We start from the raw sequence: 111053 nt of genomic DNA, 5'->3' as shown, positions 1-111053 counted from the left end.
TTTAAACACACTAACAAACAAATCTCTGTATGTATTTGTATTTGAAAAAAGTCCAACAGGATGCATCTCAGAACTTTAATGGTAGTTAGGGTGGTGGGATTATAGGTGACTTTTATTTTCGTCTTTCTTCGTTTCCGTTATTCAGCTTATTTGGGTTTTCTGAACTGCCTTTCATTACAGTGTATAACTTTTATAAGTAGTCAAAAAAGGGGAAAAAAAAGCAATTGTTAGGAAAAGAATCGAGGGACAGCTGAAGGCGTGTCCACAGCGCTGCTGCACCTCGAGGAGCTGGGCCTCCAGCTCGAAGAGAGGCCAGGCCCTTATTTAGGCAGAGACATCCCGAGCCCGCATTCCAGTGGGAATCCTTCCCAGCGCATTCCTCCTCCAGCACCGCCTCACCCAGCTGCAGCCCGGCTCCTCCCTCCCAGGGCCTCCCTCTCCTTTGGTAGCCGCCACGGCCCAAGCCAGACTGCACATCTGGACCTCATTAGGGGCCGCCAGCACCAAAGCCGGCACATCTGGCCGCCGCGAGGCGGAGTGCGCGGCAGGGCAGCAAAGGGGAAGGGGCACGTCAGGACAGGGCCGCCTGGCGCGCTCCGAGGCATCTGGAAGTGGGAAGGTGGTGGGCAGCTGGCCGCAGACAGTGCACAGCCGGCTGGGCTGGCCCTGGCCCTGGGAGCCCAGTCGAGTAGTGCCCTCGCTGGCAGGGGAGCCTGAGGCCTGGCCCGGGGGAAAGGCAGGGGCTCTGGACTCCATGCACAGTGTTCTTGCCCTCAGAGAGGCCTGGGGCTGGGTCCTGTGGGCCTGCCAGGATGGGGAGCAGAGGGCAGCTTCAGGACCCGCTGCAAAGAAGGAACAGACAGGAATGGGGATTGCCTAGGCTTGTGGTGGCCGAGCCTCGTGGTGGCCGAGCTCTGGGGCCACAGGTCGGGAGGCAGAGTCTTCTACATCAGGACAGAGAATACTCCTGTTTGAAATGAGAAAGGAGGGAGGTGCAGCGAGGCCTGTTGTAAACAGAGCGTCCTTGCTGCCTCTTCCTCACACCGGGACACGCCCAGGTCCCTGGCTCTACCCCTGAGGTGCCGTTATTTGTCCCCTTTGGGGCTCGCACATCTAAGGCTTTGGCAGCCCTGCCCTCTTTCCTTGAGACAGCAGCAGATGCTCCTGAGATCCTTTCCGAAGCAAGGCAGAGATAAAAGAAAACAGCCCGTCAATAAAAGGTAAAGCCTAGCAGCTCAGCCCTGCCCCTCCCCTTTGACCTGGGGCCTTAGTCCCTGCCTGGCTCCCACCTGGGCGGTCCCATTATCACAGCAACCCGCAAATTCCCCTGCCTCTGCTCTCTGTTTCCCCGCCTCCTCCTCACCCACCAGTCCCTGCCCCTGCGGCCAGTGCCTGACCAAAGGGTCCACACACCCACACTAGTGCCCTCGGAAGAATTCTCAGAACGATCTAGTGGGTGCCAGTCTTAAAGTAGAAGACAGGAGTACAGCAGAAATCTCATGGGCTTCGAACCAAACAGGCAGGGTCCAAGATCCCACTCCTTACCCCTCTGAGCACCTGTTTCCTCATCTATAAGATGAAGATAGTCTCTCTTAGAGAACTGTTCTAAGCTCTGTGATAGAAATATAATAATATTACATATTTCTCCAATAGAAATATAATGTAATTACATCTGTAATTAGGGGGGTATTTTACACTTTTCATGTTGGAATCATTTTAGATTTATAGGAAAGTTGCAAAAATTGTACAGACAGTTCCAGTAAACCCTTCACCCTGCTTCTCCTAAGGTTAACATCTTGCATAACCAAAGTACATTTGCCAAAACTAAGAAATTAACGTTGGCACAACACTATCAACTAAACCACAGACTTTATTCAGATTTTGCCAGTTTTCCCAAAACATGTGTAATTTAAAATTTTCTACTAGCTACATTAAAAAAATAAAAAGAAACAGGTAAAATTAGTTTTAATAATATATTTTATTTAACCCAATATATCCAAAATATTGTCATGTCAGCATTAATCAATATAAAACACATTACAAATGAGATATTTTATATTTTTTTACACTGAATCTTTGAAATCAGTGGGGATTTTTCACTCACAGCGTATCTCAATTCAGACACTAAATTTTCACTGGGAATACTTGATCTGTAGTTAGACTTCCACAAAATTTACAGTTGAAACAGTGACACACACCCAAGTTATTCCAAACAAACTTAAAATTTTGTTTTCCAATAACTGAATTGAGTATCAAGTTTTCAATTCAAAATTAAATTAAACTAAAAGATTAGGGCCGGCCCGGTGGCATAGTGGTTATGTTCACATGCTCCACTTTGGCGGCCTGGCGTTCGCAGGTTCAAATCCTGGGCGCTGATCGACACACCACTTGTCAAGCCATGCTGTGGCAGCATCCCACATACAAAGTAGAGGAAGATGGGCACAGATATTAGCTCAGAGCCAATCACCTTCAGCAAAAAGAGGTAAATTGGCAACAGATGTTAGCTCAGGGCCAATCTTCCTCACCAAACCAAAAAAAAAATTAAAAATTTAGTTCCTCAGTTGCACTAGCCACTTTCCAAATGCTCAACAGCCACCTATGACTAGTAGCTACAATATTGGAGAGCTCAGATTCAAGGATTAAATGAGATAATGTGTGAAGAACAGTGCCTAGCACACAGTAGGTATTCAGTAAATGGTGTCTATTGTCATTTATTAAAGCCTACAGTTGCTGCTGGTGAAATCCAATTTCTAATCACGTGATCGAGACTTTTGCACCCATCAACTCCCAGGTGTAATGGAAGGAAGCAAGAAAGATATGGGAAGAGAAAACAAGGAGGCAAGACCCCTAGTTCTTTAGCTCTCCACGTATTCGGCTTCCACAGCACCAGCCTGTTCAGCTCTCTTGCCTTCAGTCATCTGACCGTCTTCAGAGCAGGTACTGTTACCTGTGTTCACAGGTCAGAAAACTGGGACTCTGAGAGTTGAAGCAAGAGAGAGCAGGAGCCCTGGGTTCCCACCCAGCCACTCCTTGTCTCGTTCCGAGATCTGGGTACTTTTTCCCTTTCTTGGCCTCAGTTTCCCCAAGCGAGTTAAGTAAATGAGAGGGAGGTTGGTTTGGGTTACTGGGTCCATCAGGACATTTTAGAATTATTTGAATAGGGGCCATTTGGCTAGCCCACACTTCTCAAAATTCCCCTAGTGCTGATTTGTAAATAAGTAAATAGAAAAGACAGAGAAAGAGAACTTATTTTTCGATTCACAGTGCGGGCAGGGGCGACCTGGCATGTAGCTCCTAATATTTGTGTCCACAGTTTGGGACACCCGCTCCCAGTCTCGAGGTGCCTAGGAAACCTAATTAATGATGGAATTATGGAGCGCCGCTTGTGCTAATATAGAATCTGGGCCGAGGGAGTTAGGTGTCTCAGGGGATATTTATAACGAGCTGTGGCAGTCTGGTGAGTCACTGCTCTGCTCTCCAAGAGGACACACCTGCCTCCCAGGAGGAGAGGCTGTCTCTCGCTGGCCGGGCTGGAGACACACACGCTGTTGGGGAACTCTCCCTCCTTCCCCAGTCTCCCCTGGGACACTGACCAATACACCCCACCCCCTCCCGCCCCCATTTTAACAGAATTTCCCAACAGCCTCCCACTTCCCAGACTCAGGCTGTGCTGTCCACTGATGATGCTACAGACTGGCTGTACCCTGGGAACGTCTCATCCCGAGGGATTCCTTCCGGGAAGGTTTTCTATGGTCAAGCCTAGTTGTGCAGCCAGGCTCTTGAGCAGCGTCCACCCAGGGCCAATTCTTCTGGGACACAGAGAGGCAAAGGCTGGAGAGGAGAGGGGACATTGAGCCCCTTCTCTGTGCCAAGCCCTGGGCAGGGTGCTTAGCATCCCTTTAGCTCGCTAAAGTGTCACAATAAGCTGTGTGATGGGTTTCATCAGTTTGATTTTACAGACAGAGAAACTGAGACTCAGGGAAAAGCAGCTAGGAAGGAACACACAGCTAGAAAGTGCTAGAGCCAGGGTTCCAACCCAGCCTGTCTAATTCCAAAGCTCTTGTCTTTATAAGATCATCTCAAGCTATGAGAGTAGTGGTACAAAACACTTTCATATACATATATCTCACGTAACCCTCAAAATTTTGAGGGCAGGGCCAAACAGAGAAAGAGGAATAATCTCCAAACTAATAGAGGGAAACGTTCAATGGCAAAAAAATAATAAATTCAAAAGAAAGGAAAAAAGAGGAGAGAAAAAGGAACATAGAACAGATGGAACCAATAAAAAGCACAGAGTAGATTTAATCCCAAATATATTCATAATTACATTAAATATAAATGGACTAAATGCTCCCGTTAAAAGATAAAGGTTGTCAGAATGGATAGAGGACAAATCCCGACTCTGGGGTTTACAAGAGTTACGTACATCCACAACATAATAGAGATTCAGAGAGGTTAAGGGCAGAGCCAAAGTCTGAACTGGGGGTCTCTCTCTCTCTCTCTTTTTTTTTTTTTTTGTGAGGAAGATCAGCCCTGAGCTAACATCTGCCAATCCTTCTCTTTTTGCTGAGGAAGACTGGCCCTGGGCTAACATCTGTGCCCATCTTCCTCCGCTTTATATGGGACACCACCACAGCCTGGCTTGCCAAGCGGTGCGTCGGTGCGCGCCCGGGATCTGAACCAGCGAACCCTGGGCCGCTGCAGTGGAATGCTCACACTTAACCACTTGCGCCACCAGGCCGGCCCCAGAACTGGGGGTCTCTGAGGCTGCAGAACATGCTGTCTCCCAGATCTCAGCCCTGCAACTTGTCCGTTTCGTGCCTTAGCCTCAGTTGTCCAGTGAATGTGTGGTTTAATGGAAGGCACTCAGGCACGGGGGTTAAATGAACCAACCACATGACCCTGGACTTTCTAAGGCACCCTGAGCCTCAGTGTCCTCCTCTGTAAAGTAGAACAATAATTCATAATTTTAGGACTGCTGTAAGAGCTAGACACAACATGTTCAAGGCAGCCAGCACACTGTAGAACTCTTATGTTTATTTTTTGTTTATAGTATGGTAATTTTATGTGTGTGCCTATGTAATCAATAAGACTCTGGGCTGTCCCTGACAGTCTGAGAGAATATTAAAACCTTTTCCTTGTGTGTTTTTGGTGGAGGCGGAGCATGGTGGGCACGGGCTAGGGATGAATCCACTCTTCCTTCCAGGCCGGGAAATTCAAGCGGGGCCATGGGGTGACTCCAGGATGCCCTCTTCCTGTTTGTTTGCAAGCCTGACCCATCTGTCGCTCGGTCTTAGATTAGGTCACACTCCTGCTCAGGCCCTAACCTTGGTGACTTCCTACCATCCGTGTGTCAGTTTCCCTCCTGTCTCCAAGGCCCCCGATGGCTTGTTTTCTGCCCACTCCTTCCTCCTGTGGATTCACTCCTGCAGGCAGACAACGCTCAGCCCTTCCCCTGTCCAGGACCACCCCCCACACACCAGGTTCCAAGCCTGGCAGACTCTCCCCACTGTCCCCACCAGGGCTGCCCCTCCTCCTTTGTCATCCAGGTTCACATCCCCTTATCTGCAATTCTGAAAGCTCTAAAAACCAGGCTTGTGAAACTAAGTTTGACATAAACTGATTTGGCAGCAGATCTGGTCTGCTCTGATGTGAGGTTCCTTAAAGTCTTTATACATGCTCGTACATTCCACCACAGAAACATCGCTGTGTTTCATCAATGGTGCTGCCCCAGACCTGCTGGGTGTAACATACTGGCAGCACAGGCAGCACGTGACATTTCTGAAATCCCGGTCGTTCTGAAAATGCACTTTTGACCCCAGGGCTTCCGTGAGGGGCAGTGAGTCTGCAGTAGTGACAGCCCGAGGGTCTGCCCTGTGCAGGCACTTTCTGTACTTATCGCTTATCCCAGTCACAGCCCTGTAAAGGGGGCATTAGCCCCTCCGTTTCAGAGATGGGGATGCCGAGGCCCAAGGTTATACAGCTGGGAGTGGCTGCACCAAGTCCTTCCGACGCCCGGCCTCCCACTCCTTTCTCTCCTTTCCTTGGGAGCTAGCCCCCCTGCTCCCCATTCTCTGTCCTCCGATGCTCCTGGGACTTCTGTACAATAATGCCTAATTTTGTTCATTTGTCCGTATTCAGCGAGGGCTTTTCAACTCTAATGTGTGCACAAAATCTTAAGATGCTGGTTTTGATTTAATAAGTCTAGATGTGACATCCTGCATTCCTAACAAGCTCCCAATGGCTGTTGGACCCCACTATGAGGAGTAAGGGCTAGGTGGGAATACAGAGTTGAATAAGACTCAATCCCTTTTGTCATCACTCATGCATAAGAGCTCTCTATGTACCCGACGCGGAGGTGGGTGCTATTATTCTCCTCATTTGACAGATGAGGAAACAAGCACAGAGAGGTTAAGCAAATTGCCCAAGGTCACACAGCTCAGAAGTGGCAGAGCCAAGATTTGAACCTGATGAGCCTGGCTGCAGAGTTCATGCTGTTAACTACTACACAATACACAAGTTAGAGAGATGGACCCTGTTAGTGCAGTGTGATGAGACAATCACTGCAGGCAGGACTGGCAATCCCAGAGCACTGAGGGGAGGGCTCAGCTCCTTTATAGCACATGGTGAATTTCCGGGATAACTGGAACTCTCCCCTTTCAACACCCAAACTGGTTTTCTTTAGAAGCTCTTTCTGAAATAAATTGTACATCTTCCTGCTATACATAATTTAACCTTTTCTTGGCCGGTAATATGAATACTGATGTTTGGAATTAGTCTAAGACCTTAATTCTCAAACCATCAGCTTTCAGTTTCTCAATAGCTGTTCCTATGCATGCTTCCAATAAACTGTGGGCTGAGAAACCAAGTGACCAACCTCACTAGAATTATGTGTAAAGTAAGGGGGTCTAGGAGCAGAGCGAGGCTAGAGCAGTTACTTTAAGAAAAGCATGCTTCTGCTTTTGTGCATGGAATTTATGACATCCAGTGGTTGCTCATTTACATATTTTTGCTTATTTCCTGGTTCAGGGCTGTGTTTTTGAGAGTTGAGGGGGCTGGATAAGCATCCTATATATCTGATTTTCAAACTACAATGTGATCAGACTCCCAGGGGAATTTTTCAAAGCTGCCTAGAGTCCTATTCTGCACGCTGAGGTGGGATGTGGGCCTCTGCATTTTGAAAAACTGCATTTGGAACCATCAGCATTTATTGAGCACCTACTGTATGCTCACAAGTGCTGGGCACTATGGACAAGAAAACCTTGAGCCCAGTCCTCACGCGTTACAACATCGAGTTGAGTAGACAAGTTGCAACACATGAGGCCAACTAAGGCTAGTTCACCCTCGAACAACTAAGGCTAGTGACAGTGGTCCTGTGGCACAGTGAGGACATCTGTGAGGAGGAAAGGGAGGCCACTGGTGTGGTAAGAACAGCCTGGATGTGGGGTCAGCAAACCCGGCTCTGAGTTTCTGCTCCCTGACCCACCAGCAGACTCGTATCCTCTCTGAACATCAGTTTCCTCATCTGTAAAATGGGGATAAGCCACTCTCCCTCCCAGGGCTGTTGTGATGGGGGAATGCCTGGGAAAGCACCATGTAAACTGTAAAGTGCAGTCCACACGTGTGCTGTGAGACTCCTGTAGGCTGCAGGAAACCAACCCACTCTGGTTACTTCCAGAGATGACACTTTACTGTAAGGCTGTGCAGGGAGGGTAAGAAGCCCAGGGAGGTCTTGTCAGAGAGAGAGCAGCACCCCAGGACAACTGGATCCTTGTTCTGGAGTCCTTGGATGCACACACCAAAGCCGATTATGGACTCTCTCCGCCCAGGGTCTTCTGCTGCCTCTTGGCTTCCACCTCCTGGCTCCTGCCCACCACCTTCTCATGTAGCCCTCACCTTCTGCCCACTTAATGGTCCTCTGGTTTTAAAGCATCTGTGTGAGAGAGAGCTGGCTTGGTGAGCCACGGTCCAGTGCCGAAGGTCCCCACTGGGCAGTTTTAACGCTGGGCTGCCGCCTACATGCCCCTCCTGCATATCCAGCCTGTCAATGGCTGCCTTTGTGTCAGGGCAAACCTTGGCCCGGGGTGGTTGCAGCCGGGGTGTGGGCTGCTATGCTCCAGCAGCGCAAGGTTGCTCCTGTGGGGGCTGTGGGCGTGGCTTGCCCTGAGAGGCAGCGCACACTGTCCATCACAGCGTGTGGGCTACCTTCATAGAGGGAAGACAGCACCAAGGCACTTAATCTGGCCAGCAAACAGCATCTGCCTGTCATGTATCACGTGCCACTCCGTGAGGGCCAGCCGCAGGCCATGTTGTGCAATCTGGGAAGGTTGTGGTGCCCTCAGTCTCCATGTTCTGCAGGTTTCCCTGGTGGATGACTGTCTTCTCAATGGCCCCTGCCCCTAGATATAGGCGTTTCTGTGCCTGCTCCCTGGTCCCATGATTCAAACCTGCTCACAGCATTTCTACACGAGGATGTTCATTGCAGCATTGAATATAGTAGAGAAAAATTAGAACCAGTTCATATGTCCAGCAGTGGGGGGACTAGTTACCTCCAATATACTTGAGTGTATTTATATGACAGTGTGCGTGTATGCGTTGAGTTATGTGATCAACAAATATTTAATGACATGATATAATATTAAAGGAAAGTGCCAATTTGGCATTATTTATATGTGTGTATGTGAATGTGTTTGTGTACATTTACCTATACATATATAATTCATGTAGAAAAAAGAGTAGAAGACTTTTATATAGTAATGTTACTAGTGGTTATCTCTGGGTGATATTTTATAAGCAAATTTTTGTTTTCTTACTTATGATTTTCTCTTTTTCTACAACAAATGTGTTACTTTCGTAATCAGGAAAAATAGCATATAAATATCATTTAAAAAAAAACAACAACCTTGTCCTCAGGAAAGAAAGTTATAACTCATTTTCTTTTCCACACTCTTAAAGGAGCCACAGTACCCATGAGCAAGTGGTATTTTCAGGGAAAATGAAGTTTTCTGTTTAAAGTATGACTTTCTAGTGGTGGAATTTCGAGTATCAGTGATCTAATAGAGAGGTGTCTGGAGAAGGGAGATGAGGGCATTTGCTTTTTAACTTGTGTCCTTCATACAGTTAAAAAAGAGAGAGCGTTGCAGGTGATTTTTATTTTGCACGTATGTGGGTTTTTTGGTAGTCCTCAACTTTTTTATTGTGTTTATTATACTTTTGTAATCTGGAGAAAAAAATGTCTTAATGAAAGGGCCAATCAGATGTGGTTGGCCACTGGGTGGCTATCCTGCTGTCCCCACCTGCAGACTGCCGACCACCCTCACTCTAGGGCCCGAATCCTCGGGCTCGCAGCAGCACACACTCGGCAGGGGTGGGAAGTAGGGCAGAGAGCAAGCAGCCTTGGTCCCCCGCTCTGCCCAGGCCGGCTCCTCTGGGCAAATCTCTGATCTCTGGGCAGCAGATCCTCTCGGCCCATATCGCTGTCATGGCCTTAGCTATCTCCCGAAGCTTGACCCTGTCTGGGCCTCCCTGCCTGGGGCCAGCTGCCAGGCCTCCCTGCTTAGCTGGACTCCGGCCCGCCCCCTTCTGACCGGCCTTTCCTGGGGCTGGAAATGCCCCAGCGTTTCACTCCCTGGCACACGGCACTTGGCTGAGTCGTCGATGCCACAACTGTGATCTCAAGAAAGGCGTCTCCAGCCTTCGCCCGGACTGTCTGGAGTCTAGTTGGCCTTGGAGACGAAGGCTCAGCCTCCCAGTCTGCAGGTGAGCACGGCACAGGGTCAACAGAGGACCTGGAGCGAGAGACGGAGTCCGGCCCGGCTTTGTGAGGCCGCCTGCAGAAGCCTACAGACTTCAGTGTCCTGAGACACCTGTCAAGTCGTGCCTCCATGATTGTGATCCCAGCTGCGGGGCCCTGAACAAGTCCCTCCAAGCTGCACTTCCCTCCTCTGTAAACTGGAGATGGTAATGATCTCTTTCATCCAGGGACCCCGTCAGGTTAATGTATGTGAAAATGCTTTGTGAGCTGAAAGGGCTTAAACGGTATTTTCTGTGAAAACCCCTTCTGGCGCTTTGAAAAGTTTAAAAAAATCCGCTAGTTCTCACAGGTTCGTTACCCACCACCTACGCGTGCCCAGTACCTCGCCTTAAACTCCTCCAGCAGGTCAAGACACAGAAGATGCATATGGCTCGTCACCAAGGAACTTGCGCTCCATTTGGGGAAATGGAGCACTCACGTTCAAAGTCCATTTTCTTTGTGAGCGATTGGGAGCTTGAATCAGGTCACGTTCAGCAGGTGGGGGGCGAGCCCCCAATTTGGAGGTAGACAAACCTGAGTACAAATTGGGGCTCTTCCCCTCACTAAGGTCTGTGAGACTGTGGGTAAGTCAGTTTCTCTCACTGGGCTGCAATTTCCTAGACTGTGAGAAAGAAACAGTGACGCATGCCACGTTAAGCCATGGTGAGAATTAAAGAAAATAACGCACATCAAGTGTCCAGTTTGGTCAATATTATAAACACCTCCAAAGTGAGGAAATCAACAAGGTCTCCCGCTTTTATAAATTTATTTTTAATTATGGTAAAAACACATAGAATTTACCATCTTAACTATTTTTAACCGTACGGCTCAGTAGTGTTAAGTATTCACATTGTTGTGCCACAAATCTCTAGAACTATTTTATGTTGCAAAACTGAAACTCTATACCAAATAAACAACAATTCCCCATTTTCGCCTCCCCCTAGTCCCTGGTAACCACCATTCTACTTTCTGTTTCTATGAACTTGACCACTTGAGATACTTCCTGTAAGTGTAATCAAGCAGTATTTGTCCTTCTGTGTCTGGCTTATTTCACTTAGCATGATGTCCTCAAGGTTCACCCATGTTGTAGCATGTGACAAGATTTCCTTCCTTTTTAAGGCTAATATTCCATTGTATGTATATGCCACATTTTGTTTATCCATTCATCCTTGGTGCGCATTTGGGTTGCTTCCACCTTTTGGTGGAATCGTGGATAACGCTGCAATAAACATGGACGTGCAAATATTTCTTTGAGATCGTGCTTTAAATTCTTTTGGATCTGTATTCAGAAGCGGGATTGCCACCAATGAAATAAGGCATTCTCCAGGGGGTCAGATCCCCTAGGGCGGCCCCTGTCACCCTTCTCAGTGGCCTCTTACTGCTGTTATCTTGCTCCTGACATCTGTCCCAAGGTTACCTTTGGTGAAAACATTGTTGTTGAGAAGTTCAAAGCTGGGCTGTTTGCCTATGTTGAAAGAGCTCTAGGGGAAGGGCCTCGAGGCACGACAGAGGGCCAAGTAAAGAGGTGGGCTGCCCTGGGGTGCTGCACAGCTGGAGGAGGTCCCCGAGCTTGGGAAGCTGGATCAGAAGCTCAAGTGCTGCCCAGGAGAAAGAGACAAGCAAGAGAAAATTCCAGATGTGGGGCCTTGCAGAAAGAGAACACCAGTTGACCGTTAGGGCGCAGTTGAGCGGGGCTGGCGGTGTTTCCCCAAAAGAAACTGTGTGTCAAGTGGTCTGAGCGTGGCTTATAAAGTCAGATAAGACTCGGATTCAAACCTGACCTGGCTCCACCACTTAATAACTGTGTGGTCCTGGGCAAGTTAAGGGACCTCTCTGAGCTTCAATTTCCTTATCTTTAAAATGGGAACTAAAATGCAACCTCAATGAGATCAGGATTGTTTATCCCAACAGCGCCTGTTTATTAAGCACCCACTGTGTGCCAGGGGCTTTGTCAGGCACCTTTTAAGCACACAGAGGGCTCTGGAGTTTGACAGACCTTGGTTAAAAGCCCAGATCTGCTACTTGTTAACTGTGGGACCACAGACAAGGCTGTTAACTTCCTGGGGCCTCAGTATGCTCATCTTTAAAATGGGGACTATAGGCCGGCCCTGTGGCTTGGTGGTTAAGTGCGCGCGCTGCGATGCTGGTGGCCCGGGTTCGGATCCCGGGTGCGCATCGAGGCACCACTTCTCCGTTCATCCTGAGGCCGAGTCCCACATACAGCAACTAGAAGGATGTGCAGCTACAACACACAACTATCCACTGGGGCTTTGGGGGGAAAAATAAAATAAATAAAATCTTTAAAAAAAAAAAAAAAAGAATATTTAAAAAAAAATAAATAAATAAAATGGGGACTATACATGGGAATGACAACGCCTGTCTCCCTGGGTTGACACAGGCGTCAGTGAGGTATCACACAGCGCTTTCATTCCACAAGGTTCAGGATACGTCTCCCATGTGCCAGCGCTGTGCTGGGGGCAGGCCATCAAGGATGGATTCGACACAACCCTGTCTTCAGGAAGTCACAGTGTAATGGATGAGACGGAGGAGGAAACAGCTCGTCAGTACTGACGTGGAGTGGGGAAGGTGAGGAGCTGTGCTCTCCACGGAGGCAGAGGCTGGAACCTGCATTTGCAAAGCACTTTCACATGAAATAAAGATGGTTCCGATCAAAGCCTGGTGGAGCTGAGGGTAGGGGGCATCGCTTCCAGCCCCCTCTCAATGCCGCCCCGGTTTTTCTGGACTCCTGTGGCTCTTGGCCTGGGGAGGAGCCCTGCATTCCTCTTTGTCAGTTCCATCTTCCCAGTGCAAATGGAGGACTGGGATAGGGTGTCATGAGGCTTTGAAACTGTCCTGGTGTCCACCCCAGCCCAGGGAAGGGGCTCCGCAGAACCCGTGAATGGACCGATCTGCTGGAGACTTAGCATTCTGAAATGAAGATGCCATCAGAGCGAGGGCAGCGTGGGGGGCGGGGGGGGGGGGCGGGGGGGGCGTGACACTGGAAGAACTGGCCTGACGTCTGGGGGCCAGGAACGGGCAGTTGTCCTGTCCACAGGGCCTCCCAAGAGACCCACTGCTCACTGCTCACTGCTCAGCCTCTCATTTTCCCTGGACACGCTTGTCCTGCCTCCCATTCGGCTGAGAGCTCACAGGATCAGGCAGGTTGGCTGGGGGCTCTGAGCTCCTTCCATCCAGCCCTTTGCAGTCCAGCAGGCGCACACTGCCTCTGTAGGGTCAGATTCCCGGTCTCTCAGGCTCACAGCCTCCCAACCCCAGGAGCGAACCTGCCTCTGTCTCCAGAGACATGTGTGCGCCTGACAGCGAGGGTGGCCGAGATGGTCTGTTGTCCGCACAGACAGAGCAGGAGAGAATAAGAGCTGGAGTGGGGGCGCTGGCTGAGCCCAAAGGGACACAGACCAGGTCCCTGGGAGTGTCACTGACCCTAGCAGCGTCACTGACCCTAGCAGCTGGGCCTAAGAGCGCCTGCCTGGGCCAACTCTGCTTCCCCTCAACCAGAGGGAGGCTCCTCCAACCAGCCACTTCGTCTCTCCTCCTCCTCCAGGCCTGTCACCATTTCCACACACAGCAGGGCCTGTGGGGGTGGAGGCTTTTTCCAGACATGTATTTAAGTGAGGAGAGAAAACAAGGCGAGTCGCCCAGGATTTGCCAAGTCAGTAGGCAGGAACACAGCCCGGGAGGCCAAAAATAAGACGCTGGCGAGGGTCACCCTGCTCTCCTGAGCTGGAGACGGCCTCCGGCCCGTGCTGAACACTCTATAATCACATTCTTGTCTGAGGACGGCCCTTGATCCCAGGGCACCGGTCTCCTGGCTGGAAGGTAGCAGAGTCCTGATTGTGGGCAGTGAGTAATGGTGACTCAGGGAAATTCACAAGGACGCAGGGAACAGCCCCAAAGTCATGTGAGGACATGCCTTGCTTCCCCCTGCCGGTCAGGGAGCCAGAAGTTCTCGTCCCCATCGTAAAGGAGGAATTTCTAAAGTTTTTCTGGAACTTTGGCAGAATTCTATGGGATCTTTCAGAGGAAGCATTAGGCTTTGGGTGTTTTTTGGGGGAAATTACTAAAATTTTTTCACCTTTATGTCTATTTATGAATTAGCTCTTTTAGCTCCAGGTTATAGTTGTCTCTTTATTCTGATGGGGCGTTTGTTACCTTGTATATGAACAATACTCCAGAGAGCAAATAACGACAGTAATAAAACAGCTGAGATTTTTTAGCCCTTACGACTTACCAGGTACTGGTCTTGCCGTGTATTTTTGTGTTTCATCAAATCCAAGACTCCATCAGTCTTCAGATATACCGTTATTTATGTCCCACTAAAAATGCTGCCAATTAATCCATGACATGCTATTGATTTTAAGACTCACCCTGATTTCAGAAAAGTTAAAATGAGAATCTTAGAGGCAATGAAATGCAGTAATTCTCGGTTGCCATCCTTGTCTTATAGATGGGTAAACTGAGGAACAGAGAGGTTGAGTAAACGTGCCCCAATGTCACACAGCAAGTATGTGGTGGAAATGGTATTTGAACCCAGGGTCAGGCTCCGAAGCCTGTGCTCATAACCACTGTGCTATATTGTGTCTGAGGATGTGATATCCGTCCACGGGCAGGACAGAGGGAAGGACACAAAATAAAACAGGGAAAGTCGGACTCCCTCCTCCTCGTCACCCCCAGGGTCAGTGTTGATGTCCCTTCCAAAAACTGCTTCTAGATCTTGTTCCTTCTCTTACTCCCAACAGTTGGCACCCTGGTTCTGTCCTTCCTTGCCTCTCTGTTGCCCATGCTTGGACTATTGCAGTAGCCTCTCAGCTGTCACCCTCCTCCAATCTCTCCCACCCCCAACACACTGAGTCAGAGTCATCTTCCTAGAATGTGAATCTTATCTTGTCATTCTATTCCTACACCTCTCAGGGATCCAAATCCTAGTGAGCATTTGTTCATGTACTCATCTGTTTCAGCACCTACTCTGTGTCAGGCTCAGAGGATGTAAAGGTGAGCAAACCCCGTTGTGGTCCACGGCCGTGGTCTCATGGAAAAGTGAGACCCCTCAGTGGGCAGGTGTGACTCAGTGTGAAAATGCATCAGTGGAGATGTGCTGGGCCCATGGGGCACGTGGGAGAAGCACCTGCTCTGGGGGTTCACCAGGCAAAGGACAGTGAGGATTCCCAGGCAGATGGAACAGCATGTGCAAAGGCCCAGAGTTTAGAGAGAGGTTGGAGCAGAGTGTCAGATGGGATATGTCCCTGAAGAGACTAGAAGGACAGGCTTGGGGGGGTGGGCAGCTGGGCAAGGCTGTCTCTTACAGGCCCCACCTTTCTTTTAAGCCTCTATTCCCTTCTCTTCCTCTCCCCACAACATCCGAAATAGGCATCTTCCTCTTCACATTCCCCACAGGCAGCAACCCTCTGCTCAGCAAACTCATCCTTCTAGAACCTCTCTAGTGAAAACAGCCCTGACCCTTGACCTAGCTCTCTGAGCTCTGAGCCAGGCAGAAGAAGCCTGGGGAGCTGGTCTTGGGTTCAATGGTGGGATCTCAGAGCATTGTGACAGAATTCAGCTGAGTATAAGCCAGAGTTCTTACAAAGGCCTTTAAGACCCTGCACAGTCTGGACCACGCCCACCTCTTTGACCCTCTCTTCCACCACTCTCCCCTTTGCCAGTTCTGTTTCAGCTACACTGGTCTCTTCGCTGTTCCTTATATACTCGCCCCCTTGCATTCCTACCCCAGGTCCTTTGCACTTGCTGTTCCTGGTACACCTTTTCCCTCCCTTGTCTGCACAGCTCCCTTCTTCATCTTCATCAGATTTTGCTCAGATATCACCTTCTCAGAAAGGTCCACCACCAACACCCTATTTAAAATTGCAACCCCATCTCACACTCTTCCCTGCTTTAGTTTTCTCCTTCACACTCATCGTCTTCAAGAGCTTGTATGATTCACTTATTTATTTGTTTACCGTCTGTCTTTCTCCATGAGAATATGAGTTCCAGGAGAGTAGGGATTTGGGTCTGCCTGGTTCACTCTGTATCCCCAGCACCTACCACAGTGCCTGGCATACAGTAGGTGCTTAATAACTATTTGTTGGTTGAATGAATGAATTCTGAGTTCTGACTGCATGCCAGACAGGCTCTGCCCAGGTGCCATGGAGGACAGAGAGCTGAAGGAAGGAGGTCTCTGCCCCTCCGAGGGTGCTGGTCGAGCTGGTTCTGGCGGGCAGTGGGCCGGGTCCCTGACAGCCAGGTGAGTCCCTGGTGAATCATCACTAATGAGATGGTGAGGGCCACGCCAAGCAGCTTCCCACACGGGCGGCCAACAGGTCACTGCCTGTCGCCGGGAAACTTCTCAATAAGGATTGAACAGGACCCTGGGCTGGGGCAGGAGGAAGTGCCTGCCTCCCCTCGAGACCTCACCCATTCCTGAGGACTGAGTCGCTCACCTGCCCGGCTCCCCCAGCCTCCGGGCCTTGGCACGTCGCTGGTGAGAAGATTTCCTTCCTAAAAGGAGTTTCGCTGTCTCTGTCCCACGCCCGTCCGGGCAGGGCCTGTTTGGCAGCTCGCCCTGTCTGGGTCACTGAGCCTGCGGAGGGAAGGCAGCCGGCCTGGTGGACACCCTGGGGCAGCCCTAGGGAGAGTTGGTTGACCAGTTGACCAGGGTTTATTAAGTGTGTGAACAGGATCAATGGAGCTTTTCAGCCTGACTGGACAGTGTGAAGTAGCCTCTCTGACCACATTCTGCCCGCCCCGCCAGAGCCGTGGACCCACCAGAGATGCCCATCCCAGGACAGGTCTTCAGTTTCTGTGAGCCTCCATTTCCTCATCTGCAGAGTGGGGCAAAGCCTCCTGCCCTGTGGGTGGCTGCAGGGCCGGGATGAGATTATGGGTACACAAAGCGAGGAATGCAGGTGGGGAGCCAGGCCTCCGCCCGCAGCCCAGAAGATGTGGCCGATGTGGCAGATGTCTGGGGAGAAAGCTGCCCAGGCCCCGGCCCAGAGCGAACGCAGCCGGTCCATCAGTACCTCCCTCCCTTCCTCACTGGTCAGCATACTTGAGACCCCCGAAGGCCCTCCTGTCCCTGAACCCAAAGAACCCCTAGCTGGGCTGCCTCACCCCAGCCCTCTGTCCAGGTCTGAAATCCTCACTCTTATTTATTTGTATCACAGCAACACCTCTATAGCCTTCAAGGAATGTATTTGTTGGTCAGTCATCACATGTCCAAGGGGCACTGCCCAGCTGCATGGTGCCCAGGGCACAGTGCCCGATGAATGGATGCAAAGAGAGGGAGGCCCGGCCCCCATCTCAAGGCCGCACAGTCTTGTAAAAACACCAGCAGGGCTCTCAGGCCCGCACACCTCTATGCAGGGCTCCGAGGGCCCTCAGAGAAGGGAGTGGGTGCTGGGGTGAGGGTGGGTGTCAGGCAGAGCCACACAGAGGAGCTGCCACTCGAGCAGGGTTGGTCTTTGTGCGTTGCTGACCTACATTTGTCATTTAATCCTCACAACAGCCCTGTGATCCTGGCAGCACAGGTATCATCACGCCCATTTTATGGATGACAAAACCAAGGTTCAAAGAGGTGAAGCGACTGGCCCAAGGCATCAATGACTGTGAGTGGCAGGGGCCCACCTGGAATCCGGGCAGCCGTCTCTCATGCCCTGCCTGGAATTCTTTCCTCTCCTGGTGAATTCATTTGTATGACAAACACTTCATGGGCACCTACTACATGCTGGGTGCTGTCCCAAGCTGGCCACTTAGAGGCAGCAAGGTATAGTCTGGAGGGGAAACCGCACACGTCCCCAGATGGCGAAATCTTTCATTCAATTATCCATTCCAGGGACAATCATTGAGCGCCTACTATGCGCCAGGCCGTCCGCCAGGTCCCGGAGATACAGCAGTGAACAAAAATAGACCTGGGACTGCCCTCCCGGAGGCTTTCTTCCCGAGGGAAAGCAGACGGTACTTAAGTAAGTGAGCCTCGCTCCTGCAGGAACAGGGCACAGGGTCAGGGAGTGACGAGTGGCTGGTGCTATTTCAGACAGAGTGGTCAGGGAGGGCCTTTCTGAAATAGGGCATATTTGCTTGTGGTTGTTTCTGAGACGACATTTGAGCAGACGAGGCCTGTGGATCTTGGAGGAAATATGCCAGGTAGAGGGGACAGCCAGTGCAAAGGCTCTGAGGCCAGAGTGTGAATGGGGTGCTCTGAGGAGCGTCAGGGAGCCGGGTAGGAAAGCCAGGGAGTGGGGGAAGTGAGGTCTGGGAGGTCACAGGAGTGGGGGACGCACAGATCCTAAAGGCCTTGTAGGTCATAGGGAGGTCTTTGCTTTTACCCAGAGAGAGATGTGAGCCACTGGAGGGTTTTGAACCAGGGATTGACCTGATTCTACCCAGGTTTTAAAAGGATCTCTCTGGTTGGTATGGAGAATGGACTCTAAGGGGGCAAGGGATGGGCTGAGGCAGGGAGACAATGAGGGGCTACTGAGATCATCCAGACAGACATGGGCCAGGTTGGCGGTGGTGGAGTGTGGAGAAGTGGTCACATTTGGACGTGTATTTTTTTTTTTTTTTTGTGAGGAGATCAGCTCTGTGCTAACATCTGCCAAGCCTCCTCTTTTTTTTTGCTGAGGAAGACTGGCCCTGGGCTAACATCCGTGCCCATCTTCCTCCACTTTATATGGGATGCCGCCACAGCATGGCCTGACAAGCAGTGCGTCGGTGCGAGCCGGGGATCTGAACCGGGGAACCCCGGGCCGCCGTAGCAGAGAGCACGCACTTAACCGCTTGCGCCACCGGGCCGGCCCCTCAGACGTGTTTTGCAGGTAGCTCCAACGGCATTTGCAGCCAGCCTGGACATGAGGTATGAGATAGAGTGAGGGGTCAAGAGAGACCCTGGCTCCAAGAACAAGAGGCCAGCTCTGCCCGGGCCACGTCTGGCCTGAGGTGCCACATCCTTCGCCTGGAGCATGGCATGGGGCATGGCGCCACCCGGGATGACATGGAGGTTGGACAGCGCTGGGTCCCTTCCCTCCCTGTGGCTGCTTGGGCCTCCTGGTCTCATCTCAAATGTTGTGAATTGGGCTCAGCAGCTGCCACTACCCTCCCACCCTGGATGGGACCGTCAACCCGTACAACCTTTCTGGAAAGCAGTTTGTCCGTATCTATCAAGAGTCTTAAAACTTTTCATGCCCTTTGACCCAGTGAGTCCCTTTCTAGGAAGTTCCCCTGGGGAAGTCACCTGAAATGCCGGCGGTGCCTAATGCATCAGGACGTTCCCTTAGATTGCTATGCTGCCCTTAAACTCATGTTTTCCAGGAGTTTTAATGTCAGAGGACAACATTTGTGCTACAATGTCAAGAGCACACAATACTGTGCATGAGACATACAGGGAAATTGACTGATTATCTTTGAGTGACTGGATCTTGTATTGCTATTTTCATTTTCTTCTTTACATTTTTCTGCTTTGTATTAATGTTCTAAGATGGACATACATTGCCTTGATGATAATTTGATTAAAAAAAGAAAGAAAAAGGTAATGTGAGTTCCCAGAAGCTGAGGAAGGACAGCAGAGGCCAAGCCAGGAGCGGAACCAGCTGACCCATAGCTTCCAGGGAAAAGCAGCAGCCACGCGGAGCCAGGCAGGCCTGGTGCCCCGCCAGCCGGCCCCTGGGCTCACCTCCTCCAGCACCACTGCCCAGGGGGCGGGGCTGAGGGTTGCGGCCTTGTGGCGGGAGAGAGCAAAACCTGTCCAGAGGCCCCTCCTTCTCTCCCTCCCCGCCCAGGCCAGGAGGGTGGGTGTCCCCCCTGCTTGGGCCCCTGCAGCCCTCTGAGTTGGCCCTCTGTCTCCCCTGCTTCTATTACATCTCTCTCTCTACATCTGTCTCTCAGAAGGCCTGCTTCTTTTGTGCCCTGTGTATAACCTTGATGTCTCCCTGACTGACTATGAACATCCTGTAACCAGGGGTTCTCCAAGTGTGGTCCCTAAACAGGCAGCATCAGCACCATCCAGGAACTCATTAGAAATGCAAATTCAGAGGTCCCACCCTAGATCTACTGAATCTGAAACTCTGGAGTTGGGGCCCAGAGATCTGTTTTAACAAGCCCCCCAGGGCTACAGTTTGAGAACCCCTGCCTATGGTACAGCCCCACCGTGGTCCATGTTTTACATTGATTATTTCATTTTACAGATCGCCATGATTCCCACTTAACAGACATAGAAATGAGCCCAGAGAGTTTAAGGGACTTGCCCAAGGTCACACAGCCTGCCAGGGGCAGAGCTGGGACTCTGAGCCCATGCTTTTATTTTAACCTCTGTGCTCTGCAGCCTGGACTTCAGGATCTCCGGCGGGGTCCAGTTGCGCACTGGGCATACAGAGTGCCGTGGACATGGGTTGAACTGGAGTTTGGGCACTGTGGTGTCAGAGCCCTGGCTGCTCTGTCGGAAGACCAGACTGATTGCCCATGAGACCCAGGCAGCCCTGGTCCCCCTGTGGGATGAGGGAAGTGGGCTCTATGTGCCCACTGAGGCCCCTTCAGTGATGACAGCCGGTGCCCATCAGGACGGACAAACACCGCAGAGGAGGAGCGCAGCGCCACCTGCTGGCCAGAAGGACACTGTTGCCGACATTGGCGGATAAATGCAGGGACCCACAGACGCACATTTCAGGGGCATGACGGGCATGCACGTCTCCTCACACTGCACGTGGGCGTACACGTCCACACGTGGATGTCTGGGCCTGTGGACACGTGGGGCTCTCAGCCACACGGCCTGGCAGATAGCACTAAATTCACTCATTTATTCCCTCATCAAATGTTCATGGAGATATGCCTAGCCCACAGTCACTGCCCCTGGGGCACCTATAGGCTGGGTGATGGTCAAGAGACAGGCAATCACATGGCGATGTGGGTAAGGGTCCAGGGAGGGATGCACCCGGTGAGGTCATCGAGGCAGACCTTAACCCATCTAGACTGAGACAGGGAACCCATGCCCTGCTGGGTCTTATCATGTGAGCAGGAGATGGCAGGGTGAAGGAGGCAGAGTCTCATGAGAGCCAAGGCGGAGGAGGAGCTGGAGAGGGGAGCTGGGATCCCTGGCAGAGGGTCTGGTACACAGGCTGCAGAGACTGGTCTGTGTCCCCACAGGCAGTGGGGAGCGTGGTGCCATACCATACCGACACGTTTGTATTCAAGCTTAGGACCGGAGCATCTCTCAGCCCTTCTGGGCTGGGCCTTGGGTGCAGTTTGTCCCTGTGCACCGTCTCCTCCTGCTGCAGCAGCTGCGCTTGGATGTGTCTGGGATGGGGAGAGGCCCCCCAGTCCCCAGAGAGAAGCCTGTGTTCAGTCTAGAAATGAAAGAAGCAAACAGCAGCCACCGTTAAGTCAGGCTCCCCATGTGCCCGGTAGATGCCCTTTATCAGCTCACCAGGCCATCGGAGACAGGTCAGAGGGTGTGGCCTATTCCAAAACACAGCTCCCTGTGCCCACCAGCTGCCCCCAATTCCCCTACTGGAGAGTCAGCGCTTCTCTGAGGGTGCAGCACCCCGACGGCTGAGTTGTGATGGGTGGTGACTGCAGCAGGGGATTCTGGAGGACCGACACGAGGACGATCCGGTCAGAGGGCTGGTGAGTAGTGGGGAGGGAACCCCCACAGCCGAGAGGGAGGGGAGCAGCACGAAGACTCCCTAAAGACGGGGTGGCAGGTGGTGCTGAGGAGGAAACATTGACAGCTTCCTAATTCTCGTGAGCTTCGCCGAAGGCCGTGTCTGTGTCAGTGGCTGGTCCTCCACCAGCCTGGCCCCTGGCCTGGCCTCCGGCCTGCGGTTTTCCTCAGTACAACAGCGGTGGCGGCTTCCGAGAAGCCATCAAGACTTTCCTGTCAGGGCCACTCCAAGTTCCTCTTACTGAGGAAGGGGAAGTGGTGGAGTTTCTCCTCAGGGCTTTCAGTTTCTTTCTAAGAAGCCGGAGTGTCCCAACCCCAGGGCCCTTGGCAGAGTCAGGTGTCAAAGGGAGGGAGGTTTGCGCTCAGGGGCTTTCCCAGTTCAGTTCCAACCAAAGCGCATTTGTTGGGGCCGGTAGTGGACATTCCAGAAGAGGAAATGAGACGTGTGTTTTGCAGGCCCTTTCTCACGCCCCCTCCTTTCTTCCTCCTCCAGGGACGCACCCCTGAGCCCGCCTCCCGTCCCCTACCAACAGGCACACGCGCACGAAATGTCGCTGCCCTCTCTCAGGAACATCCCCGGGTAGAAAACTTGGGTTCTTAACCCTCAAAGCCAACCGCTTCTGAGTCCTGCTTCCTCGGGGCTGTGCTGGGCGACTGCAAATCTAACCCAGATGACAAACTGACAGGTGATACTGGCTAAACGCAGATTCCAGTCTGGGAGATGTGCCTATTTTGGAGGCCCAAAGCTTCTTGGGGATAAACTGTGGGAGCCCAGAGAACTGGGAGGACACCTTCTTAAGATGGCCCATTGGCTTCATGGTAAAGTCAGTCCTCACATTGTCATAACAATAGCCACCACTCATGTTAAGGGCTCACTGTGTGCCAGGCACCGTGCTAAGCATTTTGCATTAATTCCATCCTATACAAAGTCCCCACAGTGATCCCATGACGAAGATACAATCATTATCCCAGACGTCAAGCAACCTGCCCGGCTCACACAGCCCTACCAAGCCCATTCTTCCCAGTAGACCTCTTCTCAGGAAGGCGGGGTAGGAGGAATATCAGACTCTCAGAGCAGCTGGCTGGGAAGGGCTGGTCTCCAAGATCCCCAAGATTCTCAAAGCTATCTGTGCCTCTCTGAGAGGTGGAGAGCCAGCACTCTAGTTAAAGCTGTCTTTGCAACACTAACACGGCTGGGACCCTCCTCAAGGCATTATGAACCCCTGTTGCCTCTTCTATTTTCCTCTATAGGCACTGTTTTAGGGTTTCTGCTTTGCCAACACGTGCGTTATGGGGACAGTGGGGGGATTCCCCCAAACCATGATGATGTTCCTTTCCAAAACATTTGCCTGGAGGTCCACAACTCTGTGACTCATGGGCTATTGAGGGGGCAAGAATACTCACAGCTGCAGGGCAGGGTGGGGGTGTGGGGGTGTGGGAGGCGTGTGTGTGTGGGGGGTGGGGAATGGAGGGGGCCTGAGCCAGAGGAAAGGGAACACTCAGAGGGTGGCCGGGTTTAGTAAATAAAAATACAGGACATCCAGTTAAATTTGAATTTCAGACAAACAACAACACTTGGGATATCCTTGTGCTAAAAAAAAATTTTTGTTGTTTGTCTGAAATTCAAATTCAGCTGGGCATCCTGTTTTGTATCTGGCAACCCTCGACACTCAGCACCTGGGGCGAAGCTCCAGCCTTCCCCAAGGCCTCAGCAGGATGCTGCGAGAGAAAGAGACAGCAAAGCTGGGAGGAAGACACTGATCTGGGACGAAAACAAACCTGGGCGTTTCGATGGTCAGAGAAGGGTGGAAACACTCTGCTTCAAGGGTTCCTCCTGAGCTAAGGACCTCCCAGCCCTTGGCTCTTCTGGCCCAGTGGGAAATCCGCTGGAAGCAAGAGAAGGTGTGAGCTAGCCAAGGAGCAAGTTTAGAGAGGAGGAGGGGACAGCTCTGCTGGAAAAGTGCCGCTCCTCCTCCCCTACAGCACTGAAAGGGGGTTGGGGCATCACAACTGGCCGCTGGGTTCTTGGAGGGCTCCTCTTGGGTCAGGCACACCCAGTGCATGCTGGGACCTCCTTGGAAGGGCCCTAGGGACCACTCACAGCTGGGTCCACAGCTGTGGGGCCCGCAGCCAGCCAGCTTTTCAAACATCCGTGGAAACACCTGAGCCACAGCGAGGATCATTACCAGCTCCAAAATTAGAAAAGTATATTGTAAGGATGAAATGATTAAATGTCTACAAAAGGTTAACTAGACAATCGCAACTCAGCGCCTCTCGTTCATGTAAATTATATGTGATGTGGCACGTGGGTGTATTTGAATACATTTGAGGAGTGTGGCCTCCGAGAGTAAGAATGCCCAGGACCTTTAAGCCCCGCAAAGGGCAGTCCCGGCGATGCGGAGACAGTGAACCCCCTCCAGACCAGCAGCCATACTCCACGGTCTGATGGCTGTGTGGGAGTGAGCCTTAGCAGCCAGAATCTCTGGCGATAGAGATGGGGGGCGGGTTTAGGAGTCAGGGAAGGACCCCTCTGAGAGGAGTGTCAGGGTCCCAAATGGTCCCTGGAGACGGGCCTGGCAGGACAGGGCAGAGGCCTCAGGGCCAGGCTGCAACTCCACATAGGGCTGCAGTCTTGATAGGGAACTGGAGGCCGCATCGCGAGCCGAGTCCTGGGTGCTCCTCAGGCTGGACGGGTCCTGGCACTGCGTCTTGACCTCTGCCTGCCGGCAAGGCCAAGGATGCTAACGTACAGCCTGCAGTGGGGGCACCTCAGAGGGTAGGGGTACCCGAGGCCCCCATAGCCACCATCAGCTCCATACCTCAGAGCCACCACCAGAAGATAATAGTCTTTGCTGTGGACAATGGACACTTTCTCCATCTTATGTAACAGTGTACCTCTAGGAAACTGGGTTCATTTGCTCAGGCTGCCATCACACAGTACCACTGCCGGGGTGGCTTAAACTACAGAAATTTATTTTCTCACGGTCCTGGAGGCTAGAAGTCTGAGGTCAAGGTGTTGGCAGGGTTGGTTTCTTCTGAGGCCTCTCTTCTCTTTGTCTTCACGTGGTCTCCCTCCACGCCTGTGTCCTCGTCTCCTCTTCCTATAAGGGCACCAGTCATATTGGATTAGGGCCCACCATATCACCTCATTTTACCTTAATTACCTCTTTAAAGACCCTCTCTCCAAATACAGTCATATTCTGAGGTACTGGGGGGTTAGAATTTCAACATATGAATTTGGGACACAATTTCAGCCCATAACACTTGCTGATTTTTAACCTACAAGGGAAGTGAAGCAGTGTGCTAGCTTTGGAAATGCAGGTTGGAGACTGGGCCCAAGACCACTCCTCAGAGATGACTACCTTCCTCTAGACATTCTGGAGTCTTCCCTGCCTGCCAGTTTTGATCAGGGATAATTTGGGGATACAGCCTCCGGACGTGGCCCCCACCAGCCAGCGGGCTGGGAGGGGGGTCAATGTTGTGACCAAAATGCTGGGACTTCTTAGTAGGGCAGGCAGCTCTCTCCACCCAGCTATGATAAAGGTCTGGTAATATTTGTCCTTGAAAAACTGTCCTCCTTAAAAACAAAGTTTCAAATTCTCTACCAGGAGCTGCTATTTATAGGATCATCCATTAATCTTTAAAAAAAAAAAGACAAACTTTTAGGGTTTGTGTTTTTACAAAAGTAGCACATGTTTCTTATTGAAAACACAGATAGATGAAAAAGAAGAAAACAAAATTAACGATAATTGGGCCTCTCAGATATAATCGCTGTTAACATTTTGGTTTCTATATCTATCTATATCTATAAATGTGTCTTAATCTACATCTCCATCTACATTTATATAGTTGAATTTAGTTTTAAGATGTTTATGGTACAATTTCATAACTTCTTATCAATTACTATATCATGATCACTGGGCATTGAAATGGTTTCTACAATGCCATTTTCAGTGATGGCAGGGTATGAGAGTGCCATCAGCTATTCAACAGATTTCCTATTATTGAATAATTGGGTTCTTTGACCATTTTCATGATATTAAATGGAGCTGCAACAACATCCTTGTAGCTAAATCTTTGCCATGATTATTTACTAAGAATAAATTCCTAGAAGTGAAATTTCTGAGTTGAGGGGCCAGCCTGGTGGAGTGGTTAAGTTCACATGTTCCACTTCTGTGGCCCGGGGTCCACCAGTTTGGATCCTAGAAGAATGTACAACTATGTACTGGGGGCTTTGGGGAGAAAAAAGAAAAAATTCTGAGTTGAAGAGAAAGCACTATTTAAAAGTTTTAGGGGCTGGCCCAGTGGCGTAGTGGTTAAGTTTGTACCCGGGGTTCGCCGGTTTGGATCCTGGGCACGGGCCTATTCACAGCTCATCAAGCCATGCTGAGGTGGTGTCCCACATAGAAGCATTAGAAGGACCTACAACTAGGATATACAACTAAGTACTGGGGCTTTGGGGAGAAAAAAGAAAAAAAAGAGGAAGATTGGCAACAGATGTTAGCTCAGGGCCAATCTTCCTCAAAAAACAAAAAAGTTTTAACTTTATTTATTTTTGAATAGATAATATATTCAAGAGGTTCAAAATTTAAAAGGCATCTCCCCACCTCTGTTCTCAAGTCACCCAGTTCCCCGCCCCAGAGGCAATCACTATTACCAATGTCTTACGTTCTTCCCAGAGATATTTTGCGTATATATTATATATATATGTGTGTATTATATATGTATATAATGTATATTCTATATGTATAATATATAATACATGTATTATGTATTATGTATATCTATATATGTATATAGTATGTGTGTATGTATATATACATATATATAAAATATAGGTGTATTCTCTATAAATATGCATATGTACACATATATGTATATAAATAATTTTCTGTCACAAATGGTAGTATCCTCTATATACTATTCTGCACTTTGCATTTTTCACTTAACAAATTATCTTGGCGAGTTTTCCATATCAGTACATAAAGAGCTTCCTATTTCTTTTAACAGCTGTATAGTATTTCGTTACAGTCATGCATTGCTTAATGATGGGGATACCTTCTGAGCAATGTGTTGTTAGACAATTTATCATTGTGCAAACATCGTAGAGTGTACTGACACAATCCTAGATGGTATAGCCTACTACACACCTAGGCTATATGGTACAAATCTTATAGGACCACTGTAGTGTATGAGGTCTGTCATTGACTGAAATGTTATGCAGCACATGACTGTATATGCATGTACTGTAATATATTTAAATAGGCCCCTATTGATGGACACATAGGTTATGTATTAATTATGTATGGTTGTATAACAAATTACCCCAAAACATAGTGATGTAAAACAACAATAAAAATTTATTTTCTCTTATGGTTTCTGTTGGTCAGAAATTTGAGAAGGACTCAGCTGGGCAGTTCTCACTTGAGGTATCTCATGAGGCTGCAGCCAGATGTTGGCTGGGGCTGCAGTCATCTGAAGGCTTGACTGGGACTGGAGGATCTACTTCTAAGGTTACTTACTCATATAGCTGGCAGATTGGTGCTGACCTTAGGCTGGGGGCTTCAGTTTCTCTCCACATGGACTCTCCACAGAGCTGCTTGGGTGTCCTCTTGACATGGTGGCTGGTTTTTGCAGTGTGAGTTATCCAAGAGCCAAAGTGGACACTACAATGGCTTTTATAACCTGGTCTTGGAAGTCACACACCTTTGCTTCCACTGTATTCTATTGGTTGTGGCAACTACAAAAGTCTGTCCAAGTTGAAGGGGAGAGAATAGACCCTATTTCTCAATGGAGGAGTGCCAACATCACATTGTAAGAAGAGCATGGGAAACGGGATCTATCCGTGCTTCCATCTTTAGAAAATACAATCTGCTATAGGTCATTTCCAATATTTTGCTATTATGAAAAAGTGTTAGTAAGTACATTTTTAAGACTTTTGATATGTATTACCAAATTCCTTCTAGAAAGTTGTACCAATCTAGACTCCTACAAGTGGTGGGGAAAGCCCATTTCTCCACATCCTTACTGCTAAATTTACCTTTTAAAAATCTTTGCCAATTCGATATGCAATAAATGGTATCTCATTGTTTTAAGAAAATTCCTTCCAGGAAAGTGGAAGACGTAAATTTGAACATTGGCTCTGTATTAGTTTGTTAGGACTGCCATAACAAAATATTACAAACTGGGTTTCTTTTTTTTTTTTTTATTGAGGTCATAATAGTTTATAACATTGTGAGTTTACAGTTGTACATTATTATTTGTCAGTCACCATATAAATACGCCCCTTCACCCCTTGTGCCTACCCGCCAACTCCCTTCCTCCTGGTAACCATCAAACTGTTCTCTCTGTCCGTGTGTTAGTTTATATTCCGCATATGAGTGAAATCATGCGGTGTTTGTCTTTCTCTGTCTGGCTTATTTTGCTTAACATAACACCCTCCAGGTCCATCCATGTTGTTGCAAATGGGACAATACAAACTGGGTTTCTTAAACAACAGAAATTTGTTTTCTCCTAGTTCTGGAGCCTAGAAGTCCGTGATCAAGGTGTCAGCAGGTTTGGTTTCTCCTGAGGCCTGTCTCCTTGGCTTGCAGATGGCCCCCTTCTCGCTGTGTCCTCACATGGCCTATTCTCTGCTCCTGTGCATCCCTGGTGTCTCCCTCTTTTTATAAGGACACCAGTCCTGTCGGATTAGGGCCCACACTTATGACCTCATTTAACCTTACTTACCTCTTTAAAGGCCCTGTTTTTAAATACAGTCACATGGGGGTGTTAGGGTTTCAACATGTGAGTTTGGGAGGCACAATTCAGTCCATAAAAGCAGCCCTACTGACTTGCTGAGTCACATATCTTTCTGTGCCTCAATTTTCTCATCTGTTTAATGGAGATACGCCACATTCCCTCTTCCTCTTCCTCACTGGATTGTCATGACATTAAATTAGATAGTATGTGCGAAGAGGTTCTGGAGAATATAATTATTAATACATAAGATATTTGTAATTCTGGGTCTCACAATCCTGAGTTTGCCTAACATGTGAGACCCTTTGTAGACTTGGGAAGTAAATTTAGAGGGTAGAGGGATGTATCAGCTATCTATTGCTGTGTAACAAACCATCCCAAAATTTAGTGACTTAAAGCAATAATCTTGTATTTCTCACAGATCTGTGAGCTGGCTGGGTGGTTCCTCTGCTGGTCTCATTCATGTAGCTGCAGTCCTCTGATGCTCGGCTTGGTTGGGTGGTCTAGAATGGCTGGGATGCCTAGGCCTTTCCCTCCCTGTGGTCTTTCTTGCTGGGCTTATTCACATGGTGATAGAAACATTCCAAAAGAGGGAAAGCAGGAGCCTAGCCTCAGAAGTTGCACAACATCACTTCTGCCACATCCTATGGGTCAAAGCAAGTCACAGGCCAACCCAGATGTAAAGGGAGGTGACAGATTCCATCTTGTGATAGCAGAAGCACAAAGTCACACTGCAAAGGGGCATTGACACGGGGTGGGGGTAATTCTATTGGGGGCCATCATTGGCACACTTCTCCATAGGGCTGTGCACAAAGTCCATATGCTGGGTCAGCAAGGCCCATACGTGCACCCAGAGACCAGTGAACTTTGGCCTCACTCTTGGCAACAACCTGGTGCCTCTTAGCTTGTGCCTAACTCTGTTCTCAGCCAGTCCAGCTCAGAGGCTCTGCCCGTTGGCTGTGTCTCTGGTTTGGGGCCCTGTTTATGCTCTTTGGCCTTCCTGAAGCATCTGAGGACACTGATTTGGATTACCCTGCTAGCCTTCCTGCTCCTGATTGGCCCCCACTCTGCTTCCTGGAGCTCACAGCCCAGCCCAGCCCCTCAGCTGCCTTCAGGCAGGGCCCGGCCTGCTCTCCCTCTGGGTAAGTTCACACAACACCAATGGATTCTCTCGACTAATTTCCCAGGAAAACTGCTTAATACATCTGAAAGGACAAAATATTTCTTTCCCATTTTATTTACCCCAACCTAATACGTTCCAGTAATTCAGGCCTTTGAGAAATTCCACAGCTTATGCTCCAAATTTTAGTCACTTTTTTTTTTTTTTGGTCTCTCACACATGTCCTTTAGAGCTCATGAGTTATTGAGACTATAACCCATGATGATGTTATTGGTAAGAGCTATAAAAGGAAAAGATAATACCAAGAATACAGAATCTTGCAGAATGGTTTATTGGGTGGGCTGCCAAAAAGTTACATGAATCACATTTCCTAATTGAATCATATTTTTTGATGTAGCAGCAGGACTTGCTGCCTAAGGACCCTCAGAGAGCTGTAAGGCAGAGCGTAGAATTAGTTGGTAATAAAAATTTGGATTCTTTTATAAACCAAGTTTTTTGTAAGGGGTAGCTTTTTGGTAAAGATATCAATTTGCTAATTATTATAATGATTCTAGTGTTTTAAGATGTATTGTTAAGTGAAAAATATAAGATGCACAAAAATTGCAAAGTTAAGTACCTATTGTGTAAAAAGGAGAGTATATGTGATATAACATAACATAATGTGCACGTGTGTATACACGTATCTGCTTTCTTTGGAAGTATCTGTAAGAAACCAGTAATATCGACTCTTGGGAGGAAAAAAAATGGGTGTTTGACAGCAGGATGGGAGGAAGATTTTTCAGTTTATCTTTTGTACCTTTAGAATTTTGTGCCAAAAATAAATCAATACTGTGGGAGCAGGTATTGCCTAGGAGGGGGCATGACGGAGCCCTTCAGGGTGCTGGAAATGTTCTGGGTCTTGGTCTGAGTGGTGGTTATGAGGGTGAACACATGTGAAAAGTCATCAATCGGTAGACTTAAGATCTGTGCACTTTATCATAAGGTATATTTCCAAGAAAGTGTTGTCTTTTAATGAAAAATTAAATATATTAAAAAAATTTTTTTTTTTTGTGAGGAAGATTAGCCCTGAACTAACATCCAGTGCCAACCCTCCTCCTTTTTTGCCGAGGAAGACTGGCTTGGGCTAACATCCGTGCTCATCTTCCTCTACTTTATATGGGACGCCGCCACAGCATGGCTTGACAAACGGTGCGTTGGTGTGCACCCGGGATCCGAACCCGAGAACCCTGGGCCTCCAAAGCAGAGCAAGCGCACTTAACTGCAGCACCACTGGGCCGGCCCCTCAAAAATATATATTTTTTTTGCCTGGGGAAGATCAGCCCTGAGCTAACATCCATGCCAATCCTCCTCTTTTTGCTGAGGAAGACTGGCCCTGAGCTAACATCCGTGCCCATCTTCCTCCGCTTTATATGGGACGCATGTCCTCCACTTTATATGGGACGCCGCCACAGCATGGCCTGACAAGCAGTGCCTTGGTGCGCACCCGGGATCCGAACCCAGGCCACCAGCAGTGGAGCGCGCGCACTTAACCGCTACGCCAGGGGGCCGGCCCCAAAAAATAATTTTTTAAAAAGAAAAATAAAGTCAGACCAGGATTTATTACCTTGCTCCACAAAAGTAGATGTGTTTCTGAAGAGCATACTTAAGCCAGTTTCTATAAAGCGAAGCATAATTTCCAACTGGCTTCCATTATAATGTCTGAGACGCGTCCGTGGACTTACTCCAGTGCTGGTCTTGACCTGAGCGTTAGAAGCCTGGTAGGAGGAATCCTCCCGCCCTCTGAGTCTGGGCCTGATGACAGCGAGGGAAGGGGAGCGGTGATGAGTCTCCCTGAAAGGTTGGAGAAATAGGATCCCCTCGGAGAGCAGAGGAAGAGAAGTCACACTTACTGAGCGCCTCTGCACCCGGGGGCCTGCTGGGCACTACGCACACCAGTACAACCGCGACAGACAAAGAACCCTTCTGAGAGGCAAGAGAGAAAATAAAATTTGGAAAACAGACCACGTACTAATAATCCACTCATTTGCTCAGCATTTTGCCATTTTCAAAGCCCTTTTACACCCCTGATATCATTTGACCCCGAAACAACAGGAATGGCCAGGGTACGTGTTGGTCATCCCAGTTGATCAAAGAGGAGGGAAGCGGAGGCCTAGAGAGCCAAGTTACAAGGAGGTGACAGAGCCAGGACTCAAAGCTGTGTTTTAAAATTCTGAGTCCAATGTGTTTTTTGCTGCTTCCCAGAGAGGTCACAGGGCATCTAGAGTCAGCTCTGGCTTCCCCACTTACCGGCCGGGTGATGTGGGGCAAGTTGCTCAATCTCTCTGTGCCTCCCTATTCTCATTGGTACAATGGAGCTGGTGTGAGGATTAATGAGCCGATATATGGAAAGTACACAGTAAGTGCTCATTAAAAATTAACTCTTGATTTTGTTCCCAGAGATAAAGAGAGACATGACGAGAATGGCAAAGATGGGAACCAAGAGAATCATGGAGAGGAGAGGGTGAGGAAGAAAAATCAGGCAGAAATGGCTCCAGTGTGTCGGTGCACGGCTCAGGCCAAGAGAACAGGGAGGGGCTGACCAGGCAGAGGCCAGGGCCGGGCCAGGAGAGCCAGTAGGAAGGTGCCATCACCCCCACGTTGGCCTGCGACTTGCAGAAGCTCACTATTTGCACAGGCCTAAGGCCAGCTGGCAGTCAGCCCAGGACAGAGCGTGAGGCCTGGCAGGGGAGAAAAGAGAGGGATAAGACATCTGGGCCACGCTTGAGGGTTTACGTTCAAGATGTGGACAGGTGAGCTGAGTGGCTTCCCTCAGTCTCCCAGAATGCTGGACCCCGTGTCCAGTGGTTGCCGGTAAAAATTAACCACCAGCTCTTTGTGGGGGACGAGGGGTAAGAGGCACAGATTTGAATGAGTGTTCATGGTGTGAATACTCCCACCACTGCCACTTTCAAAAAGGAGCAGGGTCCTTCAAAAAGGAGCATGGGGGCGAGACAGTCAGCAGTCAGGAAAAGGCAAAGGCATGAGGCCACGTCAGAGTTAGGAGACCCTGGTCCTGGTCCCTGAGAGAGTCCGCAGAAATGCCACATGACCTTGCACACACCATTTTACCTTTCTGACCTCCAGTCACCTCAATGGAAGGAAAGAACACCTGCCATGTTGGGGGCCTGACAGCTCGTGTGAACCCAGGCCAGAGGGTATTTTTTGAGTACTTGCTATGTGCTAAGTTCTGGGATACAGAGATGAATCAAAGAGGGCCAATGCCGGGGGAGGGGCAGCCGTGCAAGTTCTGTGGGCTCATCAGTGTAGGTGATCGCCCTGGCATGTCTGAGCCGCCACAATTCACCCAACAGTCCCTAGAACTTCGCTGAGGATGGCCTATGGGCCAGATGCCAGGAAATAGTGGTGAGCAAGAGACACGGTCTGTGTCCTCCAGGAACTTACACTTTCAGTGGTGGAGACAGATACTTGTCAAATAAACACAAACTAGATAAAGCCGTATAATGTCATATAAGAAAGTGAAGCAGAGTCAGGGACAGAGTGGCAAGTGCTCTAGGTAAGGCATGTGACAGGGAGCCTCTCCAAGGAAGGGCATTGAGGCAGGAATCTGAGTGAAGTGAGGGAGTGGGCCAAGCGGATTTCTGGGGGGAAGACTTTCCAGGCAGAAGGAAGGGCAGGTGCAAAGGTTCCTAGGTGGAGGATGCTGAGTGGGAGATGAGAGATGGGGCAACAGAAGGAGTGAGCTCTGAGAGGCAGCCAGGGGCCAGATCACAACAGGCCTGCTGGACAGGCAGGGAGGCATCAGATGCCATTGGAGGGTTGGAGCTGGGACCCTGGATTAGGATTCAGATCGAAAAGAACTCCTTTGTGGGCTGTTTGGGGAATGACCACTAGGGGGCGAGTGTAGGAGCAGGGAGAGCAGCTCTTGCAATCCTGGAAGAGGATGATGGTGGCTTGGACCAGAGGGGTGACAAGTGAGAGGTGTGAGGTGTGAGGAGGGGCTTCATTTGGAATGCATCCTAAAGGCAGAAGCCACCAGACTTGCTGCTGGAAAAATCATCCCAGGAAGGTAGCTACGTGAAGAGCGTAGCTAGTAACAGCTCCCAGCTACTGAACTCCTCCTGTGGGCCGGGAGCTTTCCCTGCGTTATCTTATCAGGTTTTCATACCAAACCTGCAAGTGGGCATCGCTCAACCTATTTACATAAATAAATGGAGGTTCAGAGAGGTTGAGTGATGTGCCCAACGTCGCACAGCAAGCCCACAACAGAGCTGGGATTTGAGCCTATGGGACCGTCACGGGTGCCCTTCTTATCATACCAGCTGCCCCTGGGACTTTGGAAGGATCAAGAGACTGCCTGGCACATAATAGGTGCTTAAATGATTATGAGTTTTCAAAATAGTTACTATTAAAGGCCCTTATTTCTTTACATTTATAACCTTTTCCCCCTAGCTTTATTGAGGTATAATTGACAAATAAAAATTGTATAGATTAAAGGCATACAACGTGATGTTTTTGATACATTCATAAACTTTAAAAGGTTGTAGGGCCGGCCCCGTGGCTTAGCGGTTAAGCGCGTGCGCTCCGCTACTGGAGACCTGGGTTCGGATCCCGGGCATGCACTGACGCACCGCTTCTCCGGCCATGCTGAGGCCGCGTCTCACATACAGCAACTAGAAGGATGTGAAACTATGACAGACAACCATCTACTGGGGCTTTGGGGGAAAAAAGGAGGAGAATTGGCAATAGATGTTAGCTTAGAGCCAGTCTTCCTCAGCAAAAAGAGGAGGATTAGCACGGATGTTAGCTCAGGGCTGATCTTCCTCAAAAAAAAAAAAAGGTTGTAAGCACTGTACACCCATCAGAATGGCTAAAATTAAAAACTAACAAACAAAAACAAAAAAAGCCCTGACTGTGCCAAATGCTGGCAAGGATGTGAGCAATGGGAAGTCTCATCGTTGCTGATGGGAATGCAAAATGGTACAGCCACCCTGGAAGACAGCTGGGCAGTTTCCCAGAAAGTTAATCATACACTTAACCATATGACCCAGTGATCGCTTCTAGGTATTTACCCTAGAGAAATGAAAATGTCTCCTCACACAGAAACCTGGACATGAATGCTTATAGTTTATAGCAGCATTCTTCACAATTGCCCCAAAATGGAAATAACGTGAATGTCCTTCTGCTGGTAAATGGGTAAACAAACAGTGGCATTCTTATGCAAGGGAATACTACTCAGCAATGAAAAGGAACAAACCACTGATCTGCACAACAACGTGGATGAGTCTCAAATACGTGACGCTGAGTAAAAGAAGCCAGACTCAAAAGGCTACAAGATGTGTGATTCCATATGGATGACATTCTGGAAAAGACAAAGCCGTAAGTCAGAGAACAGATCAATGGTTGCCAGGGGCTAGGGGATGCAGAGAGTGGGTGACCACAAAGGGGCAGCATGGGGAAACTTCTGGGGGGTTGGAACTATTCTATTTCTTGATTGGGGTGTTGGCTACATGACTGTACCCTTTTGCCAAAACCCATAGAACTACACTATAAAGGGTGGGTTTTACTGTATGTAAATTATACTTCAATAAACCTAACTCATTTATCGCCGTAGTAAGGCCACTTCCCACACCCCCACTCAGACTAACCCCACCCTGGGAACCCTTGGGGACCAGAGCCAGGAATCCTGGCTCAAGAACTGGTTCTGCCCTTTCAGAGGAAGCTGTCCCTCAGAATCACCAGCGAGCTTTAAATTGCTGATGCCACAGCTGCAGCCTAAATAGGGGTTCTGATTTTACGGGCTTGGGGTGCAGTCTGGGCATTGGGAGTTTTTTGAAAGCTTGCCAGGTGATTCTAATGACCCAGACGCTGAGCTCCCTAAGAGCAGGAACTATGATTTACTCAACTTTGTGTCCCCATATTCCCCATAACTGTGTGCATTGCAGCACAGGGGGGCAGGCGGCACAGTGTGAAAGAGCTGGAAACTGTGAACACCTGTCATAATCACGTGTGGTCGCCACCGTTCTCAGTGCTGGACACAGTCATTCAGTCAACCTCCCCAAGCCCCAGGGAGGTAGGACCGTGGTTATCCTCTTTTGACAGGTGAGGAAACACCAGCACAGGGTGGTGAAGTCTTGCCCAAGACGACATAGCCAGTGAGTGGCAGAGCTGTGTGGCGGCCTGGACCCACTAACCACTGGGAGATACTGCCCCCCAGCCCCAGCTGGAGCCAGGCTTGGAATCAGATGGGCCTGGGTTTGAATCTGGGTTCGTTACTTACAGGCTGGGTGACCATGACAAGTTATTTAGTTTTGCTTGGTTTCGCCTTCCTCGTCCATAAAACGTGGACACTTGAACTGATGTCAAAAGGTTGTTCCAGAATGAAATGAGATGATGTGTGCCTAGTGCTTACTGCATAGTAAAATACTCAATAATGCTAGCGATGACGAGTGTAGAAAGAAATGAATGAATGAATGAATGAATGAATGAATACCGTTCCCAAAGCCCCAGGGTGCCAGCAGCAGGGCCAGCTCCTGCAGAACGGAGATTTCCCAGGAGGCAAGGCAAGGAGCAGAGAGGTCTTCCAGCTGACCAGGGTCCACCAGGCCCTCCAGAGATGGCCCCCCCGGCATCTGCCAGCCTTCCCTCCTCCCCCTGAGCTCCCTCTCTAGGGTGGGGGCATGTGGGCACCAGCACCACCAGGCTGCTAGGGGAGCCTCCAGCCTTTTAGAAGTAAGGACCTTTGGTAGTAAAAACTCAAAGCCCTGACAGTCTTCACCGCCTGATGCAGCCTGTCACCAGGGGAGCGAATCCAAGGTGAGGCACTGCCAGGGAAGGCCAGGAGCTCCCTCAGGCCACATGGGCGCCTGTGAGCTCCCAGAAGAGCCTGGAGGACAGCACCCTCTCAGTGTCCGTGGCTTTCCGGTGGGCCCCTGAGTTCTGCCAGGTCCAGGTTCTGCTCCACCCCCTGGTTACTACACGTTTCCACGTCTCCACCACACTCGTTCGTGGAATAAGCGACCACATTCCCACTGGGTTTTTCCAGGTAGTGTCAGTGGCCGCTGGGGCACACAGCCTCTGGGCTCTGGCACTGATGCCTTAGTGACCCCATGTGGTGGCAGGTCAGGCCCTCAGGGAAGGAGGGGAGGGCAGGTGAATCTCCCCTTGTTCCTTCTGTTATTGTCCCCTTAACGTGGGAAAGGCACTCTTATTCTTGTGATGATAGAAGTAATACACGATACTGAAACAAAAATTCATATACCACAGAAGCTTAGGGTGTCAGGGCCCAGGCTGGGGCCACTGGATGTGGCCTGCTCGCCACTGCTACCCCCTGGTGGTCCCTTATGAACAAGCAGCCTCACCCACCAGCCAGGGGCCAAACAGAGGTGGTCCTCCAGAGGGCAGTTGCTCCTGCCCTGCCTCCTCCTCCCTCCTTTTCCCTCCTTTCTTCCCTCTTTCCCTCCTTTCCTCTTCCACGTGCCTCCCCTCTCTGCTTGCCCTATTGCTCTGCTGCTTGATGGAAGGAGATCTGACCTGAGTTAAAACCTGACTCTGGTATCCACCAGCTGTGTGACCTCGAGCCAATGACTAAACCTCTCTGAGACTTAGTGTCCTCATCTGGAAAATGAGGATTATTAACTCCTGCGGGTAAAATGAGATCATCCATGTAAAACACCTAGCACAGTGCCTGGCCCTGTAGATGTTTATTATTTATTGTTATTATTACTCTCATGCCTGCACTTGACAGGTGCTCAACCAGTGGTAGTTTGCTTGCCTTCTTCTTCATCCCAGGTAGCCCGGGCTGCACATTAGACCCATGTGTGTAATGTTGAATACACCCGGGCCTCCTCCATCCCAGACCAGTTAAGGCAGGAATATTTGGAGATGGATACAGGCATTGGTATTTTTTAAAATTTTAGTTTATTTTTATATTTATTTTTTCATCAGGATTTTTTAATCTCTCCAGGTGATACTAATGCATAATCCAGGCTGAGAACCACACTGGGGCAACCAACAGCCCTGGGTTACCTGGGACTTGCCTGGTTTAGCACTGAAGTCCCAGGTCCGAGGAACCCCTTCAGCTCTAGGCAAACCAGGACGCTGGGTCACCCCTTTCCCAAAGGAATGGACCCACGTTTTCTGAGTCCCCAGTCAGGACACACGGCCTGGGCGCAGATGGCTGGAAATGGATTATTTGAAAGCTCGGCTTGGGGTGGTGGGTCACAGAGGCCACAGGGGCAGCTGTGGCAGGAGTCAGGCTCTGAGGGGGAGAGTGGCCGGCTGTGGCTCAGTCAGACAGGTCCCCGTCGTTGGGCCCCCTGGGGCTCCAGCCGCTGGCCGCCCGCTCCATGGCCTTCATCCAGCGGCTCCTCAGCTCCTCGGTCTCAGCCTTGAAGGTGTAGAGCTGGCCCGACTGTTGCAGCTGGAAGACCCGGGGGTCCGCCTGGGGCCCAGAGCTCACCTGGTAGCCCAGCAGGGGGATGGAGGTGTGAGCCCGCATGTCCTGGGAGGGGAGGAGAGAGCTGTGGGCCGCTGCTCTCCCCTAGCCCCCCCACCTCAGACAGCTGTTTTGAAGGTACCAGCCACACACCTGCCTCTGACACCCCAAACACCCACGAAGCAGGGTGGGCTGGCCAGAGGGCACCAAGGAAGAGGAGAACTGGCCGCCCCCTGAGGGCAACGCAGTGGTGACCTGGAGTCCGGGCCCAGCTCTGAAAGCAGCTAACCCTGTGACTCGAGGGAGCCATGTCCTCGTTGGGCTTCAGCTTCCTCATACCATATATGGGCCCACAATACTCACCCGCCCTCCCCAACAGACACATACCACGAGAAGGCCAAAGCCTGGGGGGCAGGTGGCGGCGTTACCTGAGGGGCAGCATAGACATAGAGCACCAGGGGGTCGTCCCGGGGGATCACACACCAGCCCCGGGGGCCACTCTTGCCCCACTTGTCCCCGACAAGCTGCAGGAAGCTGCACATTAGGCTCTGCTCGGACCACGCCATGGACCCTTTCTAAAATCAGAGAGAGGGAATGTCAGGGAACAGGGCACCTGCTAGGGGACAGACATTGGTCTGAGGGCCTGACAATCACTCTTTCTAATCCTTGCAGCCATCCTGCAAGGAGGAGTTATTTGTCCCTGAGGCTCAGAGAGGTCCCATGATGGGCTTGTGGTCACACAGCTGGCCAGTGGCAGAGCTGCTGTCAAACCCCAGCCAGCCTGAACTTGGGGCAGGTGCTGGGGGTGCTTATCACTTGTGTTGCCCCAGGGGACAGAGTTGGGGCCTGAGAAGGGGCTGACCATCCCCTCTCTCCAGGAGCAGGCTGTGTGGCCTAGTGGTCAGGGAGAGTGTGAGCAGGGGCTGGACCTAGAAGAACGGGGGGATTGGAAAGTGGGCAGATGTTGATGGAAAGGAACCAGTTTGAAACCTGGGAGCTGTGTTCAGCTGGAATAGACTGGGGTCTTCTCCCACCTCCCCGGGACGGTGGGATGTCGACCCAGCCTTTAGTGAGGGAGGGGCAGTGGTAACCAGTGTCAGGGCCGGGTCACATTGTATTTACAGCATGAAGCTGAACACAGCCAGTGCCCCATGGGTGCTGATCGGCAGGGAGGGAGCAGCCCGGGTGCACCTCTGGGGTGGGGAGTGGCTCAGCCAGGCCCCAGGGGCTGCAGAGGGAATGTCTGTGGCAGAGATCAGAGAGCTGGCTCCTAACTCGCTGTGTGACCTTGGGCAAGTCACTTCTCTGGGCCTGGGTCTCCATGGGATAGGTCCCTGAAGCCCCTTCCAGTTAGAATGAAGTCTCCAGCCTGCCTCTGTCCAGCAGTGGGACCCTGACCTGGAGCCTCAGTTTCCCCATCTGTAAAACGGAATCAGCAGCACAGCTCTCTTCACCTCCTGGGGCTGTTGGGGCAGGGCATGGGGACGTGAACAGGAACTGTCCAGAGAGGCTGTGTGATTGTGGGATGCGGACACAGGGGAGAGGCGGAAGAGCTGGATGACAGCCTGGAGCCAAAAGTTGCTTCCATTTGGTGACAGGCCCAGCTCTGTTTGGGGGACAGGGGTCGGGGGGAGGGATGTCTGTGGGCAGAGAGCGGAGGACAGGGAGCGTGACCCCAGCTGGCTTATTCCTCAGCACCTAGGACAGTGCCAGCGTGTCACCCCGCACGCATTTGCTCAGTGGGGGAAGGGGCCCTCACCTCCAGGATGCCCCGTCTCTTGTCCTCCTTGTCCTCAGGGAGCACGTTTCCCGTGAGGAACGTGTAGCAGTCCAAGCAGACTCGGTTGGGCCTGTTGTCGTCGTATTTGAGCTCGGCCCTGTAGTCGGAGCACCTGGCACAGACCACCTGGGGGAGGACAGGCGGGAGGGGTTGGGGCCTGAGGTGAGGCAGGGGATGCCGTGTTTGTACCTTGGCCGGCGGGGGGGCGGCGTGAGAGCAACCAGGGACAGGAGGAAGAAGCAGCAAGATTCAGGAGAGGAATGGAGGCAGAGAGGGGTGTCCCCGTGCTGGCAGAGGCCCAGCTGCCTGGAGGCTGCGGTGCAGGGGGAGACCTCAGGCTCTGGGCTCCCCAGTGGGGACCTGAGACCTGGCCCCCACTGCAGGTCTCAAATTCCTGCCCTTCAGAGTCCCCTTTCGTGAAGGCAGCTGGTTTTTTTAGCTTTACTTTTTTGTGAGAAAGATCAGCCCTGAGCTAACATCCATGCCAATCCTCCTCTTTTTTTTTTTTTTTTGGCTGAGGAAGACTGGCCCTGGGCTAACATCCATGCCCATCTTCCTCCACTTTATATGGGATGCTGCCACAGCATGGCTTGACAAGTGGTGTGTCGGTGTGTGCCCGAGATCTGAACCCTGGGCTGCCGCGCACACTTAACTGCTACGCCATAGGGCTGGCCCCCGCAGGCAGCTGTTAATCCCAGGGGCTTGCCCTGCACATGCCCCTTGCATCTGATTCACTTCTCCAAGTGCTCTCTCTCTCTCCCCTCTGCCATCTCACCAGCCACCCCAACAGGTGAACAGCGCTGGGGCTTTATCCTCACCTGCCATTGAGGGCAGGGCAGCCCAGAGAGGGTCGCCCAGCTGACTGGCAGCAACCGGTCCTCCACAAACAAGACATGTCTTTAAAATTCCGCAGTTCAGCTTTAATATTCATGCAAATTTTGCATCCCACTCAATCACAGAGTCAAGCGTGCTCTAACACTAACATGATAGGTTGGTTGTTTTTGCCAGGAAGACCTGCTATGTGGGCTCTGGTGGAGTGGGGCCCACCCCTAGCCCACCACGGAGAAGGCCCCAAGAAGGCCGACATGGATCATGCCAGGGAGCCGGGATGAAAGAGGCATGATGAGACTCAGAGAGAAAGAGGGGTGCTGCAGGATGTGACTCCAGGAAGGCTAGGCTGTCACAGTGAGTTGGGGATGTGGGCTTGGAAACGGGGGCCAAGAAATAGAGATGAGGGAGGAGGGTTATTTCCCAGGGAGCTCATCTGTGTGCCCAGCACAGCACACGGCCTGGGAAGGACTCGCAGGAGGAGGCCCGGGCCTGCCCCACCCTCACCAGGATTCCCGTCTGGCAGGCACGGAGACAGAAACTGGGCACCCAAACCACCGAAAGGATGACTCACAGTGTACAAAGGTATGTGCGGGCATGAGAAAGTCCTAGATTGGGCAAAGGTACCTCACACAGGGGGCTTCAACTACCTACAGAGCATTTTATTTTATTTTTTATTGAGATTTAAAATGTTTAAATATTATCAATGTGTATTTATACTCTCCTCCACCAAGTTTTTATTTTGAAAAATTTAAAACCTGCAGACAAGTTGAAAGAATAATACAATGATAACCCCTCACCCAATTCACCAACTGTTAACATTTTTGCCATATTTGCTTTCTCTCTCTATATATATATGTATTTTATTTTCTCTGGACCATTTGAGTGTAAATTACAGTCATCATGACACCTCACCCGTAAATATGTAGCTTGTAACTCCTAAGAGCAAGGGCTTTCTCCTGCCTATCCACAATGTCATGACCACACTTGGGAAATTTAACAGCGATACGATATTATTATCTATATATGCCTCATAAGCAAATTTCCCCCAGTGGTCCCAATAAGACCTCTGCAGCTAGTTTTTTTCCCTCCATTAAGGATCATACATTTCATTTAGTTGTCAGAATATTTTCTTTCTTCCATATACCTGGAAGGCAGGTACACGGGTGTTGTTATATTGTTCTTTGTGCCTTTTTGTACTTCTTAACTATTTTTAATAATTTTTTAGGAACTACTTACAAAGTCGAAAGTGTGAATCAACTCAACTGGTATTTACAGATGTGAATCACCAAGAACAGTAGCTAATCCCCAGATTCTTTCTATTTGGCTCTGGGATATAACTCGTCAGTTACATCTGAACATAGGTGTGTCCCGGTCCTAGAAATTTACTTTGTGTCTTGATTGCTGTGTAATACATTTTGGGGACACCTCCCTGACTGGCCCCAACCTGCCCAGCTGGTTTCCTCCTGTTCCCTGGAGGTCATTAAGGACTGAGGTCTTTAAGGGCTTCGCTGTTTGCAGAGTAAACGGAGGGGGTTGTGATGTCAACAGAGCACAGCTCAAGTACACCAGGTGCTTAAAAAGCAAAGCTAGATCTGCCTCTGATAACCGGCTGATAAGAGGAAGTGGGGTGGACACGTTTCCTTCCTCCATCAGCTGCTGGCTCAGGCTCCTCCGAGTGAGCCCTGCCTGAGCTATTGAGGAGGGGGAAAGAAAGGAGGAGAAGGAGAGGGAAGGGAGGGAACCTTCTTTTGTTGAATCCTCGCTACCACCCTGGAAGTAGGTATTATAATCCCCATTGGACAGATGAGGAAACTGAGGCCCAAGCCCGGCGGGCAGAGTTAGCAACAGAACTGAGCAGCTGCTGGAGTGCTGAGGACTTGCGCAGAAGAGGAGATGACAGGGAGCCGAGGTCGGTCATGAAGCGAGGACGATGGGGGTGGGAGTGTAACAGGCGTGGGGCTGATGAGGTGGTGGGTGCCAGGCCTGAGCGGGGCTAAGGGTTTTGGATGCCCCCACCCTGGAACTGGAGACCATTTCCTGGTGGTGACTCTGGGGACCTTGGGAAGTGTTGGTAAGAAAGCAGGCAAATCACAGGGCTCAGCTTTGGGGAGTGTCTTGAGCAAGCTGTTTACCTCTCCCAGCCTCATTTCCCCATCTGTAGAACGGGGATAACAGAAGCCGTGCTTCCAGGTGGGCACTGTGGGGTCCAGACGAGGTGACTCACGTCTGGCACGGAGTGAGCACACAAGGAGGCTGGGTTGCACTGGTTGACACCGGCAGAGGTGGCAGGGAGGGGAGGGCTGAGGCCAAGGTGGGCCAGTGCAGGCAGGGGTGCTGGCGGGACTACTCACGTAGCCACAGGCCCGGCAGTGGTGGCGGCGGCGTGTCAGGGCGTTGAAGGGCTCCTGGCAGCGCATGCACATGGTCACCATCTTGTCCCGGATCCACTGGGGCGCCCGGAGGCCCAGCTCCTCGGACTGCAGCTGTTGGGCAGCAGGGCGGGCACGTAGTGACCTCTTCTGCCCACTCCCTGAGGCCCTGGGGCCCCTGCTGTGGCGGGGATTACGTGTGATGTGCTTTCCAGTGGTTTCCACAGGAAGCTGACCGAACAGATGAAGACTGTATGGTAGGTCAGTTACTATCATTCTTACTTTACTGTTGAGGAACCTGAGGCCCGGAGAGGTCAAGTGACTCAGCAAAGACACACAGCAAGTCAGAGTTCAGAGCTCAGATTTAAAATCAAGTCACAGGCACTCTCCCTACTTTCAAACCCAAACCTGCACTGCTCCACCCCCAGCCAGAGCTATAGAGCTGTGACATCCTCCCTAGGGACAGTTGCATGTAGAGGCTCCCAAAGGAATTTTTTGCTAATGGGGAACCTTTGGCTCTGAGTCTCTGAGCAGGGTGATGCTGTGGTCAGTGGGCTTCCTCGGCCCCTTCTAACCACTGCTGGTGGGTGACACTCGCCTGCCCTCCCCGCTGGCCTGGGTAGAGCAAAGAGGGAGCAAGCCCAAGTGAGGCTGGTGGCTCCAGGCAGGGTCGCGAAGGCTTCCTTTACCTCCCTCTCCTGGGTGTCTCCCTCAGGGCTCTGGACGGCAGCCTTGAAGGTTTCATTCCGCTTCTCGATTTGGTCAATGGCTGCTTGGCAGGCCTGGGGGGAAGGGAATGGTAGAGGGGTGGCGGGAAGGGCTTGCTCATCTGTCCATCCATCCACATGTTCAACAAACATTGCTGAAGGCCTACTGGGTGCCAGGCACTGTGTCGAAGCACACAGTGGCTGACTCAAGGGAGGAGCAACTATTACCCCAGATTACAGATGTGAAAACTAAGGCTCAGTGATGTTAGGTAGCTTGCCCCAGGCCATCCAGCTAGGCAGTAAGAAGCCACAAGATTTGAACCCAGCTCTGACTCCAAACTACCACAGAGCAACTCCTGAAGAAGAGCAGGGAGCAGAGGGGCACACACATGTGTGTACACAGGCACACACTCGCGCCCACGCACCCCTCCCTCCCGGTTGGCCTGGGTAGGCTAGGGTCATGATCCTAGGGTCCCGGGAGTGTTCTGATACCTGCATCCAGGAAATCATTTCCTCCTGGGACCTGCTTGGAAAGTGAACGCAGGTGTTGAGAGCAGCCCCTCCCGGTTTGCCCGGTTTCCCTGCCTCGCCCGGCCCCCAGGACCCCAGCACGCCTGCCTACCGGGCTTGCAGCTCCAGGGTGCGCTGCTTCCCAGACACCAGGAAGGAGTGGGGAAACTCGGCATCAGTCAGCTCCCGCACCTGCTCGGAAATAGGAGGGAGCGCGTTCAGACTTGTCGCACCCCGTCCCCCAGGCACTGTGGGGTGGAGGGAGGGGGAGGGTGCCCAAGGGACAATTCAGATGTGCAGAACAGGGGTAGGGAGCTCGTTCACCGCCTCCCTAATCCCACGGAGCCAAGCAAATGCACCTGATGCTGGGCTTCACTCTAAGCAAACAGGAACGCTCCTGGAATTTTAGCAGCTGCTAAGTTGGCCCAGGGTGAGGTAGGGGTGACAGTTGCTGACAAAGGCTTCACCAAAAATGGAAATTGGATCATAAATTGGGTTGGGGCCACAGCTTTTTTTTTTTTTTTAAAGATTTTATTTATTCAGTTTTTTCCCCCCAAAGCCCCAGTAGACAGTTGTATGTCATAGGTTCACATCCTTCTAGTTGCTGTACGTGGGACCCGGCCTCGTGTTGGAGGGAGAAGTGGTGCCTCGGGGCACTCCCGGGATCCGAACCCGGGTCGCCAGCATCAGAGCGCGCGCACTTAACCGCCAAGCCACAGAGCCGGCCCGGGGCCACGGCTTTTTCAAGAGCAGATCTAGGGCCTAGAATAAGACCTTCTATCCCACACGGTGAATGAAGGAATTGATGGCCGGATGCACAGGCCAGAGAGATCCTGCATTTCTTGTCTTGTGCTGTCCCCTTGTGCAGAACGCCACGGGTCCTGAGCCCACTGTGAAAGCTGCCAGTCAGAGAGAGCTTCCTGTGTGCCCGCCTTGGAGCTCAGGGTCTCCGTGCGTGTTGTCATTTCATCAGCACGACTCCTGAACCCACTGATCAATCCTAACACCTCACAGCCGTCCTGTGGCTCCCGAGGGCAGGGCCTCCCCCAGCTGCAGTCTCTTTGCATGGCTGAAACTGGTCAGGCCTCCAGATTACCAACCAGTTACAAGAAATACAGGGGACTATGGGACATGTTAAATGACACCACAGGGGAGCGCCCAGCAAAATCCAGACTATAAGAAACCAGAAAAACGACCTGATCTCTTCAATCAATAAATGAGGAAAAAAGCAGGGATAGGGGGAGTGTAATGGATTAAAAGAGATGTAAAAAACACATCACAAATGATTTGAACAGATTAGCTGTGAGAAGACATTTATGAGACAGTCAGGGAGAACCAAATGATCTTAATGTTATTAAATAATCATTAATTTGTTAGGTGTGATAATGGTACTGTTATCTTTTAGGGCAAAAAAAAAAAGAGTTCTTATCTGTTACAAAGATAGACTGAGGTATTTTTACATGAAATGATGATGTGTGGGCCGGCCCCATGGCTTAGCGGTTGAGTGCGCGCGCTCCGCTACTGGCGCCCCGGGTCGGATCCCAGGCGCGCACTGACGCACCGCTTCTCCGGCCATGCTGAGGCCGCATCCCACATACAGCAACTAGAAGGATGTGCAGCTATGACATACAACTATCTACTGGGACTTTGGGGGGAAAAAAAAAAAAAGGAAGAGGATAGGCAATAGATGTTAGCTCAGAGCCGATCTTCCTCAGCAAAAAGAGGAGGATTAGCATGGATGTTAGCTCAGGGCTGATCTTCCTCACCAAAAAAAAAAAAAAGAAATGATGATGTGTCTGGGATTTGCTCTTAAATAATTCAGTGGAAAAGGGAAATAAGAGGGGCGATGCTGATGAAACAGGACTGGCTTTGAGCTGATAATTGTGGAAGTCAGGTGATGATATATGGGAGTTCATTGTATCATTTTCTTGGCTTAAAAATGTCCATAATAAAAAGTTAAAGAAAGGCGCCGGCCCAGTGGCGCAGTGGTTAAGTGCGCACGCTCCGTCCGCTTCAGCAGCCCGGGGTTCGCAGGTTTGGATCCCGGGTGCGCACCAACACACCGCTTGTCGAGCCATGCTGTGGTGGCATCCCATATAAAGCAGAGGAAGATGGGCACGGATGTTAGCCCAGGGCCAATCTTTCTCAGCAAAAAAAGAGGAGGATTGGCATCGGATGTTAGCTCAGGGCTAATCTTCCTCACAAAAAAAAAAGAAGGAAAAGAAGTTAAAGAAAATCTTCACTGGGCCGGCCCCGTGGCTTAGCGGTTAAGTGTGCGCGCTCTGCTGCTGGCGGCCCGGGTTCAGATCCGGGCGTGCATGGACGCACCGCTTGTCCGGCCATGCTGAGGCCGCGTCCCACATACAGCAACTAGAAGGATGTGCAGCTATGACATACAACTATCTACTGGGGCTTTGGGGGAAAAAATTAATAAATAAACATTAAAAAAAAAAAAAAGAAAATCTTCACAGCAATCTTGGGAGGCAGACATCACCCTCCTTTAGGTGATAAGGAAATGGAGACTCAGAGAGGGCAAGAGACCTGCCTGAGGTCACACAGCATCTAAAGGGCAGAATGAGGATTCAAACTCATATTTTTGGCCTCCCAAGGAAAAGATGGAAGAAAATCTACTTCCACCCCAGCCCCAGAGTCCTGTAAGCATAGACCTCTCTTAGGCGGTGTGGAGAGAGAGTCACAAAAGAGAGCCAAAACAGAGACTAGAGCCCAAGAGCCTTAGTGTGGGGGAACACTGTCATCATTGAACCCACCTGACACTTGAGGCCCTCTGCTGTCTCCCCGCCACGTGGTCACCAGGCCTTTGCACACTTTCAGGGCGACCCACCACCTCCCAGAGAGCACTGACTACAGGCACACCTCCCCTCATGTTGGCCCACAGACCAGTCTGCTCCCTCTAGAAAGAGCCTGCTGTGACTTGGACTCAGTACCCTGGGCAGTGGGAAGGCTCTGCGGGTTTGTCAATGGAGAAGCTCATGTGGAAAGAAGGGTTTGGGAGAGCCACTGCAGAGCTGTGTGTAAGGGATGAAGGGCTGGATCTGGGCAAAATGGGACAAACTGGTGGCCCAAAGGCCAGCTAGGAAGTCACACCCTAAATGGTCCAGTCCTGCCTGGGGAGAGAGAAGGGGTTGCTACCTGGGGGACAATATCAGGAAATCTGGCGAGACTCCATGACTAATCGGGTGAGGGAGACGGGGGAGGGAAAAGAAGGGAGAAATCTAAGGTTTGGAGTCCAGAGGTAGGAAGAAATATGATGCTTTTAATAGGAAAAGGGGAGCTGAGGGGAGCTCCTGACCTGAGGGCCCAGGACCACCTGTGCATAGGGGCAGGATGAGGGTTTCCAGAGGATAGTTCCCCGAGCTCTGCCGTGCCCAGTCTCAACCACTGCCCCGGTCAGGACCGGTTCAGGCCCCCGCTAGCCCATACAGTGCCTTTGTGCTAATTAGAAAAAGATGCCCCTTTCCTGAAACACTTGACTGACATCTGTTGGCAAACAGGCATAACATTCGGATTTTGTTGGGACAGGATGCTTGACTGCCATCTGCCGGACAATAAGAATTGTAAATATACAAGCTGTGATGTCTGCTGTGGATGAAGTGTGCTCATCTTAGATGAGGTGTGCTCGTGTGGTGCATAACCTGCACAGATGTACATGGAGACCCTGGGTGTGTGTGCTTCCTTCTTCCCAGGCTGGCCCTGTGCAGGATGGCACAACACTAGGACCAACTCAGACCTTGGGGAGAATCAGCTGCTGAGAACTAGGCCTCCCTGACATCCAGGGAGGAGGAGGCCAAGGGGTCATAGGCCAGTGGGAACCATCATCGTGGTCAAATTCCAGAGCTGCCTCCAAACCTCAGACTCAGAAAATGGTTCCTGCACCGACACAGACGGGTAGACAGCTCTGCACCTGCCAGGCCCGTGCCATCCGGGAGAGGGAGCTATGCGGCCGCCAGAGCAGCGGACACGCCCTGGGAGAACGTGTTGCCTGGGACTGGCAGACGCCAGGGCCCGCACACACTGGGTCCCCGAGCCCTGGGCACACACCCTAAGCGTCTGATGCTCTCAGCCCCATCTCTCTTATTTTCTTTACGATTCTGTTTTGATCTCTGTTTCTTGGTTTTTCTATCTGTTAATCTCTGCCTCTCTTTTTTTATGCCTGGGTCTCTGCTAGTCCTAAAACAGGGCTTCCTGTCTCCATTTTTCTGTCTGTCTGTAGCTCTCCATACACCTGTCTTTCTCAGTCTCACTCACCGAGGCTCCCAGAGGTACAAGCCTGCACACGCCCTGGCCTCTGGGACATTCTGGCCACCTCCAGACGGAAAGCTGGATGCCCCCGGGGTCGGCGCTGTATTCCTAGAAGCCCTCAGTCAGCTCAGGCATGGGGGATGGGGTGCCACTCACCTTCATCCCGGCCACGTCGATGCGGGTCCTCACCTGGAAGTGGGCGCCCACCTGGATGACCCTGGGCACACAGTAGAGCAGCATGTTGTTGAACTGCGGGAGACACAACGATGAGTGTGTGCGCAGTGGGGGGGCGGGAAGGATGGTGAAGCGGGGCTTCCCCGAGGTGGGCTGGGCACCGCCGGCTCTCCCTCCCCTTCCACCACACTCTGGGCCAGCTCACAGGACGTTACAAGTGTGATGAGGAAGGGGTTGTTGTGCCCCCAATCCAAGTAGATGGTCACTGAAGGGTCACCCTACCTGTGGGCGTCAAGGGTCCACAGTAGACCTCAGAAATCTATGAGGCCTGTCTCACAGGGGCTCAGGGCAGCAGGGGCTTAGGAGAGGTTCTAGCTCCCTCCCCCAGACCTCCAGACGCCCAGGACCAGTTTCCAGATCTCCAGGAGACCCCCTGGCTTCTTCAGGGCAAACCCTGGCAGTTCTTCCTCGTAGCTAACTTAATTCCCTCCTGCTGTGCACTCCCTAGAGCACAGGTTAATACCACAGGTTTTGGAGCCAAACAGACTGGCTTCAGATTCTAAGGCTGTTGCTTCCTAGGGAATGTCTGGGAAGCCTTTCAGATGGAAATCCGTGAGGCCTGGAGGCAGCACGTGACTTGTCCAGTCACACGGGTGCCAAAGCAGAGAAGGGCAGAGAAGCAGGGTCTTCCCTGTTCCTCCTGCAGTGCTAGGTAGACGTCATCAGGCAGGACCCAGAGCAGAGTGGCCCATGGACTGCCCTCCCCAGCGTGGGGTGGGCCCCCCAGCGTCCCCCTACCAAGAAAAGGTAGCGCTCCATGGGGTCGCTGCGGCGGAAGGAGATCTTGAAAACGGGGCCCTCACGGAGCAGAGTGTTGGAGGGGTCTACTATGTCATCCTCGAGGCCCAGGCGCTGGTACACCTCCCACAGCTCCTGCAGCCGCTCCTGGGGACAGGGGTGCGCCCTCAGCCAGGGCCGGGCAGAGCCCCCCTGGTTCTGGAGGGTTTGCCTTGTGTGGACAGGGGCAGGTGTGAGGGAGGGCAGCAGCAGGGTCAGGCGTCACGGGGCAGGATCAGGGGAGGAGTGGGTATAGAGACCCGGGTAGGCTGGGGGAAGCTGAGAGCTGTAGGGATGAGGGACCGGGTCCCTGAGGATGCCCACTGCCTCCACCCCGAGGGCTGGGCTGCTCACCATCTCAGTGATGGCTGCGTTGGAGTGCTGCGCGGCCGAGAAGATCATGTCGAGGGCTTCTGAAGGGGGGCAGGGCCAGAGTTACCCCCTGAAAATCTGGGACCAGTGGTTGGGGCAGGAGGTCTTTGAGGCTTAACAAAGTGGCCTCAGGGCCCGCTGTGAGTGCCCCCAGGAGCAGCCTGGCACATGGGGTGTCCGGATGATGGGGCCCACTTCCCACCCAGGGTGGAGAGACTGGAAGCCACTGAAAGACAGGGCTTAGGAGTTCAGCCTCTGGGACCCTCGCTGCTCCCTGAACCCAGCCAGGACAGAGGGCGCAGTGGAAAGAGCACGGGCTTGGGTGTCATGCAGGCATGGCTCCAAATCCCAGCCCTGCTCCCTTCTAGTTGAGCAAGGCACGCAACCTCTCTGGGCCTTAGCGTCCTCATCTGTAAAAAAATGGCTAATGGTATAGATAATGTCTATGAAGTGCCAAGGATCAATGCTGATGGCTAATGGTCATCAGAACCATTTTAGCAGGTGCACAATAAATATGTGGGAGTGGCTCAGGCCTCCCCGGGCCCCTGGGCCCCCTGGGGTGTCCTTACTCTGGGCATCAGCCCGGTCTGCGGCCTCCGCTGGCAGCTTCTGGACGTACTCCTTGAGCAGCAGCTCGTAGCGTGGAATTCTCTGGACAGGCTCCAGCATGTGGTGCTGCAGGGTCAGGCTGCCCGAAGCCTCGCTGCTCTTGAGGAGGGATGCGGGAGGGATAGCGGGGGTGAGAGTGGGAGGGTGGGTCAGGCTGCCCCAGGGGCAGGGGAGGGGGCAGGGTGGGCGGGCGCTGGGGCCTGTGGAAGCAGCCGAGCCTGGACATGCCCAGAATCACTCGGGGAAACAGCCCCTACACACCAGGGGCAACAGTGCAGGCTCTGCCCCGGCCCCCACCCCGCCCTCACCTGAATGCGGGTGATAACCTCCTGGAAGGGTGGAGACTTGTCCGTCCAGGTGGCCAGCAGCTCAGCGGCTCGCTGAAAGTTCTTGACATACTCACTGTACATCTTCAGGAAGGGGGCCAGTTTCTGGATCACATCACCGATGCGGGGGGTGGCCGACCTGCAGGAGGAGCACCCAGTTATCTCTCTCAGCCTGGGGACCTCCTCTCTTGACCCCAGGCAGGGTCAGGTTAGGCCAGGCCCCCTGAACCCCCCAAAGCAGCCTTTCTGCTATACTTTTTTTTTTTTAATTTTTATTTATTTATTTATTTTTTCCCCCAAAGCCCCAGTAGATAGTTGTATGTCATAGCTGCACATCCTTCTAGTTGCTGTATGTGGGACGCAGCCTCAGCATGGCCGGAGCAGCGGTGTGTTGGTGCGCGCCCGGGATCCGAACCTGGGCCGCCAGCAGCAGAGCGCGCGCACTTAACCGCTAAGCCACGGGGCCGGCCCTCTGCTATACTTCTGCTAGCAGGTATGGGGTGTGCGGTGCCCCCCCCCTTAGACTGTGAGTCCCCTGAGGGCAGATGCTGTTCTCTTCCACGGATTGGGCCCCCCCAAAGGCCCGAACAGTGTTGGGCCCACAGCAGGTGTTCAATAACCATTTGATCTTGTTCACGTAACAGTAACGAGGGCCACATGCCAAGCACGGCCCAAGACACGTCGCATGTCTCATCTCGTTTAATTCTCACAGCCTGCAGGGGGGACAGTCGGTGGCCCATCTTAGAGATGAGGAAATCAAGACTCAGAGGGAAAGAACTTATCGAGGATCATCCTATGGTAGGGATTCAACCCAGGGACTGTTAGAGCAGAGCGGTAAGGAGCCACAACCTGGAGCTGGCCTGCCTGAGTCTGATTCCCAACCACACCACTTACTCTCGCTGTGTGTTCTTGGGCAAGTCACCTAACCTCTCTGTACCTCAATTTTCCCAGCTGAAAAAAATGACAATGATGGCAGGTAATCTCATAGGGTTGTCTTTTTTTAAAAAATATCTTCTATTATGAAAACTTTTAAGCAATCATAAAGTAAAAAAAATATAATAATGAATCCCTATATATCCATCACTGGATTTAACAATTACTAACATCCTTCTTTGCTGAAGAATTTTAAAGGACATCCCAGACACCATGGTATTTTTTTTGGCAAAATATATAAAGCAAGTAATTTCACCACTAAATGCTTTGGTGGTCATCTCTGAAAACAAAGAGGGCTTCTTGCATAACCACAATTGCCGTCAGCACGCAGCAGGCTGATGTGAAGATTAACGAGTTTATAGACGCAAAGCACAAGGCCGGGCATGTAGGAAGCCTTCAGTTAGCGCTGGCTATTTCCACTGCCTCCTACGTCACTCAGCCGAGTGAGGACCTGATCCATCCCCTTCCCCAGGACATACACACACACACACACACACACACACACACACACAGAGCCTCCAGGACTCAGTCATCCAAGCCCCTTGCTGTGCAGACAGACTGAGCCCAGCAGAGGAGACTCTCATGGCCACGCAGCAAGGGCAGGGGCCTAGCAGGCCAAACCCAATGCCCCAGGGCTGCAGTCAGGGGCCTCGGGGGCTCCTGGTGGAACTTACCAGTCGTCCAGCCGCCGCTGCAGCTCTGGGAGGAAGAACTGCGCGTGGAACAGGTAGATGGAGGAGATGTTGGAGAAGATGAGCCTGACCACGTCCTCCGGGAAGGCCTTGCTGCTGCGGGCCTCTCTCAGCAGCTCCTGGAAGAACACCTGCAGCCACCGCCGGGTCACTAGGCCTGTGGCAGAGACGGAGCCACCCACACACCAGCCCAGGGAGAGACAAGACAGCTCCAGGGGGCTTCGGGGGTCCCTCCCTCGCTTACTGAATGCTTTCCCCTCCTTAATCTCCCATCATCCTCGCAACAATCCCCGGAAGAGAGAGGCAGGGAAGATGGTATGCTGGCCACTTTACAGATGGGCAAACCAAGGCCTAGAGACTCAGGCACTTGGCCAAAGGCTGGCAGCTGATGAATGTCAGAAATGAGCCCATCTTGTGTCTGTCAAGGTCTTGGACTTTGCCAGGCTCAAGACCCCTCTGCTGATGGTCAATGATTTAACTCTCTAGCCTTGGGGCTCCTTAAGAAAGTGTGAAAGGGTAACCATGGTGAGGATGACAGATGAGGATGCTGTGTGGGGCCTGGGAGGACTGGTTGGTGTGTATTCTGCTACACGTGAGGCCGCCCAGGCACCAAGGGAGGAGTGGGGAGAGGTGCTAATGGGCTACATCCTGTCTTCTGCCCCAACTCCAGCCAAAAGGGTCAAAGGACTAAGGCTTCCTACAATCAAATCCCAGGGCCCTAACTCTCTGGTGCTGTGAGTCGGAAGGGAGGGCGGGGGGTTGGTGAGAAGAGCCGGTGCTGGGGCTCGGGTTGGGGCATCCTGGCCACTGGCCTGGTCTAGCAGGTGGAGGCGTGCCACATAGGCCTGCTCCGTCTCCAGCAGCTCCTGGACGATCCTCTTCTCCTCAGGCTCCTGCAGGGGCGTTAGGGGGAGAAGGAAAAGGGGAAGGTCTCTTCTGATGGGAACCTTGGGCACAGTCTCCAAAGATGCCCCAGTGAAAGGCACCTCCCAGTGTTCATGCCCTCCCACAGTGCACCTGGGCTGGTGCTGGGATCCCTTTAACTGAGAGAATGGGGTGCCGTGAGCCTGTGCCAGATCTGGGCCGAAGCCTTAAGAGGCCTGGAAGCTTCTGCTTGTGCTCTCTTGGAGCCATGAACCACCACATCTGGAGCTCTCTGCCCTGATGGAGAGGGAGCCAGGGGCCCAGCCATGCCAGCATCCCAGCTGAGCCCAGGCTTCCGGCTGTCCCTGCCCAGGCACCAGGCTTGAGAGTTGAGCTATCCTGGGCATTCTAGCCCTGGCCACCATCTGACCGCAGCCACGTGAGAGATCCTCTTATGGACTGAATGGTGTCCCCCCTAAATCCATATATCGAAGCCCTAACCTCCAATGTAACTGTATTTGGATAGAGGGCCTTTAACTGGGTAATTAAGTTAACTGAGGTCATAAGGATGAGGTCCTAATTCACTAGGACTGGTGTCCTTCTAAGAAGAGGGAGAGACCTGCAGAGCACGTGCACAGAGGAAAGGTCATGTGATGACACAGTGAGAAGACGGCCGTCTACAAGCCGCGAAGAGAGGCCTCCCCAGAAACCAACCCTGCCAGCACCTCGATCTTGGACCGCCAGTCTCCAGAACTCTGAGAAAACCTATTTCTGTTGTTTCAGTCACCCAGTCTGGGGTATTTTGTTATGGCAGCCCAAGCTGACTAAGACAAATGCCAAGGGAGACCAATAGAGAGACCATCCAAGAGCATTCCAGTCAACCCAGAAAACTGCGAGCAATAATAAATTGTATTTGGCCACCACATTTTGGGGTGGTTTGTTGTGCAGATAACAAGCTAACCAGAACATATGACTATGATCACCACCCCCAGTTTCTAAAGGAGGAAACAGGCACAAAGAGGTTGAGGTGACCGGCCCAGGCTCACACGGTTAGGAAGCAGAAGGGCTGGGGTGCGAGCCCTGGCGGTCTGTCTCCAGGGTGCACAGCATCGGGCAGCCGAGCCCTCGAACTCCACAGATAAGGAGACTGAAACCCAGAGGAGGCTGTTCCAAACTGTGTGGCCTTGGAAATGTGAGTTTCGATTTCCTTGCCTAAAAGACTCCTGCAGTGGGGGCTATGTGAAATAATGCCCACAGTGGGGTACACAGTAGACACACAATCAAAGGCCGTTGAGTGGGGAGAATTGAGCTTCCAGCCGACCTCTGGTCACACGAGACCCCCACCCGGGGGAGTGCTGGCTCTGGCTGGGAGAGAATTTGTGGGGAGGAGGTCACTGAAGGGGCCCCCCAGATCCCCATTCTACCCTAGCCTCAGGCACCTGCGTCCCTGGCCCAGGGCTGGTCCCGGGCTGGCAAGATTTCCTCCAGGCCCCGCTGGACAGCTTGTTCTTCAGGGAGCTCAGGTACCGCCTGCTGACCGTCCTGGGCCCAGATCCCACAGTCTCCCCCGGGTTGAGGGTCTCCCCCACGTTGGGCTTCTCCTCTGGCCCTGCAGGCTGGGGAGGCCTGCACCCAGGGTGCTGATACTCGGCCTCCAGTCTGTGGGCTCTGCGCGCTGCTCCTGGGCTCCTGGAGAGAACACAGCAGACCTGAGTCTTTCCTGTCTGTACAGTAGGGAGAATAGCATCTCCCTGGCGGGGATTTTGGGCAATTAATGCAAATCACAGGTGTGCAGTGGCCTCTGAGTGCCTGGTGCTCGGGAGGAGTTTGCTAAGTAAAACATCCACTTCCCTCCCCAACGTCTTCTTGCAGAGAACTCCAGTCTTCAAAATGAGTCAGCATGACTGTGTTTAGTTCTCTGGGGAATTATATACTTCCCTGTTTAAAATTTAGTGAGGATCCCTCCCTCTACACACGGAGGTTTTTAAGTGGCTCCTGCCAGATCACCCTCACCTGTGGACCTCACCCCTATTTTTAGTCTCTGCAGCAGGAAAGGCCCTAAAAGCTTAGTAACTGATACATGGGGGGAAAGTGGGAGCCATGGAACACTCTAAAGGGAGGGCAGAGCTGCTAAAGCTGGGGCTTTTCAGTGGGAGCTGTGCCTCCACACCTCTAGAGAGGAAAAACCAGTCCGGGCACAGTTTTTCTGCTCCCCTAGGAATGGGCCTTTGTAGGCAACAATTTTCTTTTTTTTTTTTCGGTGAGGAAGATTAGCCCTGAGCGAACATCTGTTGCCAATCCTCCTCTTTTTGCTGAGGAAGATTGGCCCTGAGCCAACATCCATGCCCATCTTCCTCTACTTTATGTGGGACGCCGCCACAGCGTGGCTTGATTAGTGGTGCGTAGGTCTGCACCCAGGATCCTAAACTGCGAACCCTGGGCCACCAAAGCGGAGCATGCAAACTTAACCACTATGCCACCAGGCCAGCCCCATGTAGGGCAGCTTTATTACCCTGCTTACAGGGTCTGCAGGCCAGTTAAATTCTTGAGATATCAGAGGCCACCCTCAATGAGTATATCCAACGATTTGGGCTGTGCCCCATTCCCTTTGGCATGGAAAGGCTTGCGATGACAGCACAGGGTAGGCACCTTTGTGAGAGAGACAGGCTGGGAAATGGAGGACCAGACAGGTACAAAATCTCCAAAACTCTGTGAGAAAGGTTTTCATTACCCCCATTTTGCAGCTAAGGAAACTGAGGTACAGAGAGGATAAGTAACTTGCAGCTAGCGGTGGCAGAGGTAGAATTCAGATTAGAAAGGCTGGCTCCATTTGAGTCAAGGAGAAACGGGTTCAGAGAGTCCACGTGACCTGCCCCAAGTCACACAGCTGGTTCCTGGCAGAGAGACGATTGGGACCCAGTCCCCGATGGCTCCTCACAGGCTCTTCCAGCCCTCTCTGGAGCCCCAATGCCCGGTTCCTCAACCCATAAGTCTGCCACTCATGGAAGTAGCTGAGCCTCAGGCTTTCTCTTCTATATTTGGTTTCAGCTTCTGCATTTCCCTCCAAGTGCCCCAGGCCAGCTTCTGTTTCCTCTTCACCCCTCAGTTTCAGATCAGCTAAGGCGCTGGAAGACCTCACAAGAAAGCGCAGGCGAGGCAGCTGGCATGGGCCCCTCACACAGTAAGAGGTGTCTCTTATCCTCTTGACAAGGACTCCTCTGACTCCGTTCTGGTTCGAGGACTGCCTCCTCCTGCCAGGGGTGTTGCTGAGGCAGAGCACACATGCTGAAGGTCTCCACTGGGCATGCCTGGCCTGTTGGGTGGAGTAGTGCCGTCTCCCCACGCCCAAGTGGGTGGTGGGCCAGGAAGGTGGCGCCTAGAGCTGTCCTCGGTGCTGAACAGAACTTGCTGGCAAAAGACCCTGGGAGAGGCAGGGTAGGTCACCAGGCTCAAGAAGTTGAACTGCCCTTCTGGGTCCACATCTATGTCACCTCTGCCATGAATCCCACAGGAGGCTTTGTCTGCTTTGAGTGCCCTTGGCATAGCGTCTGGGCCCCTCCCAGGATATCTGCTGTTCATGACCTGGCATCATGGTAATTCCATCCATCCAAAGACAGAAATCCTCAGGGCAGGGATCATCCTTTAGGCTCCTGCGTCTACTACAGTTCCTGTGCGATGCTGTGCTGTGCCGCCCACACCCCCTTCATGACTGAGGCACTGTTCCCCCAGCTGCTGGTGGTATGGTGGCTGACTGGTATTGACTGAGTCTCTCCCTGGAAGAGAGCTGCTTCACCCAAGGGCAAGCCCACATCCAGTGACTAGTCCATTTGGGGTGTCAAGATCCAGCTCTTTGCCTCAGTTGGAGCAACCTGAGGGGCATCCCAGCTCCAGAGCCCCCCGGGACAGGCTGAGGCCTCTAGTGCAAGTGTACAGCAGTTCAACTTCTCCCTCTGCCCAATGCTGCGTCCCTCACCCCACAGGTGTGTTCCCAAAACTCTCCCTAGTAAATCTCCTGAAGCAAATCTCTACCTCAGAGTCTATTTTCAGAGAACCCTACCTATGACAGTCCCTAACACAGTCCTGGGCTTAAGAAATGCCTGCGGAGTGGATTAATGTCACACACACACTCACACACACACACCCCACACACCACCCCTGCTGGGGCCGCCAATAACCTTCACACATCCAGCCCAGCCTTTTCCCTTCAGACAGAGGCCCCTGCATTGCCCCATGCCCATGAACTTAAAGCCTTCCCCTCTTGTCTGTGCCTCCATTTTCTCGTCTATAAGATGGGAATAGAAATAGAACCTACCCCCGTTATGCTGTTAGATGGTTAAATGAAATAAGCAACAAAATGCACTTAGAACAGAGCCCCATAGAAGGCTGACCATACGTACTAGTTTGTCTGAGACAGGCTCAGTTTTTCCTGTTGTTCCCCCCCCAAAATTTAATGGCATCTACTTTCAGTTTCAATCATGTCCTGGTTTGAATGATAAATTATGTGGTTATTCTGCTCATAAGGAGTAAACATTTGCTAAGTATTAGCTATTAGTTCTGCTGGAGGGGCAGTGGGTGGAGTTCTGCAGCCTGAACACTGTGTCCGGTCGACCCACACTCACTCATAATTACACACATGTCTGGACTCTCCCCAATACATCAACACACACACTCTCACCTCGGTCCAGCTCCTGGTGCCAACAACAATCTCTTATGCTCTGAGGAACCCATGACCCAGGGACATGGGCACTGCCCAGACAGGAGGTGTCCAGGACTGAGCCCAGAGGGTGAACTGCTCACTGTAAGGCCCCAGCTGGCCCTGGCCCTCTTCCTTAGCCTGGAGACTGGGAGGGCCTGTGCTGCCCGAGGGCCTGGGGATGGGCAGAGGAGCTGGAGGGAGGCTACCGGTCTGCCGTGGGGACCCTTCCCACCCCCGCCGCCCCCTACCTGCTGTTCTCAAATGCAGTCACCAGATTGGACACAGACACCAGCTTCTCCTCACTCGCCCCCTCCATCCTGCAGGCCTCCAGGGTGGCCCTCAGCTACCCCTGAAGCAGGGAGGAAGGCCTCCAGCCAGTGCACTCAGCCACCCCCTCCTGGGGTCATAGATGGGCTAAGACATTCTGGAATCTGCTCCTGTCTTTCCCAAGGGCTCAGCAGGCCTGCCCCTGGCTTCAGAGTGAGGAAAGAGGAAGTGGTCTCAGGGCCACAGCCCTAAAGGGGAAAGTCCCAGTGCTCCCCATAGAGGGAGGAGCCTGCTTGGGACCCACCCCTCCCTCATGGGGGCTGACCTTTCACTCCTGTAGACCCCCAGTTCCAGAAGCCACCCTGAGGGGTCAACAGGGCCCAGAGGTAGTTTTGGGGGCTGGGCCCTTGGCTGGCCTCTTGGCCTGAGCATCTCTGGCCAACTATACTTTCTCACAAGGCCCAGTGGATTTTACTTGGTCCTTTCTCAACAACTTCTTTTCTGCTTCTGACCTGCTCACTGCTTTAAGGAAACAGCTTCTTTTATTAAAAACAAATCACCAACCTGTTAAGAGGTGGCAGGGAGGAGTACTGGGGTGCTCCCGCCTCCCCACTGGGGTTCTCATTTGAATGGCTGCTGTCTCCACCCCATGGTCCCAGGGGAGGGAGGCCTCCTCCCTGAAACTCTGACGATAATAATAGCTAACACATAGTTTTTCAAAGGGCTTTACGAGTATTTTCTCATTTAATCGTACAACAGCCTTATGAGGTGGATCCTGTTACTAGTCCCATTTTACAGAAGAAAAAATTGAGGACCAGAGAGGTTAATTAACTTACCCAAAGTCACCCAGTAAAAACACAAGAGAGGTCAGATTTCCAAAGCAAAGGTAAGTGTCCTACAATTCCGGCAAAGATTTGGTTCGGAGCCTGGATGACCACGTTCTTGCCGCTCCACGCTTAGGCTTCCCTGCTCCTAGCATGCTGGGTTGTCTGTGCCTGATGCCTCCTCTGCCTCCTGGTCTCCCAGCCCTTCCAGAACAAATGGCCACTGCCTCTGTTTCCCTCATTCAAGCCTCACAGGCCCACAGGCTCTCCCACTGGCTTCTGGTTACGCTCATCCCAAGCCAGGGCCCTCCTTGACACTGGTCTTTGTCCTGGAGGGTAGGGACTGAGCCTTAGTCGTCTTGGTCCCCGAGGCGCCTGGCACAGCTTCTCGCTCCAGCGCCTGTGACCCACTGGGGCCTGACACGCCCAACAGCCTCACTCTGTTGGAGCTTCCCCTAAGTAATTTCTCCTGCCAGATGCCTGGTCCCTCCCCCCGCCCCTAAATGTCACTAATTCTCCTCATTTTTTGTTCTGTTTTTACTTTTTATTTATTTATTTATTTATTTATTTATTCATTCATGTGAGGAAGATCAGCCCTGAGCCAACATCCATGCTAATCCTCCTCTTTTTACTGACGAAGACTGGCTCTGAGCTAACATCTATTGCCAATCCTCCTCCTTTCTTTTCCCCAAAGCCCCAGTAGATAGTTGTATGTCACAGTTGCACGTCCTTCTAGGTGCTGTATGTGGGATGCCGCCTCAGCATGGCCGGACAAGCGGTGCGTCGGTGCGCGCCCGGGATCCGAACCCCTGGCCTCCAGTAGCGGAGCACACGCACTTAACTGCTAAGCCGTGGGGCCGGCCCCTGTTTTTACGTTTTATTATGGAGAAATTAGAACATAATTAGCAAATTTGGCAAAAGTAGACAGAATAATATAATGCACTCCCGTGAACCCATAACCCAGATCCAACAACTGTCAACTCGTGACCAGTTCTGCTCCATCTACAGCCCGTTCACTCCCCAGTCTCATACCATTTTGAAGCAAATCCCAGACATCAGATGATTTTACTCATAAATATTTCAGTGCGTATCTAAAAGATAAAGTCTCATGGGCCTGCCTGGTGGTGTAGTGGTTAAGTTCACGCACTCTGCTCCAGTAACTTGAGGTTCGTGGGTTCGGATCCTGGGCACAGACCTACATACCACTTGTCAAGCCATGCTGTGGCAGTGTTCGACATACAAAAGAGAGGAAGATGGGCATGGATGTTAGCTCAGGGACAATCTTCCTCCGGAAAAAGAGGAGGATTAGCAACAGATGTTAGCTCAGGGACAATCTTCCTCACCAAAAAAACCCCCCCAAAATAAATAAGTAAATAAAAGATAAGGACTCATATACACATATGCACATAGATATAATGGTACTATTGTTCTATAGTTGCATATATACACACATACATATGTTTTATATAAATTATATACATGTATATGTATATATATGAAACAATATTACCATTATCATACCCTAAGAGATATTGAGCAATAATTCCTCAATATAATCAAATATCCAGTCAGCATTCAAAGTGCCAATTCCTCATAACTGTCATCTGCTGTGGACTGAATTCTGTCCCCCCAAAATTCATATGTTGAAGCCCTAACCCCCAGCGTGGCTGGATTTAGAAACAGGGCCTTTAGGTGGTAATTAAGGTTAAATAGAATTATAAGAGTAGGGTCCTAATCTGGTAGGATTGGTGGCCTTATAAGAAAAGGAAGAGATCTCTCTCTCCATGCCCCCCATCCCACCCCTGCACATGCCCCGAGGAAAGGCCATGTGAGGATAAGCGACTGTAACCAAGGCAGGAAGAGAGGCCTCACCAGAAACGGAACCCTGCCAGGCCTTGATCTTGGTCTTCCAGCCTCCAGAACTGTGAGAAATGAATTTCTGTTGTTTAAGCCGCCCAGTCTGTGGTATTTCGTTATGGCAGCCTGAGCAGACTAATTCATCAACATTTAAAAAAAATCATCGTCCAAATAAAGTCCACATGTTACAACGAGCTGTCCTGTGTGTTAACTCCCTTTCCATGCGCAGGCTTACCCCGTCCTTTTGTTTTCCCTCACAAGACAGCTGTGAGGACGCTGAGTTGCTGCTTCTGCAGGGCCCACAGTCGAGACTCTGCTGACTGCAGCCCCAGCCCCTGGAATTCCTGTCCATGTGGTTAGACCTAGGGGCTTGATTGGATTCGTCCCTAAATGCCACTTCTTCCTGGCCGTCCTCCCAGGTCCGGGGAAGCCTCCCTCCTTGATGCTCCTCTCCCCTTGACGGCAGTGCCCAGTTTCCTCTTCTGCCTCTCGCCAGACTGTATGTTCTCTCCTTTCGGGCAGGGCCTGGGCACTCACACCGTCTGGCTGGTCCCCAGCCCAGTGTCCACACACAGTGGGGCCTCAAAAGGCACGTGGAATGGACAAACGTCACACCCTGAGCCCAGAGGCTCATCTCACCCCTCAGCTGCCAGCGTCTTGGGCTTCCAGAGCAGAGTCTGGGCCCGAACAGCGGGACCTGCCCCTCACATGGGGGCGGGAGAGTGGGTAGGGGCACCTGCAGGAGGCCACCTAGTAGCCCAACTCCCAACACGGGACAGGCCCCACCAGAGCTGCATCTGACCAGGAGGAAGGGCCAGGATGCCCACACCCTGAAACAATCTTCCTGGGCTCTGCCTTGCTGGTCCCCCACCTCCCTGACCTCGCTCCTCTCAGTTCAGCCTTTCTGCCTGACTTGCTTCTCACCTGCAGGCATCACCCGAGGCTCAGCCCAGGGCCTCTGGTCTCCTCATTTATATACACCCTCCACCACCCAATTCAGAATCTGTCCCAGAGGTCCCACAGGTACCCCTTCCTGCCCTCCCTCCCCAGCCTGAGTCTGCCCAGCACCTTCAGGACATCACCAGGGGCATGTCCCACCTTCACTTCCAGCTCAACACACAGTCTCTGAAACCAGCACGTTATCCCACGGAAGGAATCCCAAATTCCTGGGTTTGACATCAAGCCCCTCCTGGTCTGGCTCTGATCAACCTTCCCAGCCATTTCTTGCTGACACCCAGTCTGGGCTGTGACCTTGGGTGGTGGCTCTGTGCTGTGTCAGCTGAGCTAAGCTGAACCACAGCTCCTGAATTCCCTTCCCTGCACCACTGACCACAGTGGCAGGAGGGGACGCAGCAGCCGTGTTGGCTCCTGAGGTTGGTGTAGGGCAGGGCTGCAGCGCTGTTGCAGCTCGCGCATATCGAAGCAGGTCTGTGGACCCTCCACTCATCTCCTTCTTCAGCTGGTCTAGCTCCTGGGCCAGGTGTGTGGTCAGCTCCAGGACAAAGGGTGCGGGCTTCTCCTGAAGGTCACCTGTGTCATTGACGTGAGTGGCTTGGAAGTGTTCATCCTCCAGAGTCCCAGATCTTCCTCACTGGTTCAGTTCATTCTTGCTCCCCCGACTTCACATCCATCTTCCCTTCCCCACGGCCTGCCCTGATGATTCTAGATTCAAAAGCATCCATTCTTTAAGGAGTTTCCCCACTGTATAAAGTCAGATCCCATATTCTGTGTCACTCCTGGCTGTTCTGCTTCTCTCATCAAATCTGACATATACGCCTTGGGCCAGTAACCAAACTTCACCTTCCTCATCTGTGAAATGGGGATAATTATAGTGCCAACCTCCCGTGGTTGTGAAAAGGTTAAGCAGGAGAATAACATGTATAAGGCTTAGGGTAAGGCCCAGTACAGAGTTGTTGGCTACAACTCAGTGAACGTTGGCTACAAACATTCTTATTCCTGACAGAAGACCTTTTCTATGGCTCCCCCTGTCCTGACCAATCAGTTCCTTTTGCCTGGAATGTCTCCACCCTGTCAACAGCCTGTTCACTTCCTCCAGGAAGTCCTCCTTGATATCCATGGTTGGAAATTCCTTTCCCTCCTCAGAGACATGGTGTTCCTCTCTGTTTATTTTGATCTCTTCTGCCTCGTTCATTAGATTGTGTTTTCAGTCAACAAGTATTTCTTGAGCATCTACTATATGTCAGCACTATGGTAGAGGTTGTGGATGAAACCCAGTCTACGGCCCCTTAGCTCATAGTCTAATGAGGAAGATGGGCCCGTTCACAGCTAAAATATAATGTGGGAAATGCTTTGAACAAGGGAGTTATGGACACTCAAAGAAGGGGCATCGGAGTCTGCAGAGGACAGAGGGTACTATGAGGTAAGGCTTCCCAGCAGAGGCAGCCTGAAGGATGAAGGATGAGTTAACTCTCCAGGCAGATAAGGTAGGAAAAGGCATTCAAAGCAGAAGGAACAGCATGTGCAAAGGGGTGTGGGCTTGACAGACCAGGGCGAGACTAGGAAGAAGAGCAGGGAGTCCAGCACATCTGGGTTTCCAGGGCTGGGGATGGCAGGACGTGGGCTAAGGGGGCCTGGCCTGGCAGGCTTTGTCTGCTGAGCGGAGGTGCTTGCAAGCTAGGGGAGTGGGTACAGAGTTTTAAGCTAAGGAGCCCCTGATCCGATGGGCACGAACACATCTCCCTCTGAGTGGGGGCCAGGGCTCCATTTGAGGGCCCTTGGGGTCCTTGGCATTAACAAGCCTCATGCTTTCTCTCCTCTTCTCTGCTTTGAAGCCCTAAGGAGGATGGGAGAGCTCAGTTCCTTGCGGCCCAGACATGGGGAAAGAGGGTAGGATGGAGAGAGAGAGGGAGGGAGGGAGGAACGCCCAAGCAGGAACTACAGGGCTGGGCGGTCACGTGGCTGGCTGGTGAGAAATCTCTGCCCTGACACGCAAAGGGGGCTTTGTGTGCAGACTGGGGGTACCCAAAGGGCCTCTCACTGGCAGCCTTGGGGCAGCAGGGGGCATTTGGGGGCTGTCAGAACTTGGGACCTAGATGCTGCAAGTATGTGTGTGAATATGTGTGGTTTGTGGGTGTATATGTGTGTATGTGGGTTGTGTGTGTGTGTAGTGGTATGTGTGTGTCTGTGCAGGGAATCACCAGGGGTTCATGAGGGTGTAGCTTTCTCAGAGGAGAGTGAGGACTCCCCAGTGGAGCATTTACCTCCAGTGAGCCAAGGCCCGGGAGGGCAGGCTGGTGTGTTCCTGAGGCTTCTTTGCCCACAACCCCGCCCCCAGCCTCAGCCAAGCACAGCACCTGCAGAGGGCTTAATGGCCTGTGACAGACAGGCCAGTGAGGGAGGATGACGTGGCTCCAGGGAAGATGCAGGCAGCCGGCTGAAACCTGTTCCTGCGGCTGGTGCAGCCCTTGCCACCCCTCCCCATGCCCACCTCACAGCCCCCCTTCCCCCTCAGTCTCCTAGCCCCCCTCACTGGTCTTCGGGAGGCCCTGTTTGGGGGCTGCTGGGTAGTCACGCAGTGGGCAGAGGCCACACCACCAGTGCCAGCGGGAGGGGTGGCCTGCATTGCCAGTCCCTGATTTGGAGGGAGGAAGCTGAAAAAAGCCAGCCTCCCTCAAGACTAGTCCCCCCATCCCCTCCCCCAAACAGCCAGAATTGTCCCACTCTGTCCCTCTGCCCTCCTGCCATTCACCTTTTCCAGGAAGCTTCCCACGTGTTGGCTGCTGTATACCTCTGCCCCTTTGGGGTCTGATTGTTCCTAAATGTTAGTGTCAGCCCGAGGGATGTAATTATTCAGAGCCCATTTCACTCTGTGAGGAACGCGGGGAGGCCTAATCCACCTCCCTCCATGCTCGCTCCCCAAGGGCTGGCTGCCCAGCTGCAGGGTCTGCTCCGAGGGCGCACAGGTGGCTGAAAGACAAGCCAGCCACTGTGCCAGTCCTGATGTGGGTGGCTGTGAGGAGGTCAGTGAAGAACATCAACAGCTCTTTCTCCTTTGGCGTGTGAACTATCTAGTTTCACAGTTGGCGTTCTCAGGGGTTGGGCAAGGCTGGTGCCAGGCCCTGGCACCCCGCCCACTCTTCAGGAAGGACTCAAGGTCACCAGAGGCAGCCATCAGGTGGGGCCAAGGGAGGCGTCCTGGGGGACGGGGAATGAAGAGGGAGGGACAGCAGGTCTGAAATAGAGCCGGGCTGGACGAACAGTGAATGTGCAGGAGGCACGAGATACGCACCCCCCCAGACTGGTGGGGGCGCGGAGGGAGGGATCATGTTTCTGGGGGAGGAGAGGGTTCTGGGCAGGGAGGCGCCAGATGGGAGCCAGCAAGGCAGGCCAGGGCCCAGGAACCGTGCCAGGCTGCGCCTGAGAAGGGAAGGCGCCCAGCATGCGAGCTCGCGGCCAGCATGTGAGGCCTCACACCCCACGTCACTCCTTTTATCTCCAAGTGCTGTGGGCCTTTCTGGAGGACTGCTGGGGCCTCCACAGCAGCTCACCGAGAAACATGAGCAGCTTGGAGAGAATCGACAGGTTTCCAAGCAGAGAAAGAGAACAAACTGTTCCTGCACAGCCAGCTGCCCTCACACCAGCGACTTTCTCCCACGACCCACTTCCCAGCCTGAGCTCTTCTCCCTCTCTTCCCACACAATCGCAGGGGTTACTCTCTGCCTGCCATTCCACCACTCACGCGCCTTCTCTGTTACTAAGCTCCTCTTGCACGTAGCTCTGGAGAGTTGTGATGTAACTCGCCACTAAAATCCATTTCTCCCATCGGAGAGCTGCCCGGTTCCTTCCTTTCTTCCCACCAGCTTTCTCCTTTCCTTTCAACACATAGCCCCTGGGCTAGGAACTTGGGAAAACATGACAAATGACACTCTTGAATCTCACCTGGGGCCTTAGTCCTTACAAGACCCCGAGGGGGCAGGACCTTGGCTTATTTGTCTCTGTGTCCCCAGACGTCAGCACAGTGCCTGCACGGAGTCCCTCCACACGCCCTTCCTGAGTCGGGAGCAGGATGTTCTGAGTGTGTAGGCAGGAGCTGTGGGAGAGTGCAGAGCTCTCTTCCCTCTGCCCTCTGCCCTCTCTGAGCTTGGCTTGGGTCTCCCTCAACCTCATTCTCCACCTTACTGGTTCCATCAAGCCCCAGCCTTGTCCCCGCTTGTCGCCCAGCACCCACCCCCGTGGGGCTTGTACACATCCTTCAGTTTTCCACCCATCTTGGAGCTCAGTGCCCCAATGTGAGTGAGCCACCACCCTCTCCCACCACAGTGCCCTGCAGGGCAAATCAGAAAGAAGCTGGCCGCATGTCCACTACTTTAGCCTCAGTTTCCCCACTCTGTTCGAGGGCCACCTTCCTCTGGTCTACATTAGGGATCTTTCTAGTTTATGTCTCACCATGTCATAGCCAAGTCCATAGCCAAGGGCCTACAAGACCCAACTCCCTGACCTCATTTCCACCACTCTCACTCTGCTCTGGGCCTCTGACCTCCTCTCTGCTCTCCAACCTGCCAGACAAACTCCCACCTCAGGGCCTTTGCACTTGCTATTCCTCCCATCTAGAATTCTCTTCCGCCATATATCTGCATGGCTCACCTCTCACCTCCTTCAAATCTTTGTTAAATGTCACTTTCTCACCAAGGCCTTTCCTCACCCCCACGTACTACCCAAATTGCAATGCTACCATGCATTCCTAGTCCCCCTCCCTTGCTTTATTTTTCTCACCACTTTCTGATATACTGCTTTTTTAATTATATGTATTGTCTGTCTCCCTCATTAGAAAGTCAGTGCTATGGAGGCAGGCATTGTCGTCTATAAATCCCCAGCATCTACAACAGTGCTTGGCATAGAGTAGGTGCTCAATAAATACTGGCTGAAGGCATCAGGGGAATTTTTACTTTCTGTCATTCCCAAGCTTTCACAGGACAGAAACTCCCAGGCGCCCAGCTTCACTGCGAGCAGAAGTTCATTCTGCCTCTGGTCCCTGCTAGAACCCCGGCCTCAGTCTCCTGACAAGATGCTGCTTCCACCTGGCCCCCAGCAGAGGTGGGGTGAGCAAGCCACACCTCCCTTACTGTCCTGCCCCTTTATTAGGGGCAGGAATGGAACTGCAGCCCTGGGGAGAAAAGAGAACTTAACCTGGATGCCACACGTGACTGTTCCCTCAGTCCAAGGGAAAAGCACCTTAGGTGGTACTTTCCTTTAAAAGAAAAAATGTGCACATTGGAGTCACCATCTGTAGAGCTTCTCTAAAATATTTTGATTTCCAGAATCCATCCCCAGAGATTATTAGTCAACTGTCTGAGGTGAGGCCTGGGGTTTTTTTTTTTTTTAACTCCTTTAGTGATTCCAATGTTCAGCCAGGATTGGGAATGAGGGGTTCGGCAAGGCCCTGGTCAGGTTCTGTTGTCCCTTGGTGTCCCAAGAGCACCCAGAGTGAGCATGGGTACCTTAAGACACCAAGTCTGGTTCCTCCAGCTGGAGGAATTGTGGGTGTGCGTGGAGGGTCTTCAGTTCACCCAGCAGATAACCGTTCACTCACATACGCACACACACACACACACACACACACACACTGTTCTACTGCAAACCAACGAATTCTCAGAGTTGGCACAGTCTACACCGAGACTGACAAACTCCAATGCCAACTAGAACCACACAGGCAACACAACAGGCTGCAGCAGGTGTGTTGTTGCGATGTGGAGATGGGTGAATCCACGCCCTCCTCACGGGGGCAGCTCTTCCTCCGTTATGACCTGTTCTTGTCCAGAGGGAATGCACGCCCTGTGGTGCCAGATTTTCTTCTTTGTTCTCCCCAAGAGAAATTAGAATTCAGGAATTTTTAATGAAATAACCCATATTTTCACATAAAAATTCTGATGCTGCCAACGGGTTGCTAACCCCAGTTTTACAGCTGCCAAACTGCCGTCTCTTTCTCTTGCCAGGCCGAGCCGTCTTACGATGGGTTGGTATCTCCCACGACCGCTTTAGGGCAGTGTCCGTTCCTTCCCGCCCTCCTTCACACTCGCTAATAGGAAACAGCTGCCGGGTCCAGAGCCGCCCACCGCTCACCGGCCGCGCCCTGGGCTCTGCCAAGACTCCCCTGAAGCTGTGAAATGAAGGCTGTTGCGGTGGGGTGCTGAAGCTGGCTCCCACTGCTCGTGACAGTCAACTGTGCCCCTCTCTTCCCAAGTCCACGCTGAGTGACATCACATCAGCAGCCTGAGATCAGCCCTGGGGAGCGTACTTACTCCACAGGAATCAGCAAGCGCTGCGAACGAGAACTTTTCTTTTCCTAGAGAGCCGGTTATTAAACACGCACCAGCACACGACTGCACGTGAGGATTCAGACTCTGCTCAGGGCTGGCACGGAAGCAGCGGAATGGGGAGCAGTTTTGTTTTTCTAGTTACATAAGAATTCACATGAATGTGTGCAGTAGACACTTTGACAGCACCTTCCCTTTAAAACCCCTAGCTAAGAAAAAACACTAAGAAAAAACAAGAATGAGTCCTGAAATATTTTTTCGTTAATTAAGGAATAATAGTCATACAATAAAATGCCGAGATTTTAAGAGTATAGTTTCGTGAGCTTTTACTTGTGTGCCCACTCATGGAACCACCACCCCGATCAAGAGGAAGAATGGTTTCATCCCGCAGAAGGTTCCTCACGCCTCTTTCCAGTTGTTCCTCCACCATGGACAACCACTGTTCTGATTCTTACCCCCACAGATTAATTTTGCCTGTTTTAGAACTTTATATAAATGGAACCCTACAGCAGGTGTTCTGTTGTGTCTAGATTATTTCACTCAGAATAATGTTTTTGAGACTCATCCATGTCATTGCCCACATCAATAATTCATTCCTTTTCAGTGCTGAATAGTATCCCACTGAATGATGTTGTCTTAGTCCCTAAGCTCACCCAAACTCTGGTCAAGGGACCATTAATGTTTCATTTTGACTGATTGCTGCAGGAGAAGAAAACTTCTTTCCACCTCTTAGGACAAATAGACATGGGGCACAAGAGATTCAGATGGGCTCACCTTTCTCCACCAAGAGGAGCGTGACAGAGCAGAACGCAAACTGGGCATTTGATCCTTTCTGACACCAGGGTGAGTACTGTGCTCCCTGTGACACGCCACATCTCCCCAGAGTGTAGAGGCCCCATTCCTTTCTGCACTCTTGTAAGTCTCATCCCAAGGTCTCACAGCCTATTAGTCCCAAAATTGTCTTCCATGTTTCTCTCAGAAGGCTTAGTGATTCCTCGTGTCAACACATTTCTGGTGACCTGCACGATATTCCAGAATTCCTGAGATGATCATAGTTACAACGAACCTTCTTTTAGCATAATTAGGACAAGAAGAGTTTCCTGAATTGAGTGGCTGAGACACCTTGGGCAGGAATCGCTGGGCTGTCACCAGCTAATGAGAAGCCCTTCTTACTTCTTGAGTGGAAGCAGACCCACGCCAGCAAGGTAACCGACCTGCTTTGTGCAGAAACGGGTTAGATTGTACATATGAAGAACTACCCACAAAGAAGGGAGTGACGGGAGGCTGGGAAACTCTTCAAAGCAATCCATGGAGGAAATTCCCAAATCAAAGACGAAGCTTTCCCCTGGGTATTTTCACATTGATGACAGCCAGCTCCTATTGAGTGGTGGCTCTGCCACTCTATCCCATTCCTTACCCCCAGTTCTTATTGTACACCTGGGGGAACCAAGGCTCGGAAAGGCTCTCAGGGCCACACAGCTGGGAGCAGCAATGCCAGGATTCAGAGCCAGACCCCTTTGACTCCAGATCGCACGTTTCCTTCACCAGGTAGGCTGGTTCTAGAGAAGTCAGCAACTGCGGAGCTCCCAAGGTCTGAGGTGGCCTGCAGAGTGTCATCTCACAGGGAGAGTGATGACTCTTTAGGGATGGGCTGTCTCCACAAGAGGGATGAAGAAATGGAGGAGGAAGACCGGCATGAGGCTGGCATCAGGCTGCCCCTCCGGCTCACATGTGTGTGGTGCCCACATTAGCAGATGTGGGCCACCAGGGTGGGTGTCGTGGCTGCTGAAATCTTGTTCTGTTTACAGACCATGGGTCCAGAAGTCTTTGTGCCAGCAACACCCTTGAAGTGCCCTACCTGCCCGGCAGCAGCCCCTGGACAGCCAGGGTCATTGCTTTGGACAACTGTCCATTTTCTGTCTTTAACCTCCATTTAAGAGTGTGGGGTGTCAGACTCAGGCAGATCTGATCTGAAGCCTGGTTCTGCCTCTTCCTGTATAAGAAATTATTAATATTGTATGAGTATTTCAACAGTGTGACTAATATTTGAAATTAGTATTTTTCTAAGTATTTTTCTACAACTTCCAAAAGTAGTGATATTTGTAGTTACTATAAAATCAAGCTTTGGAAGTCCTAAAAAACAAAGACTGCCTTCCTTTCAGAAAAAAAATGCAATTTTCTGGCCACAAGGGCACAATGCAGTTCACTATATATATAGCTTATACTCAGTCTCTTCGTCTCTTCTGCAAAAGGTACTGTGAAGTAAACCAGATTTTCTAAATAGTAGTTCTTAAAATTTCAGATTTATAAAGTTGGTAGCAGAATTTTATTTAAAGGCCTTAGGTATTAATTTCTTTTTAATGAGTGCTTTAACTTAAAACACACATTTGGAATAACTGCTGCAATGTAGTTCTGCACGTGATTTTTTAAGTTGACACATGCAGTATTTAAGTTGACATGTGACTGTATTAGCTGTGTGACCCTGGGCAAGTTACTTAACTTCTCTGGGTCTCTGTTTCTTCACCTGTAGTGTGAGGATCATAGCCCCAGCCTTATATTGTAATAATAAATGGAGTTAATACTTGTAAAGCTGGTAGCAACAGTGTCCGGCAGGACCTGGGTGCTTGTGCAGGTATGCCTCACTTCACCTAGCAATGGAGTTCCAGGATATAGGCCAGTTGGTTGAATTTAGCTCTTAAAAATGCTCAATAGAGGGGCCAGCCTGGTGGCGTAGTGGTTAAGTTTACGCACTCCGCTTTGGCAGCCTGGAGTTCACAGGCCCGGATTCCAGGCGCGGACCTACACACTGCTCAACAAGCCACGCTGTGGCGGCGTTCCACGTACAAAATAGAGGAAGATTGGCACAGATGTTAGCTCAGGGCTAATCTTCTTCACCAAAAAATAAAAAATAAAAAATAATGGTCAATAGAATCCCATGTGTTTTGGGGAAGGTGGGGGGAGGTGAGGCGGTGGTGTCAGAACCTAAAGTTGGCTCCTTTTATAGCTTGGCTTCTGGGTGGGGTTGATGTCTGGATATGGGACCCCAAGGACCCAGGACGGAAGGAAGGCCAGTGCTCTTCCCCCGGCCCCAGGCAAACAGGTAAACAGAGGCAGCAGCCAGAACATTCTCACCCAGAACTAGTAAACAGGGAGCCTACATTCAGACAGGCCCATCTTCTTTACACCAGCATAAATTCTCCCGACACCTGGCACGCCTTGTCCCTCCCCAGGTGAGGCCTGAACTCTCATGCTGACCTTGGCATCACCTCAAGTTCACTCCTGACCTGGTTAGTGTGATGTCAACTTAGTAGCAATTGTGGGTACTTACTATTTTGTATTTTCTTTTCATTATAACATTAGCTCCCCACGGGATTCCAGGGACTGGTGGTCTACATACTTGGCAATTCTCAAGGTCTATAATAGTCTTATCTCTTGTCAATTTTCTGCTGTTTGTTTGATGGTCCTTTTGGGGCATATGGGTCTTCCTAATGTTTTCATCCTGTAAATGATGCTACCATAAACAACTTTGTACAATTTTGTAAAGTATTTTTGCTTATTCATTCATTTTCTAGAAAATATTTAGTGGGTTCCTACCCTGTGCCAGGCACTGTGCCAGCCATGAATCGGACAGTCCCTGCCCTCAAGGAACTTACAGTCGAATGAGGGAGACTGACAAGAAAGTGCAGTGTGGTGGGTGCTGTGGGTGGTCATTGCAGAGGGTAATGGGGTCACGGGGGGCACTAACCAGCCCAGAGCTCACTGCTCTATAGTTCCGAGGATAGATTGCTAGGTTGCTTAGCCAAGTGAATGCTGAGCAAGATTTTCTTTCATTCAATCATTTCAGTGAGTATGCTTTTCATTTCTAAATGATCTGTTTGATTCCTTTTCAAGTGTACCTGTTCTTTTTTCACAATGTCCTTTTCTTTTTTCTAGTACTGTCTATTCTTTATCTTTGGCTTCATTTGAAAACCACATTTTCCCCTTTAAAGTTTCATTCAGAGTCCCCTATCACATCAAGTTCCCCGGAGTATTAATCCTCCTGTTTTGCCCCTTCACTCTCAGGATGGAATGTGTTTTTGAGTGGTTTGTGATTTTTTTATTGTGAAGATACTTTTTCTTCCTCTTGGTGTCCCTGTGAGCCCTGGCGTGTGGAAATATAGCTAGAGGGCAGTTTTACGTTTGCTTCTGCTCAGTTCCCTAGGGGTCTAACTGCTTTAACGGACCCATATTTACTTTCATTTCCTTGCTTAGGGAAATTGTTCAATCACTTTAAAACTATGTAGTGAACATCTACTATATGTATATGGGGAAGTCATATTTGGTGCTGTGGAAGATACAAAATAACACAAGACAACACAATGTAGCTGCCTTACAGAAAACCACAGTCAGAAAGGACCAAATACACACGAAAAGGTAGGGGACCATGGAAGGCAGAGTCAAAGGCCTAATGGTGAACACGCAGTCAGGTTCAGAAGGAAAAACAGCCAGGTGGAGGAAAAAGAGGAAGAAAAGCCCACAGGAGGGGAAGGTTTGTGTGAGGAAGTCTCAGAAGAAAGTGAGGTAAACCCACATGCGCCAAGCTGGAAACCTGACTTCTCCTGTGTGTGGAGTTAGAAGTGGGGCTGTAATATTAGATGAGGCTGCGGATGAACTTGACTTGAAGGACCCTGTTGAGAAAGCTAAATCAGAATCCAGGCAAAAGGAAGTCATTTAAAGTGCTCTTGGGGGTGGGAGGTAAGTTTGATAAAAGTTGTGTTTGAAGGAGAAAACCCAGTAACTTGAAAGGACTAGGAGGCTCTGCCTGATTCAGACCAGAACCTGGGTTAGGGAGGCCAGCAATGGGGAGAGAGAAAGGGAGGGAGGGAGGGAGACCGGCAGGATTTGGATGTGGAAAGTTTATGGAGTATTTGTGGTCAGGAGTGGCGAGGGGGGAGGTGGCTTTTCAGGAGACAAGACAGGAAGGGAGTCAGGAAGGGCAGACTGCAGGAAACCCGGACTAAGTGCTCAGAAGGCAGATGTCTATTCTAGAGCACTTTCTCACAATGAACACAGGATAAGTACAGGCAAAGGGACCAGGTCCCCCATTGCTGTGTCCCTGCAGACTCTAGAATGCTCGCACCTCCACAACTAGCGGGCATTCTAGGTGTTGTTGCAGGGGTGGGCACGTTTACAAACAGGAACAGGGCACTTGCATAGTAAATACTTTGCTCGCAGAGTCGTTGTGAAGATCATACTTGAGTTAACACGTTGCAAAGCACTTTAGAAAGTGTCTGGCACCTAGTGAGTGCGATTTAAGGGCCAGTTATTATTACTCATTTTTATTAACTGAAAATTATCGGCGCCTAGCACATTGCCTGCGTATGCTCACATCGACTGACTGATTAAACCTTCGCGATCTAGTGAGAGAGATAACGCAAGGAGTTTAGGGCACAACACACTCTAACCGTGGGCTCTAAGGGAGGTTCGCGAGGGCTCAACTGCAGGGGAGGGACTACGATCGCCGAGGGGCGACTGCATATGGTCTGGTGAGGAGTGCAGAGGGGTAAGACAGGGAGGCTGGGCACGGCAGATGGGCCCGGCCTGCAGCCTGCAGGGCCCGGGATCTGGGCCGCAAAGGGGCGGGCCCAGAACTGCGGAAAAAATTCCCGAAGCCGCGGAGTGCGCTTGGAAGCGCCGAAGACCATATTGGGGGCGTCTGGCTTCCAGAGGCGCCGAGCCCCGCCCCCGTCGCTCTTTGCGGCTCCCGGGGGAGCGCCCGGGCCTGCGGCGGCCTTCACACCCCCCGAGTCCGCGGCCCGGGCCGCTTGCGACCACTGACCCGCGGCCTGCATCCCAGCCTTGGGCCAGGCCCCAGCCGGGCCAGCGGGCCCCATCCGGCGCGTACCACCCGCCGCTCCACACTCCCGCGCTCCCCCGCAGCCGCGAGTGGTGCGGCCCGGCTCCGCCCCCTGACGCCACGAGGGCGGGGCGCCAGCCCGTCACGTGACGGGGAGTGACCTCGCCGCCCGGCGCCATGGGGGCTTTGGACCCGGAAGTGGCGCCGTGGGCTCGCGGCGGGGCCGCGGGGATGGCGGGAGCCGGAGCAGGAGCGGGAGCTCGCGGCGGAGCGGCGGCGGGGGTCGAGGCCCGGGCTCGCGATCCGCCGCCCGCGCACCGCGTACATCCGCGCCACCCTCGGCCTGCGGCGCAGCCCTCGGCCCGCAGGATGGACGCCGCGTCCGGGGGCCTGGGCTCCGGGGACAACGCCCCGACCACCGAGGCTCTTTTCGTGGCGCTGGGAGCGGGCGTGACGGCGCTCAGCCACCCGCTTCTCTACGTGAAGCTGCTCATCCAGGTGGGGGGCCAGGGGCGTCCTAGGGAGGTGGGGGCTGATGTGAGGGTGACAGGCCGGGATCTGGAGCAGGATGGGGGCGGGGGAGTTGATGGCGACGAATTTGGGGAGAGGGGCAGGAACGGCAGGTCTGGTGGGCTGAAGGGGTGGGAGAGAGGGAAGCGGTGAGGGGTTTGGGGATGCAGGGAGGATGGGTTTGGGGGTACAGGAGAGGGGGCGAGGGGTTGGAGCGACAGATTTGGAGAAGGTGGAATGAACAAGGGATTTTGGGGGTGCAGGAGAGGGGGCAATGGGATGCAGAGACAGGGTTGGGCATGAAAGAATGGAGGCGATGGACTTGGAATAGGAAGGAAGGAGCAGTATTTTGGGGTGAGGGAAGAAGCAACAGAATTGGAGGAGAGGCGAGAAGTTTGGGTGAATGGGTGGCGAGGAGGTTTGCGGGCCAAGGCCAAGTATTTAGAAGATGAGGAGCACGTATTTAGGGTAAAGGAGAGCAAAAGCTCTGGGTTTGATAGAGGTGGATTTAAAGCGGTTTTGGGGGACAGAAGACTGGGGGCTAGGGCCAAAAATCTAGGAGAGAAGAAAGGGCATCAGACTCCCAGGGAGGGGGGACGGGATGGGGGGCATTGGGTTTAATGGTGATGGAATTTGGTGAGAAAAGGCGAAAGCAAAGGATTTAACAGTGGAGAGCTGTCGGTTTCCAGGAGATGGGGGCTCTGGATTTGATGGCGACGACAGATTTGGTGGGAGGAGGGGATAGTGTGACGCGTTTGGGGGGAGGGGAACAGATAGGGCGACGCAATGGGGGAGGGGAGTGGTGGCGATTTGTCTTGAGAGGGGAGCAAGGAAGAGCTTTTAGGGGGAAAGGGATGACGCATTTGGAGGAGAAAATAGAAGTGACAGTTGGGGTCGGGAGATGGGAATCATCGCAGTCCTTGTATCTGGAGGGTTGGGCTGAAGGGATATGGGAGTATAGGAATTGGGCAGAGGGGCGGTTGGAACACAAGGTGACAGGATAGGCAGGGGCTGGCAGAAACTGGAACCAAGGTAGGAATATCTCCGGAATCAAAGGATGCATATTTCATGGTGACCAGCAGTGCCTTACAGATGAAGTGCGCTGCTTGAGAAAAGGAGAGATTGAACTGGAAGGGATGCATGATGGAGGGACTGCATCTGGCAGAATTAGGTGGGTGTGACTGAGATGGGCCCTGTTTAGATGGGGTTGGTTCAGCCTGGACTGATATCTGAAGATTTAGCCTAGAATTTTCCAGTTAGGAAGAGTAGGGGGTAGGGGTAAAAATTGAGATGGAAACCTCAACCAAGGTTTGAGATTTGATTTGAGTTGAGGCTAATGGGTGTCAGATTTACTGTCTTTATAATTGGACTGAGAGAGTGGGAGATGCAACTGGAATGAGAGGGACTTAAATGAGAGTGATTGAAATCTGGGATCTGAGGAATGGGACAGTAGATTTGTGTGTGTGACCAGGAATATGAGAAGGAATGAGGAGATTCAGTCAGGGACATCAGGGTGCCTGACTGGTATCTAATGGTGACCGAGATTTGGAAATGGCTGATTAGGGAAGGTGGAGACTGGCTTTTGGCTGTGATTTGGGAGTGAGAGCTGCTTTACTTACAGAATTAGGATTGTATTTACAGCAGTAGAGATTACAGATTTGGGCAAGAAATTGGGGCTTTGGAACTGGTGGTACCCAATATGAGAAGTAGGGATACTAGGACCTGAGTTTTTTGGCTGATGGAGTGAGAGTAGATGAGGGCTGGGACTTTAGGGTGGCCGATAGGAGGGGCTGTGGAGTGGAGGATGCTGGAGTATAGGGAATTCGGGGCTGCATGTGAAGGAAACGGGAAGTAGCTTCATCATTTGGACCATGGTGGATTTGGTTTACAAGTTTGGAAAGAAAATTGAAATAAAGGTGACTTGGAAAGGGCATTGAGGGGCCGGCCCCGTGGCCCGTGGCTAGCGGTTAAGTGCGCGTACTCCACTGCTGGCGGCCCGAGTTCGGGTCCCGGGCGCGCACCGATGCACCGCTTGTCAGGCCATGCTGTGGCGGCATCCCATATAAAGTGGAGGAAGATGGGCACAGATGTTAGCCCAGGGCCAGTCTTCCTCAGCAAAAAGAGGAGGATTGGCATGGATGTTAGCTCAGGGCTGATATTCCCACCAAAAAAAAAAAAAAAAGAAAGGGTATTGAGGCATGAGAGAGCATTGGGAATGAGGAAGAATGGAGAATTGGGGAATGAGGGAATCTAAAGGGTGAGAAGAACTAGATGGTGGTTGGGTTAAAGATAGGTGAGCCCAGCTGGGGGACAGAAGTGGCCTATGTGATTTGAACCCAGCTGGTGCTGAGTGTAACATATTTGAGGGTGAAATCTTAATGGGTATAGCTTGGGAATCAGAGTAACATTTTGCAAAAATGCAGATCCCAATTTGGGGAGGGGTAGCAGGATTGGAGTGGCAGATTTGGGGGTTGCCTAGATTAAGTGAATAAGAATGCAGTGCCTCAGATCAGGGCTTGTGGGTGTTAGGTTTCAGGAGCTAGAGGTTTGAGGGTGCGGGACTGGCTCTGCTAGCTTTGGGTGTGGTTAGCACTGGGGTAACATTTGGGATGAAATTGGGTGAGTATGACTTGGGAACGAGTACTGACAGTTTGAGGGTGAGGGGAACAGGGGTGAGATACAGCCAGTGTGCCTTTGATAACCCCGGGTGGATGTTGAGACAATAGACTCGAAGGGTTTGGGAGCTGTGGAGATACTGGGTGAAGGGACACAGCAGATTTAAGGGGGGAATTGGCGTCAGTGGGACTCCCAAACTTGTTGAGTGGACTGGGTAAGACAGCAGAAGAGCAGTAGGTCAGACTTGGAGTTCAGGTTATAAAGGGAATAGTGCCTGTGTAAGAGAACAAAATCAAAACAAAACTTAACTCCAAACCTTCTAGCTTTTAATCCAGAGGGGGACGTTCTGGAAGGGGAGGGCTAATTGCATGGGTCAACTGGTTCATCCCTTTCCTCCAGCTTCCCAGGAAGGTCCCTTTCACAGAGAGGGTTTCTTAATTTACAATCAGTAATCTGTCATGTAGCTCAGAATCACATCCACAAGGGACAGCCTGAACTTGCAAAAACACTTGACTAAGGCGAAGAAGAAAGGAAATTGAGCCAGGAAAATGCCAGAAGCATACGTAGTCCTGTTTTTAAGGCAGAGCTTCCCAACCCTGCCATTTCTGCTCCCTTCCACATCCAAGAGGAGCTGCTCTGGTCCATGGGCTCGGCTGGCCTGCTTTGAGGAATGGGACTGGTGTCCTGGCCCCCTGCCAAAGAAGGGGCCTTCTCGTACCCCGCTTAGGTGCTGGTCTCCCAGACACCTTGCCTCCTGCCTGGCAGCAGAGAGTCTATCTCCTCCTTAATTGGCAGCGTAACATGGCCTCACCCCTTAGGAGAGACCCCACCTCCCCACAGGGGTATGAGAGGCTTGTCCTTCACCCACCCATGAGTTTAACAGATTCCCTAATTATAACCAGCATCTATACAGCAAGAATTATGATAGCCCTACAGAAATGAGGGGCTCATTCTGTCACAGGGATATGGGCTGATGGAGATTAGAACACAGTTGAGGAATTGTTTGAGCAGCATCTGGGATTCGAGCTCATGGTTTGCTGTGCCTGGGAGCGAGAGGGACAGATTTGTGGGTGTCTGCAGTGGGTGCGGTAAGAAATTGGAGGGTGGGGTGAAGTTTGGAGTGGGTTACTTGGAGCTGGGCTGTCTGAAGTTTGGGACAGAGGTTCAGGTGTGATGTGTTTTGGTGTTGCCACATTTGGGATTGAGACTGGACTGAAGTTGTTAACCTGGAGATGAGCATTAACTGAGATTTATTCTGAGATGAGTGTGGGGTTCGAAGTACATAAAAATGGGGGTTTCTACACTGGAAATATCTGGAATTTGAAGGTAAGAATGTTGGGGGATGGGGTGACTTGGAGTGGTAGAGGTGGTATCTGGGACTAGACATTTCTGTTCATTTATACCATGCTGAGGGTTATAGACACCAATGAAATTTCTGCTATGTTTTGATGGGAAAACATCAACAGGAGCAGCATTAGAATTTGTGGGAGGAGAGTCAGAGCCCTGGGAAAGATGAGAAGCGGTGAGACTGAATCAACAGTAGAATCTGACCTTCCTTTTGTATTTGTTGATTCTGAAGGTGGGTCATGAGCCGATGCCTCCCACCATTGGGACCAATGTGCTGGGGAGGAAGGTCCTCTATCTGCCAAGCTTCTTCACCTACGGTGAGTGTGCTTCCCAGACAGGAAGGCCCACACGGACCAAAAAGAAGCGTCAAATGGGGCAGGCCCAGCTGGCCTTGGGGAACACGCTGGGCAGCATGGCACCCAGAGTCGGAGCTGGCACGGAGGAGGGGATCAAAGAGTGTGGCCAGAGGCAGCAGGGTTTCGGGGCGGGAGCAGGTGAACGATACAGCTTTGGTCCAGCTCCTCTGCCTGCAGCTGCCAGCTGTCAGCCCAGGCAGCAGGAGGGGCAGACGGGTGCCCGAGAGAGGGCAGTCCAAGATGCTGGCCCCTGTCATCCCTGCCGCCCCAGGGTATGCCTGGAAGCGAGGGTGGGGTGGCTTTCCTTTTGCCTTCTGAGCAGTCCTGCCCTGTTAGCAGCTTTTCTGCTTTCCTGCTACTCCAGCAGGAGGCCTGTTGGGGCCTCCTGGGTTCTTTTCCTTCGTCCTCTTTCCCCTGCATTCCCCGGGCAGTGGTGCCTGCTCACTCTGGCGTCGCTGTCCACTGGGTGTAGACCAGTGTGCGGTGAGTTGAGGTTTTGCCTCTGAAGTGCCCTGACCAGCTGCACGGGCTCGGGCAGGCCACTTAGCTGCTCTGGCCCCACATTCCTTGTCTGCAAAGCAACATCAGCTTCTTTGTGCTCAGGCCCTTCACACAGACACCCCCTTCCCCGCCCTCTGCCTGCCGGGAGGTGTCTCCACCAGGAAGCCCGCCACAGTGGAGCTTGCGCGATGCCGGTGAAGCCCACCTGGCTGCCTCTGCTGCTCATCCCCTGGCCCACAGGTGCCAGCTGGCCAAGGCCATCTCAGATCCTCCATCTCTGTCCCTCTCCCAGTCCCCACCCTCACTAGACTTCTTTATGTTCACAGCCAGGCTGATCCTCTCATGCTTCCTCCACCTCTGCTCTTCTTACCTGTTTGGTCAGTCCAGAATGTTCTCTGGAAATCTTTCTTTCTGCTGAATAACTTGGGGCTTTGCCTCCCGTCACCTTTTTTTCACTTCACACACTGTTGGCAGAATCTGACGTCGTGTTTCTCTTCCAGTTTCGCCACTGTGTTGTTGAGTACAGGTGAGGGCCAGGCAGAACACGTCATTTTATGGGGAAATCTGTTCATATTTGCTTTTATTTAAAAGTTGTCAGTGTAGGGGAGGGGGAAATCACAGAATTAGGAAGGCACCCCCACCATAGTACAGTGAAGCTGGTGTACAAAGTTAACCCTGAATTTGTGGGAAGCCGGGGCAGTGGGCTGCCAGCGCCCCCCACTGTGGTTTCTCTGTATATGCTTACGCGTGCTCCAGCCATGTGAGACTCGAGGGTAGGACCCAGACCATCTCTATTCGTGTCACACAGTCATTCCCGAAAGGACTCAGGGTAGAGAGGTCTTGACTCTCATTACCTCTTGCAGAGATGAGCAGAGTTCTGAGGTGCTCCCCCCCACACCCCTTTTTATATAAATGTTGTTTCAGTCCACATATTGTAAGCAGATGCCCGTTGGGCATTTCCAGACACTATACCTGCTCTCGAGTTGGAGAGGGGGCTCAGCTCAGCTGTCTGGCTGTCTAGATACTCTCTGGGCAGCATCTTCTCTTCCCCATGTCATGGTGAAAAGTGCCCCAGCTGTTGTGACAGTCTTGGGCGTAATGGAAGGAATTTCCTGGAGAGTTTTCCAGGGACCACAGAGAAACTGTGGAATGATGGAGTCCTGGCCAGCCTTGGAGCCCTTTGGGCCCACGAAGGCCTCTGTAGGCATTGCTGCACACCTCTCTCTCCTCTCACTTGTTCATAATTCAGCTCTGAGATGACGAGAAGTAGGAGTCCTTACTCCGTATTTACTGGTGGGCAGATCGGGTAGAAAGAGGATAAGTGTCTCACTGGAAGTCACACTCCGGCTTTATCCTGCGAGCGCTCCCTTTTGCTGACTGGAGCACCCCTCCCCCAAAATAAACCTTCCTTCTGCCTGTTCACTCTGTGAAGCAGGGCGCCTCGCCACGTCACCCAGCGTCCTCTCCCCGCCTACTCCTCTCCTTCCAGCCCCACCCCCACCTCAGGAAGCCAGGTATGCAGGTAACAGGTGCTCTGGGGCCCAGCAAGGGCCCGTGCTAGCAGTGACGTTGAATTGCTGGGTTGGCAGACATGTTGCAAAAGAGGAAAAGGGACATTTGCTGGTTCCTGCCACTGTGCGGTACTAGAGAGCTCAAGTCATGGGTCTGAAAAGGGAGCACATTGTCCAAGAGAATGTTCTGCTAGCTTCCAGGTATGCAAGTTTATAAAAATACATCACCTGTTTGAACACGATTAAAAAGTTGATATTAAATAAAACAATAAAACATTATTAAATAAAGTATCCTCTTAGAGACCCTAATGAACAAACACTGACTCACACAGGTGGGGTCTAGCTTCCCTGTCTGCTTAAGTTTTTTCTATAGAATAGTTCATTGGTGCTTCCGTTTTAGTTACTTCTCCACCGGTGTTTCCCCTCCCTGTGATTAATGAATGCCAGCAGGTGCCAGGTGGTGCCCTGGGCACAGCACAGTAAGAGGGTGAGGCTGGCCCTCTTCCTGGCGTGCTCAGGGGACACCCTTGCGTCTCTCTCCTGGGAGCCCTTCCTTTTCCGTTTTTCCTCCCTTAGGTTAGAGACTTCGTCATTGCCATGGGCACTCTGTCTTTTTGCTATTTTTCTTTTCCCCGAGAAAAACATTTTTTATAAGTGACACCGTTGGTTCCTGGGTTGCAGCACTTAAGTTGCTGAGTTGAAAAACTAGTTTATTTTGCCAAGTAGGTTTTTCAAAGCTGAAGAAAAAAAGGAAACATATGAACTTGTTTGTCAAAAATATGTTTTGAAGGTTTTACCAATAAAACACAGGGGCTAGAAAAGACGTTTTGGGAGGGGGCCTGATTGCTTCTGGGGTCCTGGGTGGATGCTCCCTTCTGTGACTGAAGTCAGCACGTACAGACCTTCCTCGACTTACACTGGGGTTACGTCCCACTAAACCCTCATAAGTTGAAAAAATGAGTCGAAAATGTGCCTAGCCTACCAAACATCATAGCTTAGCTTTGTCTACCTGAAACGTGCTCAGAACACTTACATTAGCCTACGATTGGGCAAAATCATCTAACACAAGGCCTATTTTATAATAAAGTGTTAAATATCTCATGTAGTTTTTTGAGTGCTGTACTGAAAGTGAAAACGAGAATCGTTGTCTGGGTGCAGAATGGTTGTAAGTGTACCAGTTGTTCACCCTCGTGACCACGTGACCGACTGGGAGCTGCGGCTCGCTGCCGCTACCCAGCATCACAAGAGTATCGTATCGCATATCGCTAGCATGAAAAGATTAAAATTTGAAGTACAGTTTCTACTGAATGCATGTTGCTTTCACATCATCATAAAGTCAAAAAATCCTAAGTCGAACCCTTGTAAGTCAAGGACTGTCTGTGTTGAGGGACAGGCTGCATCTGGTCTGGGTGTGAATGTGACCCAGGAGTGGGTGCGTCTGGGCTGGGCGTGACGCTACGCCTCTGCTCTCTTACAGCCAAGTACATCGTGCAAGTGGATGGGAAGATAGGGCTCTTCCGAGGCCTGAGCCCCCGGCTGATGTCCAACGCCCTCTCCACCGTGACTCGGGGCAGCATGAAGAAGGTGAGCCTGGGGCGAAACCAGGAGCGGCTGCCTGAGGTTCCCCCAAGCTGCCTTCCACCCCCAGAGGCAGCCGTGTGCACTGGTCCTGCTTTTCCATTCCCAGTCTGGTCACGGTTCCACCTCAGCACCAAAGCCAGGCTCCAAACCCTGGTGGTCCATCGCTGAGTCCCCTTGATGGGGAGGGTTGCTGCCCCACAGTCCTCCTGCTTTCCCACAACTGTGACACCAGACAGGGCTTTTTTCCACCGAGATCCAGCCCTGGGGTTACCTGAGACGGGCCCAGCTGATGGAGCTGCAGAGAAAACAGCGGGAGCCGGCCCTGCCGTCTCTACATTTAAGAGGCATAGCTGTGCTTGGCTTTTGGCCCTCCTTGTTTTTTGTGGCTCAGGTTTTCCCTCCGGATGAGATTGAGCAGGTGTCCAACAAGGATGACATGAAGACTTCTCTGAAGAAAGTGGTGAAGGAGGTGGGTGTCTGGAATCGGAGATGGAGAGGCCCTCGGAGGGGAGTCTGTTTATTTCTCCCCTGGAGTTGGGCAGGTCACTGAAGAGCCACAGAGCTGGGTCCTTGTGTGTGCATGGGTGGGGTGGGACGTGGAAGGAGCCCCAGCGTGGACACTGCAGGGAATCCCAGAAAGCTCTCAGCCGCCGTGGGGTCTGGCCCCAGACCTGACAGCACTCCTTGGTGGAGGGGACTGGGGTTGGGCAAGTGGCACCATCTGAGGTAGAGTGACTCCACGTGGGGCTGCGGGATCCCCGTGAGTGCCAGTTCCAGAGACAGGCCAGGCCGAGTCACCACCCTCTGCTCTCTTCCAGACCTCCTACGAGATGATGATGCAGTGTGTGTCCCGCATGCTGGCCCACCCCCTGCATGGTGAGCTGCTGCATTGGAGACTGCATCGCAGCTGTGGGATGACCCCCCGGATTGTAGATGGGTAGCCATAGAATTGCTGGGAAGTGGGAGTGGGTGGGGGTATTCCACTGGAACCCCACTGAGGAGAGATTGGCCAGGGTCCTGTGCAAAAGGAGCTGGGGCTCTTCCCAGGCAGAAGAAATGGGATGCCATGGTCATGGGGTGTGACGGGGCATCCCAGAGGCCCTCATCCCCTCCTGCGCTGTGACACAGGCCATGTTGTGCAGTGGCCGCTCTGTACTGGGCACTCTGTGGCTGGGGTGACATGGGCTTTGGCCCACCATGTCACCTGTGTGTGTTTTCTTTTTCCTCAGTCATCTCAATGCGCTGCATGGTCCAATTTGTGGGACGGGAGGCCAAGTACAGGTGGGTAATTCTCAGGACTGGCAGGATTGGCCACGTTACCATTCAGAGTCTGCCAAGACAGGCCGTGCTGGGGTCAGTCGTTGCCCCTTTTCTGCCCCAGTTCTACTATGCTAGTTTCAGAGGAACGTGGTAGTGGCTTCCATAGTCTGCGTCCAGGGGCATTTCCTGTTCGCCATCTCTTTTCTGGCGCACCCTGGATGAGCCCTGCGGGGCAGGGGATGGGATTGTAGTCGCCTTGGATTAGGAGTTCCGACACCAGAGCTGATTCTGCCACATAGGACTGAGCTGGAGTTCCCTCCTGGACCCCCTAGGTTGTGCCCTAACAATTTCTCCGGCTGTCAGAGAACCCAGCTTAAGCTCGTTTCCTACTCTGCTAAGAGGCTGTCCACCCCATGAGCTTGGGCTCGTCCCCTTAGTTGTTTACTAGAAACTTCCCTTGGCCTCTGCTGTGCCTGGCACTGAGCTGGGTGCTGTGGGGGCATAGGTGTGTTGACTTTGCCCTTCCCCGTGGCGCTTATGGCCTCCCTGCCCCTCTGAGGCTCAGGGCAGGACAGGAGGCGGATCCTGGAGGCATGTGGCAGGAAGATTCGCTCTGTTACCCTTCCTCTCTAAGATTCTCGTTTCCTGGGTTCAGGTGTTTTCTGCAGCTGTGCTGTGGGACTACTGCCCCAGGAAACTCGGCTGCCGTGTGCCTCATTTGGGGTTCACTAATGGGAAATTGGCCCATTCTCCCAGACTGAAATGTGAGGTTGGTAGACGGGACCAGGAGGGGGTGATCTGGCTCAGAACCCCAGTGGGCAGAGCCACTGTTCTGAGCAGAAGGTAGGGCAGGGCTGGGCTACTCCAGGACCAGTGCTAGCCAGGGCCTTGGCTCCCACCGTCTCTCTCTCCTAGGCTGCCCATCGCCTAGGCTTTGCAGAGCCTCCCTGCAGGACAGGCCACTTGGCATTGGTAGCCACAGGTCACAGAGTTTGCTCTTTGAGCTTCTTTTGCATTTCATACCAAAGACACCACAGCCTCTCCCCTGGTCTCTAGCAGCCTGCAGTGGCCAAGGCGCTAGTCCTCAAGCTCCCTGCTGGGAGGGCCAGATGCCTTTTCCCAGGCTGCATCTGGGTGGTCTGATTCAAGGGCCTCTTGCTATAGGGCCCTGTGTTCCTTCTCTGCCCTCTGGAAGGTGATTCTGTCCACTCGCCACCCCTCCTGCTCTCACTGTGCCAGAAGGTTGTTCAGCCAGAGATAAGCACTAGGGCCAGGCAGGAGAAGGGCCTGTTTCCTCTGCAGCAGCCCAGGCTGGAAGGTTCGCTCCTAAACTCCAGATCCACAGAAAATGGCAGGAGAGAACTGCTAGGGTTCTGCGCCTGTGGGTTGCTGGGTTTCCGCAGTCTCCATGGACTGTGTACATGCCCCTTCACCCCCAAACAAGAGCTCTCAAATATTCCCCAGTCTATTCTGCCTAGTAACAGAGACTCCCCTCCCCGTCTCGGCCAGGACCGGATGGCTCTGAGCAGAGGTGGTGGGCTTTGCTCCACACCAGGGTGGGCTTCTGGAAGGTGACCACGTGACATTGTATTCCTCTCTTGCCTTCTTCACAGTGGTGTGCTGAGCTCCATTGGGAAGATTTTCAAAGAGGAGGGGCTGCTGGGATTCTTTGTGTACGTGAGTTTATACTCCCCGTACCTGGCCACAGGCATGGCTCTACTAACGGGCTCATTCTCAACCTCTCAGGCCGCAGCTGCTGGCCTCAGACTAACCACAGGGCTCTGTCCCAGCCGGAGCAGCTGCACTTCGGCTCCATAGAGCTCCATAGCATATGCGAGCTACAGATCATCCGGACCAAAGCTGCCCAGCCCTTTGCAGATCACGGCTCACACAAAAATGGTACTGTTTGTCCAGAACACTGGGGAGATGGGCTGACTGGCCCCCTTAGGCCCCATCTGTTTGCTCCAGGGCTGGGGGTGGACATGGGGATGGTCTTCATGAGCCAGGGCACTCCATCGTCCTTGGTTTCACTGCTGGAAAATGACTGAAAATCTGTGACTCGGATTGCAGGTGGAGCACTGGCAGCTCACAGGCCGACTCCAGCCCATGGATTGTTTGACATGGCATTTCTGACAAATTCGTCCTTTACATTTCACATGTAGGATATGTTACACAACAGTCCACATTTCTGGCTTCTCTTGAAAAGTCAGAAAACCTGATCCTGCTGGTCCTGTGTTTCTGCAGAGCAGTGTCAGCAGGGCTGGTCTCCCGAGAGCCCCAGACCCTGCCCTCCTTGTTTTCTCACACCCACCTTCCTCACCTGCAAAGAAAGCTCGTGCCGAAAAGACTAACCCACAAAGGGAGCCCAGAAGCTGGGCCTGACGAGCCTGTCCTTTATTTTGCCTTTTTAAGGTCCACGCAGTGACGTGCATGCTGATATGTACGCAGTATACCAGATGTGGGGCCCTCTAGTAACTCACGTTGTGGTTTGATAGCTGGCCAGGTGTTTTTATTTATGATCCTGCATTTCACCAAGAAACAACTACGTGGGTGTGTGTGTGTGTGTTTCTCACCAGGAGATGATTTTGCCCCCAGGGGACATTGGCAATGTCTGGAGACATCTTTTGGTTGTCACAACTGGCATCTAGTGGGTAGAGGCCAGGGATGCTGCTAAACATCCTGTAATGCAGAGGGCAGCCTCCACAACAAAGAGTTATTTGGTCTTAATTGTCCATAGTGCAAAGGTTGACAACCTTGATTTATACAGACACATATTCTCATATATATATGTATAAATATATATGTATAAACATTTGCCCATGTAACTGGTATATCAGACCTTAAAACACTGCATGTCACCACCTCTGGCTTTTTTTTTTTTTGGAGGGGAGGAAGAATAGCCCTGAGCTAACATCCGAAGCCAGTCCTCCTCTTTGCTGAGGAAGATTAGCCCTGGGCTAACATCCGTGCCCATCTTCCTCTACTTTATATGGGATGCCACCACGACAAGCAGTGCATCGGTGCGCAACCGGGATCTGAACCCCAGGCCGTTGAAGCGGAGCGCGTGCACTTAACCGCTGCGCCACCAGGCTGGCACCCACATCTGGCATTTTTCGCATATGTTATATAGTTCTGTTCTGGTGAATAGGATTCCCGCACAGTACATGCTTACTCGTTGGGTTCTTTTTTTTCCTTATGTGATTTTGGAACAGGCATACGGGTTACGATACTTGGAAAGCACCAAAGGGTGTATGTAGGTGGGAGGTCAATCAGAGCACAGGCGGAGGCAGCAGAGTTGTAAATTGCATTCACAAAGGTTCATTTTATTACTATCCCTCATAACATAGATGTGTTGCATATATTCTTTTGAAGTTTTCAAATATTTTACAGTAAGATTTTTTTAAAATTCAAAAATCATAAATCTGCTTCTCCTCCCAAGACATAGTCATTTTTCTCCTGGAGATCTTCCCATGTCATTCCATATCTAAACAAGCAAATAAACACATTAAAAAAAATACTAATAGCACATAGGACCCACTGATCTCAGTCTGGCTTCTTGCCCTCAGCACTGTGTCTTGGGGAGCCTTCCACATCAGTTTGTAGAGCTGTTTCTCGTAAAGGCTATCACTTTCAAAGTCAGCCCTCCTTGCAAAAGCTTGCATGGAATGTCTTAGATGGAACTTTCCAGGGGTGAAGACAACAGATGCATTGAGCAAAGTGTTTTGCGAGATTAGGTAAAGAGGCCAGGAGAAAACGACCAACCTGTAGGCACTCTTTCATAATCTGCATCTGAAAATCCCAGATTTAGCAACATGTACATCTTGAGGTCCGGCTTCTGTGGTTTGAAAACCGCTTGTGAGACGGTAAACTAATTTGTGGCGTCAGATGTGGCGTATAACACCCTCCATGGAGAAAGGAACATTGGCTTCCTGGTGTGGATAGCTGTGGCCCACGTGGCCCCTTCCTGAGGTGGTGCCGTTGAATATGCTGGAGTTTTGAGCTTGGACCATCCCTGCCTGCTTCCTGGGTGTAGAGCCCCAGGAAATGTTCCCCTCCCTCCCCTGCTCATCTTTGCTCACCTTGTTTTTTAGCGGCTTAATTCCTCACCTCCTGGGAGATGTGGTTTTCTTGTGGGGCTGTAACCTGCTGGCCCACTTCATCAATGCCTACCTGGTGGATGACAGCGTGAGTGACACCCCAGGGGGGCTGGGAAACGACCAGAATCCAGGTTCCCAGGTTGGTTGGAACAAGGACTTGTCCATCTTTCCGTGTACTGCTGACGCCCAGGGTCTGGGGCAGACTCGAGGACTCTGGGATTCTGAGCACCAGGCCTGAGGGCTAGAGAGGGCCTCTGGGGAGTGATCTGGGAAGAGGACCTCTGGTTGTCCCTGGGCCAGCTTTGCTGCTAGAGAGAGTGGCCTCAAGAGATGAGATTTGAGATCGGTAACCAGACCTGGAGGAGTTCATGGAATGCCCGTCTCTGGGCAGCTTTAGAAATAAAACAGACCCCAGCTTATCCAAGGCTGGTTTGAGTCAGTGACCCAACAAGGGGTCAGGAAATCAGGAGGTAGACCAACTAATAATAACCCTTTAACTTTTGCTTAATGTTTTATGCTTTTTAAAACTCTTTTGTGAACATTATAACATTTGATCCTGACAGCACCCCAGTTGTGAAGGGAACAGGGCGGGTATAACGTCCCGTTTTACACATAGAGAACTTGAGACCAGAGGCTGAAGGGCTCTACAGAGGCATTCAGCTGGGCATCAACAGGGCTGGGCCTGGGTCTTCCCTGTGCCAGGCTGAGGGTGCTTTCCCCCTTGAAGTGTTTCAGATCAGCGAGGAAGTATACCGTGCAGGCGTACCCCATTGTTTTGTTAGCAGTCATCTACACATGTTATGCACAGACTTCTCAGCAGGTTGGGTCAGGTGTTGGGAGGTGTTGGTCCTTCTAAAAGGAGCTTGTTGAAGAAACGTGTCTGGGGACTTGAGGGTTGACTGGTTCTGCCTGAACCCAGATAAGAGTTGGGGAACAGGGGTGGGCGGGAGATTCCTGGTAGCCAGACATTCCAACAGCGGGGATTGCCGACCCCAGGAGGATAGGCGAGGGGCTGGGGACCTGTCTGCCAGAAGCACTTTTGGGGGGAGTGGGTTCATAGTCTGTATGTGTCTGTGTCTGGGCCCCAGAATGGCGATTCTTGGGGGCCGTGGGGGTGGTGTCTGGGCATGTGTCTGTGTGGCGAGGAGTGCCCCGCCCCAGCTGAGAGCCTCTGCTCAGAGGCAGACAGTGTCAGGCCATTTGACTTGGGGGGGGGTGAGTCTTACTGCCCTTTCAGTGTAAGCAAATTCAAGTGGCTCCGGAGGGACCAGCTCCCATCTGCAGTTACTGTAGCACAAACCCATGGCCCTGCCCTTTCTGGGGGCCTTGTGGGCTGGTGAGCTGCTGCCGTCACATACAGAGCAGGGCTGGGACAGCTGGGGCGTCTTGGCGGGGGGAGGGGTGTCCCACAGCTGACTGGCTTCCTCCAGTCTGGGGGGGCAGGTGTCTGACCAGGGGCTGCTGCGCTCAGGTCACCGCCAATAGCAGTCAGCAGCTTCAGGGAAAGGATCTCTCAAGTGCTTTTCTGATGTGGCGTAAATGCTAAGGTGAGGCTGCTGCTCAGACACAGGGCTGAGCCAACCCCCCGCCCGCCTCAGGGTTGCAGGACAACCATCTGGTGGGATGGCCACGCCACAGGAAGCTGAGGGATAGGTAGTCCCCCTTTCTAGCTAGGAGCTATTTCCCCAGCAAAGTAGAATTCAGAAGTTGGGAGCCTGAAGGGGGCGCGAGCTTGGTGAGGTAGGGGGTGGCAGTGAGCCCAGAGTTCCCCCTCGCCTTTTGCTACAGGTCCAGGATTGTGTGTCTGGGTAGTTCGAGTGGGTATCTATCTTTTCATTCAGTAAGCACTTACAGAGCACCGATTGTGCCAAGCCCTGGACCTTGATCAAGGCAGACACAGGCCAAGCCCTTGGAGCTCAGAGCTCAGGGTTACACAGGCCAGCAGCCAATAATTCCACTTATCTGGTCTTCACTTCTGCTCCTCACCATCCCCAGCTGGGTCACAGAAATCCCTTCAGTCTGGTTGTCCCACTTCTGTCTCCCAGATCTTCTCTTGGCTCTGACTACAAGGCCACAGAAGCCGCTGGCAGGCCCTGAAAGGGAATGCAGTGTGCACAGCGGGTGTGTGAGGAGCTGAGTGCAGAGGATGTGTGAGGCCAGTGTGGAGGGCGAGGTGGAGGGGGCCCAATGAAGCAGCATGGGGCACGGGCCCCCATGTCTGAAGGCTACCTCCTGAGGTGCCTGGGGCAAACCCGTCTTCTTTCTGTCTCTTCAGTTCAGCCAGGCCCTGGCCATCCGGAGCTACACCAAATTTGTGATGGGGGTAAGTTGAGACAGCTGCCCCTCCCAGTGCCCTCTGGGCCTGGGTGGGGTTTAGGAGGCCAGCTCTGGTGGTGGCTGGAGGCAGCCCCAGTATCGGGTGTTGGTACAGTGTGGCCCTGCTCCCTGAGCCTGGGGCGGGGGTGCCGGTGGTGGGTGGGTCACAGACACTCTGCTCTCCCTGGTTTCAGATCGCAGTGAGCATGCTGACCTACCCCTTCCTGCTGGTCGGTGATCTCATGGCTGTGAACAACTGCGGGTAGGTGTGCTCCCCTCCGCCAGGCACCCTGCCCCCTTCCGCCTGCTCTTTGTGTAGGCTCAGCCCACCAGCCACCGTGGCTTCCTCTAGGATTCGCCACACCCCTTTGGGATGAATCTCTGGGTCCGGATATGGGTGGTGGCAGCTCCAAGCCATTCTTCTGGGAGTCTCCTTTTCTCGGCTGATCCATCTCCCACTGTTCTCTGTCTAACATGCTCTCCTTCCCGGGCAGGCTGCAGGCCGGGCTCCCCCCTTACTCCCCAGTGTTCAAATCCTGGATCCACTGCTGGAAGTACCTGAGTGTGCAGGTAAGCAGGCCCCCAAGGCAGGATTTTTCCTGTACTTCTGCCACATGGATCAGATGAAATGGTTCTGTGGCCTCTTCATTGCACACAGAGATAAGGTTGTCTTGGAATCCAGAGTTGTGAGTAGAGAGGATAAGGAGAAAGTAGACTCTTGTTTAAGGCATTTAAATTAAATTTTCACTTTATTTTAGAAAGGATTTGAGGTAGTTAGGTCTGATTTTATGTAAAAATTATACATCAGACGAGGTCTCCTTTTTTTCTTCACCTCTTAAAGACTCTTAGAACAAGTATGAGGGAGCCCGTGGGGTAGATGGTGAAGCCCAAGAACTTCTTATCCCAGAGTGACATGGGCTGAAGACGCAAGGACTAGGAGCAGTCCTGACAGGCAGCTGGCCTGTGGAGGCCGACCCCTCCCTCCTGCAGGACGTCCCCGGTGCCCAGGACAGCCTGAGGGTTGAGTTGGGCCACATGGTGAGCCTGGCAAAGGTGCCAGTTTGGGGGTCTTGTGTTCTGTGCCCAAACATCCTCCTGCTGGCTGGAGCTCTTGGGCCCAGAGGTCAAGGAGGCAGGTGTCTGATCCATCCTGTCCAAGGATGGCCCAGGGCACATCCTTGCCTTTTCCTGGCCTTGGTTTGCCTCGAAGCAAAATGGGGCAGTGGCCTGGGGAGAATCGAGCACACTGACTGGCCTCAAGGTTGAGAAGAGGACAGATGGGAGGGAAGCAGGGAGGCAAGAGACAGACGCGGTTCTTCCCAGCGACTCCAGTCAGTTCTGCGTGCGTCACGTCACGTGGGTATTGGAGGAGGCCAGACCACTTGGGCTCTGAAGCCAGAAGGGCACTGAGTCTCCTCTGGGGATTTCCTGTTGGGGGGGCCCATCGACACTGGACACCCTGTAGCAGAGTGAACTGCTCCCTTGTGCTCCAGCACAGGGCAGGTTCTGACCTTGCTCTCCAGGAATGCAAGCCTAGCACCCCCTGCCCTCCCTACCGGGTCTCTGAGCTGCTGCCTTCTTTGCCTTACGCTGGCCTTGCTTGGGGGCAGGGCGGGAAGCGTGGCCTCCCCTTTCACTGGCCTGTCTGCTCCTTCCAATCCAGGGCCAGCTCTTCCGCGGCTCCAGCCTGCTTTTCCGCCGCGTGTCCTCAGGATCATGCTTTGCCCTGGAATAACCTGAATCACCTAAGAAAACACGCTGCCTCAGCCTGGGCACCGCGGGGGAGGCCTGATCATCTCGAGGCACCTGTAAGATGACTCCAACCCAGCAACATCTAGATGTGCTCCAGCCCAGCTGGGCTTCGGTTTCCATATTTGCCGTGTGTCTGTCCAGAAGTGGGGGACGGGTGGGGGTGAGGCTGCACCCAGTGGATTGGTCACCTGTTAGACCTGGGGAAGGTGGGGCGGGGCTCCGGGATTGGGGCAGAGTCCCCTTACTTCACAGATTTGCTGAGTCTGCCTTGTGCCCGGGGGCCAGAGAATGACTTGTGGAGGCCTAGGTTGGATGGGAAAAGGCTCGTGGGGTCAGATCCCACCCCCCCCCCACCCCCACCCCCACCCCCGCTCACACCTGAGTCAGCCCAGCTCTCCTCCAGCAGCTCAGCTGGGAGCATTGCTATCCTGCTTGTAAATAGGGCGTGATCCCCTTTCACAAGGCCAGCATCATATGCAGGCCTGTATTAGGAAGCTATTCCTCGGTTCTACCTTTGTTTTTCTCAACACTACTTTTCTGATACGAAGGCAGCACCTTCTGAATGGGAAATCATGCGACTGCTCAGAATGTGTCCCCCTCATCACGTGCTCATTGGTTTAATGGTGACGCCTCCTGTGCGGGATCTGGTACCTGTGCAGTTGTGAGCACCCAGAAGTTAGGCAGATCGGTGTCTCTAGTCCTACCCAGTTTAAAAGTTCGTGATAAGATTTGACCCTTTCTCCCTCAAATAAATGTATTGGTGGTGATTTGGAGTTTTGTCTCTCATTTTTATGATTTTAAAAACTATCTGCAGAGTCTTTTTCAGTCCTTTGTGTTAGTGTGGGAAGGGGCTGTAAAGCAACAGGGCTGGGGGCAGCCCGGCCTGGAGATGAGCGGTGCCGGGGCTCAGTGTGGGTTAGCCTCGGGGGAGACACTGGATGATTTTCTGAATTAGACAAGGCCAAGATGCCTGTTCACAGAGCAGCCACTAGTGCACAGGCCTATTACCAGGGAGACAGTCCTTTTAAAGGCCTCTCCAGCTTCATAAAATGTTCTACCCAAACCCCTAACATCTCAGCACCGTTTGTGGATGACATTCAGGTTTTACTGAGAGTTATTTGGTGTAGAGGTCACATGGCTACAGCAGGATGGGGAGACATGGGCCCAGCTGAAGCACCAAGCTCCCTTCCTTCTCTGGAGAAGGTGGACCTCCCTTCCATTCACTTCTGCCCAACACCAGGGTCTGTAAACAAACGAAACTTAAAAATGGAACATGCTGGCCCCTGGAGACCCTGGGCTTCCATCTGATGGGGTTTGGACACCAGTTGAGGTCCAGCTGAGTTCCCGAATGTTTCTCTGCCCTTGCTCTAGGGGAGCTGGCTTCCGAGAGTTGGAGTCTGGTGACTTTGGTCATCCTTCCTCACAGGTATGGGCTGGGTCACCCCCAGGGAAGGCTCCTGGGATGCTTTTGCAGAACTGGTTTTCCTTAGTGGCCTAGTAACAGTTGACTCGAGGGCAGTTTACTTTATGGATCCTTGTTCCCCAAAAACACAGGACTGTGCCTGAGTGGGTGTCTTGTACGTTGGTTGAAGCCACTGAGGTCTCGTACTCACTTCACACAGCTAACGTGGCAGGGAAGGAGAGCACGTGGCAAGGTGAGCAGGCCAGGCCTCGCCGGCACCATTTCTTTAGAGAAGGAAGGCCCTTCAGTGGCGTGTCTGCCTCATGGCACCTTACCTTTCTCCAGCCCAGCCTGGTTTCCCACCGTACTGACTACTGTTCTGGGGCAACTTTTCTTCCTGTTGCTCTACCCTCAAATCCTATTTTTGCGTCAGTTACTTCCTGTGGTCCCCGAGATTTAGGGGTACTGGCATCTCAGGAGCCCGAGCTGAGCTGGCTGTGAGGAGCCCCTCCCTTTGACAGCCACCTCCTCCCACAGGTTGGGAGAGGCCACAGGGGTAAAGAATGGGCCATGGGTGGGCTTAGCAAGTCACCTTGAGGAGAGCCAGTACTGCTCCCAGGTAATACCCTGGAATTTCTGAATTTCGGGGTGTCGACTACATATCCCAGGCTATCTTCCTCATCCATAAACGGCAAGAAAGTCCCTTTGATACTTTCTCAGTTTCTAGTTGAGCAAAGTACAGGTTTTACTCCTAACAACTTTCAGTTCAGTGTTCAGATGCATGTATTGTGTATGTTAAATGCTCCCTTTGTTTCCTGGGCCCTTCAGTTTTTGAGGGCTAAGGCCTCACCTGCCCTCTGAGCACCTGGCATGTTCCCTGTCTGTCCTGGAAACTAGAATGATGAGGTCTTTATCTGAGAAAGGAGATTGGGTTGGATTGGGGCACGAGCGGAGCTGAGCTGCTAGCAAAGGAGGGGTGATGGGAGAGGGAATGTCTGTGTGGGGAATCAATCACCTTCCTCCCCCCTGAAAAGCCTAATTCTGATGGACAAAGCTGGAATGTCCCCTGGCAGGCCTTTTGGGGCTCCCTGTGATGAAGCTTGAGGTGGTAGTGGTGGCCTGTGCTGGGCCCTGCTGTAGCCCTTGTTACTGTGCCAGTCTCCACATGCCTGGGAGCCGTGCAGCAGTGCTGGGGCAGACCCCTCCCCACTCTGGTCCTCGAGGCCTCAGAGTGCCAGCCCCCCTGCCCTCTGTTTGAACGTGCCCTCCCATCCCATGGGTTTGTGCTGACACATCCCCTCCCTGCCCGTTTGTCACAGCCCCACCTGACTAGTATGGGACACCATGTCTTGCCTTCTGTTATTTCCCCCAAAATAAACTTCCAAAGGGGTCCCTGCTCCTGGTCTTGGATAGGTTCTCTCGTGTGACAGGGCTCCTGAGGGCTGGCCACACATGCTCTTGCTTTGCAGGAGGCAGGCAGAGCCCACCCAAAACTAGGACAGATGGGTTTGGGCCTTCACAGTCCTGCTCTGCCCAGAGGCCACATCACCTGACCACCTCATAGGACCTGGGGCTAGCTTGAGAAAACAGGCCTAAAGGGGAGGGAGCCTCCTCAGGAACGCAAGTTAGATCAACATCTGAAAATCAATTAATGTAATACACTCTATCCATAGAATAAGGAACAAGACCAAATATAATCATCTCAGTAGACACAGAAAAAGTATTTGAGAAAATTCAACATCCCTTCATGATAAAAACATTCAGAAGCCTAAGAATAGAAGAGAACTTCCTCAACATGATAAATGGCATCTATGAAAAACCCATAGTGAACGTTATACTGAATGGTGAAAAACCTACTAATGTTTTCCCCCTAACATCAGGAATAAAACAAGGATGTCTGCTCTTGCCACTACTCGACATTGTACTGGAGGGTCTAGCCAGGGCAATTAGGCAAGAAAATGAAATACAAGTTATCTGGGTTAGAAAGGAAGAAATAAAACTCTCTGCAGATGATATGATCTTGTATATAGAGAATCCTAAGGAATCCACTAAAAATTCTATTGTAACTAATAAATGAATTCAGCAAGGTTGCAGGATATAAAATTGATATACAAAAATCAATTGTCTTTCTATACACTTGCAGTTAACAAAGTGAAAATGAAATTAATAAAAATAATTTAATTTACAATAGCATCAAAAATAATAAAATAATTATGAATAAATTTAACAAAAGAATTGCAAAACTTATACTTTGAAAACTACAAGACATTGTTGAAAGAAAGTAAAGATCTAAATAAACGGAATGGCATCCCATGTTCATGGACTGGAAAACTTAACATTGTTAAGATGCAGATTACACAATCCCTGTCAAAATCTCAGCTGACTTTGCAGAAGTTTGACAAGCTGATCCTAAAATTCATGTGGAAATTCAAGGGACCCAGGAGAGCTTAATCTTGAAAAAGAAGAATAGAGTCAGAGGACTCACACTTCCCAATTTCAAAGCTTACTACTAGCTACAGTAATCAAGACAGTGTGGTACTGGCATAAAGACAAGACATATAGATTAATGGAATAGAATTGAGAGTCCAGAAATAATAATTCACATTTATGGTCAATTGATTTTCAACAAGGGTAATGACAATTAAATGGAGGAAGAATGATCTTCAACAGAAGGTGCTGGGACGACTGGATATTCACATGTATGAATGAAGTTAGGCTCCCACCTCACACCACATACAAAAATTAACTAAAAATGGATCAAAGACTTAAATATAAGAAAACATAGGCATAAATCTTCATTACCTTGGATTAGGCAGTGGTTTCTTATAACACCAAAAGCACAAGCAACAAAAGAAAAAAAATAGACAAATTGGATGTCATCAAAATTACAAACTGTTGTGTTCAAAGGATACCATCAAGAAAAATTGAAAAGACGATCCACAGAATGAGAGAAAATGTTTACAAATCATATATCTGATAAAGGACTTGTAGCTAGAATATACAAAGAATTCCTACAACTCAATAATAAAAAAAAAAAAATGCCCCAGTTAAAAAATGGGCAGACGGGGCCAGCCCAATGGCGTAGTGGTTAAGTTCATGCACTCCACTTCGGCAGCCCGGGGTTTGTGGGTTCGGATCCCGGGCATGGACCCATATACAAAATAGAGGAAGATGGGCATAGATGTTAGCTCAGGGCTAATCTTTATCAGCAAAAAGGAAGACTGGGGGGGCCAGCCCAGTGGCGCAAGCGGTTAAGTGCGCGCGCTCCGCTGCGGCGGCCTGGGGTTCGCCTGTTCGGATCCCGGGTGCGCACCAACGCACTGCTTGGCAAGCCATGCTGTGGCCTTGTCCCATGTAAAGTGGAGGAAGATGGGCATGGATGTTAGCCCAGGGGCCGGTCTTCCTCAGCAAAAAAAGAGGAAGATTGGCAGATGTTAGCACAGGGCTGATCTTCCTCACAAAAAAAAAAAAAGAAAATCGACAACAGATGTTAGCTCACGGGCCGAGCTTCCTCACCAAAAGAAGATTGACAACAGATGTTAGCTCACGAGCCGATCTTCCTCACGCAAAAAAAAAATGGGCAAACAACTTCAATAGACATTTCTCCAAAAAAGATATACAAGTGGCCAATAAACACATGGAAAGATGCCTGACATCATTAGCCATCAGGCAAATGAAAATCAAAACCACAATGAGATACTACTTTACACTCACTAGGAAGGATATAATAAAAAAGACAGATAATAACGTGTTGGCGAGGATGTGGAGAAACTGAAACCCTTGTATGTTGCTGGTGCGAATGTAAAATGGTACAGCCACTTTGGCAAGTAGTCCGGCAGTTCCTAAAAAAGTTAAACATAGAGTTACATGTGATCTAGAGTTACCATATGATACCACTCCTAAGTATACACCCAAGAGAAATGAAAACGCATGTCCGCACAAAAACTTACACGAATGTTTATAGCAGCATTATTCATAATAGCCAAAAAGTGGAAACAACCCAAATGTCCACCAGTTGATGAATGGATAAATAAAATGTATTCCATACAAAGGAATATTACTTGGTAATAAAAAGGAATGAAGTACTGCTCCATGGTACAACATGGATGAACCTTGAAAATATGCTGGGTGAAAGAAGCCAGTCACAAAAGGCCACATATTGTATGATTCCATTTATATGAAACGTCAGAATAGATAAATCCATAGAGACAATAGATTAGAGGTTGCTTAGGGCTGTGGGTGGGGGGTGGAGGGAAAATGGGGAGTGACTGCTAATGGGTATGGGATTTCTTTTTGGGGGGATGAAAATGTTCTAAAATTGTGATAGTTGCACAACCCTGTGAATATACTAAAAACCCTTGAGTGGTACACTTTAAATGGGTGAGTTTTGTGTTATATCTTAATAGAGATACATTATATCACATATATATATGGTCGGCGTGCAGCACTGGCCTGACTTGGATGCTGCCTGTTTAACCACGCACACTCCGGCTTTGGCCCTGAGACAGTTGCCCTGTCTCTCCCCATCAGCCCCAGCTTGGTCCAAGGCTGCCCTCAGTCCCCAACTGAGGTTGTATGCCACTCCTTGATCCTGGGTCCTGAACCCAGCTAGCCCCACTGGTGACTCCTGGAGCTGGGAGTCAGCCCAGCACCCTTGGCCTTCCCTTGGCCCTTTCCCCTTCCTGTCAGCTACCTGAAGATTGGGTGGGTAGGTGGGGGGGAGTTACAGAAAGGAAAGGAAGAGTGCCCCAAATAACTAAATGGAGTATTGGGAAGTGGGGGGTAAAGGAGAAGGAACAGTGCCACAGGTTGGTGGGGGGAAGCATTGAGCCTCTTCGCCCCCCGCCCCGCCCAAGCACGGAGACTTGGGGAACTCGAGCACAGGCTTTTATTCAGGAGGCAGGGGCTGCTTCCCTTCCCTGGCCCCTGCCTGCCCCACCCACAGAACCCCACTCAGGCGGGACTTGTCCCCTCACACTGCCCCCCAGCTACACAGGTGAGTAGGGGAGGAAGGCACTCAGAGAGAACCCCCACCCTGCACAGGCAGACAGCCCTAGGCCATCAGGCAGGGATCTCTCCAGAATCCCCACCCTTCCCCTCGACCCTGGACCGAGATGGGAGAGGCAGGAGGGGTCCAGGCCAGGTGTGCAGTCATCGGGCGGCAACCTGAGCTCGCAGCCAGCCCTGCCTCGTGCCCCAGGATGTCTGGGGATGAGGCACATGCCCTGCAGCCTCCAGAGGGCCCTCAGCCAAGATGTGTCTTGTTGGGGGTGCTGGGGACAGGGTGGGGGAGATGGCAGGAGGATAGCTGGTCTCTTCACCCTGGGAAGGCAGGAGGCACTCCTGGGAACAGCCCAGGACTTGGATGGCTCCAGGAAGAGGCCAGGGGACTGGAGGGGCCAAGGGACTCCTGGCATGCCCTGAGATCTTCTGTCCCTAGAAGAGCAGGCCATGGCCGCAAGACAACTGGAGAACAGGCACCTGTGGCCACAGGAACACTGCTCAGAACAATCTGCAGCTAGCTGAGGAGTGAGCCTCCCCAGAGGCAGAGGCACTCCTGGGGCAGTGCCAGGGTGTGGCCCTGTAGAGGCCGCCTGAGGGCACAAGGGCACTAGCCTGGAGTCTGGGCAGGAGCTGGGGTGAAGAGGGGCTGTTGGGCCACAGAGCAGGACCTGTCCAGGGAGCTGTGGCCTCTTACTCGGAGACAGACAATCCAGAGTGGGCATGAGGCCAGGGTGCCCCCACCAGCCTTGCCTTTGAGTGGTGAGCCCTTCAGAAGATTCCGGCCAACACCAGGGGAGGCAGTAGCAGCAGTCCCAGGGGCGGGCCCCAGACAGGACCAGGGCCCGAGTTCAGCCCTGACTTGATGCCAGGCTTTTCAGGGCCCTCTGCACCTGCAGGAAGGGGGAAGCTTTGCCTCAGCCTGGAGACAGCTCTGCCTGACCTCCCACCCCGCTATCAGGCATGCAAGGGGGAGCCCAGCAGCCAGGGAGGAAACTCCTACTCAGAGGGTGCATGCCCCGCCATGCCCATACCATCTATGCTGGGGGCGGGTGCTGACATTCTGGAGTCAGGAGGGAAGGCAGGACAGATGCTACAGGCCTTACCTGGCAAGGACGACTGCAGGGCCAAGGTACGCCCGCCCATGGCGTTAGCGGTGGCAGAGGTATTGGGGGAGTTGGGCAGGGACTTGGAGGAGGTGTGCCCCATGTGGTCCAGTGTGGCCTGCAGCTCACCTGGCTCATCCTGGGCTGGAATAACTGAGGCTGAGACCTCACTGGAAGGAGGCAACTCGGCCTCAGCCTCGCCCTCCTCCTGGGAGTAGGGTAGCGGCTCCCGTGTCCCTGTCAGGGACACCTTGGGGTGCAGAGAACTCTCTGGGCTTCTGGAGGGCATTGTTGTCCTGCTGGCCTCCTTGTCTGCTGATTTGGGGATGGGATCACTGGTCGATTTGGGGAAGGGAGCTGGCCCCTCATCCAAGGAGAGCAGGCTGTGAGTTGCCAAAAAGAAAGGGACCTCAGTTGCCAAGGAAGATGGGGCCTCAGTTACCAGGGAAGGCAAATCCTCTTCAGGGCCTCTGATGGGTTCTGATAAGAGAGACAAGGCCTCGTGTTAGTGCTGCAAGAGGGACCTCACATCCCTCACCCCACCGCAATCAAGGTGAGGCCACCAAATGTCCTAGGACGACACACAAACACACCCCCCCCTCCAGCGAAGGTCCCTCATTGCTAATAAATGTTATTTCTTGTGATTGACACTGTTACTCCTCCCTTCTAGTCCTCCTCTCGGCACTCTCACTTCTACTTTGCGGGGGACTTCTCCAGCTGGATTCCTGTTCCAATGCGCCCACTGCGTGCCAGGCCCGGCCCATCCGTGTCCCTCCGACCACGCCCACCGCCGGCCCCGCCCATCCCGGGCCCTCTCCGTCTGGCCACGTCCACCTCGCCCAGCCCGCGGGACTCTCCCCTACCTTCGGCTTGGAGGGTTGAAATCCGGTCACTTGGAATGACAAGGCGCTAAAGCGGCTGCGCAAGGAGGGCGAAGCGGGCTTGGGAACCCGGATTGGGTGGGGCCGCCGAGAGCCCCTGGAGGTCGCATCCCACCGCGCCTCCCCTGCCCACGCATGGCCCCGGAGTAGAGGGAGGCTCTACTCCGTGGCTCTGGTCACCGTGCCTTCCCTCCCCTTCCTTTTCCTCCCCACCCCATCCCTGACTCACCACAGAGGGAGTTCTCACAGTGGTAGCCGGAGGGACATTGGGAGCACGGAGTCCCCTCCTGGTAGGGCCTCTGCCTCTTCACGTTCCCCCTGCAGGAGGCGAGGAGGATGTGGGAGGGAGGGGAGATCCCTGCCAACCCCTGACGCTATCTATCCCTCGTACGCACACCTAGTCCAGAAGTACCCCGGCCAACTAACTTGATGGGCCAATGAGAGCAGACTCCCATCCGTGCCCTCAGCTCCCCCAAGAGTATGGGGTGTAGGCCCTAGATTGGTCCCCTCCCACTTCTTTAGACTGTGCCCAACTCAGCCCTCCCCTTGGCTCTGCCCGCCCCTTACCCCAGGGCTCCCTCAGCACTCACGGGGGCTCATAGTTGCAAACCAGCAATTGGATATTGGTCTCCTCAATGCCCTGGAGCTTCTCACAGAAGTGGGAGCCACAGCCAATCCGCTCTGTCTTGGCCCAGACCACCTGAAGGAGGGCAAACCCAACAGTTGGCCCGGGTAGGATGGCCCCTAGCTGGTGTCTCTCTACACCAGCCTTCTATGGGTGGGGAGAGGAGGAACCCTATAGCCTGTGAGATCCAAGTCCCTGAGGACACACAGCTTTGGGACAAAACTTTAAACAGGCGGCTGGGGGCGGGGAGGAGTTTGTCCTGAACAATCTTCTCTCCTGCCAACCACACACACTGTTTCACCTGGCCTCTCTCCCTCTGAAAACCTTCCCTTTTGATATACCCTCATAAATTCTTCTTGTGGGCTCTCCCTAGAGGCCCTTGCATTTTAAACAAGGAGTATATCCAAATGAATAAATCTCAAATGGGAGAGTCTTAGACATCAGCAACAAGCAAAGCTCAAGGAAGGAAACGGGAGGAACCATTTTGAAAATGGAACTTCTCCCACATCACAGGTAAGCAGGGAGCTGCTCTGCGGGTTCTGTGTGTGGGTCTCCTAGCTGCCAGAAGGAGTTCTGTCTTAAGTATAAAATTTAAAAAGTCAGAACAACCTTTGTGCACCACCATGGGCTGAGTCCAGAAGCCTCCCCTTGCTGTTTCTAGGCCCAGTCTGCCCAGGAGTCACTCCAACTGAGGCCAGTTTTTGCTGTGAGATCTGGTTTTAGCTGTTGATTCTGTATACACCCACACCCACACCCACACACACACACAGACACTGGCCCCGGGATTGGGGTCTTTCTGCTTAAATCAGCTGAGGGTCCCCCAGGTACCACTGCTGAGCATCTCCCAGGCAGAAATGACGCCAGAGAGTGTGTGTACTCAGCCCTAGAGAATGTTGGGGCAGAGGTGGGGCAGACCCACTCCTGCTGGGTCCTGACAGCAATCTGTTCAGGAGGATATGTATGTAGGGGGGCTGTGAGCGGGGACAGGGGACAGAGGGAAGGGGGCAGGGAGGGCTGCTGGACCCTCACAACTTCCTGATTTGGGTGGGTGATGTTGGGATTTCCTTCCCTAAAGATTAGCACTAAAAATACCACCCAAAAGAGGCACTGGAAAATGGAATTGGTGGATATGGGTGGGAAGATGGTGAGTGTACTTTTTCCTTTTTTAAAAAATTGTCATGTTATTGTTTGAACAAAAAATAGGCATTGGGAGGAGAAAAAAGAGAATTCAATAACACTAATATTAATTGCCCTACACACACACGCACACACACACACACCCTATACCTGTTAATTGCAAACTCAAACTTTCAAAATGCAGTGAGAACCCTGACACAAGCAAAAAGTGGCGGCGAGGCAGGAAAAGCTCTCAGAAGGCTCCCTGAGACCTTCACTCAGTGACAATTTCCTCTTACTTTACACATACACAGTTTTTAAAAACAAAAGAAAAATTAAACAAACAAAATTGTTTATTTGCTTGTTTGGTCCCTGGCAAATTAGAAGCAGCAACTTAAGACATCATGAGAAATGACAACAAACGGACAGTGAGAGAGAAGACAGAAGTCGGGGGGCATTTACTGTGGGGGGACAGCCCTGCATAACTTAGGTCAGAGGACAGTACTGCCTAGAGCTCGGTCAGGATGGCCTCATTCACTAACTACTGTCCACGCAAAGGGCTCAGCGACACCTGAGTCAGGTCTCTTCAGTACCAGGAGGCCGAAAGGGGCCGCCTGTGTTTTCAAAAGATTGTGGTTTCTGAAGAATCAACTGACAATGGTTTAGGCAGTTTGAGAAGCAGACTTCGTCATAGGCCTGGACTACGCATCAATTGCTGTGGAAAGACAACTTTCAAGAAGGATCTAAGGGGGCTTAGCATGTGGACTAAGGGACTCCGGGGCCGTGAAAGGAGAGGGGGCCCCGCCCGCCCGCCTCGCACCTGCGTGTAGTGGCCACACATCTGGCCCGGGTCGCAGGCGGTGGCGCTGAGGTTGTAGTGGTCGCGTTCTTGGTGCCACTGCTCCACGGCCAGCGGCACATCCATGCCCTCGTCCATGATGGCGAACAGGTTCTCGCCGCGCCGTCCGCGCTCCTTGTTGTGGCCCCAGATGCACTGCTGCGCGTAAGCCTTGGCGAAGGCGGCCAGCTCCTCGTCCCACCTCTGTGGGGCAGGTCAGGGAGGGGGGTGAGCACGCTTAGGGCTCGATGGAGGCAGGTGTAGGGGATGGGAGAGGGAGGTGAGGGTGCCCACAGTTCTGTGAGGATCGGAGAAGAAGGTTGAGGGTGTGCTGGGGGCCAGAGATCCTCCCATCCTTAGCGGGGTGACTCTTGGCCATGATCTGGAACAAGTCTCTGCTCTTGGTGGGCTTCTGTGGGCAGGTGGGAGGATGCCACCCCAGGCCATGAAGTTAGTCAAGCTTAAGGCCATTCACCAGCTGTGTGATTTTGGACAGATTGCCTAACTCTCTGAACTCTCATAGGGCTTTGGGAAAAATAAGTGAGATGATGTTTGTAACAATGTTATTATTAATTTGTGTGTGTGTGTGTGTGTGTGTGAGGAAGACTGGCCCCGAGCTAACATCTGTTGCCAACCTTCCTCTTTTTCCTTGAGGAAGATGGTCCCTGAGCTAACATCTGTGCCAGTCTTCCTCTATTTTGTATGTGGGATGCCGCCACAGCATGGCTTGATGAGCAGTGTGTAGGTCCACGCCCAGGATCTAAACTCAAGAACTCTGGGCCAGGAGCGCACGAACTTAACCACTATGCCACCAAGCCGGCCCCAATGTTATTATTAATTAATATTAATATCCTTCTATGTGAAAGGTGGGCAGCAGCGATGCCCCTGCCGAACTCCCAGGGCTGCCTGAACCACTCTGAAGACCACAGGATGTCCAGTGAAATGTTCCAGGGCTGGGTCGTTTATTCAGCAGTTCCCCTCCCCGTCCCACCCACCATGAATCTGACTTGGGGGGCCAGTGTTCCCCTCTGAGCTCCCACTCTCGCCTGGGATAGCCCAGCCTCTATGGCTTTCCCAGCTCCAGGCTTCTCTCCCGAGTGCTATTCCCAAGCGCTCTCAACTCTTGTCAATCCTTTTCCCCAAGAAAATTGTCTCTGTGTGACGCTCATCCAGAAGCCTATTTTCAGAGCCTGTGTGCCCAAAAGAGCTGTCAGATCCCAAAGCCAGTCATCTCCAGTTGGGGACCTCAGGTGAAACAGTGGGAGGGGGCATTTTAGGTTAGGGAGCTTCTGAGGTTCAGTGTCCCTGGCTGGGAGGACAGGCCCAGTGTGTGTGGGAAGAGGGATTAACAAGGCATCTGACCAAGGGAGTGAGGAGGGAGGCCTGGATCCCATTAAACTTTGTCCTTGGCCTCTCCTGGAAAAGGATGGCCTGGCGGCAGCCCTTGCTCCACCCTCCGGAGGCCCAGCCAGTTGCGGGAGCCAGACAGCCCATCAGGCGCCAGGAGCTTGGGTGACCCCGAGGGGACGGGGCTGTGTGGCCACACCCACTTCTCCCCCCTCAAGGTTCTCAGGAGCAGCTGCCAGGGCCTGTCCACAAGTGCTTTACACATGTTCACTCATTTAATCCTAACAACCATCATACAAGAGCGTTGTTATGTTGTTATCATCCCCAATTGACAGATGAGGAGGCTGAGGCACAGAGAGATTAAGTACCTTGGCCCAGGTCATCCAGCTCATAAATGGCAAAGTCAAGATTTGATCCCAGGCCCTTTGTCTGCAGAGTCTCTGCATTCCCTCACTGCAAGGTTGAGCCTGAGCCTTGTCCCAGATTTATCCTGGTGTCCCAGGCCAGCCTTACCTCCACCCCCTCCTCCGATCACGTCCCACCAGGCAGCAGCATATGCCCTCAATATCCGAACTGCTTCCCAGGATGTTGCCCCACCCCCGAGGCCCACCTCTGTCTGCAGAGCAGCTCCCAGCCTGTGTGTAGCCCCAGACTCAGCCAGCGAGAAGGTAGGGCATCAGGGATCTAGATGGGGAAACTGAGGCCCAACAAGGCGTTTCAGCCTCAATCTGGGAGCTTTGGCAGAGCTGGTACAGCCTCCAAGGGCTACTGATATATTGTCTGCAGTTCCTGGTCGCCAAGGCCAACAGGGCTGTGAATGGTGGTGCTGTGTGCACTTGTAGAGCCCTTCCTAGATCTTTCTCACACGTCATCCCGTCTGACCCTCAGGGCCGGGATTGCCAGCCCCACGTGATAGATCAGGAAACGGAGGGATTTGAAGGTAAAGGGGCCCACCCAGAGTCTCTTTGCCAGATTGGACCCCCAGGCTCGCTGCTGTGTTCCCCAGGTGTGACCTTGTTCTTGGGCACCAGCTACAGGGCCCCTGGACACTGCCCATCAAGCTCCCAGGACACCTGAGGGTGACTGGAGGAGACGGGCTGGTCCAGCCCTCAGGGAGGGCAAGAAGGAGGTGCATTTCTGCCTCTCTCTTTTAATCTTGAGCATAAACATCCTGCTCCTACCCCGCCATCAAATCACTCTCCTCTGACAGAGGTAACCACCGCCCCAGATCTGGCTTCCATTGTCTGTAGGCATGTCCATGTGCGTTTGCTACATCTGCATGTGTCCCCCACCAGTGAACAACAGTATTTTTTACATGTTTTTAAACCTCTTGTAAATATAGCCTACTGTATATATTTTTTTTGAGATTTCATTTTCCTCCCCCACTCAATGTTCTATCTGTGAGATTCAGTCCATGTTGATGTATATGTAGCTCTAATGATGACCCCATTTTACAGATGAGAAACTGAGGGTCCTTACTAGGTTAAGGGACTCTCCCAAATCGCAGGTCTTCTAGGTGGCTGGGACAGAATTTGAACTGTGTGATGCGGGTCCCTCTCTGCTGCTGGTTCCTCTTCTCACCCATCTCCTTAGTAGGTGCTGGGACCCGTCCTGCTGCCCTGTTCCCTCTTCTCATCTCCTTAGAAGGCATCTGAAAGACTGTTCACCAAGGTTAGGAACTTCCCATGTTCCCCTCCCAGGGGCACGTGTATTTTAAGAAGCACTGGGAAGTGGTTGTTGGAGTAGGAAGCCAGGGCTTCCAGGCCTGGCTCTGCCAGCTGTGTGACCTGCAAGGCCCTGAGGGGCCAGCAAGTCCCTCTGAGCCTCAGTTTCCTCATCTGTATAATGGGGCTGCTTCTGCAGACCTGTGAATTATAGAATGTCAGGGACTCTGACCAGAGAGACGAGTCTCTGAGATAGTTTCAGCTCAGGGGGTGGGAGGGATTGGTGGGGGGCCCATCCCACACCTCTTCCACCCTGGCAGGTGAGTGCCCCTGGCCACACTCACCATTTGCAGCATGTCAGCGGCCGGCGGGGACACCTGGGCACGGTAGTGGTTGTGCAGCTTCACCATCTCACGTTTCTCTTCATCACTGAGGGCTCCAGCAGGGCCTGTGGCAGCCACCAGCAGTAGCAGCAGTGGCAGCAGGGGCGCCAGGAGACTACGAGAGCCGTGCATGGTGGCCAGCCCTCTCTGCCTTTCCCATCCAGGGGTCTGGCAGCTGGATTTAAAGTCCTTCCCACACAAGCACCACCCTGGCTGGGGTGGGCGGGAGGGGCTGTGTCTGGAGGCCTGGCCCGGCTCACACAATGTCTTGGGGAGGGCTGAGTCCACTCCCAGCATTTATCTCCCCTTGGAGTCCTTGGCAAAAGCTTCCTTTCTCTCAGTAACAGGGGCTTAGGCCAAGAGCTGTGTGAGTTCCACAGTCCCTTCCGACTTGTGGACAGGTCCTCCAGGCTCCAAATCACAGTGACCTCCCCAGAGCTATGACTGGTTGCACCCAGGTCACACCCCCTGGGTGCTGAGAACAAACAAGAGGAAGGAAACCAAACAGACTCTACCCCCAGAGGACTGGGCAAGATGAGGAAGCTACAGGTGGCTTGTGGCAGGATGGAGGAAGATAAGAGGCAGTTGGTACAGGTTGGGCCAACCTAAATCTGACTCCTGGTTCTGCTCCTTTGCTAGCTGTGTTTTTGCCAGTTTTCTCGGCTGAGGCAATGATAATAATAGTACACACCTCACAGGGCTAGAAGGAGGATTGTATAAGGTCGAATGCATGTGAAGCACCCAGTACAGTATCTGGCAAGTAGTAGGCCCTCAGTAACAGTAGACAACAGCCACCCACACGGCGTGGCCTTGGCCAGCTCCCCGCCCCATGGGGAGGCAGGACTTCTGCGAATGTGGGGAGGGACCGAGTGTTTCCCACTCTGGCTGTTTCCTGGAATAGGGCTTTTCACTGTGGATGCAGTTTTGGCCTCCGTGTGCCCCCTGGGAATGCGTGTGCTTCAGGTGCTCATTCGGAAGTGGGTGCTGGGACCCCGCCTGCTCTGAATGTGTAGAAAATAGAATGTGTCTGTTTTGAAATCAAGGGGGAGCGGAAAGGCAGAGGGGTTAGTGAGCTGATGCAGCAGGAGCTCTGAGGGGAGGGTATTGGAAGGGAAGTAGGCCAAGTGGCCAAGCACTGGCATTGTAATGGCCACTCAGGGGCAGGGACTAAGGTCTTGGTCTCCATGAGGCAGGAGGCTGGAACCAGTACTCGTTTTTTTTTTTGTTTGTTTTTTTGTGAGGAAGATCAGCCCTGAGCTAACATCTGATGCCACTCCTCCTCTTTTTGCTGAGGAAGACTGGCCCTGAGCTAACATCTGTGCCTATCTTCCTCCACTTTATATGGGACACCGCCACAGCATGGCTTGACAAGCCGTGCGTCGGTGCACACCCAGGATCTGGACCGGCGAACCCCGGGCCGCCGCAGCGGAGCACGCACACTCAACCACTTGCGCCACCGGGCCAGCCCCCTGGAACCAGTACTCTTGTGTTTAGCTGGGATCCTTGAAGCCTGCATTCTCAGTGAATGGAGACCTAGAAAACGCCTACTCACTGGCTTTGGAAGATGGCAAGAAAACTATCCCTGCCTCAGGCCCTGGGTAAAAAAACAAAAGCAAAAACAACTTGGATTCCACACACACACACACAGACACACACAAATGTGAGAACTAATTAAAAAATTCAGCGAAGTTGCAAGATACAGAATTAACACACATAAACAAATTGTATTTCCATACACTAACAACGAACAATCCAAAAAGAAAATTAAGAAAACAATTCCATTTACAATAGCAGTAAAAAGAATAAAATACTTAGGAGGTAACTTAACCAAGGAGGCAAAAGACTTGCACATTGAAAACTACAAAACATTGCTGAAAGAAATTAAAGGAGACACAAATAAATGGAAAGACATCCCATGTTCATAGATTAGAGGTCTTAATACTACCTAAAGCAGTCTACAGATTCAGTGTATCCTTCTCAAAATCCCAATGATGATTTTTTGCAGAAATAAAAAAATCCATCCCCAAAAGTCATATGGAATCTCAAGGGACCCCAAATAGCCAAAACAATCTTGAAAAAGAAAAACAAAGTTGGAGGTCTCACACTTCCTGATTTCAAAACTTACTACAAAGCTACAGTAATCAAAACAGTGTGGTATTGGCATAAAGACAGACATATAGACCAATGGAATAGAATAAAGAGCCCAGAAATAAACCCTTGTGTATATGATCAAATGATTTTTGACAAGGATGCCAAGACTATTTAATGAGACAGTCTTTTTAACAAATGGTGTTGGGAAAACTGGATATCCACATGCAAAAGAATGAAGTTGGACCCTCACTTTACACCAAATGAACTCAAAATGGATCAAAAACCTACAGAAGAGCTAAAACTACAAAACTCTTAGAAGCAAACACAGGGGAAAAACTTCATGACCTTGGATTTGGCAAGGATTTCTTGAGTATGACACCAAAAGCACAGGTGAGAAAAGAAAACATAGATAAATTGGACTTAAAATTAAAAACTTTCGTGTCTCAAAGGACGCAATCAACAGAGTGAAAAGGCAACTCAGAGAAAGTATTTTCAAATCATATATCTGATAAGGGATTAATCTCCAGAATATATAATGTTCATATAGCCAAAAGGTGGAAACAACTCAAATGCCCATCAATTAATGAATGGACAAACACAATGTATTTTTTTTTGTTTTGTTTTGTTTTGTTTTTTTCTTTTGTAATACACGTAATTTCTTTTTTTTTATTTTTTATTTTTTTTATTTTTATTTTTATTTTTTTTAAATTTTTTGTTTATTGCAGTAACATTGGTTTATAACATTGTAAAAATTTCAGGTGTACATCATTGTACTTCTATTTCTGCATAGATTACATCATGTTCACCACCAAAATACTAATTACAACCCATCACCACACACATGTACCCAATTATCCCTTTCACCCTCCTCCCTCCCCCCTTCCCCTCTGGTAACCACCAATCCAATCTCTGTCCCTATGTGTTTGTTTATTGTTGTTATTATCTACTACTTAATGAAGGAAATCATACGGTATTTGACCTTCTCCCTCTGACTTATTTCACTTTGCATCATGCCCTCAATGTCCATCCATGTTGTCACAAATGGCTGGATTTCATCGTTTCTTATGGCTGAGTAGTATTCCATTGTGTATATATACCACAGCTTTTTTATCCATTCGTCCCTTGATGGGCACTTAGGTTGCTTCCAAGTCTTGGCTATCATGAATAAGGCTGCAATGAACACAGGGGTGCATGTACCTTTGCAAATTGGTGTTTTCAAGTTCTTTGGATAAATACCCAACAGTGGAATAGCTGGATCATATGGTAGTTCTATCGTTGATTTTTTGAGGAATCTCCATACTGTTTTCCATAGTGGCTGCACCAGTTTGCACTCCCACCAGCAGTGTATGAGAGTTCCCTTCTCTCCACAACCTCTCCAACACATGTTGTTTCCTGTCTTGTTAATTATAGCCATTCTGACGGGCGTGAGGTGATATCTCATTGTAGTTTTCTGAAAGAAATTGAAGAAGACACAAAGAAATGGAAAGATATTCCGTGCTCTTGGATTGGAAGAATTAACATAGTTAAGATGTCCATACTTCCTAAAGCCATCTATAGATTCAATGCAATCCCTATCAAAGTTCCAACAACATTTTTCACAGAAATAGAACAAAGAATCCTAAAATTTATATGGAACAACAAAAGACCCCGAATAGCTAAAGGAATCCTGAGAAAAAAGAACAAAGCTGGAGGTATCACACTCCCTGATTTCAAAATATACTACAAAGCTATAGTAACCAAAACAGCATGGTACTGGCACAAAAACAGACACACAGATCAATGGAATAGAATCGAAAGCCCAGAAATAAACCCACACATCTATGGACAGCTAATCTTTGACAAAGGAGCCAAGAACATACAATGGGGAAAAGAAAGTCTCTTCAACAAATGGTGTTGGGAAAACTGGATAGCCATATGCAAAAAAAAGAAAGTAGACTCTTACCTTACACCATACACAAAAATTAACTCCAAATGGATTAAAGACTTGAATGTAAGACCTGAAACTGTGAAAGTTCTAGAAGAAAACATAGGCAGTACGCTCTTCGACATCAGTCTTAGGAACATCTTTTCAAACACCACATCTGACCGGGCAAGAGAAACAATAGAAAAAATAAACAAATGGGACTACATCAAACTAAAAAGCTTCTGCACAGCAAAGGAAACCATCAACAAAACGAAAAGACAACCTAACAATTGGGAGAAGATATTTGCAAACCATACATCTGATAAGGGCTTAATCTCCAAAATATATAAAGAACTCATGCATCTCAACAACAAAAAAACTACCAACCCAATTAAAAAATGGGCAAAAGACCTGAACAGACATTTCTCCAAAGAAGATATACAGATGGCCAACAGACACATGAAAAGATGTTCAAAATCACTAACTATCAGGGAAATGCAAATCAAAACTACAATGAGATATCACAATGTGTTATATACATACATACAACAGAATATTACTCAGCCTTAAAAAGGCAGGAAATTCTGATACATGCTACAACATGGATGAACCTTGAAAATATTATGCCAAGTGAAATAAATCAGACACAAAGGACAAATACTGTATGATTCCACTGATATGAGGGACCTAGAGTAGTCAAAATCATAGAGACAGAAGGTAGAATGGTAATTTCCGGGGGCTGGAGGAGAGGGAAATGAGGAGTTATTTTTTTAAAGGGTACAGAATTTCAGTTTGGGAAGATGAAAAAGTCCTGGAAATGGATGGTGGTGATGGTTGCACAACAATGTGAATGTACTTAATGCCACTGAATTGTATATACAGAAACAGTTAAGATAGTGAAATTTACGTTATGTATATTTTACCACAATAATAATTAAAAAAAGACTTGGGAATTCTGAAGTTGGTCCAGAGTGAGGTGGATTGAGTCGTGGTAGGGGGTAGTCGCAGCAGAGAGAAAGGTAAAATCAGGTCTGGAGGGAGCTTTCACCACCCAGGCCACTTGGGCCATCCGTGAGGGGAAAAA

General features: G+C 51.5%; 3 protein-coding genes across 8 annotated transcripts; 1 reads left to right on the top strand and 2 right to left on the bottom strand.

Annotated features, from left to right (window-relative positions):
- Positions 1–37211: 37211 nt before the first annotated feature.
- FGD2 (FYVE, RhoGEF and PH domain containing 2) lies at positions 37212–58194 on the bottom strand. 4 transcript variants are annotated; one of them, XM_087438532.1, is made up of 16 exons: positions 57956–58194; positions 54451–54700; positions 52960–53040; positions 52130–52278; positions 50505–50661; positions 50157–50295; positions 49570–49628; positions 49177–49323; positions 48361–48453; positions 44057–44136; positions 43927–43960; positions 43417–43509; positions 42710–42841; positions 39507–39653; positions 38176–38322; positions 37212–37813 (listed from the first exon to the last, which is right to left on the bottom strand). In XM_087438532.1, exons 1-16 carry the CDS (start codon positions 58021–58023, stop codon positions 37598–37600), a joined length of 1992 nt encoding a protein of 663 aa, XP_087294658.1. In that variant the 5' UTR covers positions 58024–58194; the 3' UTR covers positions 37212–37597. The 4 variants fall into 4 exon arrangements, with proteins under 4 accessions (XP_087294658.1, XP_004424252.1, XP_087294656.1 ...); XM_004424195.3 differs by having other exon boundaries at positions 43927–43957; XM_087438530.1 differs by lacking the exon at positions 43927–43960 and having other exon boundaries at positions 42710–42908.
- Positions 58195–73917: 15723 nt separating this feature from the next.
- On the top strand, positions 73918–92385 carry MTCH1 (mitochondrial carrier 1). 3 transcript variants are annotated; one of them, XR_015554109.1, is made up of 13 exons: positions 73918–74263; positions 78471–78555; positions 82084–82190; positions 82579–82656; positions 83006–83063; positions 83417–83468; positions 85061–85120; positions 87539–87683; positions 89820–89867; positions 90055–90122; positions 90355–90430; positions 90702–90898; positions 91524–92385. XR_015554109.1 is itself a non-coding variant. In XM_004424197.3 (12 exons), the coding sequence occupies exons 1-12, from the start codon at positions 73943–73945 to the stop codon at positions 91593–91595; spliced, it is 1119 nt and encodes a 372-aa protein (XP_004424254.1). In that variant the 5' UTR covers positions 73918–73942; the 3' UTR covers positions 91596–92385. The 3 variants fall into 3 exon arrangements, 2 of the variants coding, with proteins under 2 accessions (XP_004424254.1, XP_004424253.1); XM_004424197.3 differs by lacking the exon at positions 90702–90898 and having other exon boundaries at positions 87539–87632; XM_004424196.3 differs by lacking the exon at positions 90702–90898.
- Positions 92386–95172: 2787 nt separating this feature from the next.
- PI16 (peptidase inhibitor 16) lies at positions 95173–106429 on the bottom strand. Its single transcript, XM_004424462.3, has 7 exons — positions 105937–106429; positions 102564–102785; positions 100593–100702; positions 100232–100320; positions 99122–99601; positions 98769–98908; positions 95173–96856 (listed from the first exon to the last, which is right to left on the bottom strand). The coding sequence occupies exons 1-6, from the start codon at positions 106270–106272 to the stop codon at positions 98787–98789; spliced, it is 1359 nt and encodes a 452-aa protein (XP_004424519.3). The 5' UTR covers positions 106273–106429; the 3' UTR covers positions 95173–96856; positions 98769–98786.
- Positions 106430–111053: the final 4624 nt, after the last annotated feature.

This window comes from Ceratotherium simum, chromosome 13 (assembly GCF_057802395.1).
Source record: "Ceratotherium simum simum isolate JZ-2026a chromosome 13, ASM5780239v1, whole genome shotgun sequence".
Lineage (NCBI taxonomy): Eukaryota > Metazoa > Chordata > Mammalia > Perissodactyla > Rhinocerotidae > Ceratotherium > Ceratotherium simum.
The sequence above is the reverse complement of the archived record's forward strand: the minus strand, read 5'-3'. Positions and strand labels throughout refer to the sequence as shown.

Excerpts from the sequence above, each read along its gene's own strand:
- PI16 (XM_004424462.3), bottom strand. The coding sequence starts at position 106,272 with ATGCTGGGAGTGGACTCAGCCCTCCCCAAGACATTGTGTGAGCCGGGC. Across the intron at positions 102,786-105,936 it reads CCGCTGACATGCTGCAAATG|AGGTGGGACGAGGAGCTGGC; the intron begins GTGAGTGTGGCC and ends CCTGCCCCACAG. Across the intron at positions 100,703-102,563 it reads TGTGTGGCCACTACACGCAG|GTGGTCTGGGCCAAGACAGA; the intron begins GTGCGAGGCGGG and ends GCCCTCCTTCAG.
- FGD2 (XM_087438530.1), bottom strand. The coding sequence starts at position 58,023 with ATGGAGGGGGCGAGTGAGGAGAAGCTGGTGTCTGTGTCCAATCTGGTG. Across the intron at positions 53,041-54,450 it reads GCCCTGGGCCAGGGACGCAG|GAGCCTGAGGAGAAGAGGAT; the intron begins GTGCCTGAGGCT and ends ACGCCCCTGCAG. Across the intron at positions 42,909-43,416 it reads GAGACACCCAGGAGAGGGAG|CAGGGGCCCCAGGGCCTCAG; the intron begins GTAAAGGAAGCC and ends TCCCCGCCACAG.
- MTCH1 (XM_004424196.3), top strand. The coding sequence starts at position 73,943 with ATGGGGGCTTTGGACCCGGAAGTGGCGCCGTGGGCTCGCGGCGGGGCC. Across the intron at positions 82,191-82,578 it reads CTCGGGGCAGCATGAAGAAG|GTTTTCCCTCCGGATGAGAT; the intron begins GTGAGCCTGGGG and ends TTTGTGGCTCAG. Across the intron at positions 87,684-89,819 it reads ACCAGAATCCAGGTTCCCAG|TTCAGCCAGGCCCTGGCCAT; the intron begins GTTGGTTGGAAC and ends CTGTCTCTTCAG.